The sequence below is a fragment of the Gobio gobio genome (assembly GCF_949357685.1).
Source record: "Gobio gobio genome assembly, chromosome: 12".
Classification (NCBI taxonomy): Eukaryota; Metazoa; Chordata; class Actinopteri; order Cypriniformes; family Gobionidae; genus Gobio; species Gobio gobio.
Window position 1 is genome coordinate 13,657,165 of NC_137105.1, and position 130,419 is coordinate 13,787,583.

The following is a 130,419-nucleotide window of genomic DNA, read 5'->3' on the forward strand; positions in this document are numbered from 1 at the left end:
TTATACGTCATACATCCAACTCGTTTTTTTTTTCTTCAATTTTTGCAATGTTTAGCATGGAAATCCACCTATTTAACAGTGTAAATAAGTCAGAATGCATGAAATAGCCCCCCCCCCCCAAGGATGCATTAAATTGATCAAAAGTGACAGTAAAGGCATGTATAATGTAACAAAAGACCTCTTCACTATAATAAATGCTGTTCTTCTGAACTTTCTATTCATCAAAGAATCCTGAAAAAACATTATTACCTTTTCCACAGAAATATTAAGCAGCTGAAACGGTTTTCAACATTAATAGTACTAAGAAGAAGAAATGTTTCTTGAGCACCAAATCAACATTTTAGAATGATTTCTGAAGGATCATGTGACACTGAAGAAGCTTTGCCATCACAGGAAAAAACTACATTTTAAAATATATTCAAATACAAAATAAAAAGTACAAATATTTATGATCAAATAAATGCAGTCTTAGGCCCCGATCACACAGGACGCGTTTTTCAGGTTCGAAAACGCGAGGCGCACTGCACTGCCTTTATTGGTTGACGTTTTTTCATTGAGAAAAGAGCAGTGCGCTTTTTTTTTTTTTACGTTGCTAGGAAACCCCCGAATCAGCTGTGCTGTCAGTCTAATCAAGGTAACGGTCGCCACAACGGAAAGCCCGCCTATCCATTCATTCGATTGGACAATAGAAAAAAAACGCGATGACGTCGGGTGCTTTTCTGCTCAGAGTTGACTTTTTTTCAACTTCATGAGCTCAGAGCGCTCCTTCTAAAACGCGAGGCGCCCGGGCGCATAAGCAGCGTGCATAACACTCTCTGCCAACAGAAATCTATTTAAAAGAGGCACCTCTCGCTGCAAAAACGCGTTCTGTGTGATCGGGGCCTTAGTGAGCATAAGAAACATAAACAAACCTTACAGACCCCAAACCTTTGAACAATAGTGTAAAAAGAAATCAAGCGCATAGCGTCAGTTCTGGCAGGTCATGTTAGTCAAACTCGCATCAACTGACTGTCAGCTGATTACGTCTACCAATAGAAATACGACGTCTATCACGGCATACATAAGCTTCTTCAGTACTATCAGCAGCTATCACGCGATAGTCTCCAGAGCTCATTTACCCTCCTCCATCCCCAGCTCCTCCTCTCATCCAGTCAGGATTTGGTATTCTGATTCCCCTTGAATCAGACTAAATTCCCAAATTATTTTGTTATTCGACATTAATGATATCTGCAAATACATTATGTTGGTTCTGTTCTGTTTGGGGGGGGGGGGGGGGGGGGGGGGGGGTATTGCTGCTTCCCCTGCTCTTATCCATGCTAGGCTGCATGGATGCGCAGGGAGTTCTTGCCCAGAACAGAACCATACCGCCAATCCAAACTGTATGCTAATAGTCAATCAATCATCTTTGACGATAGTGGTCCTGACAGAAAAAACATTTACCTAGTCTTGCATTGACTTGTGCCATCAAATCTGGCCCATTTAAAAGCTGATGAGAAGAAAATGATCTACATAACAAACCCTCAACAAGAAAATGCTAAAAGATATAGTATAAATGTAAGGTGCTGCTATATTGAGAATGTAAATACCCTGCAAAACAACCTCCCCATGCATGAGCTCACTCAGCATGTTTCTCACCGGGAAGCGGCACAGAGCTGACAGGACCTGCAAGGTACATCTGAGGCGATCAGTGTTTCTCTAGTGAAACAAATGCCGGGACAGCTGTTCCAGCTGGCTGAGTAAAGCTGACCTCAGACAGAGCACTCCGGAGGTGGATCTGTGGAAAGGTATCAGAAATTCAAGGTGTTTGAAGCCACAGCCAGCAGCAGTGCATTTGTGATCCAGCCTTATCTCTTGTCTGTAGACAAATGTGTGATGTAGTAAAGTGGTTCTGACTCAGAGAATAAGCCGACAGCGAATAAACAAAACAAGGTGAGTTAGTCAATTCAGATATAACATTCAGATATAAATCCACACAACAACGTAGTTGCACTTTAAAAGAGACACAAAATGAGGCAACAGAGTACAGTTGTCCTTGAAAAACCTTTTCTAACTCTATTCTATTCGGTTTTTAAAGGGATAGTTCACCCATTAATGAAAATCCTTTCATCATTTACCCTCATGCAGTTCCAAACCTGTATGACTGACTTTCTTATATTTTGTATTTTGAAGGGGGGAAAAAAAGCATGTCTACAAGACAATTTCTAAGGGCCATGATGGAGCATTCAATCCTGACAACTCTAATTTCACATGCACAAGACAAAAAGAAGAAAAAAGTATTGGATCAGAACATTAGGTCTTGCAGTGTAAATGCAGCTAAGGAGCTATGCGGATAGGGAGAGCTTTATTCAGACATTCTAGACAGTGCAGAAGACTAAGCAACCATGTAGAGAAATCCAGGTAAACTTTTGTTAAAGAATTCCTCCTACACAAAGGGCTGTTCGGATTGTGCATGGAGAAATAGAAAGTAAGGATGTCAGAACTATAACTGCTTCTCCATGCAGTGGATGTGGGCTTTAAAGTCAGAGCGCTAAAAGCACTGATCCAATCTATAAAGATAACAAACTAATGTAATGCAATGCATGATAAGCAGAGCACTATATCACTAAATGGAGAGAACTGTTGGAACTTCTCGTGTGTGTGTGTGTGTGTGTGTGTGTGTGTGTGTGTGTGTGTGTGTGTGTGTGTGTGTGTGTGTGTGTGTGTGTGTGGCTGCGCCCTGTCAAAAGTTTGGAGAATGTAGAGGGGACATTATTTTTTTATTGTTTTTGGAAGAAGTCTCATACTTACCAAGGCTGCATTTATTTGATCAAAAATCCAGTACAAACAGTAATATTGCGAAAATTAAATTACAAATTAAGATAACAGTTTTCTATTTGAAAATATTGTCAAATGTAATTTATTACTGTGATGTCAAAGCTAAAATTTCCACATCATTACTCCAGTCTTCAGCATCACGATCCTTCAGAAATCATTCTGATATGCTGATTTACTGCTCAAGAAACATTTCTTATCATTATCAATGTTGAAAGCAGTTGTGCTGCTTACTATTTTTGTAGAAAATCGTGATACATTCTATTTTTCAGGATTCTTTGATGAATAGAAAGTTCAAAAGAACAGCATTCATTAAATATAAATCTTTTGTAACATTATAAATGTCTTCACTGTCACTTTTAATCAATTTAATGCATCCATGATGAATAAAAACTTCTCTTTTTATCTTACCACAAATGTTTGAATGGTATTATTGTTTTACACAATAATGTTAAGCATCAACATTGATAGCAAAACAAAATAATTCATATATAAAAGGTATTTGAAAAATAGAAATCTATATTTGCACTATCGTTCAAAAGATTGGGGTTGGTAAGATTTTTAAAAATGTTTTTGATCATTATTTATTATTATTATATATTTATTTGATTAAAAATACAAAAAAAAACTTCAATATTCTGAAATATTATTACAATTTAAAGTAACTGTTCTATTCTAATATTTTAAGATGTAATTAAATCCTGTGATGGAAAAGATTAATTAATTTAATTTATCTTACTAACCCCAAACTTCTAAACAGTACATATCTTAACTGTTGAGGAAAGCAGAAGAAACTGCCAAATAATTCCCAGTAAGCAGAATAGAGCAGTAATATTTTTGAGGTTAGCATGTGTCTGGTGCAATGAAACAACCTATCAAACTTCACTGTACTAGTCCAGGGACTGAGCATTAATTACGACTCCATCTAATATCAATGAAATAACAAGACAGCTCTATTGGAGTGTGTTTTAAAAGAAAACACTCTCAAAAATCTGTGATTTGGGTCAAGGGCTGGCAATATGCCTGGTTGTAATGCCATTGTGGCTCTCAGGAGCAGCTGTTCAATGGTGAGTAATTTGACAGCAGGTTGGATTTTGTTTTGTGGAGATAACAACAGGCTGTGAAGATGATTACGGAGCACCGACTGAAACCAATGCTACACGCTGACAGTCCTGTGGGTTTTTACTTGAGGTGCAAACTCTCAGAGCAAGAATGGAGTGCTCAGAAATGCTCCAAGACCACTGACGGGAAAATACAAGGGAGGTAGATTCCAGTTTTGCACTCAGCTGTGTACTAGGAGCTGCAACATCTTGTTTAATTAATGTAGAGCTTAGTAAAGCAGGCCTGAAATGTGGCTGTGGCAAACATCAGAATTAATATTGCTCATATTTACATGTAGGGATTTAAACAAAATAGCTAAGGTGGCATGTAACTTGTCCAACACAATTTATAATATAGACATAAATGATACAGTACCTTAAATCATGCAGCTTGTTAAGGAGAGGTGTGCTATTACGTTTCTAAGTGATCTAACACAGTGGATGATAAAAGAAGCAAAATAATGTTGTACACTTGAAGTAAAGCAGGAAACTGAGCTTGACACCAGAATAGAGCAACTGTTTTGACTTGAACTAAGCAATCCTACACTCAGAGCACCCTAGCAACGTCCTAGCAATGTGAAGAAAACCATAGGTTGTGTCCGAAATCAGCCCCTATACACTTAAATTGGACCCTATTTGAGGGGACAGCCATTTGTAGTGGTGTCCGAAACCATAGTGGATGTTATCAAGGGCACTCATTCAATCCCACAATGCACCGAAAAAACGGGTGTACAACTGATATGCTCAACGGCTAGATAATACCCATAATGCACTGTGAGTGTCGAGCTCTGACCAGAAGATGAATCATCCATTCATTTTACAATCCACTGGTCCAATGTGGGTACAGTGTGATATCATGTTATACGTTATTTTTTAATTAATTATTTAATTGTTTAATTAAGCTTTATTTACATGCTAGTTTCCATGCAGAGTTCAATATTTTTTATCTTTCTACTGGAGCATTTCAAAGGATTATTAAACAGCAAGCACTAACTATGCTAAAGCGGCAGCCCTTCCAACACACTCAAGTGTCCGAATTCACTCACTTGTTTTCATTCACTCCTTCAAGTGTACTTTATTAGTGGATTAATGTAGGGAATAGTGAATGAGGATATAGGGGGGCAATTTCAAAAACAGGAATAGTGACTGCATAGAGACACCGATGTATAGCCTACCCAAAACAACCAAGAATTATGGAGATGAGCTTTGAAGACTAAAAATGTAAAGAGCAGGAAAGGAAAGTGTAATAGTTCAATATTTCAAGTCACTTTAATTTACCAAAGATTCAAAACTGTAACCGAAATTGGCATCTAAAACGTGTCAGGGTGTTTTTAAGTTCACAATCAGTGATGCAGACCTTAGCCTGGTGAGGAAGGAAATCAATTTCTCGGAAAAGGTTTTCATAGTTTGTCTGGCTTTCACCAGACCAAGCTCAATCTTTTAAAGGGGTGATGAATTGAGAAATCAACTTTCCCTTGAGCTTTTGATATATAAAAGGTCATGGTAATATAAGAATATCCTGTAAGTTTCAGAGCTGAAAACTTCCTTGTTAGTCAAAGAAAAACTTTTATTGACACCAGGCCCAGCAAACGATCGATCTCAGAATGTGCCCGGCTATGACGTGAGAGTGTGGTGAAACACCGCCTCAACAGAAGAACAACAACGCCTGATTCTGTAGCCCCGCCCATCGACTCATGCCACTAACATAACACAGGCATGGAGCTAAACCGGATAGAATTTCTAAACATACCGCATAAGCTTAATTCGGAGTCCAATATTATAAATGCATGGATGAACTTTATTTTTAATGAATATCCAGCTCACGTGGGGAAGACATTGCACGTCTGTTCTTTCATTTCACCAGATTCGTTTGTAAACAAGAGACTGGATTTGCAGACAGGATGAGATTACATGAACACTAATGTGAGTAAAAACATTTTTTATATGTGATAGTATTGCATTGTTACAGATCGTATTGATATCTATTGATTATGTGTACGTATCTAACAGAACAAACCTTAGGACGCTGTCATAGGCTAGAGAATCCTTTATTTGTGGTGTTGTTGGTTCACTGCGAATCGGGATCAGACTTGGACATGTATGGGCTAGGGCTCGCAAAGCCCAACGTCCCGGGGCTACGTGTTTTCCAGACGGGTACCAAAACGTAAGCCCGGCCTGCTGACGGGTTATCTTAAATAGTGAAATAACATTCCTTTCTTGATGTGCGTTCACTCTCTTGACTTGATATTTGAAGGAAAAATACAATCGCAGAAGTTTTGATCATGCAGTCTGCAACATACTTGGAGTGTGTGTGAGTGATGCACAGTTCGCACTTATATCCACCGATCGGGCGGGCCAAGTCGGAAGCAAAAAAAAAATGTGGGTGGGTCCTCTCTCAGAATTTTTTTTTACTGGAGCCTAGATGCCATTTACATTGAGTACTGTTCAAATATACGGCTTTGTTTGCTAAACGTCTGGTTGGGAAAGACAAAATTATGGAAATCGCCTTATCACTGAGAGTGGCAATAGTGTAGGGGTGAGACGCATGGCATCAAGTTTTGACGCAAATCTACCCGCGGTTCGAATCCGCCTTTTGCCAAACTCACTCCATTTTCCAATCACATTTCAGATCGGAAGGGATTTTTTTTTTTTTTTTAAATGAAGAAAATATTAGAAACACATCTAACGTGTTTAATAATAAGTGTTTATCGGTTAGGGGTAAGTAATCAGACACGTGCTGAATTAGAGACTGTAAAAGTGAGTGGCTCCAATATCATTGATCGTAAAAAGTGGGTGGGTCTTGTCCCACCCTCTCTCTGTTCTTGAGAGAGGCTCAAAACCAGGGTAGAAAATAGCCTATTACTTATTCATTGTGATGTTTTTTAATGTAAAAACCACACGAATGTCATAAGTTGACCTAAAACAACAGTATAACATTTAAAAAGAAAAAAAAGCCAGTTCATGACCCCTTTAAGACTGAACATTGGTCTGGGGAGTCTTCTCTGTATTTTCTACTGCACAAGAGGTGTGATCAACAAGCATCATTCAAATTACTCTGTACGCAATTGGCTGGTCCTTCAACCAATCAGACCACAAGAGGCATGATCAACAGGCATTGTTCAAATGACTCTGTACGCAATTGGCTAGTCCTTCAACCAATCAGACCACAAGAGGCGTGATCAACGGGCATAGTTCAAATGACTCCGTACGCAATTGGCTAGTCCTTCAACCAGTCAGACCACAAGAGGCGTGATCAACGGGCATAGTTCAAATGACTCTGTACTTAATTGGATAGTCCTTCAACCAATCAGTCCTTCAACCAATCAATCCAACAATCAATCCAACAATCCATCGCTTCTCTATCCGTCATTGTGTTAAACCCGCCAATAGCACGCCAGGTGGATAAGCCGATTTGTGATTGGTCCCCGCAAATTTGTAACAGAAGCAGGATAAAAATATGTACAGGTTTCCAGCCTGAGTTGCAGGGCGAAATCAAATCGCCGGCAGATCAGGCTGGGTTTACTCAGTCTATTTCATAGTGTCTTTCCATGAAAATGGCAACAAATAACATCACGCTCAAATAGGGTAGGCCTATTTATTTGTTTTTAATTTGTAATATGCTTCACGAGTTCAGAACGACTATATTAGTCTTCATTTTAATGAATTAGTTGTTTTATACAGCTTAATATGTTTAATAAAGGTTGTTAAAAGATTATATGATTCGATAAAATGGACTAATACAACATTTACATTTCTATGGTTTCATATTTCACTTTTTAATTGAATTAACTCATAATAAGAAAAATATAGGACACTTATGTATAGGACACTTTATAGTGGATATTAAAGCTAAAGCTACACACAATATGTGCTCTTCTACATTATCAACTCTATTATCTGTGCATGAATGTGCTGAAGCCAGAGACACACAACGCTAATAAAAACCCACTGTCACACGTTTAACACTGATTTAAACATCTTAACGCTTCCTCACATCCTGGCCTCTAATACATGTCCCAATACACTGAACTCTCTTGAACAAGTGATCAATACCTGAAAGGAAAGAGAGATTGATTTCTTTCCTGCTCTCATCCATCAGTGTCTCTAAAATGAATACATCCATCTGTAAGCATATTGCTTATCGACCACGGGTAAACAGAGATACAAAGCAAATGCACAATTATCAAGATGCATTGCGATGTCGTCCGAGACGGTTTGTCGTTTGACAGTTGATCTGTCTGAAGAATTTGGGCTACTTGACTTGGTCAGAAAATCAAGGGCGTCCCTATGTCCAGCTGATTTATAAAGATCTTGGTCTAGCTGTAACTGTGTTTATGTGCAAATCAACTCAATACTATGGTTAAAAAATATGGGTCTGTAAGAATTGTATATATTAATATTTTTTTATACATTTTAATATATTCAGTCTTTAGTGGCACATTATTCTTAAGAAATTATTTTAATATCCTGATTTGGTGTTCAAATAAAGTTATTATCAGTTGTGCTGCTTATTTTTTTTTTCAGGATTCTATGATGAAAAAAAAAAGTTTTTTTTAAAACAAATAGAATCATTTTAACATAAATAAAATATATATATATTGAATGGTTGCGTATAGCATCTTAAAGCTGCAATACGTACAATTTTTGCAGTAAAATATCCAGAAAACCACTAGGCCAGTGTTATATATTTTGTTCAGTTGAGTACTTACGTATATCCCAAATGTTTCCAACTATTTGTAAATTGTGAGAAAATTGCTATTTTAACAAGGGAACTGGGACATGTGAGGGAGTCGCCTGTCAATTTGCTATATCTGCGTTACCCTCGGTTTCCGGTTTTATTTTGCAGAAACGCTTTACTCTTACTGAAGTGTGCAACAAGTGTCATAGCAGCCGCCGAACGAACGCACAGAGTAACGTCATAACATAATTTTCAACACACGCAAATGTATCTAATATGATAAACAGAGCTGCGTTACCTCATACTCATGACCGGAAATGGCACCGGTGACTGTGGCATAATAAAAGTCCCGCTGCTCACGAGCCATGTGTTGCGTTCATCTTATTAACAATTGCTCCAGCGGACTTACTCAGCTCCCACAAAACTCAGGCCTGCTCTGCTTCATACTACAGAAACGTTAATAATCACATCCATGAACATGATTTCTGCCCGAGTCCTATCCCGATTCTTTTCCACCGGCTGTGAGGTGAAGACCACATGTCCCAAGATTCTGTGCTTGACGTCATCAAACTACGCCTTTGTTTTGAATAGGTGACCTCTAGCGGACGGTAAAGTTACATATAGTGCAGCTTTAAATGTAATGTGTGTAGCATAAAAGCATTCACGTATATACCAATCGAACAAACAGCCGCTTAATTTATAATTATCAATGCAATTTTTGTCCATCCTCCATGAGCAACAAAGCTGCTTTTTTTTTCTTTGATGTGAACAAATCTATCAATCAAGTAATTATGGGTTTATTTAGAGCTATACATCTATTGATCAATACCATAACATGTATTCATTTAGCAGACAGTTTTATCCAAAGCTACATATAAATGAGAAATTCTAAAACAAAATTTTATTAAAAGTAATGGTTTCCAATGCAAGCCTCTTCTTAAGCAAATGCTATATTTCATTTATGCATAATACAGTCTCATTAGGATGTATGACAAATGTTATGCAGGAGCATGTCTTGCAGTTGCACTCGGCTCTATTTTAAGTTCCCAGAGCTGTAAATTATGCAGAGACTGGATTGTAGCGGATGTGTTGATATCCTCCTCTCACATCTCTGACACACGGTACAGTCAGGGCTAGCATAAAAGCGGGATGATAAATGTGAGAAGCTTAGTCACCAAATTAACTTCCTACTCTACTCAAGTTTGGGGGACGATCACAACTTTATTGTTTCATTTTTTTCAATTCACATCCCACATCTCACAAATTTTGACATTTCAGACTTTAGCGGCACAACATTCATTAATTTGGCACTGACTGTTGTGTAGTCACATAAAGGCTTTACACACTGCACTTAAACCCGGGCTCTGCATGGTTATCATTCTAAATATTATCATAAAATATTATAATATCTAAATATCATAATATTATCATTCTACATTCTATAGCTATTCCGCTTTTAAGCCCGGGTAAAGGAACGTGATTTCCTTTATTTAGAATTTAGATGCGGGGTCAGAACCTTTTTTTCTCTGGGGTTGCGAAACCCTGCCCCAAAGCAGGGATAGCACCGCTTTCACATTGTTAACCCCACATTGCAGTGCCAAAACTGTACAGTGCAAGTGTGCCACACACGTCTTGAAAAGTGAGCCCAAAACATTTCGATCGCCCCCTTGTGGCTGGCTGCAGCATAGGTCATAAACCCCACCCACTCCATGTAATCGAATGGGACATGAGCCAAACTAAAAAAATCTAATTACACCTCAAATAATTCTTCTGTCGTTTCTGTCATTTTAGGTAGTTCTGATCACACAGACGTATGTTCAAGGGATTTTTTTTTTTTCAATAAGTTTGATTTTGGCTAGTTATTTGAGGCTATAGAAATGGGGTGTAACGTCATGATTGACAACTATGCTTGCAATAGAGGATATATTTGAGAACCTGGGATATATACTTAATTATATACTTCATACCTCATCGGGACCTTAGTCGAAAACGCATTCAATTAGATTCCTTTCGAAGTGTAAACGCTCATGTGGTCGCAAGCGTTCAAACAGCCGCAAAAGACCTGTGCCAGCTCTTCATGGGCGACACCAGCACGCCCGAGTCTGTGCAGCTCAGATTCAGTGGGTCGGTGATGTCCTCTCCACCTACTGACCTAATGCAGAAACATTATGGGAAGCGCGCTAGCCAGACGGGATTTAAAATGTATTGTCTGAAGACTCGAGCTTGATTTGAAGACAAAAAAACGTACAAAGCACAATGTTCTCTCTAACACGCACGCAGCGTTTGGCTTCGTCTTGTCTACACGATGCTACCAAAATGCTGGGTTAAAAACAACCCTAGTTGGGTTGAAAATGGACTAACCCAGCAATTGGGTTGTTTTAACCCAGTGAATGGGTTGTTTTAACCCAGCAATTGGGTTGTTTTAACCCAGTGAATGGGTCGTTTTAACCTAAACGCTGGGTTAAAACAACCCACAAGCTGGGTTAAAACAATTTTGTTTTGTATGAGTGTATCATAGCAGAAACGAAAGCTGATGCTCTCAGTGTTACGTCGTCCCTGTGGACATTCATATGTAAATTGCACAAGCTTATTTCGTCCATTAGATCGAAAGTACTGAAAAAAACATACATTTACCCGCCCATAGACCCTCCCCACGAAGAAATTAGGACAGAAGTGGTTGAAAGTGGACAAAAACCAGGTGTAAACAGGTATGTGTCTGCCTCGACTATTTGTGATCCAATCGACCAAAACACATCTTAATACCAGGTGTAAACAGAGCACTTGATACCACGGCTCCATTTAAGGATCACTACTGCGCAGACTCTGGCTCCAAATGACGTAATCGGGACAAAATGTCAGCGAATGCCGTTTTTTTTCTACTACAGCGGCTTAATTTTTCTACAGTGGAAAGAAGTGGAGACAAGTCGTCCATCTTTTTTTACAGTCTGTGGAACAGTGAGAAATGATGCAGTGTTAGAACGTTAGGACTAGATGCTTAGCAACTGAAAACCAATAGCGTGCCTCATATTCACATACTTTGGACAGTCTCAGCACATTGTATAAACAGTAGTTTCAGCGTTTGAGGGGGAAAAAATTTAAATGGTGACAGAAAACACAACAATTGAAGAGAAGAAGAGACCGTTTCATACCTTTATAGTGTGAAAAGTCACAAATAGGATATGAGGATGCGCAACGCTAGAGTCTTTATTTATACATATTACGTGCAGTGTTGGTCCAATCAGTGACACTGCCACGTCAAATAAAAATGTTAACCCAGGTTGAATGTAAAGTGTGAAACGATAGTTTATGAATACCCAGGATTAATTGTAAATCTTGGGTAAATTATGAGCAATGTAAAACATGAAGCATGGTAACCCAGGATTCCATTTACCTGGGGTTTAGAATGACCCAGGGTTAACTATATCAAGTGTGACAAGCCCTATAGTCACATCGCATTCCTTCTGTTTTGCCTGGTCTTGCAGCTCAGGGAAATGACTACAAAAACACTTCCAAGCAGCACCAAGGCAGATTGCCTGTTAAGATTCATGACTGTTGGAATCGAGGATGTGATAATAAAAGGGGAAAAGGAAATTAAACCATCCTAAATGCACCCCACATTATTGCTTGTTTCATCTGAAATGCATCTGTCATGGAGTGCATTTTCTCAGGAGCCTATATTCATGGAGCAAAATGAAAATCTCAGAGAACAAGATGCCTGTTTGATACAGCACATGAAACCGGAGCAGAAATGCACTTACTGAGAATATGTGTTGTGTCTGATGTTTGGTTATGGATTGCTCAGGTCTTTCAAACGCCAGTAAAACACCTTCATAAAAGCCTCATACCACCATACAGCCATCAGATCATGCAGACCCATTTACACAGCCGCTTGATCCCGCAAGGAATACAAGCTTTTTTTTACACATTTGAATGCCTCAGTAGAAGTGCATGAAATTACACTTCAAATTGGCATGCGTTTCCCTTCCCTACAGGGAAGGATGCATTCCCACGTCCTGGTACATTAATCAACTGGAAATTGAGACAGCAGTTGAACACACTACGGCCGTCAGACAGCCGAATACAATGTACAACTTCCACCGCCTCAAACGAACCAGAGGGTCTCCGGTATCACTCAGTTCATTAACATTTCATACAGAGAATACAACACAACAGCCCTCTGGAGTGAGACTGTCTTTATTTACACAGACTCTGGCTGCAAGAAGAGGTAAGGAAGAATAAGCACTTTTCTGAAGCCATAACACAGAGGGTTCTGCTTCCTAGTGCGTTTACAGAGCCGAAGCAAAACCGCAACAAGTGACCTCAAATATAGGTTGTCTCCTGTAGTAGCAGGACTGCCAAGGTTATAAAAAAAAAACGCCATCATCATCATTATCATCATCAAGAAAGAGCAGTTACAAAACCGTTACCAACATTCTTTCAAACATCTTTTTTATTCCACACAATAAAAAGTCATACAGGTTTGGAACGACGTGCGGATTTCTGAGTGAACTATTCCTTTAACCTAACCTGTGCATATTCTTGAAAGGAGATGATGGTTATGTAATCGTACATTTAAATCAGAAGCGCCTCAACGTGACTGACATGCGCATGCACTTAATCTGATCCCCAGGGATTTTTTAGCATATTCTTGTTTGCTTAATCCCATAATATTCAGACATTTTTATAACACTGGAGAGAAATAACTCACAAAATTACTTTGAGGCTAAACAGGCCTGAAACATACACAGTTAGAAGGTAGAATTGCAAATTGAAGTGGCCTGTATGCCTGGGAATTAGTTCACACAAGCATCTAATTCCCATTTATATTCATGTTTCACAGCATTTTATAAATGAAGTGTTGAACTTTTGTATGGAATACATTTCACTGCATTAAAAATCAACAGTAATGAGTTTTGATATGTCTCGCATACTGTTATTTTAGGGTTGTCTCTTAATTGTGCTAAAATATGCCACAGGGGGCCACAAAAATAGATTGATTACAAGAACAGGGTCAATGAAGTTTGAATCCAAGTTTGCTGGTGCTGTCAATCAACATGATTAGAGCTTTCTTTAACTACTGAAACAACACTTACTTAACAGAAACAGGCACTAAGACATACACGTTTGACAACAGGCATACATACACCGATCAGGCAACAGCATTATGACCACTGACAAGTGAAGTGAATAAAACTAATTACCTTTTCATCACGGCACCTGTTATATATTAAAGGGTTAGTTCACCCAAAAATGCAAATTCTGTCATAAATTGCTTACGCTCATGTCGTTCGACACCCGTAAGACCTCCGTTCATCTTCGGAACACAAATGAAGATATTTTAGTTGAAATCCGATGGCTCAGAAAGGCCTCCATTGGCACAATGTACTTTACACTCTCAAGACCCATTAAAGGTACTAAAGACGTCGTTACAAAATCCATCTCGCTACAGTGGTTCTACAATAACTTTATGAAGCGACTAGAATAGTTTTTGTGCGCAAAAAAAAACTAAATAACGACTTATATAGTGATGACCGATTTCAAAACACTGCATCATGAAGCTTCGAAGCGTTATGAAATAGTGAGTGGATTCAGCGGTTTGGATCGCCAAAGTCACGTGATTTACACGCGATCCGTCATGATTCGACTCGCTGATTCATAACGCTTCGAAGCTTCATGATGCTGTGTTTTGAAGTCGGTGTAGAGGAGAGTGTAAAGTACATTGTGCCAATGGAAGCCTTTCTGAGCCATCGGATTTCAACTAAAATATCTTCATTTGTGTTCCGAAGATGAACGGAGGTCTTACGGGTGTCGAACGACATGAGCGTAAGCAATTAATGACAGAATTTTCATTTTTGGGTGAACTAACCCTTTAAGCAGCAAGTGCATATTTTGTCCTCAAAGTTGATGTGTTAGAAACAGGAAAAATGGGCAAGCGTAAGGATTTTAGCGAGTTTGACAAGGGCCAAATTGTGATGGCTAGACAACTGGGTCAGAGCATCTCCAAAACTGCAGCTCTTTTGAGGTGTTCCCGGTCTGCAGTGGTCAGTATTTATTTTTGATCTGCCCACTACTCCAGAGGAGACATATGGGATACGGGGCGCGAGACCAGCTTCTTACAGGCATAGAGAGGAAATTAATATTCAGAAGATCTACGGAATATTTGCTCTTAATCTATACCTCAACCTTTGCCATCCTTTAGACCTGTCTGTGTCACTCAGACGTCAGATTGGAACAATGGCTAGTACAAGGGTGTCTTCGGAAAACATCCTAAACAGAACTGTTACATCTTAAACTATCCACAGAGCAGCTACTAACCAATATATCAAAGATATGGTTTGACAATTTACACAATTGTACACTGGAAATACTTTTTTCTTTAAAGCTACACTGTGTGATATTTCCCCCCATCTAGCGGTTAAAAGGTATATGACCATCCAGTGAATATTAGTTTCTCTTCCTCTCAATTCCGATTTCGTTTTAACTCCTACGGTGGCCGATTTAGTCCAAGATTAATATGGCTTCCAGTTCGACCTCGTCCACATTCGACACGGTGCCATAGTGTGTTAAAACGCGAAAGGAGAAGCTTGAATTTACGGGTATGTCCCTCTTTGGCTAATGTACTTTCAAGATGGAGGGGCAACATGGCGACCCGCATTCGAACCCCTCACCCCGTATGTATTTTAAATGGCATATTATAAACTTACGAGAATACTTTATTACTTGAAAGAAGTAAATATACATTAATGAGCACATATATTTTTGAAAGAACTAAGTGCTTTTAGCTAAGAATAAACTAAAAAAGTTACACAATGTAGCTTTAAGTATTATTCATGGATTTAATGGTTACTTACTGTATCAATTATGTTTCTCTCAATTCTGTCAAAGTATCACATGCTCACCTAGAATGAATTTATTTGATCAAAAATACAGTAAAAAAAACAGTAGTATTGTAAAATATTGCAATTTAAAATAAAAAGCCCCTCCTTATAGTCTTCAGTCACATGATTCTTCAGAAATCATTCTAATATACTGATTTGCTGCTTCAGTAACATTTATTATTATTATTATCAATGTTGAAGACAGATGTGCCGCTTAATATCTGAGCAAAAACCCTGTTTTTTGAAATTCTTTGATAAACAGAAACTTCAAAAGAACAGCATTTATTTGAAATAGAAATATTTTGTGACATTATAAATCTTGTTGTTACTGTCACTTTTGATCAAATTAACGAATCCTGGCTGAACAAAATGATTAATTTCTTTTTTTTATTTTTATCTTACTGACCCCAAACTTTTGAACGCTAGTGTGTATTTATATTAGGTGCATTTTTCCAAATGAAACATGTCTTATATAGAACCCTGTGGTATAACATGAGCCAAAAATCTATTTTCTATCCCTATAATAATATTTACATGTGCAAAAATGTGAACATGATTGAAGATTGGTCCTTTTGGAGAGACGGTATAATACAACAGATTAAACAGCGGCTCGATTTCCAACCAGATGAACATGGAGTCACGCTCGATTACTATTAAATCAATACATCTGAGCCGCTGGTGGCCTGTCTTTCGTGTAAGGTAATTATATTTTAATTCAAGTCACATTTTACACTCCAGCTTGATCCTATTAAAGAGTGAGATGGCAATGGCCTTTGCTCGCTAAACTACTAATCTGCCTCTACGCCTGCCACCTGATGTTTCGTGTAAAGACTGAATTGTAATAAACCTCCGGGCCTTCAAAACCACACAACGACAGAAAGGTAGGTTAAAACTGTGTTCTCTTACTTTACACACATGACAAGCTGAAATTAATTTCATCACAACTCTGTAATGAGAGCACTGTACATTGAAGAGGAAAATGAGTAATCGCTATTAAATACAGTGGCTGTGTTAATCATGTAATATGTCTTTATGTGTTCATTGGTGGGAAAAATTAGCTGATTGGTTTAATGAGTTTTTAAAATATTGCAAATGCAAAATATTGGACGTTTCATTGCTGTGATATCCTATACAGTTTTGCAGTGCACTGTTGGCGCTCTATAAAGAGAGTATCTTTATTGAGAATCATTGCTTTTCATAGTGTCTCATTTCTCAGTGACCTTTTCCTCATACTGTCCTTGGGGAAGGAGTGACTTGAAAATGCATTTCACACATCACACTAAATTTATGCAAGATCTCCGTCTACTTTGACCCATTTACCGTGACACTTCTTTAGCCTTCTGCCTCACGGTTATCTGGAAATGTTAATATTTGATGTCTGTGTGGTCAAAAGAACCAAGGTGAACCTCAAAACTGATGAGGTGTTATAAAAGCTATTAATTTTTCATCCCTGGGTTTTTGCATGGTTATAAATGGAGGGGTTTTAAAGCAGAACTAAAAAATTATGAATCCTTTCTGAGACCGTAAAAACAAACAAAAAAAACCCCATAATTTTAACAAAATGTTGCATTTCACAGTCTCCTAATTATAGTCTTTCTCCCAGTATTACTTCCAATTACAGCACAACACCTCCTCTTCTAACGTCCCTTGCTGTGTCAACCTGATCAACACGTTTTTACGCCACATTACACCTACCACCCAACCAATTTATATTTAGTAAATGAAGACATTTCGGTGTTCTTATTTATCGGTTTGACAGCCTCCCCAAATAATGATTTTAAAGAAATGTTCTCAAAAACAGGCATTTATGCAGCAAATTCACAGAGCAATATGAGCTAATGGACTGTGTCGGTGAATAAGGTCATGCTGCCAGGCAGATGGCTGGAGAGTGTTGATCAGCAGCCTCATCAAATATAAGGTCTGGATTTGAGGGACCGCAACTGTAGGGATGCAATATATATCGTCTACGATAATATCGTAATTGCTCTTTTAACCATATGCAATCTGACATTATCGAGTATAATACCCCTTCCTCCACAAAAACACACCCAAAAAGTGCACACATACTCTATGTGATGTATTCTAGTAGGTTAATACACACAAAAAATATTGAAGCCTTTTTTTAAGATTTACGCATTTCAATTAAAGGTGTACTATGTAACATTTTTTTCAGTAAAATATCCAGGCCAGTGGATATAAATTTTGTTCAGTTGAGTACTTACAATATCCCAAATGTTTCCAACTATTTGTAAATCGTGAAAAAATTGCTATTTTAACCACGGAACCACGGTAACGTCATAACAATTTTCAACACGATAAACGATCAATATGATAAACAGATCTGCGTTACCTCATACTCATGACCGGAAAAGCGGAAGTGGCACCGGCGACTGTGGCATAATAAAAGTCCCGCTGCTCGCGAGGCGTGTGTTGCGTTCATCTTATTAACAATCGCTCCAGCGGCCTTGCTCAGCTCCCACAACACTCGGGCCTGCTCTGCTTCATACTAAAGTAATGTTAATAATAGCATCTATGAACATGATTTCTGCCCGAGTCCTATCCCGATTCTTTTCCTCCGGCTGTAAGGTGAAGACCACATGTCCCAAGATTCTGCACTTGACGTCATCAAACTACGCCTTTGTTTTGAATAGGTGACCTCTAGTGGATGGAAAAGTTACATAGTGCACCTTTAATTGTAAAATTCCATCAAATTGAATCGAATATTCCTTACATATTTTAATTGATTAAGGATTGTTCAATTATTCAAATAAAATATTTAAGGATTATTCTATTCAATTTTATGCAATTTTACAATTTATTGAAATGCATAAATCTTAAAAAAGGCTTAATTTTTTTTGAGTGTAGAGTGCATTTATAATGCCCCCAAAATTCAAGATAAGGAGCAAAAATTTATATTTATTTAATTTAATATAGTGCTGTTTTTTCTCCAAATATAAGCACGATTACAATTGTGATATTGATTTTATACAGTTCAATAAAGTTGATATTAAGTGATTTAAATTTTAGACACAATATTGCCTGTTTTTGATCCATTTCGCCAACGTAAATAGTTTGAAACAAGCCACAGCACTGTTTTGCGTCTCTGAGCAACACACAGTAGTGTTTCGTTACTGAATAAATCCCTTATTATATAACATATTTGGTTGAATGAATTATTCAATGGCTCACTCATTAAGGTTCAGCCTGCATCTCAATGTACATACAATCCACCCTAAATAATATGTGACATTAGTAATATTCAATACTATTTAGGGCAGATAGTATGCAAACTGGGATGCAGGGCTATTCAAATCAGCTGGTTGAATGAATAGTTGAATCTCAATGACTCAATGCCACCTACTGGCGGTTTTAATTCCACATTTAAAGGGGTGGTAAACCACGATTTCACTATTCTAACTTAAGGTAGCGTGTAATGTTGCTGCTTTAGCATAAACAACATCTGCAAAGTTACAACGTTCAAAGTTTAAAGCAAAGGGAGATATTTGCTTTTAAAGAAATCCATTTCTAAGAACTACAGCAAACGGCCAGTAGGCGACTACACACATTCCTCCAGGGTTGGTGACATCACCAGGCTCAATATTTACATAAACCCCTCCTCCGAGAATATTAAATAGGGGGGGTGAGGCCATTTTGTATCGCGGCGCTGTTGTGGTTAGTTAGGCTGGAGTGTTGTTGCCGCGATGCCGAGGAAACGCTGTTATATTCATCCGGATTGCAGGTCTGGGGTACTTGCTTTGTTCAGCCTTCATAGGGACAGGGGTGCGTTGAGAGCGTTTAACATACAACATGTTATATGCACGTGTGTATGAGACAGAAGGGAACAGGCACGTGCGGGGCTCCCGCAGCACATGTCACGGAGGGAAACTTTCACAATGTTCGCAATGTTCACAATGTTCAACACCGGATTTGCACAACGTCAGCTGCATAAGGCAAACACTGCCAGTGTGTGAATGCACGACGCGCGCGGGGCTCCCTCCCGCAGCAGTTTTTCACGGAGGAAAACTTTCACAATGTTCGCGAGTTCAATGCAGGATATGCACAACGGCTTGACCTGAAAGCTGGATTTACAAACAGAAGCTGTTTACGGGCCACAACCTGTAAGTCTGATTTAGTTTTCATCGATGTGTTTTCCTGTAATAGGTTGTAGCAAGGAAGTAAACAGATGACAACACTGTTCTGCAAACCAGTCTGTTAAATGCTTATTCATACTTAACGTTATCCGACGAACACCTATCGTTACAAACACTAACGTTAAAATCTCACCAGCGAACTTGGCATTAGTGTAAATGATTCTTTGATTAGAGCTTTTATGTATTATTTATCTACAGGCATGCTAAACATGGTTCTGTGTGTGATTTGGCTACTATAGTAAAGCCAGTGTTTAGTGTTTTGGGTTAATAGTTCTTGCGACAGATATTTGGCTATAATCGTTCTAAAAATACAAAAGTAACAGTGCCATTCAGTAGCGATCACTATAGATCCGCAGTCTTAACTCATTAGGACTGAACAGGTTCTGCTCGATCATCTTCACTAAAATGTTCTGGGTCTGATTCGGGCTCAGATTGGTGTGGTTTTATTGACGCCATCGTTTCTAATACTGACCAAAGCACAGTCTACCGGTAAGGTAAGGGGCGTGACATTTCCGACAAACGTACACTGCGGTTAGCGAATCACAACACACTGGGCCAGCTAACCAATCTGAGCCCATTGCGTATTTTTGAGGGACTGGCTTCATACAACCCGGAAAGCATCAGACCGTTTTACAAGGAGGGACAGAGCAGTGTAGAATAAATGTCAAATATATGAAAAATAATGTTTTTTTTTTTAAAAACGAAGCATTAACACATGTTACAGTGCACCCCACAAACACAATCAAGCCTTCAAAACAATGTGTTTTACCACCCCTTTAAAGTATTCAAGCATTTATTCATTTTTAACTGCAGGTTAGATGCATTTATGATGCCTCTGAGCTGCATTAAACAGGCTAAATAAATATATCTAAATGTTACTTCAGATGCAGCTTTTCTCTTTCCTCTTCATTGCAAAAATGAATTTTGTTAATACTGATTTCATTTGATTGGTAAAAGCCCTATTGTGTCTTATTCTAATTGGATTGAATTTTGACACAAAAGATGATGCATAAATTGAATTAGTTAGGAAAAATGTCTTATAGAATAGAATGCCCCTAAAAGGTAAAAATGTATTTAAACTTATTGGAAAAGTTCATTTCTCTCACTGCTGCGGACTAACCACCGCACCGAATATGAAGAATATAAAAAGCTTTGAGAGGCAGCTGTCCTGTCCCCGGCAGTCCTAAACCTGCCAAGGTAGCAGCACAATAACACACTCAGCAAAATATTGTCTAAATTATCATTATCGATAAAATCCCTGAAAATATCGAGATATAATTGTTTGGGTCAATATCGCACACCCTGATGCTCACATCAGCCAACATTATCGTAAATATGGAACACAAGTTAATCTGTAGGCATACGAGTTTGATTCATCTTTATGGTCAGCACTGTTTTAGTCATCCAGGATGGAGAGAAGTCTGCAAACAGACAAAAGTTTGAACAACTGGCTGTCAGGTACAGTCATAACATGCTAATAATAGTGGACTTTAGGAGGAACACCCCACTCCCCAACTCACCATCACGAACAGCACTGTGGCAGCAGTGGGGTCAATCAGGTTTCTGGGCTCCACCATCTCCCAGGACCTGAAGAGACGGGGGACAATCACATTATAGAAAAAGGCCCAGCAAAGTTCAACCTGCCACAGGAGCTGCTGACACAGTTCTACTCAGCCGTCGTTGAGTCTGTCCTGTGTTCATCTATAACTGTCTGCTTTGGTTCAGCCAGTAAATCAGACATCATGAAACTACAACGGACAGCCCGGAGTGCGGAAAGGATTATTGGTGCCCCCCTGTGCCCACCCTCCAGGACCTGTACTCTTCCAGAGTGAGGAAAAGGCCAGGTCCAATCATCACAAACTCCATCTCACCCCGGCCACAACCTATATGAACTGTTGCCACACCTCATATCACTAGGCACTAGAACATCTAGGCACAGGAACAGTTTCTTCCCACAGGCTATTTCCCTCTTGCCTTCCATGTGCAATAACCCCACTTGTTTGTGCAATATCCTTTTTATTCATATTATTATGCACCATTGCATAACACTGTACACATTTGTATTACCTGTAAATGTTTATTCTGACTAAACCTATTTGACTCTATACTTCTTCATATATAATTTTTATTTTTAAATGTTATTAAGTGTTTTATTTTTATATGTGTGTACTGGAATTTTCAATACCAATGTAAAATCCACTTAGCAATAAAGCTCTTTCTGATTGTGATAACCCTGGGTTTTAAATACCTGCTCCAGAGACCTTCTATGCTTCTAAAATGCTACAGTGAGTCGTTTAGAATCAGAAAACCAATTATAAACTGCCTCAGTTGTTTACCTTATTAAATATTCATATGTACTGTACAGTTGCTAAAACTCTCACGCCTAGTCGTCAGCATGAAATTAAAAGTTGCCATGGTATTTTCTTCCTTATTGTGACATATCCGAGTGAAAAAGTTTCACAAACAACAAAAAATGTAGGGCGGGATTTCATGATGACTTTCATTTATAATTGGAGTAATAAAGACATACTATTATTTTTGCTGAGTGTTTCAGGAAACTTAAAAGGTTAGTTCACCTAAAAATGAAAATTACCCCATGATTTACTAACCCTCATGCCATCCGACGTGTATATGAATTTCTTCTTTCAGATGAATACAATCAGAGATATATTAAATAATGTCCTGGCTTTTCCAAGCTTTATAATGGCAGTGAATAGAGGATTAGATTTTGAAGCCCAAAAAGATGCATCCATCCATCATAAAGGATATCCACAGGGCTCCAGGGGGTTAATAAAGGCCTTCTGAACTGAAGCAATGCGTTTGTGTGAGAAAAATATCCATACTTAAAACGTAATAAACTAAAATAACTAGCACAGACGGCCGTATGCATCGATTTATGCGAAAGAGTAACCCCTGACCTGGCCAACACGGAACGCAGAGAATAAAGCAAAACAAAACACTGGTCACATTTCAAAGTCTAAAACAATCATTTTTTGAGAGAAATGTAAGAGGAGCTTGAATTTGTTAAAGCTTACGCTACTCCTACATTGCGTCATGGGTTACTCTTTTGGTGGAAGTCGACTTGCGATTAGGCCGTCTGCCGGAAGCTAGTCATTTTAGTTTTTAAAAGGTTTTATATATGGATATTTTTCTCACAAAAATGCATCACTTCGCTTTTATAAGGCTTTTATGATGGATTGATGGACTTTTGGGGCTTCAAAATCTAATCCTCTATTCACTGCCATTATAAAGCTTGGAAGAGCCATGATAATATTTAATAAATCTCTGATTGTATTCGTCCGAAAGAAGAAAGTCATATATTCCTAGGATGGCTTGAGGGCGAGTAAATCATGGAGTAATTTAAATTTTGGGGTGAACTATTCCTTTAACACAATAAAGCAGATCTAAATGGCGACAGCCAACACAGTTGAGTTGAGTTAAGTTATTAAACAGGATTTGTGTCTTTGGCCACTCAACAATCCCAGAGTTTACAAATGTGCTCTGTGAAATTTCAAAACCACTACATGGTTAATTGCGAGCCCAGGAAATGTATGAACAGTGTGGATATGAAACAAGATAGCCGAGTTTTCCACTTATCCATGCAGGCTTAATAATGACCAAAGTTCATTTCAATTCTGAAAAGGCAATTTGTTTGAGTAGTAGAGTAAATGGAGTTTGACCTGGGATCTACAATACAAGAGTGACCTCTTGTGGTTACAACGTTTGTTCAAACAATACATAAATCTATTCAACACATTTTAATTATTTTGTACCCCCTAATAGGTATAAATATTTTGTTTTGATAGGATAAAAAAATATTTTAATTTGACTGTATGAGTCGCAAATTATTATCATAAATAAATAAAATTGGGAAAAGGCCAAACGTTCAAGATGCGAGTGATCCATTGCAACTGAAAAGATTCGCACAAATGTTTTGTTTCAACAGCACGAAACCATCTACGGTCAGAGAAGATAGACAGGGCAGACAAGAGCCGACAATCTGCCCATTCCACCCGCGCATCAACAACAATCATTTAATATCTGGATCGAGAGTTCCGCGCTGTATTTATCGCGGATTTTCTGGTAAGACATAATCACACTGCCGCAGTTTTATCGATATAATGCACCGGTAAGTGAAACGCTATTTCAACTGCTACAGTGGACGTTTACTTATATGCGATACAAATCCTAATTAATACTCTACAGAAGACTTTATATAACGACAATTCCTTGCACATGGATATAATTAGTCTGCTCAAAAACAATCAGAGGTCTACATGTACTGTAACTAATTTTCTTGTGGAGGACAGAGTGTTCTAGTATTTTGTCACATAATGCTTTCCGTCATGACTAGTTCGAGTCTGACTCCTTTCCGCGAATCGATTCTTTCGATCAGTTCATTTGATTTAGTTCTGTTTATTGTAGCCATGATTTAGTTCTTAAATTCCCTAATACTCGTACTCAAACATAATTCGCATTTACATTAAAATCTATATGAGCTACACAAAATTACTATATTAAATATTTAATTGATGTGATCCGGTATCCAGACAGAATTGGTAAAGTTCTCAAGGGCGCAAGGATTCAATTAGTAGTGAACACATAGGCATAACGTACTGATACATTTAAAAAAAAGTTTATCAAAACTTTAGATAAAATAGTAGATAAATGTAAGATAATATCACCTCTCTTTCGTATGTATATAAAGCTGTCATAACATAAACATTTTCCAGTGCGTTTTCGCGCCGTCACTCAAGCTATCGTTGCACTCCAAACAAGCGTGGGGTTACCGCACCTTTCGTTGACTCGGTTCTCATAGAAAAGATCCGACTCAAAAGAACGATTCATTCACGAATTGGATTCGGACATGGCTAGTGACGTCATATTCAAACGCCATCACATCTGTGTTTGTTGTGTTAGCATGTTACTACAGTAGACGAGTTTTCTCGTAGTTTTTGGGTTTTACTCAGCTCAGATGGAGCCAAAAAGAGTCGTTTTATGATAAGAGGACGTTACATGCCTCGACACACTAATCCTAACTATGTCAGACCAGGAGTATCTCCAAAGTAAGTTCATATTTGGATTGTGAGTATTGATTATGCTAATAATGACTGTCAAAAGCAAAACTGCATGATAATATTTTAATGTAAATTAACAATTAAATAAATATATATATAATGAAATTATACATAGAATGTTTCAATAAATAAAACGTACAGTGCCGTAAATCAGGTATTTTATTTATTTATTTGTACATACTTTCATAATGCTCATATTTATTGATTGCAACATTTCATGGTATATACAATGCCAGGAGGATATATATTGTCTACATTTTATTGGTGTGTGTGTGTTTTTCAAATGCCTTTTCATTTAACGTTACAGGAAATAAATGTTTTTCATGCCTTGTTTATTAATTTATGCTTTCATTTCATTGTACCTTTTTGCTACATTCTATTATGTATTTTAATCATGTTATTATATAATTATTTCTTTAATTTAGTCTGTTAAATCCCTCCTTATATAAGAAACAAGGTGTTGTTTATATATATATATATATATATATATATATATATATATATATATATTAGTAATATGGCTGTCACTGTGTATAAATATTGTGTTGTATAAATAACTTTACTTTTAATAAATAACTTTACTTTTACTGAAAATTTACCATTTGTCTTGCATAGTTAAACTGATTCTGAAGCATGAGTGACTCCTGATTTCCATCCTTAGTTTCTATATGATATTAGAAAAAATAGTAGCATAAACACATTTACAATACAAACCATAACAATTCTTAATAAAAAGTCTTATTTATAATGATTCTACAATATTTCAGGCAAGGTAACTTCAGTTAGTGTGTCCATTGTAAAACCATTGTAAATATTTCGAAGAGTTTGCTCTTTGGTATAATGAAGGAGGTTTTCTTTCCTCTTGCAGTCATCCCATGTTTGGCCGTTACCTGAGCACAGTGGGCTTTCCGCCTGCTCATACGGTTTACAACCACTGGAGACACTGGTACCAGCCTGGTCATTTATGGTGGACACAACCACCTCACCTGCATCATCCCTCTTCCTATTTCAGCACGGTCAGACACCCCTCCAACTGGCCCCCGAGACCTCCGGATCCGTACAGCTGGAGCTCCTGGAGGCAAACTGGAATACTGTCACACACTCAACCCATACGAGGCCTTCACTTTTCCGCAGGTCTGATGGACCGCTCTGGTAGGGAGCCACCCGCGAAGAGGAGGAAGAGTGCAGACGGGCGGCCAGTAGGGGAAAGATCTCAACGCTCACCTGAACGTGCACATCCAAAAGGCAGCAGGAGTCTACAAGGAAGTCCTGAATTGCTACGCAACGTAACCAGCATTCCAGTGCCCCCTGGGAAATTTCCTTCAAGCCCAGAGAGGACTGCAGCCACACCAGGTGAATGATTTGGGTGCTCGTTTTAATTTATGTTGATGTATTGGTGTGTAGTTGTGCATAAAAAGCCAAATCCACAATCTTTTCCCTTCACAGAGTTGAAGAGACACTGGGAGGATCTTTGTAATGCTGCATCTGCGAAAGAAGGGAAACAAAAATGGCCATTTGATTTTTCTGTGATGTCCTATAATATCCTCTCGCAAGACCTGCTCTGTGATAACACGTACCTTTACAGACACTGTAATCCTCCCGTTCTGGACTGGCGCCATAGGTTTCCAAACATCATCAAAGAGCTGGAACAACACAGTGCTGATGTAAGTGAATGAATCATTTGTTGTATATTTTCATTATTTCTCATCCCCGCGTACAACTTATTTGCGTAAAATTGCTGGATTCAACTTTCTGGCCTTTTGTGCTTTATACCTTACATTGTTGCAAGTCACACATCACTTCAAAACTGTCTGACTGGGTTGAACTCTTTGCCAGCATATTTCTTACATAAGAGTGTATGAACAGTTATGGGTCAATGACATGACATGTATTTTTTGTGTCCGAATTCATTATTTTTATTAAATAATTTTAATAAATACATGTCATATATTAAATCGATCTACAATATTTCCTTTATAAGAAACCCTTTAAATTTTTTTGAAATTCAATTGACTTTTTGAGTTGTGGTGTTTGAAAGACCAAAAAGGTCTGGTGGTGCGACCGTCCGAACGTACAAGCAGAAAACAAAACTGCAATAAAAAGGTTCATTAAATTGTTAATCAAATAGTTTGGCATGATTTTACGTTAAATTCCTTATAAATGAGGGGAAATAGTGTATCAGTCCTATTTCAAAACTATTCTATTACTTGAAAAACTTTTGTCCGAAAAATTTACTTCTCCACATGTCAGGGAGGGCGACCGACATAAAAATGCCATTTTATGCAATGTTACTTTAAGAAAACCATGTGACCGCATATGACATCACACAGAAGACCCCAGAGGACCCCTTTGGTGCAGTAACAATGTTAGTCACCCTCGCCATAAATATTAGATAATTTGACATGTTTGAGTAATGATGAGGTTGATTCAAGTTTTCAAAGTTTTGACCCCTGGAAAACTTTGGAAATGTGTTATTATAAAAATTTGTATTTGATTTAAAAAATGTATGTATAACCTTGAGCATATGGTCAAACATTTGTATAGGTGTCCAAGTTAATGCCTGTTAGATTTGAATTGAGTTTGAAATGTCAGGTGGTGCGACCAGAAAATTTTGCATTAAAAGTAAAAATTCCCACTGCAATTGCAAAATGAAGTAAGAAATATAACTGTAAACTGTTATATAATGTATACAAATACTTTTTACAGTTAAAAACAAAACATAAAAACTCCTTATGGAAAATTGGGTGTTTGAACACAGAAAAGTGTCCGTTTATATGAATAGGACTAAAAGGGAATTTACCATTTGATATGCATTTTAGACACTACAATGATTCATATCTACAAATTTTCAGTAGTGCTAAGTACATTAAGTGTATATTATTTTAAATGAATATATGGTCGCACCACCTGATATTTTCTGGGTGGTAAAATCAGAAATCTTGTTTAATAATGAATTAATGCTGTCTTAAAAGCTGTAAAACCAAAATGAATCAACACCCTACATTTTTTGGACTTAAAAATGCATTTTAAAACTTTTTTTTTTTTGCTTAAAATTATATATATTTTTTATCTTAACCTTATTTGTCATTGACCCTTATGCTCGAGCCTGGAGCCATTTATGTTATTTTTATGTAATGGTAGGGATACACAGATATTAAAATTCCGGCTAATATCAATAAGCCGATAGTCATTTTCATGTTATGACTGATAACAGTAAATATCAGGTTTTAAAATTCTATTCTATTTTCTCTAAATAAATTAAGATGAAAACACTAAAAACTAAAGTCAATCATTTTAAATGCAGTAGAATTTAGGTGTTGTATGACAAATGGTTGCATTGATTATAAGATTTGCTAAAGATTACATTTAGCAGAGTTATAAAAAAGACTATCTTTGAGTTTCAGATGCCTAACAATGCTTTGTTTTTATATTCAGTGGACAAAAATGGATGATTTTCTTGAAATATCTGCAAAATATCTTTTTCTATAGATAATGTGCCTGCAGGAGGTGCAAGAGGACCACTATCAGCAACAAATCAAACCCTTGCTAGAATCTTTAGGTACTTGCTTTACTTCCTTGATGTCTCTATGTATCTTTAGTTTTGTTTATGTATTATGTCTATTTAAATATATTTTAAAATGTAATTTATTCCTGTCTGGCTAAGCTGATTATAAAAATCAGATAATATGCTGAATTGTTGCTTGAGAAACATTTTTTATTATCAACACTGTAAATGGTTGTGGTGCTTAATATTTTTTTGTGGATTTTGAGATGAATTTTTTTTCAGGATTCTTTGATTAATAGAAGATTAAAGCATTTATTTGAGAGAGTTATTGTAACAATGCAATTTTTTTACCATCACTTAATCAATTTAATGCATCCTTGTTGAATAAAAGCATTAATTTATTTAAAAAAAATTCTTACTGACCCCAAACCTTTGATTGGTAGCATATAAGAAATGGGTTTCACATTGGTAATCTGGGATTCCAAATCTTTGTAAACATGGCAAGATTTAGGGATTTTAAAAAATGGGGGAGGGGGGTGTTAGATTTCAAAATAAAATGTTCACAACTGGACTTTTTGACCTTACTGTATTAAATAAATTGTTCATTTTTAACGCAAGAATTCTCTGCCCTTAAAACAGGCTACCATTGTGAATTCAAACGGAGAACGGGACTTAAGCCTGACGGATGTGCTGTGGTCTTCAAACGCGAGCGCTTCTCTTTGGTCTCCTGTCATCCTGTGGAGTATTTCCGCCGTGGCATCCCTCTCCTGGACCGTGATAACGTGGGCCTGATTGTGCTGCTGCGTCCCATTGACCCCCATAGCTCGCTGACCAACGTCTGTGTGGCCAACACACATTTGCTGTACAATCCTAGACGCGGGGACATTAAATTGGCCCAGCTGGCTATGCTGCTGGCAGAGATAAGCCAGGTGGCCCAGTTACCTGACAGCAGCGTTTGTCCTGTGCTGCTCTGTGGGGATTTTAACTCCGTACCCTGGTCTCCCCTGTATCGCTTTATTAAGGACAGCAGACTGGACTATGATGGCATACCTATTGGGAAGGTAGATAATCTTGGGATGTTTCCTTGCTCTTTTTTTTTTTTTTAGACACAGTTTTGGCATATCTTAAATTTTCTGACTTGATTTTGCAGGTGTCAGGACAGGAGGACAACCCAAGAGGGCAGCGTATTCTCACTGTGCCAATTTGGCCCAGAAATCTGGGCATCTCTCAGCAGTGCCAGTATGAAAGCCAAACAAAAGGTCACCTTTCAGCCTTTATTACATATAATATAACAGACACTAACTGGATAATAATTAGCAAGAACTAGTGCTGTCAAACGATTAAAATATTTAATCGCGATTAATCGCATTAATGTCATAGTTAACTCACAATTAATCACAATTAATCGCACATTTTTATTTATTCTAAATGTCCCTTGATTTCTTTTTGTCCCATTATTTTTTCTTATTTTAATGCTCTTATCAACATAGAAAAGTGGATCGGCTTGCTTTGTTCAAATGTTTGTTTTATTGAAAACAACATTGGCATACTTTAGTGTTCGATTTCACACCAACATTCTCACTTGAAGCAAATAATCTCACACAATGTAACACTGCCCATCAATAAAAGGGTGAAACAAATACTTTGTTGCACAAACAGCCCCTTCAACAGCACTTTCTAAGGGATCAAAACAGGGTGATACAAAATAAAATTACAAAGTGCACATGCAAGGTAAACTAGGACTCCGCCTATAGTGCAGTTAAACCAGGGGTCCATCCGGACCGCGAAGCCTTTTGACATAATGAAACAGTTAACGTTGCAATGCTCAGTTACTACGTTCAGACCCAGACGCGCGGTCAAGCATGCAGTGAAGAAGAGACTGGTGGTGCGCTCACACCGGACGCGAATGACGCGACATGCACACCGCTTAATCCGCGCCGCAGAATGTCTATTTGCGTCTTTGCATTGACTTAAATCACTCGCGCAAAACGCTTCATTCGCGTCTGGTGTGTAGGCTACGCACCATCAGAGCAGAAAGCAGCGCTCAAGACAAGAACTTTTAGTTGAAGACCCCTGAGTTAAACCATGGCTTAATACGTTTCTCATTTCGGCGTCTCACGCTTGCCATCCACGTCTACTCTTTTAATGGCCCAAACGGGCAGCCGCAGCGTGCCTGATGTTTTGTTTCCGGTCTAGCTACATCCGGAGTGGTGTTGTAGTTTTTCTAACGTTACTAGTTGTTGCAACAGCATGTGAAAAAACTACAAAGTTTGTTAGACCAAAAAGAACGTTAATCTCGCGATAAAAAAATTGACGCCGTTAAAATAGGTTTGCGTTAACGCCGTTAATAACGCGTTTAACTGACAGCACTAGCAAGAACATTTGAAAACTCTAACAAATTTAACATTCTGTTCCACAGTGTATTTGAATGTTATTTCTGATGATCACTGTATGTACCATTCGGAAGTTTGGGATCTCTTATGATCGCCAAGGCTGCATTTATTTGATCCAAAATACAGTAAAAACAGTAATATTTTGAAATATTATAAAGAAACTTGATGTTTTGGAAAAAAACAGAATAGAACGTTTTATATTGCAATATATATAAAAATTATTATTGTGATGGCAAAGCTGAATATTCAGGAGCCACTCAGTGTCACATGATCCTTCAGAAACATGTATTATTATTATAATTATTATGTGGACGATTGTGCTACATAATACTTTTGTGGAAACATTGAATTATTTTTTTTTTTTTTCAGTTTAAAAGAACAGCATTTATTTGGAATATAAATCTTTTGTAACAATGTAAATGTCTTTACTGTCACTTTTGGTCAATTTAATGCATCCTTGCTGGATCAGAGTAACAATTTATTTAAATTTATTTTAAAGATTCAAACATTCACTTATGCTCCAGAAGAAAACTTTTTGAATTTGAAGATCAAAATAAACTACTTAATTTGTCTTCTGGAAAGCATGCAAGTATCTTATTTTATGTTACTAAAAAAAAAGGAAAAAAAATAAATAAATAGTTCAAAAGTTTTCACCCCCTTAATGCATTTTATATATGAATTACATATTTAATGCAATGTTATTTGTGTGGCTTAAAGGTGCACTGTGTAAATTTGAGCAGCATCTAGCTCACCCCTACCTAGCACATAGAGAAGCTACGGTGGCTGACACAGGACAAAGATGTCGTCGTCTGAGACAACAGAGAGTAGCTAGCGCTCTGTAGAGTTTGTCCGTTTAGGGCTACTGTAGAAACATTGCGGCGCAAAATGGCGACTTCACAGTAACTTCGCGACTTTGCGGTGTATGTAGATAGAAATGGCTCATTCTAAGGTGGTAATAACATAACAGTTGTAAGGTCTTTGTACACCACTGAAAACATAGTTATGTATATTATATTGTATTTCTGTCAATAGATCCTAATACATATTACACACTGCACCTTTAAGTGTCCAGATACGTTTTGGGGCCACTGTATGCACTTTGAAAGCAACTTTGACATTCATTCTTACTATACATTACAGTGTAGTAAACAGTAATATTGATTTAAACAGAGCATTAAAGAGCTTTAAAGATGCAACTGCTAACATTTAGTTTGAATTATTTTCACAGATTCTGATTTGACGGATTTGGAGCAGACAGAACTGGATGGGTAGATATAAATCCCAATATATCTCTACAGTGCCTTGCTTGATTCACTCATGCCAGTCACATCGATACAATTTTCATAAACTCTTGACCCTAGTTTCTGTAGCTCTTTTTTTGTTCCTTAACCGTCGACACTTTAAAACCAAGCTGACTTGACAGTCAGTGCTGTTCAGCAAATTTAAGTTGAAGAGATTTGACAGCTCAAAGTGAAGTGTCTTGTTTAACTCCTGTGATGTGTCTTTTCTCAGCGTTGTCAAGGTTAATTTTTTTGAACAGTAATCATTTTTCTCTCGTGTGATCTGTTTTGCAGTTTAACCAAGCCCAGCATAGAGCACTGTTTAAAGCTGACCTCTGCATACTCCCACTATCTTAAAGAGAGCGGTCAACCTGAGATCACCACATGCCACTCGCGTACAGCCATCACCGTCGATTACATCTTCTACTCCGCAGCTCTGGGGGATGTGATGTCTCAAGCAGGTTTGACCATTACATTACTATTCTCTTTCCTAGGAAATACTCAATAGTTGTTGTGTAATGTAACACTTCATTTAAAATATAATCACTACAGCTATTGTGTTTGCGGTCGCCACATGAACTTGTGTTTGCGTTAAATATCCTCTAAGTAGAAGCTGATGCCACTAGACTATCAATGTAAATGTTACATCACCACTCCTGTAATCATGTGACCTGTGATGCTGCAGTTTGCTGCAGTGCAGTACATTCAACAGCAATTTTTTTGCTGCTGCTGGTTACCATGGTACTGTTTTTCCCCCCCCTCACTTACCCAGAATGCAGTGTGCCACCAGAGAAGGGTCTGCAGCTGCTGGGAAGGTTAGCCCTGGTGGGGAAAGATGAACTCCATGAGGTTAACGGCCTTCCCAACCAGCATAACTCCTCTGACCACCTGCCGCTTTTGACACGCTTCCGTCTACACCCTTGAGCTGATGGCCGACGGAACGAAAAGTGAAGAGAAATTGTCTAATAAACTGTTTACTTTGTACTGTGAGTTTTTTCACACCAGCAAAGAAATGATTTATAGATTCTCTTAAGGCTGTCTATGACAAACTTGAAGCAGAAGTGGAACTTGTCTGAAGTTATGAGCATAGATACCTAATTTACCCAGTTAATTAAAGGCACATTCATGCTGTGTCCAATAAATTAGGGATGTTTTATTGTGAAATATGGCAGCTTTGACACTAAGCGAGTCATTTCATGAAGATTTTAATATTTTTTTATTTTGAAGGTTTTACAAGGTATCTCTCTTTCAGAACTCTGATCATTTTAAAGATACCAATAAAAAGAGGGGAAAAAATAAAGGATTTTATCTTTAAGCTGTTGAAGTATTTATGTAGTATTATTTGTATTGCTGTTCATTTAGCAAAAAACTGTACAGTGGTGCAAAAAGGCAGAGTACAGAGAAATTCATGCAATTTCATGTTATGCTGATAATATAATTTATTTATTAAGTTTGTAAATAATTAATGTTATGCAATTGGCAGATGCATTTATCCAAAGCGACTTACATTGGCATTCAAGATCCACATTTTATAAGTTCTTGCTTTCCCTGGGAATCAAACCCATGATCTTGTGTTGCTAACGCTTTGCTCTACTATTTGTGTTGAAGCATTGTGCTGATAGTTCTTTTTAAATATTTTGAATTGGGTTTTATTTGTGTTTTCATTTAAATTTTCGTTAAATTCTTAGTTATTTTATTGTGTTTTTGTCATATTTTAGTCATCTTTTAAAAAATGTCTAGATAGTTTTTCTACAAATTTAAGTTTTAGTTATTTTAGTATACATCAAATTAAACGAAATGGAAATGAGAAATGTTGCTTTGGCAACTAGCTGAAATAAAACAAGGTTATTTTATTTCAGTTAATGTTTATTTAGTTTAGTTAACTATAATAACCCTGCTAATTAGACTTGTTTGTAAAAACTCTTGCATTTAGACTGGCCTGTTTCTCTGATTTCTCTTTTCTCAGGCCCTTTACATTTTGTCCTCAAAGTTGATGTGTTAGAAGCAGGAAAAATGGTTAAGCGTAAGGATTTGAGCGAGTTCAGTGGTGAACCGGCGACGGTCATGGGCAGCCAAAGCTCATTGATGCACGTGGGGAGTGAAGGCTGTAGCTCAAATTGCTTAAGAATCAAGAAGTTAATGCTGGTTCTGATAGAACGGTGTCAGAATACACAGTGCATCGCAGTTTCTTGCGTATTGGGCGGCATAGCTGCAGACCAGTCAAGGGTGCACATGCTGACCCCTGTCCACCGCCAAAAGCGCCAACAGTGGGCATGTGAGCATCAGAACTGGACCACGGAGCAATGGAAGAAGGTGGCCTGGTTTGATGAATCACGTTTTCTTTTACATCACGTGGATGGCCGGGTGCATGTGTGTCGCTTACCTGGGGAACACATGGCACCAGGATGCACTATTGGAAGAAGGCAAGCCGGTGGAGGCAGTGTGATACTTTGGGAAATGTTCTGCTTGGAAACCTTGTGTCCATCCATCCATCCATGTGGGTGTTACTTTGACACGGACCACCTACAGTACCAAAACATTGTTGCAGACCATGTACACCCTTTCATGGAAATGGTATTCCCTGGTGGCTGTGGCCTCCAAATTCCCCAGATCTCAATCCAATCGAGCATCTGCGAGATGTGCTGAACAAACAATTCCGATCCATGGAGGCCCCACCTTGCAACTTACAGGACTTAAAGGATCTGCTGTAAACATACCACAGCACATCTTCAGGGGTCTAGTGGAGTCCATGGCTGCGTCGAAAACCTAGGCAGCTGACTCGTTGCCTCGCTGCCTTATCAGATAATTACTTGTAAGGCAGCGTTTGTGCATGAAGGCACCTCACAAAACTAATTTCGGACAGACTTCTTAGGCAGTGTAACCGTTTAATGATCTGCAGCAAAATAGAGAGAGCTTTGGTGAGAATTAAAGAAATATTTAATTACTACATTAGTCATTTCTCGCTGGAAATGACATCGGTAAAAAACATACATTTACACACAAACTGACCAGCAAACGCAACTTTCGGATGCCATCTTTTTTCCGCTGCTCAACTGTAACAGAATGGAAAGCACAGGATTGTGGGATATCAAAGGCAGCGAAGGATACATAAATGCTGCCTTCGAAAAATCGATCAGATGAAGGTATCTCAGGAGACAGGAAGTGAAGCTAACATTAGATTCGGACGTGCCTTGATGCCTTCCTGCCTTGAAATGTGTCCTCCGAAGGCAGCATTTTGCAGGTTTCGGACGCAGCCCATGCCTTGACGGGTCGGGCTGCAAAGGGGGGACCAACACAATATTAGGTCATAATGTTATGCCTATATATATATATATATATATATATATATATATATATAGCAGCAATACATGCATATTGTGCAATATTTATGTACAGATATACAATGTTATACATTTTAAATTTATTAAGACTACCAAGATCGTAAACTAGATGCAGTTTCAGATTATTCCTAAACTGGACATTTCTGTAATTATAGTGAACTTCAATAGCCTACTGTTACATTTTGCATTTAGATCATTCCTTCCCTCAAAATACAAGCTAATATTTGTGTGAGGCAGCTAGCGTCATCTCCTTTTTCCAAAATGATAGCTACTCTTGGCTCTCCTATCAGTTAAATGGGCAGAAACCGTGTCTGTTCTCATAACTAATCCTTGCATGACTGTGCAAATCAAATGTGCATTACAGCTCGAATATATTCTGAAAGTGAAGGGAAAACTCGATTTCTGGATTATTAAAATCCAGATGATAAAACGTTGAGATTCAGCGGTTTGTTCTTTGGTATATTTTCTCTAGGAGTGAGACAATGGTGGGTGTTCTAGGAGTCCTTTTATCCTGGGAGAAGAATTTTTGGTAAATCCGCTGCGGCTCTATTCCTGTGAGTGACGCTGTCTTTGTAAGAAGATTAATGCAGACATATTCTCTCTGTGCAGAAAGACTTCACTCAGACTGGGTTCGGAAACTATGTGAGATTTAGGGCAACTGAAGTTGCATCACCTGGTTTAATCTCAAACCTTCTCTTTTGCAAGAGCAGCTCATTGGCCTACAGAGAGAGACAGCTGCGAACACCGCTGAATATTCAGACGGGAGTGCAGAGAGGTTTGTTTAACCCTCTGGAATTGTTTGGGGGTCACACTTGTGTTGTTCGCGGTCAAAAGAGACCGAACACCTGAAATGTAACTTTTTTTTTTCAGTAAACTCAATTTTTTTTCAATATTTTCTTATATTTTGTATTTTGAGAGAATTTCATGGTACTAATTCATGTTTATGCAATAAATATAATAAATTTTTCCCATTGAAAATAATATCAAAAACATTTCTTATAGATTTTTCATACTTTTCTATTAAAGGGGTGGTAAAACACATTCTTTTGAAGGCTTGATTGCGTTTGTGGGGTGCACTGTAGCATGTTTTCATGCTTCGTTAAAAAAATTTTTTTGACCTTTATTCTACACTGCTCTGTCCCTCCTAGTAAAACGGTCTGATGCTTTCCGGGTTGTATGAAGCCAGTCCCTCAAAAATACTTGATGGGCTCAGATTGGTTAGCTGGCCCAGTGTGTTGTGATTCGCTAACCGCCTAGTGCACTTTTGTCGGAAATGTCACGCCCCTTACCCTTACCGGTAGACCGTGCTTTGGCAGTATTAGAAACAATGGCGTCAATAAAACCATACCAATCTGAGCCCGAATCAGACCCAGAACATTTTAGTGAAGATGATCGAGCAGAACCAGTTCATTCCTCAAGAGTAAAGACTGCGGATCTATAGTGATCGCTACTGAATGGCACTTTTACTTTTGTATTTTTAGAACGATTATAGCCAAATATCTGTCGCAAGAACTAACCCAAAACGAACACTAAACATTGGCTTTACTAGTAAGTTAGCCAAATCACACACAGAACCATGTTTAGCATGCCTGTAGATAAACAATACATAAAAGCTCTAATCAAAGAATCATTTACACTAATGCCAAGTTCGCTGTAACGTTAGGTGTTCGTCGGATAACGTTAAGTATGAATGAGCATTTAACAGACTGGTTTGCAGAACAGTGTTGTCATCTGTTTACTTCCTTGCTACAACCTATTACAGGAAAACACATCGATGAAAAATAAATCAGACTTACAGGTTGTGGCCCGTAAACAGCTTCTGTTTGTAAATCCAGCTTTCAGGACAAGCTGTTGTGCATATCCTGCATTGAACTCGCGAAGATGGTGGAAGTTTTCCTCCGTGAAATGTGCAGCGCGCGCGTCGTGCATCCACGCACTAGCAGTGTTTCTCTCACGCAGCTGACGTTGTTCAAATCCGGCATTGAACTCGCGAAGATGGTGGAAGTTTTCCTCCGTGAGATGTGCAGCGGGAGCCCCGCGAGCGCCTGTTTCCCTCCGTCTCATACACACGTGCATATAACATGCTGTATGTTAAACGCTCTGCAATGCACCCCCGTCCCACAAGGAAGGCTGAACAAAGCAAGTACCCCAGACCTGCAATCCGGATGAAAATAACAGCGTTTCCTTGGCATCGCAGCAACAACACTCCAGCCTAACTATACCACAACAGCGCCGCGATACAAAATGGCCCCACCCCCCCTTATTTAATATTCTCGGAGGAGGGGTTTATGTAAATATTGAGCCTGTTGATGTCACCAACCCTGGAGGAATGTCTGTAGTCGCCTGCTGGCCGTTTGCTGTAGTCCTTAGAAACTGATTTCTTTAAAAGCAAATATCTCCCTTTGCTTTAAACTTTGAACGTTGTAACTTTGCAGATGTTGTTTATGCTCAAGCAGCAACATTACACTCTAGCTAAAGTTAGAATAGTGAAATCGTGGTTTACCACCCCTTTAAAAGCCACAATATGTAATTTTTTCACCAATAGAGGTCGCTTATTCAAAACAAAGGTGTAGCTTGATGACGCCTTGATTTCGTAGAGCTTTTATTATGCCACAGACGACCACTTCCGCTTTTTCAAGTCATGCATGCACAGCGCTGTTTTTATCATATTAGATACATTATTTGAGTGTGTTGAAAGTTATGTTATAATGCTACTCTGTGCGTTCGCTTGGCGGCTACTATGAGACACTTGTGGCACACTGCAGTAAGTTAGATCGATATTAGGCATGGTAAAACATGAAAACGAGATTTAAACAATAGGACTAACTGTGTTGAGCTATATAATGTATTAGACAGTTTCTCCCCTGTCTAATAAAATAAAACACACAGTATATTAAAGCGTCTTTGGTGTTTCCATGCTTTCTACAAAATAAAACAGAAATCGAGGGTAACACGGGTATGATGTCATTGATTGACTGTTGGTGTCCTGCTTAAAATTGCTTATTCCTCTGGATTTAAACATTCTTGGAAACATTTGGGATAATGTAAGTACACAAGTCAACAAAATAATTATATAACATTGTTCTAGTGATTTTTGGATATTTTAGTCCAAAAATCGTACATATTGAGCCTTTAAAGCAGTGTTCCGTGTTAAAATGGAGACAATGCCTTTAAAATAAACATTTTGAGGGCAGATTAGTGCCATTTGGTGGGAATAAAAAAATAAAAACTTCTGTAATGCCTTATGGAACCACTAGATTCCTCTATAGCTAAAAAGGCTAATAGTTGTTTTTAGACATAAACACTTATTTTTATTAAGTTGTGGATTTGGATATAAATTCTCGAAGACTACTTTTTGCCAAGGGTTAGAATTTTTTTTATTTTAATGTTGATTTGAAGTGTCAGTTTTTGCATTAATTTAACTACAGTCAAGCCTGATTACAGAGAAAGATGTTTTGTTACATCAAAATTCATTAAAAATGTAACAAAAATGAACAGGAATGCTTTATCAGAGCTTAATCAACCTGATTTCAACATCTTATTTAAGTCTTCCGACTCAATTTTGCCATATTGTTACAGCCACACCAGTTCATTTTTGCGTGTGTATAATAGTGTGTTGTGAGAGTGTGTATTTGAGTGGGTGTGTCTGTTTTGTACTCTTGATGTTTTAGAGTGTAACCTCTTCCTTACTATCCAATTTTTTACTGCACTGTTGCTGAATTATTGATTTTATTTCACGCATTTGCAAAAACTTGCTTTGTGTTAGTCACACCAGGGCATTCTTTGACTGTGAACAACACAAGTGCGACTATTGTATGACCATTTAGCTTTTTCGAATCAAGTTCACAATTATTTTTATGCTCACATATAGTGACTGCCACAAAAGTCACAGAGCTTCATACCGTTCCAAAGGAAGAAGCGATTTTTAATATTTTGGCCTTAAATTACAGAAAAGCACCAGATTTCTATGCTAAGTAAGGGATAATGCACATTCAGACGATCAGTATCGCAAAATAAACCAGTTTATTATACGGCTACTCAAATACTTTGACATGAAATATTAGATTCAAACCTTACCTGTATATTATCTTCCACTGAGAAAAAAAACACTGTTATGGCCAAGTAACAAAACAAACACTGCAAAATTATATTACAGTATCAATACGGTTTGATATTATTTTCACTACAATCAAAAACTGACATTTTATTTGGAAATACGGCAAGTCTATCCCTCACAGCCTCGCTTTCATACCGGTCATGGTGCTGCTCTGAATAAGGTCTATTCCAGAGAGCCGCATAAATAAGCACAGTGAACAGTGAATCCGGCTTACAGAAAAACATAGTTTTATTAAAACATGCTACAGAGGATTAACAAATTACATGTTTTTTCCTCGTAGGGAAATGGAGGTGACTCAGAAAACAAATTTATTACAGAAAAAAGGATTGATAGTGCAAGCTGTGGTGGTAAGGCTTAGGAAAAATCTGTAAAACCGTTGAGGGTCAATTGAATTTTATAAAGTCCTTATTTAAGCGGTACATTTAGGCTATATTACAAAAAAAAATATGAACAGAAAAATTAGGACATGGTGAGGTCTTCAAAATAGAGAAAGTCACATCATTAACATTCTTTGAGAAAAAATTCCCTTAAAATTGATTAAACTATTTGTCAGTCATCAAAATTGATTGTATTTTCAGACAAGACTGCATTTAAGACATTGAAACAAAAATTCCACAAAAGCATTGTAATCTCATGAATATAGTTGTTTTTTTGGCAATGCTTACCATTAAACATGTATCTTGTAATAATTTAGATAAATTCAGTTCCTAATCATTGTGCTACAGAAAAGTCACTTTAATTAATGTGCTCTTTAATCGTAAAAAAAAGTCATAAAAGAATTGAATTTTATAATATGGGTAAAATGTCTTAGCAGTTAGCACCTTTAAGTGGAGATCATTGCATTTCCTTAAAACCAGAAAGCCATTTTCAAACAACTAATACTTTTTTCGTCTGCTATAAAAAAAATTCACTCAATTTCACACGCATCTGATCAGTGACCAAACAAGTTATGATATAAATCTGAAATGTAATGTTCTTCACGTTCTTCCAATAAGCAGCTCTCCCGTAAAGGGTACGAGCAGTTCAACATGATACATTTGATATGTCATTGAAACTCATGACCTTTCATCTTCATGTGACTGAGAAGAAACCCTCAGCCTTAGAGGGATATTTCACTCAAAAATGAAAATTCTGTCATCATTTACTCACCATCATGTTGTCCCAAATCTGTACGAGTTTCTTTCTTCTGCTGAACACACTACTATGGAAGTCGACGGCTGCCGTCAACTGTCTGGTTTCCAACGTTCTTCAAAATATCTTTTGTGTTCAACAGAAGAAAGAAACTTGAAAGAGATTTGGAACAACTTGAGGGCGAGTAAATGGCAAACATTTTCATTTTTGGGTGAACTATCCCTTTAAGGGTGACATACTCAGTGGTCTGGCACTTGTGTGGTTCGATAGCTTTTGATAGAAAGCTGGTACCAATTACAAGGCAGAATGAGCTATAATGTGGTAGTTTGGTCAACAGCACCCAATAAACAACGCTCAGAGAGGAACGGCTCATACAACCCACGAAAAATCAGTAACAATGTCACTGCTACAGTTTTAAAGATAGGTCTGCTGTCAAGAAGGACGGATCCACAGACCTTTTCCACGTGCATAGCTTATTCTCATGAGGTGGGAAAGTTGGACGTGATATGCTGTTGATAAAGAGATGATATTTTGTGTATAATTGAATAAACATAGTAAGAGGTGATTCCTGTACAGTTAGAACTTAGAGAGACCCTAAAGGCACAGTGTTGGGAAAAATATGAGATGGGAGGAACAATTAAATTCAATGTTAAGTTCAATATAATAACTTTGCACTATGCTAACTACGCTAGTAAAACTTCACTAACAAAAGCATCAAAATGTAGGCTTTCTTCCCACTTCATATTATAAAAAATCTGTTTCAATGCTTTTGTATTTGTCCGAGAAACTTTGCATTCCCTCGCAAAATGTTTGCATTCTCTTGCAAGTTTTGCATTCCCCCAAAAATGTTTGCGTTTAAACCAAGCGGCAACCTCCCGCAGTTTCTCTTGAAGCCAATACGGAAGTGACATATACTGCAATTCATCGACTGGCCACTAGAGACAGGCTCCAGAAGGGAGCAGAATCTCATTGAGCCCCATGTTAAAATGCCCAACTTTACAGCAGAAAAAAAACATGTTTACAGCCTGGTACAAATTGTGGTTTTGGTCTATTCGGCTAATTTTCATGACAAATGTGAGGGGGGTGAATTCTTTTATAACTCATTCGTTTACATTATATAAGGCATTAAAGTTCTGCATAATTAAGGGTGTGTCACTTTGAGTGACAGGTGGATAGCCATTTATCTGCTGTCTGTTAGTCATCGCGTCACTTCAGCTCCGCCCACGTCCCGCCTTTTTGGCCATTTTCTGTTATCCGGGAGTGACGCGCGATGACTCGCTGCCAAGATGGCAACGGCCAGCTCGTCCCTACTTTACGCTTCAAAACTGCTCTTCAGAATCCTATGGGTGACGTCACAGACACTACGCCCATATTTTTTTTACAGTCTATGGTTTAAACACAAAACTTTTACATTCTCTTGCAAGTTTTTTGTGTTCCCTAATAAACTCTGTACTCTGCTAACATCGCTTGCAAAACTATGCTAATTTCGCTAGCAAAAGCATCAGAATATAGTTTTTCTTCTCACTTCATATTACACTGTAAAGCCGAAAAAGATGGCAAAACTTTTTACAAGTGTAAACTTGGCTAGCTTTAACTAGCGGATTCAGTAAATGCTAATTTGCTAGTTGGCAACATAATGCTTTGACAGCATTAAGCATAGCAATTGCTGAATGAATACAGAAATATAGAATATTCAACATACCTGTGCTGAAATCACGCTAATGCTCCACTCGTCACCATGATGGTAACCCACCAAAAACCCAACAGAAATTCTTCTAAATTAGCATAGCTAAACATGAAACACTAAAAAATCTCTGACTTATATAACACAATTTTAGCATTTACTCTCACTTTTGAGTGCCATGGCAAAGCATGCTGGGAAATAGAAATCCCAGCCTGGTTCGTGAAACTCAAAACCATGAAACAATTCAGATTTCTTCTGTCAGTTTTCATGTGTCAGTTTTGTGAACTCGAAAGAAAGTTCTGTGTACTAATACATTTTGCATCCGCCTGAGAAATGTTGCATTCCCTCGCAAAACTCTTCGGCTTTGTGGCAAAAGTATTGTGTTCCCCCAAGAATCGCTGTGTTCCCTAGCAAAAGCATTGAAATTTAGTTTTTTCCTCCCACTTTATATTATTTCCATCACAGCCCACAGCAAAGCTTCTCAGGGGGTGGCACATTTTTTTTTTTCACAATAACGGAAAACTACATTTTTTTCCCATCACCATGTTCCTTTAGGGTCTCCATAAGAACCTTCTTATCTCACATTCATTAGCCGAGCTGATAAGGCTTATCACTATGCCCGCTGAAAAAAAGAAATATATTTATTTTCCAAAACAAATGTGTGGTCGTTTTAAGATTATTTGTAACGAACGGGTCAATTGATAGCACATCAACCTTCACACCTCAGAGAGATTTTGTTTTTAAAAAAAAATTTAAACAAAAAATACATATAAAAAAACACTGTACTGGTTAAACAACCGGTAAAAACAAGAAAGAAAAAGTTTAAAAGTTTAAATAATACAAAAAACTTAAAAAACTATTTCTCTACAACTGCAACCGTGATATTTTTAAGAGGAAAAAAAACAGTACAACGCCTTCATTGTAAGTTTGCCTCAAACCGTCAGTCAATAAATCATGTCCATTCCATCCATATTACAGGAGTGTTTGGGACTGTGTGTGCAGGTAACATCAACAAAAAAGAAATAAATTGGATTGAATACAGTTCTTGTGGGCAGAATGGGCAGCTCTCTGATGCTCTGGTCCCTCACGTCCTTGCGCCTCTGGCAAAAAAAGCTTCCGTCTTCTCCTACAAAAGGGACAGTCAGCCTCCAAAACTACCACCGCTACAGCACGAGGCACCAAGGTTTTTATCTCTCTGCCGAGCACAATCCATTCACACTCCAGCTCTCACTGCAAGTGAAGATTCTGTCTGAAAATACAGCTCCCCCTCACATTTTGCTTAAATATTTTACTAAAATGCTTGACAATTATTTGGGTAAAACATTCTTTAGCAACGCTGATTTTGGTTCCTACTTAAAATTTCCACTAATAAAAATATGTTATGGCTGGAAAAAGAACATGTTCTTTTTAAAAACATCTTTTAAATTTGGAAGGGCACCCAGTTTACCTCTAACACTGCAGTACAACTATAAATATGCTTAATATACTGTACAGTTCACAATGTGCATTAAATAGTGTTTAAAAACATAATCGGTGGATCTGACTGAGGGAGGACGTGTGGAGGATAAAGCTGTTACGTCAGTGCTGTAGTGTCTCAGATGCGGATCTGGTAGCCATCACTGAGGGTGCTGAGCTCTGCCGGCTTTCGGTCCAGTGCTGCTGGCCTGCAAATAAACATGTTTATGTTAGTTTCATTTGAGAGATTAGTGTTGCATAATGACAAATATGGCAAACCTTTTGATTCATGGATTAGTTATTTTAGAGCAGAACCATAGCCTGACAAGCCAGACCCACATCAAAATGTTGGGTCTGGGAACACACCATTGGCAGGGCTCAATCCGAGGGGCGGGATAAACGGTTGTCTTTCAAATTCCCTCTGCACGCAATAGGATAGCGCTACAACCAACCAGAGAAACGAAGAAGGTGAAGCGGAGCTAGTTGATAGATTAAACTTTCGCCGTATCCGGTCAGCAAAACTCCGAACACATCTTCCTTTTTTAAGAATGACTTCAGTGCCGTTCTTTGTTCTTTTCTCAAAGAAAAGCTTAACTCCAAGTCTTCCAGAGACACAGCCAAAGCCGATTCGAAAGACCGCTGTTCGCCAGCTTCTTTGTTTACAAGTAGCACGCGGAACCGCCGCAACTCATTATGTTAAGCCCGCCCACTGACTCTATACACAATGTGACTGGCCTGACTAGAGTTTGGTTTTTCCAGCTCGCAAGCCAACGGAGAGTTGCTAGACGCCTAGGGTGCGTCTAGATTTCAAGGCTAGCAGAATAAATCACATCAGTAAAAAGAGAGAGAAAAAAAAATGAAATTAATACTTCTGTTTACCATAACTGATGTGTGAGTTGATGAATGTCTATATCTGAATAAAAGCCTACATTCAATCTGTTCATCATATAACGCAATTGAGTCTCTTAAGAACATTTGGCCTAACCCAATCAAATTCAAATGGATTGGTTTTATGATCTCTTTGTGAACTTTTTAAGTGTTAGTTGTGTAAAATGTCAACGAAGGGACAGAAAGCTCTTTTAGATTTCATCAAAAAGATCTCCATTTGTGTTCCGAAGATGAATGAAATTCTTATGGGTTTGGAACGACATGAGGGTGAGTGAGTATTTGTGGGTGAACTAATCATTTAATATATTTTCATATGTAATTTATTACTTCAGGCATTACTCTAGTCTTCAATGTCACATGTTCCTTCAGAAATCCTTCTAATATGCCGATTTGGTGCATTTATTTGAAATAGAAATCTTTTTACTTTCATTATAAATGTCTTTACTGTCACTTTTGATCAATTTAAAACATCCTAAATAAATGCATACATTAAAAAAAACACTTAAGTGATAAACATATGAAGGCCTCTATCTTACATTAAAATGTTTTTGTCAAGCAAATTCATCCTTCCATTTGAAGATATAGTCCCTGACATATAAACATGGGCGTTGGAAGCAAAAAAAAAAGTGGGTGGGTCCCCTCGAAATTTTTACTGGAGTAGATGCAATTTACATTAAGTGCAAATAGTCTGCATTGTTTACTAAATGTCTGGTTGGGCCAGACAAAATTACAATATTCATCTAATCATTTACAGTGACAATAGTGTAGGGGTAAGGCGCATGGCAGAAAGTTTTGACACAAATCGACCCGAGGTTCGTATCCACCTTTTGCCGAACTCGCTCTATCCCCTTTTCCCCATCACACATCAGATCGGAAAGGCATTTATGTTCAATAAAAATGAAGAAAACGTTCGAAAAGTGGAAATAAATAATCTAACGTGTTTAATAATAGTGTTTATTGGTTAGGGGTAGGTGAACAGAATTATAGACGGTAAAAGTGAGTGGGTCCAATATCATTGGTCTTAAAAAGTGGGTGGGTTTTGTCCCACCCACATACAATGGTTCCGACGCCCATGCATTTAACCCTACATAGTTTACTTTTAATATGGCCATCTAATTTCTTTTCTTTTCTCACTGATCACTGTCTTTCTAACACCAAAAAATGAATTGATACAAATATTCCCAGCTGTGGAGTGTGGACCAGCACTAACCATTGTAGGTCTATCAGACTATCACTAGTTTGAATCTAACATGATCTTTCCCACAGGTTTGTTTCCTAAGATAAATCACAATATTGTTCAACCTCCACCTTCAGTCCTGCTGAGAACACACAGTGCTGCTGAAGAATCAAGCGCTTCATCACAGACCTCCAGCACAGCCGTAACTGTTGTTGCCTTCAAAGGTCTATCACATTCTCTCTTCCACCATTCACTTTTATGTTACTGCTCTTGTGAAACTATCAATAGGTCTCCATGTTCTTTTGACTGATGTTGGCTATTTGAGGTGCTTCAGCGTCAGCCGATCAATCGCACAGCAGTGAAAAGGCAGGTCCTCTACGCTCTAGCTTTTACCATCTCTTCCTTCATAAAAGACTAAGAATTAATGTTTCTTAGAAAAAGAAACTTAGTTTAAAAAAAAAAAAAACATCAGTGTGACCATACGAATGTAAATTGTTTAGTCATTGTAGGAAACCACAACAACAATAGCAGCTAGGCAAAACAAACAAACAAACTTCTATAACTCAAACCTAAGGTTTTGAAATAACTATTTTCTATTTTAAAGCCCCCCTGTGGTGAAAATCAAGTTTTTAATGTTGTTTGTATGTCTAATTGTCTATGTGGCGTTTTTAAGACAAACCGTGTGCAAATTCATCAGTAAACACCATTGCTGAATATTTGCTCCTTAAAACTGCAGTGAACCAAAGACAGTTTCAAAAATGCAGTTTGAAATCGCTGGTGTTTCTGACGTCACAAACAACCCTGTAACGAATCATGTCAACGTGTAATCGTCAATGAGTGGATCTCTGAGCTGGTGCGAGTGAGTGGAGACGGGGCTAATTTGCTTATTCATAGAGCCGCGTAAATAAGGCAAGGGTTTAGAGTTACATTCAAGCTATTTTAAAGCATGATTTTTTTTTTCAAGAAAAAAACCTTAAAACTCATCTTTGATCACCAAAATTACATGTTTAAAGGGATACAATTATTGACTACACAAATTTGAGGCAATCAGTTGCCTCAAATTGTTTAAGTTAAGAAATTTAAGTAAGCAGAACTTGCAGATTTTTATTTTGTAATCATACATTTTAATTTAACTTTAAATATTTGAGTAAGCTAATTCATCCATTTAACTTAAAAATATCATGTAATCTCAAATTTTTAGTAGTGTAAACGTGACTAGCTTTAACTAGCTAATTCAATAAATGCCACCTTGCTAATTGGTTACACAGTGCTTTGGTAGCATTAGCATAGCACTTGCTGAATGAGGACAGCAATATAATACATTTAACATATATCTGTTCTCAAACTAAGTTCATGCTCCAATGCTCACCATGATGGTAACCCTACAAAAAAACACAACACGTATAACACACACATATACACATACACTCACCTAAAGGATTATTAGGAACACCTGTTCAATTTCTCATTAATGCAATTATCTAATCAACCAATCACATGGCAGTTGCTTCAATGCATTTAGGGGTGTGGTCCTGGTCAAGACAATCTCCTGAACTCCAAACTGAATGTCAGAATGGGAAAGAAAGGTGATTTAAGCAATTTTGAGCGTGGCATGGTTGTTGGTGCCAGACGGGCCGGTCTGAATATTTCACAATCTGCTCAGTTACTGGGATTTTCACGCACAACCATTTCTAGGGTTTACAAAGAATGGTGTGAAAAGGGAAAAACATCCAGTATGCGGCAGTCCTGTGGGCGAAAATGCCTTGTTGATGCTAGAGGTCAGAGGAGAATGGGCCGACTGATTCAAGCTGATAGAAGAGCAACTTTGACTGAAATAACCACTCGTTACAACCGAGGTATGCAGCAAAGCATTTGTGAAGCGACAACACGCACAACCTTGAGGCGGATAGGCTACAACAGCAGAAGACCCCACCGGGTACCACTCATCTCCACTACAAATAGGAAAAAGAGGCTACAATTTGCACAAGCTCACCAAAATTGGACAGTTGAAGACTGGAAAAATGTTGCCTGGTCTGATGAGTCTCGATTTCTGTTGAGACATTCAGATGGTAGAGTCAGAATTTGGCGTAAACAGAATGAGAACATGGATCCATCATGCCTTGTTACCACTGTGCAGGCTGGTGGTGGTGGTGTAATGGTGTGGGGGATGTTTTCTTGACACACTTTAGGCCCCTTAGTGCCAATTGGGCATCGTTTAAATGCCACGGCCTACCTGAGCATTGTTTCTGACCATGTCCATCCCTTTATGACCACCATGTACCCATCCTCTGAAGGCTACTTCCAGCAGGATAATGCACCATGTCACAAAGCTCGAATCATTTCAAATTGGTTTCTTGAACATGACACAGTCACCAGATCTCAACCCAAATAGAGCATCTTTGGGATGTGGTGGAACGGGAGCTCCGTGCCCTGGATGTGCATCCCACAAATCTCCATCAACTGCAAGATGCTATCAATATGGGCCAACATTTCTAAAGAATGCTTTCAATACCTTGTTGAATCAATGCCACGTAGAATTAAGGCAGTTTTGAAGGCGAAAGGGGGTCAAACACAGTATTAGTATGGTGTTCCTAATAATCCTTTAGGTGAGTGTATAACACTTAAATTTGGCTTTTACTGTCCCTTTTGAGTATCATGGCAAAGCAAGCTGGGAAATAGAAATCCCAGCCCAGTTTCGGTTAAATTTAAGTTAGTCTAAATAAAAAATAAAAAAGTTCTTAAAGCTCAAAACAATGAAACAATTCAGATGATTTAAAATGTTTTGAGAGCTCAAAAGAAAAAGAAAGTTCAAAATACTCATAAAAGTTTAGTTTTAACTAATTTGTTTAATTTGAGTTGGCTCTACTTAAACCAATTAATTATTTTGAGTGTTAGGGTTTACAATGTATAGGGGGACTTTAATATATTTTAAAATGTAATTTATTCTGGTTATGCAAAGCTGAATTTCCAGCATCATTACTCCAGTCTTTAGTCACATGATCCTTCAGAAATCATACTAATATGCTGATTTGATACTCAGTAATTATCAATGTTGGAAACAGTCTAATATTTTTTTGGCACCTGTGATACATTTCACAAAAGGAGACATTTTAAGATTTTTTATATTTTAAAGATATAAAATAAAATAAAAAGACGCAAAAGTATCAGAGAAGTTTCCCATGCAATACGTTTAATATATCCCACGTTTTCTGGGGGTATATGATAGGGTTTGGTAAACACAAACAAACAAACAAAATATGGGCAAATGGCATTAGAACAACACCAGGGTAAGTAAATGATGACTTAATTTGCATTTTAGCGGGAACTAACCCTTTCAATTTTAAAAGTACAGCATTTATTTGAAATAGAAAGCATTTGTAATAATGTAAAAGTTTTAACTGTTGCTTTTATTCAATTAAACGCATCCTTGCTGAATTATATTATTAGTACTTTCTTTTAAATTATAAACTATTTTCTTTATTTAGTTATTTTATAATAATTTTTTGACAGATGAAAACCGAAGAACAACCTTCAGGAAGATTGTCAAATTCTAAACACTCCAAACTCTGTGGGTACAAGATGTACAAAGTGGGCATTGAAAGTGTTTGTCCGCATTTTATGTGGATATCTGAGGACGACTGAAAAGAGGAGACAGAGGAGGTGGGGGTGAGCCTGTAGACAAGCAAACATCCTGTGTGTTAGAAATAGCCCTGAGTGGAGATAATGCACTTTGACAGGGAGGAGACTCAGGATAAGGATAGAAGCAGATCTGTTGTACCAGAGCTAAATTTCATTTCCCCGGTGGAATTTCCCCTGTTCACTCAACAGATTTGATGTGGAAAGTCTGGAGAGAAACATAGGCATATATTTTCATTTTCTCTTCTGGGAATATCATGTTTTTATTGATTAGAGATAGACAGAAATAAGAGAATGGGGCTGCAGATCATGGCAGTAGTTCTAAAGTCTGCATGCAATTAAGGTCCACTGTATCTATTTTGTTAATGCAAGTTACAGATCTTTTTTTTTTTTATTATTTATAGATTTTATTTGACCTCATAATTTTTAAATCACAATGTCAGAACCAGTGAAAATTATGGACTTCTCTCTGGTGGCATATTTTGCCCCCTTTCTGATAATTGACTACAAGCTCACATTCAGTTCTGCCTCCCTCCAATTAACTACTGTTGCAGAGAACCAAGACCTCACCCCCATTTTTCTTCCTTTTTTGATCATCTTTTTTGATAATAAGTCTCACTCAGATGTAGGCTATGTCGCAAAATTGAAGAAATCCTTAGCAATGCATATTACTACTAATAATACATTTTTTATATATTTACGGTAGGAAATTTACAAAATATCCTCATGGATCATGATCTTTACTTAATATCCTAATGTTTTTTGGCATAAAAGAAAAATCAATAATTTTAACCCATACAATGTATTGTTGGCTATTGCCACAAATATACCCATTTGACTTATGACTGGTTTTGTGGTCCAGGGTCACAATTAAGAACCTTTAGGAAATTTTGGTTTGTTCCACAAACAAACTTATATGGTTTCAGTAGACTTCATATACAGACTACAAGTCATTTGAACTTAAGATATATATTTTCTTTGTCCCTTTTGGAGTTCTGACAGCTGTGGTCACTATAGTTATTTAAAGAGTTACATGACCACACTGTTTGTGGAAAAGTTTAGAGAAAAACAGTCAAAAAATAAAAATAATATTACATTTGATTAAAATAAACAAATTAGTAAATAAGTAAATAATACATCTAACAGTATAGTACTACGAGTAGAAAAAACATAACGTGACTTGTTTTCCAAATAATATTTTAGACACTTAATTTTTTCTCTCACTATAAATTGGGTCTTTGTACAAGAAACTGCCTTCTAAATTTTAGGATGGGGGTTCCTTGCATGAGGATGAACACATTTGGGGGTTTGTGGCATCTAAAAACTGGAAACAAAATACACAGAATACAAGTTTGGAACAACATGAGGGTGAGTAAATAATGAATGACAGAATATAAATTTTTGGGTGAACTGTCCCCTTTAAGAGGTGTATTTGTAAAAGAGGTGTTGTATTTGTATAAGAGGTGTTGTATTTGTATAAGATGTTTCCTTTTGAGTGTCACGAGCTGCAGGTTTTATCACTATAAACACTAACGCTCAAAATAAATAATTGGTTTAAGGAGAGCAAACTGAAATTAAACAAATTAGTTTTATGAGTTTTTAGAGCTTTCTTTTTCTTTTAAGTTCTCAAAACTGACACATTTTAAGTGATCTGAATTGTTTAATTGTTTTGAGTTTTATGAACTTGTTTCTTTTGATTTAGTCTAACTTAAATTAAACCGAAACTGGGATTTCTATTTCCCAGCATGTTTTGCCATGACACTCAAAAGGGACATAATGGCAAAATTAAGTTTTATATTATGATTTTCGAGCAAGATTAACGTTAAATGGGAGATTTAGTAGTGTTTCATGTTTTGTTATGCTAGTTTAGAAGAGTTTCTGTTATGTTGATTTTTTTTTTTGTAGGGTTACCAACATGGTGAGCATTGGCGCATGAGCTTAGTTTGAGAACAGCTATATGTTAAATGTTTTATATTGCTGTCCTCATTCAGCAAGTGCTATGCTAATGCTACCAAAGCATTGTGTAACCAATTAGCAATGTGGCATTTATTGAACTAGCTAGTTAAAGCTAGTCAAGTTTTCACTACTAAAAATGTGAGATTACATGATATTTTTAAGTTAAATGTATGAATTAGCTTACTCAAATATTTCAAGTTCAGAGCAATTCAAATGTATGATTACACAATAAAAATCTGCAAGTTCTGCTAACTTAAGCTTTGAGGCAACTGATTACTTTTTTTTTTTGCCATCTTATGCAGGTTTACAGTGTGGCAAAACTTCATAATCATCAACTGCAGAACTGAGGGGGGTTAGAGAGCAGATTAATTTAGTAACTTAATAATTCTTTCCACTGTAAGTGAATTAACCAACTCATCTGCCAAGAGATGCATGTGCTGTGCAATTCTTCTGTGTAATTGAGGGTGATACTGACGTTAAATGGGTGGTGTGTTTCAGCAGCTGCCTGGCACGCTAGTGTATATGTGGTGCTCAGTAATTAACATCTCAGAGCATGTGACAGGAAGGTGCTATAGAACACAGCAAAAATAGCTTCGATCGGGAAGCAGGAGGTCCACAGATCTGCAGTCTAAACTTTGGTATCATTTCATGCCATGTGCGTTCAGCCTCTCATCTGGGAGGTGCGTTCGATTGACTAAATAATTACAGCATTGTAAGACACAACAATCAAGAGTTCTTTTTAGACAAGTCAACAGCAGCGCTACAATACATGCCATTAAACAAAACTCAACGGCTCAAGCTACAACGTTGCTGTGGCATTTTTAAATTGCTTATCAACACAAACATACGCTAGATGAGCGTCTTTGACAATCATTATCTTGCTTCATTTTAAGACATAACATCACTTACTTGAGCACTTAAGTAAAATTTTTTGATTTAATTCATTTCAATTAGGGTGTCAAACCTGAAAAGGTACGTTTATACCAAATAAAACAAAAACACCCAAATCTACATAACTGAAAATACCGCAGAGAAATCATTTTTCTGATTCTGTTCATTTGCATGAACCCTCCTAAAGGGATAGTTCACCCAAAAATGAAAATTCTGTCATCTTTTACACACCCTCAAGTTGTTTCAAACCTGTATGAGTTTCTTTGTTCTGCTGAACACAAATTAAGATATTTTGAAGAGTGTTTGTAACAAAGCAGAGAGAGCAACCATCGACTACCATAGTAGGGAAAAAATACTATGGTAGTCAATGGTTGCTCTCTCTGCTTTGTTACAAACACTCTTCAAAATATCTTAATTTGTGTTCAGCAGAACAAAGAAACTCATACAGGTTTGGAACAACTTGATGGTGAGTAAATGATGACAGGGTGAACTATCCCTTTAATGAACCAATTCACTTTGAGTCAACTGGACTTTCCATCACTACATATGATCATTAGACCATTTAGGACGAACCGATTCACTGGAAAGTCTGATTCCTTTTAGTGAATTGGTTCATCATGGTCTTCTGTCTCATAACTATTATAGAACTATAATATTTTGAATTAGCTTTTATTTTTTATATATTTTCAGTTTTCAGTTTGTTTTAGTACATTTATGTGCTTTTGTCATTTTTATTAATTATTTGGAACCTATTAGTTGTTTTGTTTTAGTAATTTAACTTCAATTTATTTATTTCATTTTTTCTTCTAATATTTTTATTTCAATTACAGAAAATTATTTTTAATGGTTTTCATATTAGTTAACAATGACAACACTGCTCATAAGTATAGCACTTAAAAGTTGAAATCAATGGTTCATTTGACAGAAAGGACAGTTTAGAATGAACATATTCATTAGAATAAATACATTTTTTCCAATGTTACATATGAGAGAGAGGATGAACTGATTTACTAGAATGAATTAGACCTCCCATCATTATATTTTACAGAGAAAACAGTTTAGTTTGAACCAATTCACTTGAGAAAACCGGACGTTCTAATGCTACATATGAGAGCGATGATTGACTTAGACTGCTACTTGTAAAAAGTAGCTTGTAACTGGAAATCCTACATTCATTTGAGAACTACTGTCACACTACTAAAAAAAATGAGTTAATTATGAGCAATGCAACAAAAGGTGAGGTCGCATTAGCGAAATTTCAAAAACGGTGATGAATGAAGCACCACTCACACAGAAGTCACTTTCAAACCAATCAGCTTTCCATCAACGTGCCGAATCTGCATGACCAACTTAAGCCCTGCTCGGAGGAATCGTGAAATCCCTGATTGCATGGATTCCTATTGAAATGACTGGAATTCACATGCAAAAATTCGCTGAGAAACGGTAAATGTGACCGCACCTTTAGTTACTCCCCAACACACACATACACACTAAAGCACATCGGCTTTAACATAATCCGTTGCATCAGAGGATGAAGTTACATCATCAGACGCCTAGCTCTGAAATGCTAAAACACAACAGGACCAACCTGCTGATTATCACTGTATGCTCATGTGGTAGGATTATTCATTGGTTCATTTGAGCGTGACATGTCAGTGAGGCCCGCATCCACCACAGCTGTTGCATTGGATTCACATCCTATTAGAGCGAACGCCAACACAGTGTAATGGCTGAGGGGAGAGGGTGTTTAAAACGCCACTTCGCCTAAATAACTAGTACTAACTCCCTGTTTTTCCACAGCTTAGGGATTGAAGTCTTGCTAAAACAGCCACTTCTATCAGAAAGGAAGCTTATCTATCACTATGTAACTTTTTATGACTCTGTTCCAAGTAGATACAGAGCACTGCCTATATTTCCCAGGGGCAGAACTAAGAGGAAAGGAGTCTTATTTCCTCAACACCACAAACAAAAGCAGCCCGAGGTCTCCCTTGTAAAGTGATCAGCAGTGCTAAAAGGGGCTTTCTGGTCCACTCAGCATGATAAAAGAGCCTCTCCGCTAGTACTTGTGCCGTGCTGCTATAGAAACATTGAAGTCAACATGCCTGGACGAGAGGTACATGGTCGTACTCTGGTAACATGAGAAGCCGCCAACCGTGTGCTGCTAGAGGAGATTAGTCAACGAATTACCACCACCTGCTTCGCAGTGTCACCATCACAGCTCTAATGAGAATGCACCGGGTTAAGGCAACTGCAGCAACATGAAACATGAGCAGACAATGTGTCGTCTTCAGTGTTCAGTAACTTTAGTGACTGCTACAAAAGCTTTCGAAGTGTCTACAAATGTCAAGGAGTGTTCACACTGACTGCGATTTGAAGTGGAAAAGTGTCAAAATTACTCATTTTCAAAAAAAAGAGCTGGAATTTTGTCGTAATATATATTTCCATTATGACAACTCTTGGAGTGTTAGGCATGGGTAATGGATATGGCAATGTTGATATGTTTGGTCTTGGCGGAATAGATCTGCTACGCTGCTGCATAGGGCTGGGACAATAAATCGATGCATTGCGAATCGAGAAATGTCTCTGGATCGATTCCGAGATCTTCTGAATGCATCGCCATTCTCTCTCAAATTGATTCTGAGCTTAGTTTTGCTTTAGCACTGCATGCTTTAGAAACTGCCATATTGGCTCTGCTTGCTTCCAATTCCTTACACACACCACTTGAACCTACTATAAAATAATAATTCATAAAGTTCAAAAAGGTTGAAGTGGGCCGTTTACATTAATCTCGCGTCATAAAAGCATTCTGAGGTGCAAGTAGATTCTCAGACTCAGCCGAACGCATGAGTGCTCTTCTTCGTCAGCATTTGAGTGTGCGGTTAAAAACTAGCCTAGAGTGCCATCTGCTGTTAAAAACTAAGCTCAGAATCGATTTGAGAGAGAATCGCGATGCATTCTGAAAATCTCAGAATCGAGTGATGCATCGATTTATTGTCCCAGCCCTACTGCTGCTGTTGGTTATTGCTGCTGCTGCAGAGCAAGTACGGGATTTTGCCCGATTTTGACTCGCCGACAGGTTTTGCGAAATCGCAGACAAATGCCCTAAATCATAGGTAAATCGGTGCTCGTGCACATGAGTGACAATCACGCAGTGTGAATTATAGGGCTGAAACGATTCATCGAGTTACTCGATTAACTCGATAACAAAAATTCCTAGAGGCAAAAACTTTGCCTCGAAGCCTCGTTAAATTCCTATGACGCGCACTATACGCACAGGGATCTGATTTACGCGGACCGTTGTTCAATGTTCAGGAAGCACACCATAGCGCGTGATACATTTTGAATTTAGTTGGATAAAGATGTCCATAAACGGCAGAAAAGTTTGGGATCATTACATTCTTAAAAAAGAAGAGAACAAGGTGCAATGTGTCTACTGCAAAGTAGAACTGGCATTCCACAGCAGTACGACTTCAATGGTAACGTAGCCTAAGCCTATACATTGATATTCGCTGATTTTAATCCCATACTGTATTTGTAGCGATGTCGTGATGCGGTTTGACTAGATATGATGTTTAGCTTTGATGTTTTTAAGTAGTAAACGTATTCACGTTCAATTGCAAGAGAGTATAGATTAAAAAAAAGAACCCCTTCACACACACACACACACACACGCATGCACCCTCGTCTCTCTCACGCGCCAGTCAGACCAATCGCGGCAATGCATCACATATGCTTAAAACTGCCCGTGATTAGACTCCCCCTGCAACTGCCTCATCGACACGGCATCTCAATAAACCCGTCTCCGGCATGTTGACTCAGATTGTTCGAAAATTACAATTAAATAATACTTAAATCGATATGTCATCCTCAATAAACCCGTCTCCAGCGTGTTGCCTCCGATCATTCGAATATTGCACTTTAATAATTATTTAATCAACATCATCCTCAATAAACCCGTCTCCAGCATGTTGCCCCCGGTCCCTCGAATATTCTGATCTATTATGACCTCTGAGCTGTAAAGCTGCCAGAATAATAATAATAATACGCTGTTTGTTAATTGGCCAGAGGAGAACTGGCACCCCAACTGAGCCTGGTTTCTCCCAAGGTTTATTTTTCTCCATTAGGTCACCTAATGGGGTTTTGGTTTCCTTGCCACTGTTGCCTCTGGCTTGGCGTGCTCAGTTGGGGACACTAAGGGCCCTATTTTAACGATCTGAAACGCAAGTGTCAAAACGCGAAGCGCAAGTAACTTTGTGGGCGGGTCTCGGCGCTGTTGCTATTTTCCCGGCGGGATAAATGGCTCTTGCGCCCGGCGCAAATCTAAAATGGGTTGGTCTGAAGTAGCTTCATTATTCATAGGTGTGGTTTGGGCGTAACGTGAATAAACCAATCCGAGCGTCATCCAACATTCCCTTTAAAAGCAGGTGCGCAAGTTCCATTATGGATTGCTATTATTATGGCGTATTTACCAGGCGCACGCCAGGAGCGGTTCACAGCCGAGGAGACTGATGTTCTTTTAAGAGCAGTGAAAGACAGAGAAGTGAAGTTGTAATGTTGTACATTATGGTAAAGGTGATTTCACAGTCTTTTTTTTTTCCAGTCTTTCAGTTTTTTCAGTTTTTCAGTCGATTTTTGTTCCTGGTTCTTGACGGACAAACCAATTTGTCAGATGTCCTTATATACATATATGTCTTGCCACTATTGGGCAAACAGGTCTTATCCTTAATTATTACAATTAGCCTGAATCATATGTAAGCTAGATTTATGCCTATTTTTTCACATCTTCGTGGCACACCACAATGATTTCCGTCATATGACGGATGAAGATGAAGATATCTCATGTGTTAATATTTTTTTTAGTGTAACAATTTATGATTTGCAAAAATAACTGTTGCATCTGTGTAGATTACATGAGCAAAGTGTATGCGCGTTGTGCACGCTATACATTATGGTCAAGCATGCGCCCTTAAAATAGCATAATGAACAACGCGCAACGCGCCACTGACTTTAGACTAGGTTTTTTCTGGTCAGTGGCGCAATTGTTTAATGAAACAGCAAAATAGCACCAGGGATTGTTTGCGCCGGAACACGCCTCCTTTTTTGCGCTGAACCGCCCAGGGAGCGCAAGTGCATTCACTAGTTTAGCGACGTGCTTCTGTGGAGGGAAAAGCGCGCTTTGCGCGGGTGCAAAATAGGAATGACACATGCGTCGGTGTACAAAGTCAATTGCGCTGGGTGCAAGATAGGGCCCTAAATTTTTCAACTAAATATCGAAATAAATCTAATTAATAAACTAAATTAACCATTTAAACTAAATTACTGATCGAATTATTGATCTAAAGCCCACACTGTCACTGTATGATAATTGAAATGAACTGATGACATCAGCGTTTTTTCCAGAATGGCTATACAGCTGAATAAAATTAAGCTGCATTATTTTCCTGTTTAACACTGTAAAGCTGCTTTGAAACAATCTACATTGTTAAAAGCGCTATATAAATAAAGTTGACTTGACTTGACTTAAACTTTCATGTAGCCACGCAACAATAATTTCAGCATGCATTCACAGTATACACCGGGACGTGATGTTGTGACGCTATTTTTCAAAACGGATGCTTCATCTAAAATGCACCGCAATGCAAGTGATGCAAGCCAAATGCAGCGTTCTATTGAAAATTAATGTATGTATTTCTGCCGTACCAAACTGCAATGAAGCAACTGGTTTATTTTGGGGGAAAAGTTGCATAGCCCCTTTAAAAGCACACCAAAAAATATCTGATTAATCGATCGATTAAGTGCTAGATTAATCGATTACAAAAATAATCGATAGCTGCAGCCCTAGTGAATTATCAAAGACGCAATCTGAGAGAATCGCCGATGAGTCACAGACGCCTGTGAGATATTTGGCATGCTAAATATCTGGACTTGTTGATTCAAACTCCTGCTGTGTGAAATGTGTTCTGACTGAAAAAAACATTGGCGATGACCTACAGCCAATGAGAAAGCAAGATACAGGGCAGCGGGAGGTTCAGGGAGGAGTTATAAACCAGAATATCAGTATTTTACTAGATATATTTCCAATTCTATCAAACAGAAACAAAGCACAAACATTTGCTTTGCCCAGCTGCAACAGCAGCACATTGCACAATTATTTATTTACCTCAAACTCTCTTTGCAGAACACAATCCTTGCTCCCTGTGTCTCCCCAACCATTTCCTCCGCCATAATCTTTTTCATTTTTCTCCTTTTCGCTGCAAATCAGCACACAGACAATTTGGATTGCAAGCTTTCTGCAGTTATCGTTTTTAATAACTCCGGTCTGATGCGCGCGTGATCTCGCGTTGTTTACTTGTCACATCTCACGCGTTTGGTTGTGAAACGTAGTTTGCGCACCTGAGAGAGTAGTCTGTGATTCTTCCTATTGTAAAGTCATGCAGTGTGAAACCTCCTGTCCCCGATACATCGTACAGTGTGTGAACACAGCAGTGACTGAATGCTACCCCAGATAGTCATGCAGTGTGAAAAGAGCAGTGATCCGACGAGTTTGAAAATCGTGCAGTCTGAACTCGGCATTAGACATGCTGCTGATGTACAATATAGCATACATGAACAGACAGAACCCCAACAGAGCAGGTGACAATGAAGTTTGAACAATACAAGCCAATTATACATCATAGAAAATCCCCCATGATACAGGAGACATGGGAGATGACAATTCAGGCCCCCGCAGCAGATCTACCGCAAAACTTATGTACTGCTACTGCTTCGAAGAGCCATAGGGACCACATGTATACAAGCTATGTGTGCATGGCACTTTAGTTTTGTTTGAGTATAAGAAATGGGGCATATGCTTGGTCTTGGCAGGCTAGATCTGCCTACGCAAGTATTCCCCTAAGCAGATCTAGCCGTTAGACACATTAGACCTGACGTTTTGAGCAGTGAGTGGATTCTGACTAATATTACACACCTCTGATAGTAAAAAAAACGCTGCAAAAACATGCTGCAAATAGAAACATTTGACGTTCTCCAGAGCACAAACACAAATACGCACTGGAGCGTTAGCCAAACCTGGAAAGTTTCGCAAATATTACAGTATCAACAGAGAGTGCTCTTGCTTTTGTTTGAGGATGCCTGGAAAACTGCCTTGACACGTGGAAAGTGAATAATTATCGTTCTTTAAAAGGTGGGGTAAGTGCTATTTGAAAAACATTGCATTAAAGTTGGTCAGATCGACACAACCAGACACAACAACAAATGTGTAGCCAATCAGCATTAGGGGGCGTATGACGGCGGAGGAGAGAGAACGAGCAAGAGGGAGATTTTAAGAAACATGATGGATGAGAGACATTACAAAAGAGAAAACTCATAAGAATATCACTGTAAAATGAGGGTTATGATCCGGAAAGAGCTTTAGGACCCGTGTTAATATTAGAAAGCTTTCCAGCGCTGGAGAGAGCTTAGCGGGAAGGCCTGAAAACTTTGCTTTGATTCCGCTCCATACGTGAGTAACACTGGTTTTGAGTGTCATTGTTTGTCTGGAGCTGCTGTGCAGTTGGCAATTGACAATGAACTCTTGCTTGTATTTATTCTTGTGTACTCTATGTAAATTTAATGTACTTCCTTGACGTTCGTTCATCATCTTCAAGCATTATTTTGTTGCACTTCTGTAACAATAAATAGACATCCACTCTTGTAACGGAGGCCAGCTAGTGAGAGCTGTGCAGGCTGATGATGACTGCTAATGTTTACTGTTTAGCGTCCTTGTTAGTGCGGATTGCATGCCAGCTATTGGGGTTCGAGACAGACTCGGAGCAGGGCGGTTAGGATTGGAGGGTGAGCTTTGGAGGCGGAGCAATGAAGAAAGGGGTGTGTTTGTTTGGGTTGATTTCAAATATCAACAATGTTCAGCAACGAATTAGAAATATCGCTTACCACACCTTTCACATATTACTGTGCGTTCACACCGCCGCCGGCGAGAGCGTCAAAGTGGCCGGAAGTCATTCATTCTCAATGGGAGCCCGGCGGCGAGCTCCGGCGAGAGCGGCGCGGCGCGTCTTGAACGATTTGGGCGTCGAGGAGAGTTGGAATCAAGTCAACTTTATGGTAATGAGCTATGACGCGGTTCGGCAGCAACCGGCGGCAACCAATCGGAATGTAGAAGTGCTCCGCTTGAGAGGATTCCAGAGAACGCAGTGCTGTAAACTTTGGTTCCGACCACATTAGTTCCCAAGCAAAATAGAGGAGAGGTTGATCCCTGCTGGTGCGGCGGGTTTGATAAGAAGATGCGCAACATTATTTATACACCACAGAAATGGCTTTTAATTGGTTTATTTCGTTAGCAAACATGTAACTATAATTGTTAAGTTCTTTCCATCGATCTGCTTTTTTTAACTTTCACATTTAAATGATTTCATGAGGTTATATTATATGGTTATACCCTACCTGTGGTCAGTCAGCACAAATGCCGATCAACATGAGTGTTTGCTTTGCAGCCCCTTTAAATGCAGTTTAAAAAAAGACCAAGCATTCGATCTACGTCAGAGCGGCAGCACGTCCACGAATCTTTCTACAGCGTCGATGGCAGGGCGGCCAGAGCGAAGTTTGACGCTCTCGCCGGCGGCGGTGTGAACGCACAGTTAGCCTACAAATACTATGTTGACGATGAAAGCATCTGAAATTAGCATAAATCGCTGTTTGTCCTGTAATTGTGAGATGGTATTTATGCCTAAAATCTAATTCTGCCAGAAATACAGCTGCTCGCTTACTTCCGTATGCTCACATTGCATGATTGACTCATCAACCAACACATAACTCATCTCACTCAACTCAATTAAGCAAGACACAACATTTTTATACTTTAGCATGCTTTGCTGTTGATAATATTCGCTAACATTGCAATCTAAATTCGTTATAGGCTACATGCTGCTGCTGAACAAAAGTACTAAGAATTGCTGTAAGCTCTGTTGAAATATGCGAATACAAAACCGAATGCCTATTTCAATTTAACGAGTTCACATGCCAGCAATGCTTTGTCGTTCAATCCTCATAGCAACTAGATTGTCTGCTTGCTGCTGCTGCATCAATGCAGGACTGTTAACATGACACACGATTTTAAACCTTGTGTATGGTTGCTTCATAAGGAAATAAAGAAGGCAGACCACGCAATAATGCATAGCAAACGAAAGACTTATCTTATCTTCACTTATCTTAAATGTTGAATTTCAGAGGAATTTTGAAAGTGTGCTGAAACTGCTACAGCAAATGCTGACCAAGTATTTGAAGGTTGAGCAGCGAGCTCATTGGCTACTGATACAGCAGGAACCAATCAGCTGTGCCCTATAGAATGACGTGATTGCAAGCAGATTGCGTTAAAAGGTTAGTTCACCCAAAAATGAAAATTCTGTCATTAATTAGTCACCCTCATGTCGTTCGACACCCGTAAGACCTCCGTTCATATTCGGAACACAAATGAAGATATTTTTGTTGAAAGCTGATGGCTGAGAAAGGCTTCAGATAGGCCTCCATTGGCATTCAGGACATTTACACTCCCAAGACCCATAAAAGGCACTTAAAACGTTGTTACAAAGTCCATCTCACCACAGTGGCTCTACAATAATTGTACAATGCGACGACAATAGTTTTTGTGCGCAAAAGAAAATCAAAATAACACCTTTATCCAACTTGTTCTTGTCTTCCGTGTGTGCCTCTACGACGCATGCGCGAGAATATGACGTAGCGCCGGGGTTCAGGAATCCATGAAATGCACACTCTAACCCCATTTTGAGAACTACGCCGAGACCTAAAGCGCGATCAATGTAGAATTCAACAGCTTAGATACGCGCGTCTTTCTCTGCTTGTAAACAAATCGCTTCTGGATCATGTGTCCGAACGCCGGATCTGCGTCATATTCTCGTGCATGCGTCGTGGAGGCATATATATATTATATATATATATATAATATAAACTAACATTCAAAAGTTAGTTTAGAAAGACATTAATTATTTTATAAAAGTATTTTATTCTACAAGCATGCATTAAATGGATTAAAATTAAACAGTTAAGACATTTAACATTTATTTATTCAAATAAATAGTTCTTTTGAGCTTTCTATTCACAAAAAAAACATGAAAAAAGCATCATGGTTTCCACAAGTAAGCAGCATACATGTATGGATGTTTGTGTGTGGGTAATGGCGTAGTCGATTTTTATAAATACAAAGTTTTTCGCATCAGTCAAGCAAATGTAGGCACAGTGTCTCTGTGACCTCCACAGATTTAATCTCTGTCAATGTGAACACTCCTTGAATGGCTTATTTTCAGAGGATTTTTAATAAAGGCTGTCAAATTACATTCAAAGCGCATGAGCACCCAAAAAATGAAGATGACTAAAAATGTGTCAACATTTAATAAATGGGCCGCAAAGTAATTACTTTTTTAAGCTTCCATGGCCTGATGCAAGTCACTGCCGATAAATCACTAACAGCTTAAGACTGCATTTATACTCATTTTCTTGACAGAGACTTTTCTACCAAGCGACTGGATGTATTTCACAACATCAAAGTGTCCGTTACTTACGATTTGTCTCTTCTGTGGAGGTGTTGGCGTCTTTGGGGACTGCTGGCTGATCGGCGGCGCGGAGATAAAGACTTGCCCCGAGTTCGTTCTTTGATTGGAGACTGAGCGCTGGACGACTTGAGGATCTGTAATAAAACCCAGAAGTTTTAAAACTTTCATAAATTTCATATATATTTTATATTCATTATTTATATATTTGTGAATATAAATAAGCTAATATGCAAATTAAATTATAAAGTACAATTATATATAGTCAATGAGGTAATACAGATGATTTTTATCTTCAGTTTGTTCATGAAATTAGGATTTCAAGGCAGTTAAAATGAAAAAGGGCTCAAAATCTTCAAGGTGGTAAAAAGCAAGCTGAGAAATGAACAGATGAGGAATACTGCCTATCATCAGCCCGGCAGGGGACCGGTGCAAGAAAACAACAAATCTACAGTCAGTTTATGAAACGGTTATGGCATGAACTTTTTCACACCACAGGGAGCAAAGCGGAATCGCTCTCACTGAGTTTTCTCATTAGTGACTGCAGCAAAAATAAAGCTAGCGTTATAAAAGACTCCACATTACGTTCATTAACTTGATGACGTTCATTAACTTCATCATGCTAGAGCACAACAGATTTCCCAAACTCTTAGTCGCTCGATATATTGTGCTTTCCCCAAACGAGAAGCACAAGTGATGAGAGGCAACTTGACATTGCAATGTTCTCAATCGTTATAGTTCATTTTTAGAGTGAGATTTATAATAAATGACACATTGGCTCCATGCTGGTGATGCCAGATGCTGGGTTTTCAGTACATCAAGGAAATCTTTCAAGATGGATTGCCAAGTCAATTTTGATTTCATGTTGTCTTGAATGCACAAGCAATTTCTGCAAACCCACAAATGTTTGTTATATCTTTGAATCAAGGATGACTAGTTTAATAATTAGTTTAAAGACTTTAAAAAAGAAACAAAATGCACATTCTATCTTGAAGGGAAAAGTATATATATACACACACCGATCAGGCATAACATTATGACAGGTGAAGTGAATTACATTGATTATCTCTTCATCACAGCACCTGTTAGTGGGTGGGATATATTAGGCAGCAAGTTAACATTTTGTCCTCCAAATTTGATGTGTCAGAAGCAGGAAAAATGGGCAAGCGTAAGGATTTTAGCGAGTTTGATAAGGGCCAAATTGTGATGGCTAGACGACTGGGTCAGAGCATCTCCAAAACTGCAGCTCTTGTGGCGTGTTCCTGGTCTGCAGTGGTCAGTATCCGTCAAAAGTGGTCCAAGGAAGGAACAGTGGTGATCCGGCAATAGGGTCATGGGCGGCCTGTGGGGGGGTGAAGGCAGACCTGTGTGCTACTGTAGCTCAAATTGCTCAAGAAGTTAATGCTGGTTCTTTTAGAAAGGTGTCAGAATACACATTGCATCATAGTTTGTTGTGTATGGGGCTGCATAGCCACAGACCAGTCAGGATGCCCATGCTGACCCCTGTCCACCGCCGAAAGCGCCAACAGTGGGCACGTTAGCAGCAGAACTAGACCACGGAGCAATGGAAGAAGGTGGCCTGGTCTGATGAATCATGGTTTCTTTTACATCATATGGATGGCAGGGTGCATGTGCGTCGCTTACCTGGGGAATACATGGCACCAGGATGCAGGGTGCACTATAACAAACAAGTCTGATCCATGGAGGCCCAACCTCGTAACTTACAGGACTTAAAGGATCTGCTGCTAACACCTTGGTGCCAGATACCCCAACACACCTTCAGGGGTCTAGTGAAGTCCATGGCTCGACGAGTCAGGGCTGTTTTGGCAGCAAAAGTGAGACCAACACAATATTAGGAAGGTGGTCATAATGTTATGCCTGATAGGTGTGTTTATATAAATACAGGAATGTATATACATTCCTCTCACATGCTCTGAGATGTGCAAGGCAAACTGCAAAAACATTTAGGTTTGAACAGTCCCAAATTGTTCAACATCCATAAAAAGATGCATTCCTTTCAAACATCCAGAGCGCAATTTCCACTCTCTGCTCACGCTCTTCATGGAAACTATGTCACAGCTGACTGCGGTCAAGTCAAGGCCGCATCTGAGAAACTGGGAGCACATGACCTACTTTTTACTGTCTGCATGATAAACATGTCCCAAATTACAGTCATGCAGATGATCTCAAGCTAGTCTGCTGGTGTAACTCTTCAGAGACATCCAAGGACAAATACGAACTCTGCTGATCCAGGTTCAATCTTAACTGAACCAGAGTTAAACATAAATGTTTACTTTAAAATAACAACAGTACAGGCAAGCGTGATCTTTGTAATGTGGCTCCACCTCCCACAGGAAGACTGACCTTATTTGGTTCCCACTGAATTAGCTTAGTTTTTGAGAGGGACATTAGCGTTGCGTCCGGAAATCGTGTACTGTCTGAGTAGGTACTACATTTGAATTTGAATTTACTTTGCGACCGTTAAAACGTATGCTCTATATTGTATGAATATGGGGAGCATGAATGAAATTCAAACGTACTACAGCCGCCATGTTGTTACTATTATGTGACCTACCAGCGTCAGTTGCATCGCTTCACTTCCATTCATAAATCCCCTCCCGTGGCCTGACGGGATAGTAAAGTGTTCATCGAATGTGCACTTCTGAATCTTGGTGGATTTAGTAGGTCATCCAAAGACTTTTCACTATGTATTCAGACATACTACTGTTTTGACGTACTGTTTTTCGCATACTATATAGTAGGGAAGTTTTCGATTTCAGATGCAGTGTAGGTCTCTGTTCCAAAACCTAAGATATGTCATTTTGGCAAAATGTAAGGCAGCATAAATATGAATATCAATAATATATTTATAAAATATCTCAACAATATACTTGTAGAAAATGTCAATAATATATTATAATTATATTTTGATTAAAAAAAATGAATTTTTGCATTTTTTAAATGCAAAGTTATAAACTAGTATGTACCGGTAGTTGTAGTAACTAAAACTGCTGTCAAGCTAAAACTATTTAAAAAACAACCACTATTAAACTATTAAAAAATATAAGTACAAATATTAAATTTCAATGAAATATCAATAAACTTAAACTTATTTTATTTCAGCTAGTTGCCAAGGCAACATTTCTCATTTTCATGTAGTCCTAAAATAACTAAAACTAAATAAACCATGACAAAGAAATTAGTAAAAAAAATAAGTATTTAACTATATATACAAAAACTATATATTATAGATATTAAAAAAAGACAAAAACACACAACAAAATTACTAAAACTTTTAACTAAAAATAAAATAAAAACACAATAATAATAATAATAATAATTAATAATAATAATAATAATAATAATAATAATAAAAAAAAAAAAAATATATATATATATATATATATATATATATATATATATATATATATATATATATATATATATATATATATATATATATATATATATATATATATATATATATATATATATATATATATAATAAAAATGTTTTTAAAAAAAATTAAAAACATTAAAGCTGTAGTCTGTAACTTTTTTTGGTTAAAAATGATCCAAAATCCATTTTTGAGCAAGTACATAACCAGTAGGGTTGGGTATCGTTTGGGTTTTTTTCGATTCCGGTGCCAAACCGATACTTTTAAAACGGTTCCGGTGCCTAAACGGTGCCTGAGCCGATACTTTTTTTTTTTTTTAAAGGCCACCAAACGAGGTGGATGACATTAAATGGCTTTTTATTTATTTATTTATTTATTATTTAAATTGAACCATTTATTAAAAGTTTAATGTATACTTAAATGTATGAATATAAATAAATACAAAACACAATTTACTTATTTACAAATTATAATTGACATATTTACAAATTCACAGTAAAACCTAAGCCACCCAACTACAACAAGCCTAATATAACTCTAAACAGTTACAGTAATAACAGCAGTCGTCTGTATTCTTGCTCTGCTACAAACCAGCTTCGAGCTTCAGCTTTATTTTGAAATATGATCATATTCTCTGGCTAAATATTTTAGAACACATCGCCTTAATGTTTCCATGGTGACGCGTCATGTTTCTCACATGACACACAGCAGCCGCAATAGCGCTGACAGCTCAGCTGTATCGGGTTTATTTCGTTTTTTCTTTTTATTCAAAATATTCACAAACTTCTTAACTGTGTCACGAACTATCTGATGTTCAAATGTGTGAGTGAATGTGTGTTAGTTGATCTATAAAGCGCAATGGGCGGCGCCATGTTAGTTTGCGCCTCAGAATCGGATCTGTCGGATTTACAACACTTGAGTTCATTCTCGTCTCACGAAATACATGAAAGTAAGTGACCAGTGAACTGGAAGAAGAATAGAGTAAACTATATAGTTACTATATAATGTGCATTTATCTGATGTGAATAAAACACGTAACGTTAGTCAAATTATAACCGTCTGAAAGGATTGTCATTGCCGCTTTCATAGACATCAGTGTGTGTTTTTTGCTAGTACTTATGAACATTTAAATGTCTGAAACCTGAAATAAACATGATGTCGTTGAAAACACTGAATAGTTGTCATGAGTTGTGATGTGACCAGCACTGAGCGTCTGTCTCTGGCTCAGCCAAAGCGCGAAAGCACGTTTGAATTTTGGCACCGAAATGAGGAACCGAAATCTGCGTTCTGATTCGGTCCGGTACATACCGGTTATATAAGTACCGGTGCCATATTGGAACCGGATTTCGGTACCCAACCCTAATAACCAGCCAGTGTTCAAAACTATCTCCTTACCTTAGCCCGATTCACAACAGTAAGCTTGTAATAATGTGTTATAATTTGAGTGGTACTGGTAGATTTCCGCAGGAAATACGAGCTTCCGCCACTTGGCTTTGAGTCATTACATTGCGTCTGTGTACATAAAGAAGTCTGGGCTAGTAGTAGTATCGCGTGTGTGGATGCTGCAGGTGGCGGATCGTTTGTGGCCTATTCTTACAGCAGCTGGAATTTAATTAAACTTGTCATTTTGATCGCTGCTTGTAATCCAGAAAGTTAAAACCAAACTGGTGCGTTGATAGACAACCCACACATAAACCTCAAAATATTAGATTCTTCCGTGCTGAGGAGCCGTGCCGATGCACAACTCATGTACAGCAAATAACTGCAATTTCAGGGTTCAAACAGAGATGGCGTCAAAGAGATAAAACTTACACACTGCAGCTTTAACAAAAACTATATCAATGATCCTATAATACTGTGCCATAGAAGGCTATGGACTCACCTTCATCCTCATGTCACGGCCGTGCTTCTCCAGCTCTTTGCGCATGTCCTCATGGCCCTGCTTAGAGGCGTTGATCACCAGATAGTTCCACTCAATAGGCTGGAAAACATGCGGATTGTGGGGCACGTACAGGCCGATTTTGATCTTCTTCATGGTGTGCTGGTAGCGGCGGTATGAGTCCTCAAAGTCGAACACCAATTCGCTGAGTGTACGAAAACTCAGAGATCTGTCCATAAGGTCAGCACGCCGACTCATACCCAGGGTGCCGTAGCGGCCGTTACAGTAAACGCCCAGCACCACGTGATGGAAGTGGTGGCCGGAGAACTGGGTCTTAAAGCTGATGGGGAACCGCTCCACAGAGGTCAGGCCGTTGGTTAGGTAGCTAATGGCAATTGGGTCAAGGATTTTATTAACAGTACAGTTTCGCGTAACGTTCATTTGTGTTTTACACAAGACAGGTTGAAATCAGAATAATTGTCAAGCCCAGAAGCAGCTGCTTGAGATTGAGGTGATCATTTTATCTGTGTTAAAATTCAGGAGGATACCAAAGTGTTTCATGAAAAATACTAAATCCTCTCAACTTAATTTGAACTAATGATTTTTCAAACCTGATTTGTCTATGTACATAATAAGTTTGGTTTCAGTCACACTTCCTGAAAATCAATCGGCTACTCTAGGTCAATAAAAAGATGGCGTGCCGTGCTGCGAATCAGGCAATGAATTAACAACTAGCTTTTCATTTAAAACTCACTTAAGAAATATAACCTCTAAAATGTGTGTATATTCTCAGAACTGACACTCTGACTGAAAGCTTAATTGAGTTTATTATTTTAAAATAATGCTTCCTAACTCAATTTTGGAAATTCAGAGTGTAATCATTTGTGCAACAGACATAAAAAAAATGACATCCAATTATGCGGTTTGTTGAGGAGTGTCAGGTGAACAATCTGGTGAAATATGAGAAAAAATCCCATATATTTACAATGAACTACTCAAGTCATATCTAACCATACAGAACTCTCTAGTAACCACATAACTCGCTACCACACTGAACACCTTAGAAACTGCATAGCAATTCCCTAGCAACCACTCTAGAATTGTCGTGACCAGCTTTGCAACAAGAACATCCTAGCACTGGCCTAGCAACCACATAATACAAAAAAAAAAAAAAACCACTCTGAATGCCTTAAAAGCTGCATAATAACATTTTAGCAACCACCTACTACTGTATAACAGCAACGACATTTACAAGGGCAAGCACCAACAAGAACGCCCTAAAAAATGACCTATAGCAACCACCCAGAACTCCCTAGCAGCCACATAACACACAAAAAACACTCTACTTTAACAACACCCTACCAACCACCCATAACACTTGTGGCAATGACTTCTGAGTACAGTAACAGTATACTAGATCGATACATTCACTCTTAAAGTGACAGCAGCCTAATATTCCGGCTGCTGTTTTTAATGTTAATCAAACAACAAAGACTGATTCATTCATAAGGATGTTTAATGTATACAATGAAGACTACGCAGTATTATTTTACATTTGCTTTATTTCATTTCTGTACCTGACTAACTACTGTCAGACCTACCTGAAAAACCTGAAATGGACTGTTTATTTTATTTATATCTTTGTTATATTGTATTTATTTGTGCTTTTGCTTGTAATTTGAGTATTTGTTCTTATTTTATTACTGACTGTTTACTTGTCTTTAATGTTTTAAAGTTATATTAGGCTAGTTGATTTAGCTGTGGTAAATTGGAATAGAGAATTGTGAATTTTCACTGGCATCTAAAATGTTGGTGTGCCAGTAAAAAATATTTATGGCCGGTACCTTTTCTTAAAGGGTTAGTTCACCCAAAAATTAAAAGTAGCCCATGATTTACTCACCCTCAAGTCATCCTAGATGTATATGACTTTCTTCTTTCAGACGAACACAATAGAAGTTATAATAAAAAAATGTCCTGGCTCTTCCAAGCTTTATAATGGCAGTGAATGTTGCTCTGTTTTTGAAGTCCATAAAAATGCATCTATATCATCATAAAACTGCTCCACACGGCTCCAGGGGGTTAATAAACGCCTTCTGAAGGCAAATCGATGCGTTTGTGTAAGAAAAATATCCATATTTAAAACTTTATTAGTAAATTATCTAGCTTCCGGTCGATCGCTTTCCTTATTCAACTTACAGAAAAAGTGTAACGCCTCTCACAGTTCACAATGCTTACACTATGTCTGACGACATTGCACACCAGTTACGCTCTTTAGACGTAGCGTAAGCATTTTGAACTGTGAGAGGCGTTACACTTTTTCCGTAAGTTGAATGAGCAGTACCGTGTGGAGCAGTTATGGTAGATATAGATGCACACATAAAGGGTTAGTTCACCCGAAAATGAAAATTCTGTCATTAATTACTTACCCTCATGTCGTTCGACACCCGTAAGACCTCCGTTCATCTTCGGAACACAAATGAAGATATTTTAGTTGAAATCTGATGGCTCAGAAAGGCCTCCATTGGCACAATGCACTTTACACTCTCAAGACCCATTAAAGGTACTAAAGACGTCGTTACAAAGTCCATCTCACTACAGTGGTTCTACAATAACTTTATGAAGCGACGAGAATAGTTTTTGTGCACAAAAAAAACCTAAATAACGACTTATATAGTGATGACTGATTTCAAAACACAGCATCATGAAGCTTCGAAGCGTTATGAATCAGTGAGTCGAATCATGACGGATCGCGTGTCAAACTGCTGAAATCACGTGACTTTGGCGATCCAAACCGCTGAATCGACTCACTGATTCATAACGCTTCGAAGCTTCATGATGCTGTGTTTTGAAATCGGTCATCACTATATGTCGTTATTTAGGGTTTTTTTGCGCACAAAAACTATTCTCGTCGCTTACATTTACATTACATTTACATTTAGTCATTTAGCAGACGCTTTTATCCAAAGCGACTTACAAATGAGAGCAATAGAAGCAACTACAACAGTCAGAGGCTACAGTATGCAAGTGCTGTAACAAGTCTCAGTTAATCTAACACAGAACACACAGGATTTTTTTTTTATTTTTTTTTTTATAAATAATTTAGACAGACAGAAAAATGAATAGAATGTTAAGTGCTATTCTTGATTGGTCAGGTGCTGCTGGAAGAGATGCGTCTTTAGATGTTTTTTGAAAATGGCTACAGACTCGGCTGCTCGAATTGAGATAGGCAGGTCATTCCACCAGGTGGGGGCAGTCCAGGAAAAGGTCCGTGACAGTGATTTCATGCCTCTCTGGTATGGCACCACAAGGCGTCGTTCCTGGAGGGTGTGTATGTCTGAACAAGCGAGTTAAGGTATATTGGTGCAGAGCCAGTGGTTGCTTTGAAGGCGAGTACCAGTGCCTTGAATTTGATGCGAGTGGCTATTGGTAGCCAGTGGAGTCTGATGAAGAGAGGCGTGACGTGCGCTCTCTTCGGCTCGTTAAAGATCACCCTCGCCGCTGCATTCTGGATCAGTTGCAAGGGTTTGATTGTGCATGCCGGAAGGCCCGCTAGAAGAGCATTACAGTAGTCCAGTCTGGAGAGAACAAGAGCTTGGACCAAGAGTTGTGTGGTCAGCTCAGATAGGAAGGGTCTAATCTTCCTAATGTTGTATAATGCAAATCTGCAGGACCGGGTTGTTGCAGTAATGTGGTCAGTGAATTTTAGCTGATCATCGATCACAACTCCAAGATTCCTGGCTGTCCTGGACGGAGTTATGGTTGATGATCCTAGCTGAATGGAGAGATTGTGATGAAGTGCTGGGTTGGCTGAGACCACAAGCAGTTCAGTCTTTGCAAGGTTGAGTTGCAGGTGATGCTCCTTCATCCAGGCAGAAAATGTCTGTTAGGCAGGCAGCAATACGAACACCAACCGTGGGATCATCTGGTTGAAATGAGAAGTAGAGTTGAGTGTCGTCTGCATAGCAGTGATAGGAAAAGCCATGTTTCTGAATGACCGATCCCAGTGATGACATGTAGATGGAGAAGAGAAGTGGTCCAAGCACTGAGCCCTGTGGAACTCCAGTGGCTAGATGATGTGACTTAGATACTTCACCTCTCCATGACACCCTGAAGGACCTACCTGAGAGGTAAGACTTGAGCCACTGGAGAGCAGTTCCTGAGATGCCCATCTTCATGAGAGTTGACAGGAGGATCTGGTGGTTAACTGTGTCAAAAGCAGCAGACAAATCCAGTAAGATAAGTACTGTGGATAACATACGCTTCATAACATTATTGTAGAACCACTGTAGTGAGATGGACTTTGTAACGATATGTCTTTAGTACCTTTTATGGGTCTTGAGAGTGTAAAGTGCATTGTGCCAATGGAGGCCTTTCTGAGCCATCGGATTTCAACTAAAATATCTTCATTTGTGTTCCGAAGATGAACGGAGGTCTTACGGGTGTCGCAACGACATGAGGGTAAGTAATTAATGACAGAATTTTCATTTTCGGGTGAACTAACCCTTTAAGGACTTCAAAAACAGAGCAACATTCACTGCCATTATAAAGCTTGTAAGAGCCAGGATTTTTTTATTATTATTATATCTCCAATTGAGTTCGTCTGAAATAAGAATGTCATACACACCTAGGATGACTTGAGGGTGAGTAAATCATGGGATAATTTTTATTTTTGGGTGAACTAACCCTTTAAGTCACCGGGCATTGGCAGGTGTGGCAAAACGTTAATTTTAGGGCCTGTATGTATATAATATTAAAAGAATTTCAATAAATTAAATTAAATAAATATATACTGTATATATTACAAACAAATTCTAATGAAATAATAAAAAGCCAAACATCTCAAGTCAAACAAAAACCTTCTGATTCCATTAAGTTGCAGGGATGCGATTGAAGTTGGTCAGCAGACACTCGGCTAGACTGGCCTTCCCCTCGGGCTTTTCTTGTCTCTGCCTGATCTCTTCTGTAGTCTTATGTAAGTGATCAGTGCTCACTGCGGCATGGCCACACATGATGCGGCAGTTGCTGCCACGAGGAGTCACCAGGCTGTGAGTCTATCTGCAGGGTTCACACCAGGATTCATCTGCAACTAGGGACTAAAAAAAGACTACTTTTTGACCTTAATGCCATTAATCACATCAGTAAACTGAGTGGTGCTGGTTTTAGGGTCTCCATTATGTAATTTGAGAATTAGAGTACAAATAAACTGGAAAGAGATTAGCATGATTGCTGTTCTCTATTCTGATGCTAAATTTGAACTCATGTGGCCTTGAGGTTGCTAAAATGAGGAAATGATGCTTTACAACCACCCTTTAAATGAATCATCATCACACTTGTCAGTAAACAGTGGGCCTGTGTCGTTTTGCTGTTGGGTACGGCACAAGTGGCCAAGTCAGCCAAGAGCGCATACCACAGATCTGTTAAACCATGTGTGTCCAACAACACAACGCAACGTACTGGAACTGCTTCACTGCTTCGCCATCTGCCTTTCAAAGACAAATCACCAGCACAATATGCTTGTATTCTATAACACAAGCACATTCATCTATTAATCAAAGACTCCAGTCATCCACAAAAAGAAAAACAGATTCCTCAGATTCAGATTAGTTTTCACAACTCTACATTGCAAAATGTCCTCTTTTAATAAGATGTTATTTACTTGTTTTCCATTTAAAAAAAAATCAAAAAATGGTCACATTTTAATATACTTTTAATTTACTTCTGTTAAATGTTTCTTGTTTCAAGGTTTTAACCGCAAAATAAGACAATATATGTTAAGAATATTTTTTTTTGCCATGTAGGGCAACAAAACACACCCACAATGCATTTAACTTTAGTACATGACATTTCTGGGGGGAAAATGTAGAGCAGGGCTTGATTAAATCCATTAGGATTTGACTGGTTCATAAACAGTAGGCTGCAAAATGATTGGTTAATGTAAATTGTGGCCATGGTACAATAAACAGAAAAGTTGTTACAGATTGCAGATGGTTCCAGTTTGATTATTATTACACACACACACACATAAATAAATTGTGTATATATAATTTATCAGTCAGAGCGGTTGTATAAGTTAGAGTGCGTCACAACAGCTACGGATAAAGCCACATCTTGAAGGATGACGCAGAGGAACGTAAACAGGTGAACCCTGACGAGTAAGAGGACAGTTTTACTCCCATGTGACTTGCATAAACACATTTTGGTACACTTTGAAATGCTGCCCTATGAAAGCGAACCGAACCAAGAATAAAATGCAACATTGTAACAAATTATGACCCTGTTTCGGAAAACAAAGCAAACAATCTACAGGTCTGAAAACGCCCTTAAAGAAAATACAGGCCCATTCCATAGGTTTTGTTCCTCTGCAGCTCTTTTGAGTTTCGTTCTCTCTGTGTGTGTACACAGATACACACACCCACAAAACCCCCCACCAGTGTTACAATGAGAAGACACCAGAGGATCACATTACCCATCAGTAGGGTCATGTGATCCTCTCAGTAGCAGTGCTGTGAATTTCAACATTCTTATCTGCAAGGCACGCATTCTGAAACCTGCGGGGATTACTTCTGCTATAGGTTCCAAAAACACAGTGTGAGAACGCACTCTTTTTTTTTTCTTCATTTGAATATGCACACAGTCTTTTGAGGGTGCCCTTGTGATATAATAGAAGCACTGACCTTGCATATTTTTTAAAAAGTGGAAAAAATATGCCCTGTCCATATAATCGAAACAATAGATAAAAGCAAAAACTCTTTTTCAGGTAATCCATCATGGACAAACATTTTTTAATCAGAATATCGTCTTTTTGACTTTCAAACAACTTTTAAAGTTGTTGTAAGTTGTGTGCTACTAGCATCCCCAAATGGAATTAGACTAGGAAGCTCCGCCCCCAAACTCATACCACTGGTTGAGAGCCACCTCTCCGAAAGTTTTGATTGGGTAACATCCAAAGTCACTTTAAGGCAAGTTTTTTCAGTCATGCAAGTACAGCTCCTGTTTCTTTGAACGGGGAAGCATAAAATTCTTTAAATTGCGTTTAAATTGCGCATTTGAAATCACCAAAAAAAATCTGACAACTGCCTAAAACATTTTATTTCTAAATGCTCAAATCATGGCAATAAAAACTGCATTTTTCAGGCTGGATTAGCCAATGCGCATGTGCAGTCATAAGCGTGCATCTCGGCTTCTAACAGCAGCTGCAGTGATGCAATGAATTTACCAATTAGCGATTGGCTCTTTTATTTAGAAGGCGGGACTTATTCCACCATATTGCATGTTGCGCTTTCTCCCATTCGTAGTAATATGTAGAAGTCGACCGATTGATCGGTTTTGCCGATTAATCCCCCCCGATAACCGATTGCTGGAACAATCAGTTATTGGCAAAAATCCATAGTGATATTTTTTCAGGCTTGCGTCCATTTCTGCGTCCCAACTCAAATGTTTAATGTCACGATTCTTACCATCTATTTGCATGCGTTTTGTATCCAGCTGGACGCTTTTATGCATTATGCAGCGAAGTTGCATATTTAAAGGAGAAAGCATATTGATATGTTCATGCAGCTGACAGAAACATATAAACAAATCAGAAACGCATTCGATTTCAGTTCTTTTTTTATCATTACTGCAATACATATACATGTTATTTGTATTAGATAATCAAGTGCTCTAAAATGGAAGCAAAAAAGAGTAAGAGTATACATACAATATACATATGCGTCTAATTTAAATGATATAGCCTTTGTGTGTATCTTTAAGCATGATTTATATGAAATGGTAACACTTTACAATAAGATTCCATTTGTAACATTAACTAAGGTTAATAAAAGTATTGTTCATTGTTAATTTCAACATTTACTAATAATTTTTTACATGGTAAAGTTGTAGCTGTTAACATTAGTTAATGTACCATGAACTAACACGAATGATCAAGGTATATTCATTATTTTTATATTTAAAAAGTACAGTACGTTTTCATGATTCAGTACTGTTTTAAATGTTTTGTAATAAAGTTCAGCACTATATTATATTATGATTTGTTTTCATTCAGTATCCATTTTAAAAACTATCGGTTGATTAATCGGTTATTGGCCAGCGTGGTTATCGCTATTGTAAAATCCTCTATCACTCAACCTCTAGTAATAGAAGTGCATCGTCTTTGTATATCCAAAGTCTTTGGTAACACATATGGCCGCTGTCAGATTCTTATTTTGCAGCGCTTGGGGCCATCACAAAAACAAGTGTTATATTTCAAGACCCCTATATCAGTGATATTTTATGTGCTGTATTTAAAAAGAAACTGCTTACAGCAATTTTAAATTCACAACAACAATAGCCTCAGTGTTCTCTGATACTCTAACACTCTTTGTTCGTTATTATGTTTGAGTCATTTGCGACTTTACAAGAACTGCATTGAGAACGCTGTAGATTAAAACACAAAGATATAAATCTCAAAGTGACGTAAACTGGAACCCTTCATCTTCCCGCTCAAATCTACAAATCTGCACGGAGAGAAAGCATCTATTTGCAACTAATGAGCCATGAGGTTCTTAACTCAAAGTGAAGTCTACACTGCGGCTCCTGTGAAACACCACAATCTGCAAAGCAGCTCTTCGGAACGTTTCTTTGCAACACTTGGCATTTGCGCGGACGATGATGACATTCACCTTGTGTTAACCCCTGTCCTGAGTCTGCTGAGATAACTGGCACTAATAGTTCCTGAAAGAGCACACCCTCCCAGTGGCACTGAATGGCACAGCTGCATCCACTACATGGACAGGAAGCTGTGCCTGTCTTCAGAAGAATCTACTACGACTCCTAGTTTCCTAGCAACAGCTGAAAGTAAAAGCTTCGGGCTGAGTTGAAAGGGTGGGGGATCATGAGGAAAGCCAGTGATCTGAAGCACATTGCCTTTGATAGATAGCTGCTTAGTCTTCCATCCCAAGTTTAGCAATTGAGATATCAAAAACAACCATATAAGTAAGGGGGAAATGGGGCTTTCCCGAGACAAATTATCAGTGTTGCAAATGCTCAAAGGCATTAATTATCTTTAGGAGTACTGATTTATAGTCATGGACTAAAAGATGTTCAAGACTAAAACAAAAACACTCAATTTGTACATTTTCGGAGGAAAGTGTGAGTGCTAGCCACAATGCAAAAGTATTATGAGTGTTAAAGTCAGCATGAGATGAAAAATTCACCTACATCTAAATGCATGTTATTGATCTTAACATTTTTGTATTATTTATATATAATTAAAATGTTTCATATTTTGAAACATTTTAAAATGCATAAATGTAATACATTGTAAAATGTTTGTTTTATTTCAGCTTTGTTTCAATTAATAAAAATGTTTTTTATAGGTTTTGTTAAATTAACAAGATTGTTGTCAATAAAGCTAAAGGATACATTCCAAGGATAACTGCTTCAAGACATTTGATGGGAAGTGATTCTCGTATCATCTCTCTGGCAGTCTCCATCAACCTGGAAGGGAAATATATATATATGTAATACAGGGTCAATGACTTCTTATTTAAAATAAACCTAAAAATTGTGTTCAAGTCTGGATAAAAGCATAGTATTTTGTAAAAAAACATGCCAGCACTTTCTAAATTAATATCAAGAGAGTAAATCAAGTGTAAAATCAGAAGGAACCGGAAAAAGAAAAGACTAAAAACAGGAAGCACAGGATAGACAGACAGGATGAGGAAAATGCCTCAGCGATGGCATCACTTACCCACTCAGAGGTCTGGTTTTCTTGATCTCAAAAAACTGAGTTCCCGTGTGGTTGTATCTGTCACCAGTTAAGGAGCTACGTGAAGTTTGTATGGCTAATTTAGGACATTTTATTTTCCTGTTTTTTCACTGTGACTCATTCATCTCAAAACGCACAGCTGCGACCAATATCCTGTTGAACCCTACCTCCTCATTACCCTTCACAGGTCTCAATCTATTTGTGGGAGGAAAATAAGACAGAGATATTAATCACACACAATGATGAACATAAATATGCGCAGGAGTTGAAGAGATCTAGCAATGGCTGCCCAAACCATAGAATACTATAAACTAAGGCTTTATCAAAACCCTAAGGATCAGTCTGCGGACCCATGGCTAATATCCCTTCACATTAAAGTGACTGACATTCCAACCAAAAAGGCACTTTGAGTGACTCAAGCCAACTGAATAAATTACACGGAGCGAAAAAGCATAACTGACACTCCAAAGGAACGAGTGCCAATGAATTCATAATGCGTCCAGATATGTGTAGGTTAAAGGATACTGCAGGTTTCTCATGTAATTCTGGACGGCATGGAGCCAATCAGGCACAGACATTGATGGCTTAAAGTTTGGAACCGATGGCACGGGGTGCTGTGAAAACAGAGAGAGAATTAGTGATTTGCATCGGTCATAGACAAGGCAATCCCAGAATGCACTGTGACAAGCTCAGTGAATAATTTTTTCATGGATAATTCAGCACGGATGCATTCAATTGATCAAAAGCAACAGTATTTTAGCGACAGACATTTATAATGTTACAAAAGATTTCTGTTTTAAAAAATAGCTGTTCTTTTGAACTTTCAATTCATCAAAGAATCCTGAAAAAAATATATTATGGTTTCCACAAAAATATTAAGCACCACACATATTTCTCAAAGGAACACTCTCCATTTTCCAACTCCCTAAACAGTTAAAACTTAAACAGTTGAGTTTTACCGTTTTTGAATCCATTCAGCTGATCGCCGGATCTGGCTAAAGCACTTTTAGCATAGCTTGGCATAGATCATTGAATCTGATTAGACCGTTAGCATCTCGTTAAAAAAAATTACCAAAGAATTTCGATATTTATCCTATTTAAAACTTGACTCTCCTTTTAGTACAGTGGGGCAAAAAAGTATTTAGTCAGCCACCAATTGTGCAAGTTCTCCCACTTAAAAAGATGAGAGAGGCCTGTAATTTTCATCATAGGTACACTTCAACTATGAGAGACAGAATGAGGGGAAAAAATCCAGAAAATCACATTGTCTGCTTTTTAAAGATTTTATTTGCAAATTATTGTGGAAAATAAGTATTTGGTCACCTACAAAAAAGCAAGATTTCTGGCTCTCACAGACCTGTAACTTCTTCTTTAAGAGGCTCCTCTGTCATCCACCTGTTACCTGTATTAATGGCAAGTCTGTTTGAACTCGTTATCAGTATAAAAGACACCTGTCCACAACCTCAAACAGTCAGACTCCAAACTCCACTATGGCCAAGACCAAAGAGCTGTCAAAGGACCACCAGAAACAAAATTGTAGACCTGCACCAGGCTGGGAAGACTGAATCTGCAATAGGTAAGCAGCTTGGTGTGAGCAATTATTAGAAAATGGAAGACATACAAGACCACTGATTATCTCCCTCGCTCTGGGGCTCCACGCACGATCTCACCCCGTGGGGTCAAAATGATCACAAGAACGGTGAGCAAAAATCCCAGAACCACACGGGGGGACTTAGTGAATGAGCTGCAGAGAGTTGGGACCAAAGTAACAAAGGCTACCATCAGTAACACACTACGCCGCCAGGGACTCAAATCACATGACCTTCCATCAGCAAGGGCATAGAAGATGAAACGTGGCTGGGTCTTTCAGTATGACAATGATCCCAAACACACCGCCCGGGCAACGAAGGAGTGGCTTCGTAAGAAGCATTTCAAGGTCCTGGAGTGGCCTAGCCAGTCTCCAGATCTCAACCCCATAGAAAATCTTTGGAGGGAGTTGAAAATCCGTGTTGCCCAACGACAGCCCCAAAACATCACTGCTCTAGAGGAGATCTGCATGGAGGAATGGGCCAAACTACCAGCAACAGTGTGTAAAAACCTTGTGGAGATTTACAGAAAACTTTTGACCTCTGTCATTGCCAACAAAGGGTATATAACAAAGTATTGAGATTAACTTTTGGTAATTTTTTTGAGCGAAATGCTCTAATCAGAATCAATGATCTGTGCTATAAGTGCTACCGCCAGACCCGGAGATCGGCTGAATGGATTCAAAAACGGTAAAACTCAACTGTTTAACTCTAGGGGAGTTGGAAAATGAGTGTTCCTTTAAGTGTGGAAAACAAGTCTAAATTACTAGTTGTTGCACATGTTATACAGACTAAACTTTGCAAGAGGGGAAGGAGTGTAGAATAAAAATAAAAAAAGGAGGGAGTCACTTATTTTTATCCAGCTAAAGTTGGCAAACTAGTCTTCCGGATTGCCCTTTCTACTCTTGTAACCAAAAGAAGATTCATCAATCCGATTCTGGTGTCTCTCAATGGCATGAAAAGTCATCTGTAGAAACAGTGCCTCGTTGATCATTTGCAACCTTACAATGACACTTCTAGCTCCAAAAGGGCAGCGAAGAGAATTCGCAATGAACAAAGGTCGTCCTCTCACACACAAGCCTCCATTCAGAAGAAGAAAAGAAGCAATAAATGAAAACTAGAAAAAAAGGCTGTCCTCTATCTGAAACAGGCTCTTTACTACAACATATTAACAGCATCAATCTAAAACTTCTCACAAAAATGCAGGCAGAATTAAACGTGTTGCAGGACAGCTGAGGAGACGAGAGCTGGGTCACAGGAGGTAATGATAAAGGGGATCATCTCCTGTTTCCTCTTTATCTTTCTGCCCAGCACGAGAGAATAAAAGACTGTAGAAAGGCAGGGAAGTAAAGACTTGTCGGTGTGTGCTGACTTTTGAAGCTTTCAAATGCATGATAAAGAAACACATAATGCAATGCACTATGCAGGGCTGGCGCCATGGAAAAATGGATTTTGATGAAATAGAATAGACTTATTGTACAAAATCATAGGCCTTTTAGCATTAATATTAGGCTAATATAGCAACATTTTGGTTAAAGATATGGTAGGCAATTTGTTTTATAAACACTTTTTGCTATACTGGTTGAAACTCTCTTCACATCCTGATAGCAATCAATAATAGAAGTGGTCTAAATATTAAAACACGTATATCTTCTGTGGAAGTCACAGAACCAAAAAATGCTGAGGGGGAGGGGCGGGGTTGTGTTGGTACCTTATTCTTTTCAAAAGCCCCGTTTCCACCGGAACAATTTGTCCCAGGAACTCTTTTTCCGCATGTTCAGCACCCAAGTCCCACCCCCTAAAGTTCCTGGACTTTGAAAAAGTCCCTAGTTCCTGGGGAATGTTCCCGCAGTGGAAATGCAGCTAAAGCTAGCTTGCTATTGCTAGCCTGTCCGAAATTGCCTACCCTACCTTTAAAGACAGTCTGTTTCGCAAAGTCAGATTTTGATTGGCACCGTACTTTTGACACATTAACCTACAAACGTTCCGCGTCATGAAGAACGCAGCTCTACTGAGTAAGCTAGAGGCATGATGAATTATTTTATTCATGTTAGAGAGCTAGATAGTTGGTCATAGTTAGTTGAGTATTTCACTGTATTGTTATTGTTTGTCACCGGCTGCAGTTTAGGCTGTTCTAACTTACAAAAAAAAAAGTATGCATCTGTTAAATGTGCGTGTGTTTTATAGTAATGCAGACAAAATAAATTACTTTTGGTGATATCATGGTAACTTGTCTGTATTCATGGTAAAACCGCTGAAATTGTGTATCGTATTTATACAGTCAGAAATAAAATTACAAAAGCGGTCACTGGGGTGGTACCCTTTGAACCAAGAGATTGCATATTAGTACCTCAAAAGTACATATTGGTTCCAAAAGTGTACATATAAGTACCAAAATGGTACCATCCTAGTGAAAGCTTTTGTACCATTTTTTCTGAGAGTGTATCTGGTGGTTTAAAACGCGTTTATTTCATGGATATCAATCAAAGACTTTATATATAGGAAGATCGTGCACTACTTGAATGGATGGGAGAAAATGCAATGCCAAATATGGCGATTAAGCCCCGCCTTCTAAATGAAAGAGCCAATCGTTGATTAGTAAAGTCATCGCATCTCTGCAGCTGCCATTAGAAGCTCCGGTTGCTATAGAAACAGGCAGTGTTCTGATACGCTCCCTTAGGACTGTGCATCCGCATTAGCTTTATCCAGGCTGAAAATATTTTTTTTTTTGTCATGATTCAAGCATTTAGAAACAAAATTTATGACAGTTGTTGTCAGATTTCATTGGTGATTTCAAATATAAAAATTGAATCGTAAGCTTAGTACACAGTTTTAGAGAATTTGATGATTCCCCATTCAAAGAGATTTTCAAAGATGGCCGCCGAGTGAAATTACTTGTCTTAAAGGGACATTGATATCAATGAGTCAAATTTTTCGAATATGTTGGCCAAGGCAATTTTCCTTTTTGTTTTAGGTAGTAATATTCAATTATCTGCTATCTCTGCTCAGTAGCTTTTAGTTTCATAGTTGTAGTAACAAAATGTTTGTTCATGGTCTGACAAATACGTGAATGTACATATGTTTTTCTCTCTGCAGATACTTTCTCATCACCACTTTTCATTACTTTAGACGCACCCTCTTCGGTACTCTAGGTACTATGTTTTTTTGTCTAAGTCTGCGCCAGTGTTATGATAGCAGAATAATAATGCTGTATTTCTGAGTAACTTTTGAAAGACAGACGTGCTTTCTGCAAACACACACCTCCTTTCTCAGCTTAAATATAGAGGTGTTCAGAAACCCAAGGTGTGACAAACGTCATAAGAACTTACAGCCTCATTAAAATGGTGTTTTTGAACACACTGATTACTAGTCGAAGACATTTGTCTTTGTTGACTAACATTTTCTCAACTGGTTTTGTTACAAGACTCAAATGGAAACTCAACATAGTACAAACATTTTTACCCTATAAAAGTCAACAAAATTATCTTTAAAATAAATTGCTAAACTTCCTTTGGTTATGTTTAATTAATTATTCATGCCCTCTGCCAAATGTGAGCTGAATTTGACGAAAATAAGTTTATTTGGACACACTTTTATGTCAACAACAAATGTTAAAGGTAAGGGTTGGTAAGAATGATCTAAAACACTTTTGTCAAAATTTGTTTAAACTTTCTTTATATGTCAATACATAATTAAAATGTAAGTTCTCTGAAAAAGAGAGTATAAAAATCGAGTGACTCTAGACTTTTTAATCTGAAATAAACACCGCTCATTATTTTCGTTCGGGCCGAAACAAGTGATTGGCTTGGGCGATCTTGGCACTCTCTCTTGCTACCATGGCTACCGCCGCTTTTGCTCCAGGATCTGCCCACATGCGCGCACCCCAGTGTTGCCAAGTCGGGCTACTTCAACACTGTTGCCGCGGGCTGTTTTTCATGTCCGCGGGTTGAAGCGACCCCAATTATGTGATATTTTGCCCTGGGATTTGCGAATTTTAGCAGGCAGCCCTACCAAAAAGGCACATATTTTACCACCCAAATGCGATTTTTACCGGAGAAACACGATTGGTCTTGTTTTGGGCTAGTTTTGTTTAGCAATTGGGCAGATTTTGTTGTGAAAACCTGGCAACCCTGGCGCACCCGTTTGATTTGAGGAGTTCACGAGGCTGTATTTCTGCTGGACAGGTAATCTTTCATTTTGATTATACATTTTTTTGGTTTATGTTTTCATGAAGCATGTCTCACTAGCACACGTAGCTGCCTAATATAGCTAACATAACATTACTTAGCATAAAGTTACAATGTTATACACTTAGCGAACCATTAGTAGAGATGATAAATACTCAATATGCTTAGCTCAAGTTGATCACTGTCGTGTTGAATTTCGCAAAATGTAACTTTAGATAACAAAATGCATGTGTAAAAAAGCTAGTACACCGCATCCAGGAACTTTTTTTTAGAACTAAGTCAGCTTTAGCTACTACCCTCTGTCTAAACTCTTTTACCATGTTCACCGGGAACTTTACCTGCACGTTTATTTCCGCGGTTTGTTTTTATATTCTCTACCTATGTTTACTGATGCTTTTATCTTGTATCTGTGTGTGTCGTAGACGTGTTGTGTGTGTATTTTAAACTTTACCAGTATCGGTATTCTAGCTTGATAGTGAGTACTAAAAGACATCTTATTTGTTTATATTCATAATGATGAAGTTAGATTTTTTATTACATGTGATTCTGACATGATGTCACTACAGTCCTTCTTCTCCGCTCGTCTCAGGTAAATAATGCGCCTTTCAGCTGACGGTCAGCGTGGCGCGTTCATGTGTTTTGGGGGCGTGGCTTTGGAAAGAGCCCAGAAGGGAGAAGGTGGAGTGAATGGAAATAATGAGCTGTCTTTAAAACAGCCGTGAGAGGTCTACAGACACTCAATTTACATACTTTCTTTTTCAGAGTACTTACATTTTAATTATGTATTGATATATAAAGAAAGTTTAAACAAATTTGGAAAAAACGTTTTTTAACCAAATCCTACCTACCCTACCTTTAAGGGAAGCATCCTCACTTGATTTGACATATTCATTTTGCTTTCCTTATTATGCACGATCATATTGGTTGCAGTTTAATATTTACACTACCATTAAAAATTTGAGGTAATATGATATTTTTTAAATAAATAAATACTTTTATTTTTACTGTATTTTTGACTTGTCTCTCATTAGCAATTGATTCAGCTGCCTCGCTTCGTTCCAACAGCTTTCAGCCCCACCCTGCTTCACACTACAGTAACGTTAATAAATCTTTGATACATTCGCTCAGCCATGAATATGAGTCCTGTCGGATTCTTTTCCTTTTCTATAGAGGTGAAGACAACAACTCACATGATTCCGCGAAATCCAGACGTCATCAAGCTACGCCTTTGTTCTGAATAAGCGACCTCTAGTGGCAAAAATTACATATTGTGCCTTTAAAAAACAGTGACCTTGTCACAGAAAACACCAATAAGAAGTGGTGTAAAAAGGGAGTAAAAAGCAAACTGTACATTTAGCATTATTGTCCAGCAACCCAGCAGTTGAGAACCACTGTTCGTATGATCTTATCACAGTGATGGCATCATTTTATTTACATTCAGTCTTTAAATTTAGTATTGATTTCCAAAAAGTGTATCTAAATACAAATGACACTCTGAATATTGATTCTGACCGTCTGAATTCTCTGAGAGAGCTTCCACTGGCTCAACTGGGTCTCTTCTACCCTGAAAGGAGGTCAGCAGCAATAAATAGGCCACAATCCACACTCACAGAGCCGTTAGCTGACCTCTGCCCACCCGTGGGACTGTACAGAAACTTGAAACTCACTTGCTGTAGGTGACGATACAAGCCACCGAAAACATTTGTCCATCTAAGAGAACAGATGTGGACTCACAGAAACAGTCATTGCAGCGTACAAACACAATTTGATAAAAACTATTTTAAAACAAAACATTCGAGTAGTTTCTATGATGGTTTTGTTTCCCGTAAAGATCCAGCTAAACAACAGGAATTATCCAACTTATCCTTAGTAACACTCTAGCAAATGGATTATATCAATAACCAAATCCAAAATATTTTTTATTAAAAAGGTATTATGCATACATAAATGTAGGTAATGGTTTGAAATGTCTTTAATGTTTTTGAAAGAAGCCTCGTCAAGGTGAAATTTGTTTTCAATTTTGCAATTTATTTCTGTGATTTATTCCAGCAGCCATTACTCCAGTCTTCAGTGTCACATGATCCTTCAGAAATCATTCTGATAACAAATTATCATCATTATCAATGTTGAAAACAGTTGTGCTTAATATTTTTTGTGGAAACTGTGATACAAAATAACAGGAATTATCACTGATCTATATTAATCTATATAGATCAGTGGGAATTACGCAGATTATCCATAATAGCACACCAGCAAATGGATTACAATAATAAACAAAGCCAAACGATCATTTTAAAGATGCAAGATGTGCTATGAAAAATAATAGACTCTCTGAATACTCTATTTGGCTTTCAAACATTGTTTAACCGCATCAACATCGACACCGCTGTACCAGTATGTGGTTCGTTTACATAATAACTGCAGTGTCCTCGGATCCAAGGTTATCACGGATTTGATTCTTTGCTTCTTTATCAATACAGTCATTTATGGGTTCACAGCTAGGACTTTCCCATGGACTACCACTCCATTCAATGGATCTAACAGGAATGTCTGGCTCGTGTCGCTGTCGTGACTCCTAATCTGGCTGATCTGTCGGATTCACTCCACGCACCTGTTCAACACTTGCTGTTTGGGAATGCCCCTTAATAAATCACTTTAACATCTGGGGATCTGACTCAATGCTTTTGGCCAATCGGGCGCCCTTGTTATGCACGCATCAGCACATATGAGCGTGTAGGAATGCACAATAGTGTTAACAAAAACAAAAGAGCCACTATAAACACATCTTGACCCTGAGAATACTGTCCGCCTGAGCGCTGAGGATTACTTAGTCTGTGATTAAGACTCACTTTATCCCCTCCGAGGCCCTTTATTTGCATGCTCTATGAAGCCTGATCAGACCTGATTGGTTTATGTTTGGAGGTTAGAGCAACATTGTGATAAAGGGTCATGACTGCATCCTTAATCCCAATGAAAGTCCTAAGACATCACATGGCATCATTCCTCATATAATGTGCATTAACATAAGAATGTTTCTGCATAGTTGTGGATCAGATCTCTCCTTTGCCTGGTTTTTAATTAAATTACAGTATGACAAGGGACAATGTAGCAGTGTTAGAGAACACATGGATGAGTAAATCTGCTCACATGTCACATAGCCTACACTTCCTCTGCTTGAAAACTGGGTCACATGCATGGCAGTTTGTAAGAAGCTATTTATATATAAACACTATTCCTGTAAATAAGCCTTTTTGAAAGAAGCTCGCCAAGGCTGCATTTATTTGATACAGTAAAAACAGTAATATTGTAACATTTTATTACAATTTATTCCTGTGATGCACGAGCCATTACTCCTGTCTTCAGTGTCTGAACCTTCAGAAATCATTCTAATATGCTGATTTGGTGCTTAAGAAACATTTATTATCAATGTTGACGTCAGTTGTGCAGTGTAATATTTTTGTGGGAACTTTTCAGGACTTTTTAATGAATGGAAAATTCAAAAGAGAAGCATTTATTTGAAATCCTCTGTAACATTTGAAATGCCATTACTGTCACTTATGATCAATTGAGTGTTTCATTGCTGAATAAAAGTAGCCATACTGACACCAAACTTTTGAACGAAAATCACTTTAAAAGGTACTATGGTAATAAATTACCTATGAAAACTTTAACATATATACCAAGGTAAAAATGAGTGTTATATTCACGTGCTGTCTGTGTAAGCCCACTTCAAAGATGTCCAAAAACACGGTAATACCAAGGTATGACCATTGTCCATTTGAACACTTTTTAACAAACATACCGTGGCTGTTACTCAAAACCCAGTGTTGGGTGTAACTAGTTACTAAACAATTAGTTACAGTATATTTAATTACTTTTCCCTTGAAAAAGTAAAGTAAGGGATTATTCTTATTTTTTCTGTTATTTAATTACCGTTGCTTCTGATGTAATTGAACTCAATACTGTGTATAGACTGTAGAACAATTAGTATATATATATATATATATATATATATATATATATATATATATATATATATATATATATATATATATATATATATATATATATATATATATATATATATATATATATATATATATATAAATAATACAACAGTGGAATTAACATCAAAATGTAAAGTCTAACTTTAAAATGCATGTTTTATGTATCCTTCTCACGCTCACCTCAAACTTGTAATAATTTTGGTCAGTTAATAAGAATAATTAAAATAAACAAAGTTTTATATTATTTATTTGAATTAATTAAAAGAGCCATTTCATGTCTATCCTTGAATCACTTAACTAACGTTAGTCGAGGTTGATATAGGATTTAGAAAGTATTAAATACTTTTTGGAGAGAGTACTTTGTACAGTAATCTAATAGAAGCTGTAATTCATTACTTGTTTAGAGTAACTTACCTAACACTGCTCAAAACCTAGTAACTTGCCAACCAAGAAAGCATTTTTGGCCATTGTTGAATGAGTTGCCTCATATATATCATATAAGTTACACATCAGAATTCCTAAGTATTCTGGGGCTCATATAGAAACCAAGATCATATAGCTGACCTTCCTAACATGACAACATTTAAGGTATTAAATATTTGGGAATCTATATGCTACCAAACATGTTTAGGTTATTGAAACACACTTTCAACCTACTTTTGGGATGTGTGTTGCGTTTCGTATTCTATCCACCATCTCCTGTCCATCAGGATGAACTCTGGTGACGTGCGACCACATTCTCTCCCAGGTGACACCGTCTATGGGAAAGCCCGTCCTGTTCACGAAAAACGGGACCCCGCCGTCTTTCTCGTCCTCCTCGCCGGACGACCTACCGGTGTTGTTTGCGGCAGTGGACGAGGCGGATTCAGCAGCGGGACCCGTAGTGTGACAGTAGGTACTGGTGCTTTTGGACCGGCCGTGTCTGTTGATCTTGGCCGTTGAGCCACCACCGCTGCTGGTGGCGCTTGGTCCGGTCATTGTTCAGACGTCTTCCGAGGGGGAGTTTCCCCTTGTTGTTCCCCAGATCAGTTATGATTGCCCAGCATTCATGCACAAAGACATGTTGCGTCTCGAGCTTGCATATTAATGTGCCAAAACCACACAGTCCCGCTCAAGTATGAAAATTCAGGTGGTTTGAAAAAGATCCAGAGACCGAAAAAATGGTCAGTGATACCATTTCTGTATCAAACTATGGGTGAATGTCCTTGCAGAATAGATTGTCATATATTCCCAGTAAGCCGCATACTGTAGTTGGCGATCAGCCCCGGAGCCACAGAAACTACTTCATCCTTTCGCTAAAAAACACTGAGGAGGCGACCGAGTCCAGCGGAGGGATCACGGGCTGAATAATCCACGGTAGATTGATTTAATATCTGACTGCAAAGTATTAATGAATGATTTGTTTTTCTGTGTAGGCGTGTAACCGCTTTCACTCACGGTCTCAACAAATGGTCACTCACTCTAGCATTTTTTGATACTGTTATTGTATCACCATAAACAACAGCCAATCAAGTTCTGGGTGCTTTTTCATTGGGTAAAGCAACAAAGCGAGGCGGGTTCGATTCCATTTAAGGGAAATAGATCAGCCTGTGATTGGCCAAAATGGCGGAAATAGGCGTGAACTTTCACTGTGTATCCAGCAGGGTTTTTGTGAGCTTTTAAATTGTGCATTTAAAGTGATAGTGTAGGCCAAACCATATTATAAAATTTTCAAAAATGTATATTAAAGGCATTAACCGTAACTGTCGCTATATTTTTTGCGTAGAGTGAAATAATTCTTGCACTTTTCATTATGTGGCCTCAAAACACATGAAAATTAGAATCTGTGTTATTATTAGTATCATTGAGACACTATTATGTATGTATATATGTGTATATATATATGTATATATGTGTGTGTATATATATATGTATATATGTGTGTGTATATATATATATATATATATATATATATATATATATATATATATATATATATATATATATATATATATATATATATATATATATATATATATATATATATATAGTTTTGCATTCATTTTTATTTCAGTTTTGGCTTTAAATGAACGTGAGAAACCCTAGTAATATCCCTAGTAACTAGCTGAAATAAATTAATTTTTAACATTGTAATTTATTTCAAGTATCAAAAATAATGTTTTTAAAGTTTTAGTTAACTATAATAACCCTTATAGTGTGGCTATATCAATAAAGAAATGCCAGTCGTGTCCAAAACATTTTTAAGGGACGGAATTAACTTCTATTTAATTACTATTTCATGAGAACATACAATATTTTATTCCAGTTGCCTTCATATGAGCAGTGGTGAGCAGAAGTATCAAGACATTTTTACATGTGTGATAATATTTTATGTATTTAAATATAGATAATAATAATTATGAATTTTAATATAGATATTTTGTACATTTATAAATCCCGTTGTCATTTTTGTCTTCTTTTGTCTATACCAACTCAACAATTGCAGGATTTTTTGAGTGTTTTTTTTTTTTTTTAAAGGAGTGTTGCAGCAAAACATCTACACTGGATCTAAACTTTGCCAAATTATTTTGTCTTGCTGTCTCCATGCTGTCAATTTAGAAAAGCACATTTAATTTCAAATGAATGGCAAAAATGCAAAAATAACAATTTTTCACATATGAATACCTTTAGTGTTTTCAATGATGTGCAGCCTATACATATCTGTTTACATCTCAAAAAAAGTGTTTTGGGGTTTCATGACCCTTTAAGGCAGTGGTTCCCAACCACGTTCCTGGAGGACCCCCAACAGTGCACATTTTGCATGTCTCCTCAATCAAACGCACCTGATTCAGGTCATCAGCTCATTAGTAGCTACTCCAAGACCTGATGTGGGTGTGTCAGACAAAGGACACATCCAAAATGTGCACTGTTGGGGGTCCTCCAGGAACGTGGTTGGGAACCACTGCTTTAAGGGATAGTTCACCCCAAAAGATACAATTCTGTCATCATTTACTCACCCTCAAGTTGCTCCAAAGCAGTATAAATGTCCTTCTTCTGCTGAACACAGAAGATATTTTGAAGAATGTTGGTAACAAACAGTTGATGGTCACTTATTGATTTCCATAGTATGGTATGCTATGGAAGTCAAATGTCATACAGGGTTGAGGGTGAGTAAATTATGACAGAATATTCATTTTACGGTGAACTATCTCTTTAAGGTCAAAACGCCTTCATGAATGTCAAATGTCCTGTATGATCACTAGAGGGCGCTAGAGTTCTAAATTCAAACTTGCTCCAACAACCCCTTTAATTAAAGTTCTGCAGGTGGGAGGATCTCACAAGGGAGTGCCAACAAGATTAAGATAAATGAAAAAAAAAAAAGACTTAAATACATGAGTAAAGCAAATAATTACTCTAAAAGTAAATTACTATGAGTAGGAAACAAACTAAATATTTTCAGAATAACATTTTATACATTTATAAAAACAAATATTGAATATCCCTTGCAAGAGAATAATCATGAATGATTGGGGGTCCGTTGCATCTAAAAGACTGGAAACCCCTGTGTTATATAACATATTTGCAATAACAAACAAACTGCATATTTTAATTTTCGCTAAATCATTTTTATTTTACAACAGCAGTGATGGAAACATGAACCATTTCCAGTCCTCCAATGCACAGAGTTTAATGCAAATGAGTTTTTTTACTTTACAGTGAATTTTTCAGCATCATTTGTAACAATCATGTGAAACCTTGCACAGCTGCCTTCATTAACCGACAAGTACAGTTGTGGTCAGAATTATTGACACCTCTGGTAAATATGATCAAAGATGGCTGCAAAAATAAATATGCATTGTTTATCCTTTTGATCTATCATAAAACAAATAAAAAAAAATTAATTGAAGTAAAAGAATGGAAAGTCAGGGGAAAATCACATGAAATAAATGTTTTTCTCCAAAACAAGTTACAATAGATTACAACAAAGTAAAATATATCTGAAGTATATTCCCATTAATATTTAGATTTTTTAGCACACCAGGGTGACTAGGAGCATGAAATTGTCTAGTGCAAACTCCAAAAATTTCCAAGGGTTACTATCCCTTATATCGAAAGAGCACCGAAATAAGGAATTCACACCCCGTGCAGCATTCTTTTGCATTCTTTGTTTTGATGAAATTGTCTAGCTATGACTTCATGTTTCACAGCTACATGAGTATAAATATGAGGAAACACAAAGGCCAAATTCCCCTAATCATCCACCACAATGAGTAAAACCACAGAATGTAGTTCTGATGTGCAGAAAAAGATTGTTGAGCTTTACAAAATAGAAAGTGGCTGTAAGAAAATAGCTAAAGCATTTCAAATCCCCATTTCCTCCATCAGGGCAATAATTAAGAAGTTCCAATCAACTAAAGATGATAGGAATATGCCTGGAAGAGGACGTGTGTCTATATTGTCTTACTGCACGGCGAGGAAGAAAAGTTTGAGTGGCCAAAGACTCTCAAATGGATCAAAGATGGAGAAGTGCAGAGAGTAGTTGAGTCTTGGGGTCAGAAAGCCAAAAAAATGTATCAAACAACCCCTGCATCACCACATGTTGTTTGGGAGGGATTCAAGAAAAATCCTTCTCGCATATCCAGAAACAAACTCCAGCATATTCAGTTGTCAGACACGACTGGAACTTCAAAATGGACCTGGTTCTATGGTCAGATGAAACTAAAAAAAAAAACCACTTTTTGGCAGCAAACTCACCAGATGGGTTTGGTGCAAACAGGGATAAAAAGTACCCAATGTCCACGGTTAAAAATACTGCTGGATCTTTAACGTCGTGGGCCTATTTCTTTTGCTGGAGGTCCTTGTTCAGATACATGGTATCATGGATTCTAGCAAATAACAGATCCAAATCTAAACCTGACATCCTCTGCTAAAAATCTTATAATGAGCCATGGTTGGATCTTCCATCAGGACAACGATCGAAAACAAACATCAAAATCAACACACAAATGTGTCACAGAGCACAAAATGAAGCTTCTGCCATAACCTTCCCAGTTCCCTGATATGAACCCTATAGAAAATGAGTGGGCTGAACTGAAGAGAAGAAGCACGAACATGGAGTTGTGAATCTGAAGGATCTGGAGAGATTCTGTATGGAGGAATGGTCTCTGATCTCTTGTCAGGTGTTCTCCAAACTCATTAGGCATTATAGAGGAAGACTCAGAGCTGTTATCTTGGCAAAAGGAGGTTGCAAAAAGTATTTAATAAAAGGCTGCCAATAATTATGGCCAATGTGTTTTGGAGAAAAGCATTTATTTCATCACTTTCAATTGTTTTACTTCAATGAAAGGTTCGATTTTTGTGATTTAACAAAAATAAAAGATCAAAAGGATAAACAATGCAGATTTATTTCTACAGCCATAATTGATCATATTTACCAGGGGTGCCAATAATTCTGAAAACAACTGTAAGAAATTAATAAATACAAAAACAGCCCCCAAAAAAGTCATATTTCCAATAAATATGCATCAAAAGTACAAAAAAGTAGTTAAAAGCAGGTAAACCTAGGCTTATAAGCCATCAAAATAATAGTGCTCTTTCCACCTCACTTCTGAGGTATGACAGTTTCATAAAACCTCACTAGGCCCGTCAGCGACACACTCTTGTAAACAGATCATTCCTTTTTAAACGATCCACATTCATAACGTGGTAGGAATTCTGAACGGTTGATTTGTGCTCTCTGGAACAGGTCAAAAAAGCTGAACTTACACAACATTCAATTTTCTCTTGCAATGACTGCATAAGCACTTGAAATGATGCCACAGTCTCATAATTCGCTGAAGCACTGCATAGTGCATAGTACTATATCTTTTAGTTCAAAGAACACTCTTCATTGAAAGCATGGCAATTCTTCATCATCCTGAATAAATAAAATGGGAATTTATGGTCTTTGTGGAACTATTTCATGTAGATGTTCCGCAATGCAACAGCAGACGTTAGAAACGTCAGAGCACACAGTCCGAAAGATCCTTTGAGATGAAGCAAACAAACATGCTGTTCCAATCACACCAACAGGATTGTGAAGCCCTGTTAAATACTTAATATTTGGTCCACAGTTCTTGAAAAAAAATAATCATGCATGTATAATTAAGAGGCAGATTGTATATACAATCAGCCTAGACGGGGTGAAATGAATTCGCAGCTTATTTGTGAACAATTATCACGGTCCATTTTCACTGAAAATTGTGCTATAACATCACTACATTACAGAAAAATAAGGAGATTTCAAGTCATCTCAGGAGAGTCTGTAATCTCTTGTGATTTTTGATGTGCTGTTGGAAACGTTTAAGACTTAAATTGAAGTCTCATGAGGTAAACTACAGGACTCCGGCTTGATGTCACTGAACGCTTTTTCAGAAGGCAGCTCAGTGGGAACCTTCAGGGGAGAGAAACACGTGTTCAAATTAAGATCTCATTAAAGACATGGAAATCTTTTTCATGTCTCTTGAGAAGGCATTTAATTGATAGAATGGTTATCTTGAACATCAGGATATCGAAGGCCAAATGAACTACCAATCAAAGGTTTGGGATCTGTAAGATTTTTTTAAATGTTTTTGTAAGAAGTATCTTCAAAGGCTCACCAAGGCTGCAAAACATGAATATATTAAATATAATTATTTACCACAGTGATACAATTTTAAAAATGTAATTCATTCTGGAATTTTCAGCATCATTACTCCAGTCTTCAATGTCACACGATCCTTCAGAAATCATTCTAATAGGCTGATTTGGCGCTCAAGAAACATTTGTTGTTATTACCAAATGTTTTACTACTTGACATTTTTGTGGGAACCCCACTGATCTATAGAAATGACTGGATTGCTCATCGCGTTCAAAACTGCCATCAGGCCGTGAAGCCACCAGAAGTGTTCGAGCGGCCATTTTACCATTCCCTACCAACAGAGGGCATCATTGATGTATAGCCAAAACATTGAGCTAAAAATCACACAATTTGCAGCATCTCAGTCTCACAGGATTAGTTTTATGATATATGTATGTAAATTAATAGTTACTTCAGATGTTATCTGTAATATTTATGGTCTTTTCGGAGAGGATGAGTCATATATTGAAATCGTTAATGTGGGTGTGACTACGGCACACTGCCGACACAGGTAACGTAACTGAACTAACACAAAAATATATTTCTGTATATATGTAATGGAGTATTAGGGTTAGTAACTAACCCTAACCCTCCATAACTCTATGTATTAATATTTATTGGAATACATATACAATAAATATGAATACATATTTTTATGGATAAGCTATTCGAATCAATTGCTGCAGCTAAACACAGACATACGTTAATTAGGGGTTAGTAATATTAAACATTAACGTATATCGGTGTTAAGCTGATCAGTCAGCGTTATCTGCCCGAATAAGTTATGTGTATTTTATTTCCTGGTTGAGCAACATCTATTTCAGACTCTTAAAGAATTTATGCCGTTTGTTTTCATATGGGTGTAAGTGTTATATGAGTATTCCATAAATGTTATGTATGCTGTGTTATTTATTTAATCATCGTTTAAATCATTAACTGCTTCTAAATGCATGCTGTTAACGAAATCATGGTTGAAACATTTCCAGTTAGCCTAGGCGTGACGGCTTCATTTTTTATGATGTCATTTATGACAAGTCATTTATATAGATCAGTGGGTAACCCTGATTTTTTTTCCAGGATTCTTTTGATGAATAGAAAGTTCAAAAGAACAGCCTTTATTTGAAACAGAAATCTTTTGTAACATTATAAAATGTTGCAAAAATCTATTTAATGCACCTTTGCTGAATAAAACTATTAATTTCTTTACAAATCAAAATGTAGCACTTTATTTTACAGTCCTGTTCCACGTGTACATACGATGTACTTTATTATAGTAATTGCAATAGCTGGGTAATAACTACGTACTAACCCTGAACCTACTCCTAAACCTAACTTTAACCCATGTAGTTACCTTATATTACCCAGTACTTTCTTAGGTAAGTACACGTAAGTGCATGTACTGTAAAATAAAGTGCAACCAAAAAACCTTAGTGAGCCCAAACTTTTGAACAGTAGTGTACATTGAAAAATAAAGAACAGAAATATGCTGTCTGGTTTTATATTAAAATTTTTCCAAAAAAATAATACAATTTATGGAAGCTTGTTTTCGCCCCAGAATAAAAAATAAAAAAAGAATGGTAATTGCGACTTTTTATCTCATAATTCTGACTTTTTTTCCCCTCGCAGAATTGCGCGATATAAAGTAGCAATTGCGTGAATTCTCAGAATTGCGAGTTATAGTCAGCAATTCTGACTTTATAACATGCAATTTTGACTGTATATCATGCAATTCTGACTTTATAACTCGCAATTGCCAGTTTATATCAGTTTATGTAAAAGAAAGAGATAAAAAGTTGCTATTATCTTTAAAACTGTTTTATGTGGCGGAAACAAGCTTCCATAACAAATAAATAAATACGTACAAAAAAAGAAAAATAACACTTTGACATTATATTTTACTTTCAAATATGTCAGGGTTCTGTCACTTCGGTCTGTTTATTCTTGGTTTTGGTGGCAGAACTCTGACACTACTAACGTCTTGTCTTGTCATGGCCGTGCGGTTGTTTTGTGCAGAGCACGGTGTTCACATCCCAACACTTCGGTCTAGTTTGGTTTCGGTTCGGTGTCGGGGTTCGGACATTCATGCTCTCTGTGTTTGTCTCCTGTTGTTAGCGCACTGGATGAGCATTCGCTCTGTCTTGTTGTGCGAGCGTGCAGTTTCGAGTTCGCTCGGGCCGTAAGCTCTTCTGTGTAGAACTCGGTTCGTGTTTACATCAGCCGCGTGCTTTCATGTTGTCATTTTTTGTGTGAACACGCATCTTATGATTGTTCTCATTAGCTGCGTGTTGGTGTCTTTTTTTGTTTGAGCACATGGCTTATGTTTGTGTTCGCTGGCCATGTGCTCTTGTTTTTGTTTAGTATGAACACATGGCTTGTCATGTCTGGTTCTCTGTGCCATGTGCTTGCATGTCTATTGTCTAACCCCGCCCTTGTTATCTGATTATATTGGTTCATTTGCCCCATCTGTCCTGGCACCTCTATTACCTGCCTTGTTTGTTCCCTATTTATTCTCCTAGTGTTTGCAATTGCAGTCCAGTGCCAGATCATCTTCAAATTAGGGCTGCAACAACGAATCGATAAAATCGATAAAAATCGATTATTAAAAGCGTTGGCAACGAATTTCATTATCGATTCGTTGTGTCGCGTGACTATTATGCCCGTCAATAAGACGCGGAGATGTTTGAGTATAAAGAAAGCGCGGTTGAGCGCAAAGCTGAGTGGAAGCGGGCGAGCCGTGCTGTAACCGTCGTACCACGCAGCGGAAAAGCAAACTGAGCCGAGCGTACCAGTCGAAAAGCGCCATTAATAAATCGAGAAAGTGTGTTAATTGCAGCAAAAGCGACGCGGCATGGCACGGGAGCACCACGGCGGTGATTCAACACCTAAAACCAAAACATCTCTGAGTCCTTGATGAGGAGGAAGTTCAACAGCAGGGGAACGTTCAGTCACTACAAAATCCCAGTTTTGTTCTGTTTGGAAGTGAGGAGCGTGACGTCCCTCCAGTAGCTCTTCTGGTGTTTACTCGTTATCCAGCTTGACAAGCATGATAGGTTAGTGTTAGCTTGTTAATAACAAAAGCAGGGGTGGTACAGTTTTCAAGACTAAAGACACGTTTTTATTCACTTGCCTTTTTTGGCCCATTCATTTTTCAATCTGTTGCTATGTTAATTTCGTTGACAAATTGTCAGTATTTTAATCAACAACATTTTTCACAGACAAAAACGAGACAAAAATCAAAACCAGCTTTGAATGACACAAACTATGACTAATATCTATTGTCATTTTCAGTTAGCATTCGGTCTTAAAGTGACAGCAGTCCATTAACCTGCTAACATTTGTGCTCTTAATATTAATCAAACAACAAAAGACAGAGAAAATCACCTCTTTAGTTTTAATAAGGATTCATTATATTTATTATACATTAATTATTTAATCCATATTTAATCTATAAGTAATGTTGTATGCAAGTTGTTAAAAAGAATGCATATCATTCATTGAAAATAAGACATTGTGTTCTTCTTTAGGAGGAGTAGTTTTAATTAATTTTTACATAATCTTTTTTAATATGTCACAGCAGTTAAATCTGTGTCTGGATTTAATATCACTCATATTAATAGGTTAATACAGTAGATGTTTTCTCCAGGAGTATATAATGGGGTTGGACATTTTAGAGAACTTCTTAATGCATTACAATTTAACTAAACCCATTAATTTTGTTTGTGAGTGTGTGCATCTGAGTGTAGTGTAGAGAACAAGTTCTAACATCCTGTTGAGTTTTCTGATTAGTATTTTTCTTTATATATATATATATATATATAAAAGATTTATAGATTTATTGTAGCAACCTGTGGACTTTCTGAAGATTTTTTGCACTGTGAATTTGCACTGTCAGTTCTGTTTTTGAATAAAGGATTGGAAATTAATGTTTTTTTAATCCGATTCATCGATTAATCTAAGAAATAATCGACAGATTAATCGATTATTAAAATATTTGTTAGTTGCAGCCCTACTTCAAATGTTCCCATGCCTTGTTGTTTGTCAAGTCAAGTCAAGTCCTGCTGCCGGTCCTGTTTCCCCCCTCTGGGTCATTTTTTTAAATCGTTTAATATTAAATAAAAGCCCATCAATTCTGCATTATTGAGTCCTCGCCTCATCTCTTACCTCAACCTTACCAATGAATATTCACTTTGATTAGCATAGTTTGGTTCGTTTTCTCAGACAAGCAGCTTTTTGATCCTAAAGGGAAACTTTGATCTTGCACTAAACTGATTATAAGCGCACTGAGATATCTACCACTTCACATGATCAAGATTTGCATGGTTGAGTCATGAATAGCACAAAATTGAGACTTACTGCTTGTCCTTTGTTTGTATTGCCCACATTGACGTCGTTTCTTTTGAGGTCTGATTTAATCAGAGCTGTAAGAGCAACAGAAAAGTTTGTTAATGCTGTTCACCAACAATACTGATCAATAAGAGAAAGGCCTGTAAATAAGAAAAGTAACCTGTTAGAACAATGCCAAGGAGGATCCAACCACACAAGAAAATGTTTCCGCTGAGTGGGCCGTAGTCTGTGGTCAGCTGTCCTTGTATGAGAGTAAAAATTATGCCGAACACCTACAAATTAAAGATAGAATATGAGACAGAAACACTTACCAATGACTTCAAGAAGAATCTAAACTTGTTCGTCAACATATTGGAGATAAACAGAGTAAATGCTGAAGGATTAAGTTGATCAAAATAAATGTGGGTGTGTATTCCACCAGGCTGAAAGTGGTTACCATGGCGTGTATGGAAATGACCAACTGAAAGCTTATTACAAAAATGAAACAAGTTTAGAATGAGCAGGCCACACATACCTGTGCAAAAGCATTCAAAAGTCCAGATGACGTACCCTCTGACTCAGGGTATGTGATTTCAACACCAAATTCAAAGCCGATGGGAAGGTAGCCAGTCATAAAAAACCTTTTGAAAAGAATAGTAGTAACATGAGTCATATGTAACTGGCTGTCAGAGAGCTATTTAAATAAGAGAAGCTAACGTACAGCATGTATAAACATTTATCAAACAGCAACAGGAAAGCAAAACCTGACCAGTTCTGCTCTCTTTAAACACGGAACATGTGCTGCTGACTTGTTTACAAGAATCATAATGTCCTAAATATGTCCTGAGAAATGTAGTACCGGTGCATCTCTAATATATATATATTAGAGATGCACCGGTACTACATTTCTCTATATATATAATTTAAAAAAAGTTTTCTGTCTGGACTCAAGATACTAATTTCAGAAATTATAGTAACGGGCACAATAAGTTGAACTGGCAGGCTTACCCTAGGACCCCAGCAGTAAAGAAGATAATAAGCAGATTATCCAAGTTCAGCGTGAATGTGAACACCACCATTCCAATAAAAGACAGCACGTAGACGATCAGTGTTGTCAATCTAAAGGGTAAGAGGAAAAATTAAAAACCTTTGACAAGCTGCTTGTCTCAAATCTGATTAAAAAAAAAAATCTATTTTTAAAGTAAAATGATTTTAAAAAATGAGTTTTCATGGTCAAAATTCAGTAATTTCAATAGGAATCCACGCAATATGGAATTTTTTGTGGGGACAAAAGATTTCCCCACTCAGATTTCTCAATGGGTTCAATTTGGTCAGGCAAATTCGCTATGTTGACCAACAGAAAAGTGCTTGGCTTGTAAGTGACTTGTGAGCTGTAATTCATCCATTGCTACACTTTGACAACATAAAATGAACCTTTTTGACCTCTATATTTTGTTGAAATGGCGCTAATGTGGCGTCACCGTAAATTAAAAATTAGAAAGAAAATAAATACTCAACATAGTCAAAACGATTTACTGATTAGCAGCTGCTAACAGTGCTGAGGAAAGTTCCTTTGCTAAGTAATGCATTACAATACTCAGTTACTCGGTTATAAAGTAACTATTTGCGTTACTTAGTTGCTTTTTAAGAAAAGTGAATTGTTACGTTATTTTTTCTCACCTGGGCTGGGCTTGTTTGCTTTTTATAAAAAATTGTTTTATATTTTTGGGCAAATGTAAAGGCTCTTTCACACCACAATTGAAATAAAAGCCTCAGGCTGAAGGAAATGCAAATTCACGCCTACTGTTCTGGAAGAATACGGAAGAATATGATGCAGGAGAAAACAGTTTAACACAAAAAAAATCTAACTGAATCATCGAAGGTCAGACTCAGCAACAAGTACATTGGTCAATAAAGTGAGATTAAATGCATAAAAATGTTTGTTTTATTTAACATATTTAATTATTGGAGGTTTGCATAAGTATTCTGATTTTGCATTTGAGTGTTTGTTTTAATTTTGAGGAATACTGAATCTTTTTTGTGCAAGTGAGATGATTAAATGCATGCTCACATTTAGAACTACAACAACCATCGTGTTCGCACACAAAGCCTCTGCACTTCCGATTTCTCTCAACATTGGGACAAGTCAGTCAATAAATGGGAGAACAAAGTAACTTGCGTTACTTATTTGAAAAACTAACTCAGATATTTTGTTGTACATTTTAAAAGTAATGCGTTACTTTACTAGTTACTTCAAAAAGTAATCTGATTACTTAACTGGAGTTACTTGTAACGCGTTACCCCCAACACTGGCTAATAATGAAAATCTGGTGCTAATATGAGTGTGTGAGCTAAATCGTTCAAAGCCAATACTTCAAAACATTAGAGAAAAACATTCCACTGGTTTACCAAATATACATACTTATAGGTTTTAGTACGATCCAACCAGATTCCACACAGTATTGAGCCGAACATCCCAGCCACCACCAAAGTTAAGCCGATTCTGCCAGTGTTTAGTTCTTCACCCTAAAAAAAAAGTTCTAGAAGGTTTGAATGTGATTTTAAGAGTTCAAAGGAACATTTCTATCACTTTTAAACATGCTAGAGATACTGTCCTCCAGCGAGGTTTGATCTCAGGATTTTGGTATAAAGAGCTCTCAAAAGCAAGTTCAGTAGGCCTCCAGTTTAACCCGCAGCTGATTGCAACAAAGCCCTTAAGTCAAGAAAACCCTTAGTGATCATTTGTTTTAGTATTGTCAAAAATATTGATATTTCGATACGTACCGATACAGAATTATCTGAAACTATTCCAATACTAATTTTCCACAGTATCGATACATCAATACCAGATGCGCATTCTTGCTCTCTCTTCTCTCCGACGGCAAATTGACACACACCTGCCTCCTCTCACTCACTATTACTACTTGCGGGTATTGCGCATAATTTAACTCATTCGCAGTTTTAAAGGAACTTTTTGGGACTTTAGCTTATTCACTGTATCCCCCAGAGTTAGATAAGTCCATACAAACCATTCTCATCTCTGTGCGTGCCATAACTCATTCTGACGCACCAAATTAAGTTATTTTCATGGCTTATTGCACTTAAACGGTCAAATATATACAAAATTATGACAAAATGCTATTTTGGCGAGTGTTCAGTAAAACACAGTCAGTTTTGGAACTTAAATAGTTGAGAAAGAAAACACAGCAGCCTAATATACCTGCTGCTGTCACTCTTTGCTCTTGACTAAACAACTTTTGTAACTTTGATTGTAAGCATTAATCTACATTAAATTTTTTACAATGAAGACTATCCAGTGTTACTTTATATTTGATTGGCCTACTTTATTGAAGTTCTTTAGTATTTCTTACCCGAATATTACTGTTAGACCTACCTGAAAAGCCATGTTTAATTTGTCTTTTTATTTTATTGTATTTATGTGTGCTATCGTTTGCAATTTGTTCTTATTATTACTGGCTGTTTGCTTGTCTTTTTTGCTCATTTAATTCAAAGTTTCAAATAAAGGCAGTGTGAATGCTAGTGCAACAAAATTGCCTAAATTAATTTAAAAAATATATGAGATAATAAAAATATCTATATGGCAGATTCCCTTATTCCGTATTGAGAATGGTATCAAATATCAATGTTTTTCAAGTTATCGTATCAAAGTTAGAAATTCCAGTATTGTGACAACACTAATTTGTTTATAATTATAACTAATAGTATTAAAAGTTAAGAGGTTTGTTGCATTATAACTAATAATATTAAGATGCTTAAGAGGTTTGTTGCAACTGGGCCCAAAATGTATTTTGGGCCTCGTCTACTACAACATTTTTGACTAATGCCGGGTGCGCAGTACGATTTTGGCCTGGCTGTCTGAGACAAATTTTGCAAATCCTAAAAGATTCCTCTGATCCTAGGCCAAAATTGCAGACAGCCGATTAATAACCATTGCGCTCAAATTTTAACGCAAGTCTCAGAAGTTGAGGCACAGTCCTGCAGTGTGGCTTCTCCTACAACAACAGTCAAATCGAAAACCAATAGGAGGCACAGAACCTGATGACAAAATTAGTGTGACAACAAACCACCACTTGCTCCATACACATCATCTTTGTTTTCCCTTTGTGCAACAAATCTTGACTGTCACACAGTGTGACATGACTTAACAGCAGGGCTCATGTTTGTACAGTGTGACAAGCAACAATCGTTAAGGATAAATAAATCATACTGTGTGCACCTGGCTTAACTTGCATTAGTTTGTCAGTGACACCTCTTTTTAAAAGATCTCATGATCAGATTTGGATGTGCTATGCACAGTAAGAAATATCACATGGTGTGTGCGGTCACTAAACTTAAGCCTTGTGGGAAAGCCTGCAGAACATTCAGACAGATCAAACTTGGGAATATACACAGAAGAGCTTGTCTTTTCATTTGGACTCTGTCAGGAGTAGCAGGCATGCATGAAAAGAGGCTAATGAACTGGACAATAAATCTGTGACCAGCTGCCCATTCCCGGCAAGACCCAGAAAGACCCCTACACATATGCACATGTTATAAATGTACAGAGTTTATCAAAGGTCACTTACCGGATAGTAAGTAAGTATCATTTGATTAAGAAGTGTAGATACAGAGTAGAATGATCCAGTCATGATGCCTGAAAACATTAAATTATTAACAAAATTATTAAAGGGCATATTGCAGGTTAAAAAAAAAAGTCTAAATTAATATATAACCTTGTATGAAAATACCAAATGAAAAGATAATGCAGGATTTAAAATGTTTTAAAAAGACATGAGCACAAATTTAGTAGATAAAGAGGCCGTTTCGTTGGCCGCTTGTAAAAAAGTTTTTTTTTTTCAACATCACGTCATATTACGTCACGAGAGGGAGTCGCTTGCCGAGCTCTGCGTTGGCTCAGTGCTGAATAGGTTGGTATTCAGTTGGAGTCTGTGTATTCTCGGTAGATTTTCTATTCCAATGAATCATTTTCATGGTAAATTATTGTGTTCAGCCTGTCAGGACATCGAGTCCACAGGTTTCCTATAATTTTTTTTTTAAAAAGCATGGTGGCATTTTGTGCAGGTGAAGAGACGGGACTTCACTTCTGCATCTGCTTCGAAACACGCAGTGGTGTGTGTAGGTGTAGCGTTCACTTTAGACTGGAGGATAGGGATGTGACGGTGAGGAAATTTTCCCACCGGTTAATTGATGTGTGACAACACCGGTAATACCGGTATCACCGGCGGAGGCTTTTAAATCACTAATTCTATCTAACCGAAAGTAACATGCACACGACCGCTCTGAACTGAAAACGCGCCAGTGCGCACACACCGTGAATGACAGCTCGTCTGTAAATGCGCGCTCTGTGAGGCCATGGCCGCATCTCAATCAGTTCCCTAGTTCAGTAGTCGGGGCACTGATCAAGCATTGATCAGTCTATGATTGAGATGCACGCCATGAATGCACACTGTTAGTTCGTCCGTAAAGCCTCGTTTATACTCGACGCGCCCGCACGAGCGCGAGGGTGCGCGCGGCAAAAATAAATCCGCGCAGCAGCGTAGCGCGGAGGCTCGCACTGCGGAGCCAGGCGAAAGTAAACAATGCGCGCTCTGTGCGGCCGTGCACATTTTACTTTCGGTTTTTAATTAGCGCCAATTCGGCTGCGGGTTGCTTGGATTGTGGGTTCATTAGCCTATTATTTTTAATGAAAAACACAACAACAAAACAAATGACAAACTCCCTTAAATACGCGCTTTTACGTTTCGCTTTGAAACCAAATCTTCCGCGATCATCTCAGTCAGCTCCACACTCTTAAATCTGATGAATGACTCCTGCCGCTGCCTAGACTCACGGTCGGATCCTGCTTTATTAAGCAGACACGTTCAGTTTTTATTTGTATTGTCTGTTCTCTAACTGAACTAAATTATTTTATTACTATAAAAAAAAATCAAAAAGACGGTGGGCGGTGCCACGGTGGGCAAGTGATGTAACCGGTGTGGAGTCTGGACACCGGTAACACCGGCAACACCGACTATCGTAGCAAGCCTACTGGAGGATTATCATCGCAGCGATAAAAACATTGACAGCCAATCAAAATCTATCCTGCCACCTTGAGCGTTTAAAGTGGCAGACCCCATAACTGCAGCGTGTGCTTAGAATAAACAGAACGATATGGCGTGGACGCCAATATAGTTATCGTTATAGTTACTGTTCTTGGTGCAAAACAGCCTTAAATAATGACAGAATTTTCTATTTTTGTATTGAATAATTGCCTCTCACCATAGCTGATAAGGAGCAGAATGAAGGGTTTGCTCCTAAAGAGGTTGATGATTGATTGTTTGTATGAATAGTCTTCGCCTGGACCAGTGGACAGAACAGCTTGGGCTTTGCTGGGTGGGAGTGGAGGTCTGTCCTTAACGACTGAGAAAACGAGTGAGAATTAGAGACACACATGAACATCTAATTCTGATAATCGGATTACTAAACATGTTTAAAGCTGTCATGGGGGATTAACATACTTGTATTGATTTCGATACTCTTTAAAATATTAATCATTGCTGCATACAACTCTCCTGCTTATGTTTATAAAAACAGCCCTTTTGCATATTATGATGACAGATGACACGCCATTATATGCAAAGATAATGTGCAAGTTGTTCCAAATCAACTAGTTGCAACTTGATTGTGTATTGTGAACCATAATGACATAAAAGACTATATTTTCCATGATTTGTTTAGACTAAGCATTAATACATGCATCAGTTGCATTTGTTTCTTTATCTCCTTTATCTTGTGTCACTTCACTTCTGGAAAAAGTTCTAACAATGTGAAAAGTATACTGATTGTTACCAAATATTGTAAGAAGGAAGAGCAGAGTTGAAATTGCAGCTGTTCCATAGAACATTATGCTGATGTTGTGGCCCATGAGATCTTTGTCGTCTGCAGTGTTAGGAACCAGTACAGGTGGGAGCAGGAAACCTATGGCTACACCAAGCTGAAGGGAAATAAGCAGACCATTAAGTCACAAAAATTAAGCATATAAAACAATAATAAAATACTACACCCTATAATAATAAATACACCGTCAAATATTTCTGGCCTCACTTTAAATGTGTTTATATCACTGACTGTGTATTTAAATACTACAAAGCACCATATCCATAACAAACATGCACCATGGTTACCATAGTTCACGTTTTGCTAGTTAGATACAACAGAAGTCAATTGGAACCAGCAACTTTTGATCATTTTAGAGTAGACCATCTACAGAGAGAAAAAAGTTTCAAAACAGCCTGACACTGGGGCAGTAACCTTATTTGTCTATTAAGGACATATTTGTCCCTTTTGTACTGCTAAAAGGAGCATATTAGTACCTTAGAGTACAAATATGTACCTTAAGGTACTACTTTGGACCTTATTGTGGTAAAAAAAGTACAAATATGTCCTTTTAAGGGTACTGCCCCAGTGACAAGCTGTTGTACCCCTAAAGATACAATTTTGACACCCTTTTTCTCTGTGTTGAGTCCAGCTACCATGTTCCAAAACACAGTTGTCCAGCAGGTATTTTGGTGATAACTATTGTAACCATTGCTTTTCTTTTTCTTTTTTGGTAAATGCTACATAATAACGTGAAAGCTGTCCTGACTGCAACAATTCGTAATTTTAAATACCAAGTCAAGTGACATTCACACTATGTCAAATGTTGAGTAATATTTAACCAACTGCATAGCTAATGTCATGTCATTTACAGGTCACACCTGGTTGCCCAACACCGCTGTGGCACAGGCCGTGGAAACTTCTTTCGGGCCGAACCAAACAGATGCGATTCTGGAGGGGAGACCGAGGATGAACACCTGTGCCACAGAGCATACGATCTGTGCGGTCATGGTGACCCAGAACAGGTTGGGCCCCACGCTGGCGCACTTCACCCACGCACCCAGTGCATTCAACCCGGCCCCTAACAACGCAGTCATCCTCAACCCCTTCCTATCCAACAGCCACGTCGCGGGGAAGATTAAAGGCACATACGCAACCATATAGACCACGGAGAGCCCATCAATCATGATGTTTGATACTCCATAATACTCCGTGAAGATGTTCGCAATGATGCTGTACTGGATCCACTGAAACGCGTTGACTAGCGAATAGAGGCTGAACACGGTGAGAACGACGAACCGCCTCCAGTAGAGTCTCGTCTCGAGCGCATCGTTATCCTGCTCGGCGGGAAGCATCGCCTCTTTTTCGTCCGGTGGTGGAAGCTCCTGCTCCAGCACCTTTGGATCCAATGTTATATGGACCGATCCATTTGAAAGCTCCTTGTAGACGCTGTCGTCGCCTGTATTACTATTTGCTTCCGTGACACTGCCGTCAGGTGTGCTGTTAGGCAGAACATGCTGCTCTGGAAGAAACTCACCTGCCACCATCTCGGCAAAATTAACCACTTTGCTTAGATTCTACTTCATATCAAATCGGACTGGATTTGTAACTCTATGACTAAACGTTTCCTGAGGCGGTAAGCCGCGTGAAACAAAGAGGATGACGTTTTCGAACGGTCCACTGGATAATAAAACGAATAACGGCCTGAATATGGGGCCACGTTTCCGATCACTACCGGCTTCAGCAGCATGCGAGAGATGATGATGGCGTGATCTGCGCGCATCCACTTTAGATTTGCTCCGCTTTAGCTCACTGGTAGTCTGGTACAGTAAGTGGATTTATAGGCTTGACAGGGACCAATGAGACTGCAGACGGGGCGGGGCAAGTTGGCGAGCCCATCTACAGTAGACTACTAACAATGAGAGCTGCGTCAGGCTACTAACATAAGCTCTTAATTTGCAAACCAAATTTCTTCACATTTTATAAATTACTTTAAATTTTAGTTAAATAATTTAAAGCAAACCAAAAACAAAACAAAACAGCTTAAAACGTGTTTAAAAGGTACTGACATTTATCTAGCTTTGTTTGGCTAATGTTGTATGTGATGTAGGCTATGTATGTATAACAGGCTATACCACTTGTTATTGTGTTGTGGTGAATAAAATTGTCTTTTTCTAAAATGCTTAATTTATTTAATAAGCACACTGTACAAAAATGAAAATATGTAACTAATTTCATATAGGCTAGTAGTAAAATACGAGCTTGAGAGACTTTGACAAAGTTACTTGTGATGATGTGAGTATGAGAGTATGAGTATGTTTGACGCAATTTTTAAACACATTTAAACCTACTGAATTTGACGTTTGTCTTGATTTTGCTGTATAATTATGCTTTCTTAAGTTTAATTTATATTTTATTTTACATTAAGTGCTGAGGTATATGGCATGCGAGGACATTTTTGAAACTATTTTGATATCTCATAAACCATCAGTTAAATGTTAAAATTGACAGACAGACAGACAGACAGACAGACAGACAGACAGATAGATAGACAGATAGATAGATAGATAGATAGATAGATAGATAGATAGATAGATAGATAGATAGATAGATAGATAGATAGATAGATAGATAGATAGATAGATAGATAGATAGATAGATAGATAGATAGATAGATAAGCCAACAAAACACGACCTAAATTAAAGTTAATTTGAAGAATATAACTTCTGGTCAGACATTACGTAGCGGCTCCATGCGTGGTTACTATGGTTACACCTTTCTAAACATTAACGACAAAACTGACCACAAGCTATTTCGACTTAACAAGTCACTTAGCCTGCTACATATCATTAATAACATGTCAAAACCAAAGCAAAACCAACTGTACGAGTTTAATATGCAGAGAGAGACGTGGTGTTTCGTAGAGAAATCCAGCAGGTTTTGGAATTTACCTGAGAGAAAACACTTCCGTTGTCACCTCAGGAACAGCTGCGACTTCAGCGCGCCGCAGACTGCGCATACCGAGCAGCGATCATCCTGGATGAGCAACAGCAACACCACCGCACATCCCGAGCGAAGACATTTTCAAGACAGCTGTAAGATGAGCCTCAACTTCGTTTTAAACTTTTTTTGGGGAAAGTCAGCTGTACTTCAAATAGCATTATGGTAACATTTCGCTTGCTTTGTGTGATATTTTACTTTAAATCCTTACTTTTATCCTTCCAGATAACGCTCACCTGGTGTGAGGAACTGCAATCAACCTCTGTGCAGAGTAAATGTTTTTCTCCAGACAGCAATAAACATGTATAATGGACCAATCTGGCAATAAAACATAGTGGATTATGTTTTTATTATTTTACATATATATATATAAAACAATTATGTTATAAAGTCATTGGCATACAATTAAAGGAATAGTTCACCCAAAAATGAAAATTTGTCATTTGCCCGTCATATGCTCATGTCAAAACCTGTAAGAATGCCTTTATTTTGAAAGAAACTTTGTTCACAAAACAAAACTGAAAAATTATTCACAAACTGATCCTTTTATGATACTTTTAATTAAGTTTAAAAGCTCAACTATTTTAAATGCACGGATAAAACCAATTGGTTTTTGAGTGAGCTCTTTATTTTAAGAATGAAATACGATAATATTAATTCTAGGTTTTTAACTTTGAAAACAATCGAAGGGCATTTTGTGTTGTGACTTCCATAACTACACCTGAAGATATTCCCTTAACCTTTGCAATGTATTCACAGCTGATCGTTATGTTTCCAGGTTCATTTCTAACCTAGAGCAGTGAAAGGAAATACACAGGCAGTGAGGTTCAAAACATCACAGGCATACAGAAAATCGGATTATTATAACAGGTTAGTAGGACTTACATGCTTGTCAAGCCCCAAGGCTGGAGAGTCTGTCTCAAGGCAAATGTGTTCCAGTGGTATCTGTCTGATTAATTTTGCTCTCTGCATTTAAAGGACAGTAATAATACATTAAAGAAAACAAAACTATGTCTGTCACATTAAGTCCATATACACTCTCAGAAAAAAGGTACAAAAGCTGTCACTGGGGCGGTACCCTTTAAAAAAGTACACCTTTGTACCTAAAGAGAGATATTACAACCTTTTTCAAGGGTACCGTTCCAGTGACAGCTTTTGTACCATTTTTTCTAAGATTTATGAATTATTGTTTAAACATATTCTGTGTACGGGATGTACTAATATTTCAAATGGCATGTGACGTGGAACACGGTCATCTGAGATTCTTTAATATACGTTTCATGTCTTTATTGCATACTTGTCATACTTATTTATGACTTTATAGCAGCACAGTAATTCAAAGATAATCCTTATCCAACCTGCTCGTTTTTGCTGACGGCAGGAGGAAAGGAGAAGAAGAATCCAGCCTGAACCCCTTCCATGGCAACCGATGGCTTCCCGGCAAAATTATGCAACAATGCTTGTCTAATCCCTAAAGACATAAAAGCAGAATTACGCAAGAATTTCAGAAAGGTCACAGAGACACAAGGATTTGCTGGCTAGTATCTTTTACCTAGTTCTTTCATTGTGGCTATGGTAACCTTGGCTGCTGAGCGGGAATGTACATTCCTTCAAGACAAGTTGAGAACATTAAAGAGATATATACTGTATATAAAGTATGTTGCTATGCCAGGGCTCCAGACTAACATTTGAGAGCAGTAGCACCGGTGCCACTAAGTTCTACAGATGGTGGCAAAAGCACCTGATCTGGTAGCGTGGTATTTTTAGGCAATTTAATCATGAAATTACTATTATTTTGCATAAAAAAGTGCAGTAACTAATAATAGTATTACATGTTTATTTCTTGGAAATGCACATTTGACAGTAAAGCACTGAGTTTGAGTTGAGATGCTGATAAAATTAACTTTTATTAAAGGGATAGTTCAACCAAAAATGAAAATTAGCCCATGATTTACTCACCCTCAAGTCATCCGAGGTGTATATGACATTCTTCTTTCAGACGAATAAAATCTGAGTTATATTAAAAATGTTTTGGCTAATCCAAGCATTATAATAGCAGTATTAGTTGCTCTGTTTTTAAAGTCCATAAAAAAAATGCATCTGTCAAATAACGTGCTCCACGCGGCTCCAGGGTGTTAATAAAGGCCTTCTGAAGCGAATCGATGCGTTTGTGTAAGAAAAATAATCCATATTTCAAAAATTTCATTTTTTTCTATGGCTCTGCATCAGCCGTCCCCGCGCCATCACTTCCGGCGAATAAGTTCAAAATACATGCAAAATACCGGCGCGATCATAGATATATACGTAGATTCCTCATTAGTGCCTGCGCGGATCGGTCGAATGAGGCATCTACGTATATATATCTTTGATCGCACCAGTATTTTGACCTTATTCGCCGGAAGTTATGGCGCTGGGAATATTAGATGACATTCGTCTGATAAGAGGTAAAAAAATAACATAAATACTGTTCGGTTTCTTGCAGAAACCGATCATTTCGTGTCTTAAGACATCAATGTGTCGCCACGAGCCGCATGGTTTAATAAGGATTCGTACGTCTATGTGTTTTTACTCTCATTGCTCTGATACTCTAAAATTTCCCCATTGACATGCATTATACGACTATCACACTGCAACGGTGGGAGTTAAAAATCTTAATTTGTGTTCAACTGAAGAAACAAAGACACCTACATCTTGGATGCCCTGAGGGTAAGCAGATAAACATTAAAAAAATTGTTTTTGGGTGAACGCGAATTTGAACGCTTCTTTCTTCTCTTGCAGCGGTGTTATTAAAACTGCGGCGAGAAGCGCGGTTTCATTCCGCTTTCGTTTTGTTTGCCAGTTTTTCATATGCAACAGAAATGGCAGCTCTTATCAGTAGGGCAACAGTGTGACTTCTAACAAAATTAGATTGCACGGCAAGAAAAAAGGTCACAAAATGCACCCATTTTGTCGCAGTCTGGAGCCCTGTATGCAAAGTAATGTTAAAAAGTGGCAAATCATGCCACCATTTCTGGGCGGCTTGTATGATTTCCTGTTACTCTCTAGTAAAACGTCATGTTGCCACTCACACAGGCAAATCCAGTTCTTTAGATATTTCAAGTTGTTTTATAAAGACTTTTATCTGTTCATCACGCTCTTGAATAGTATTTGCAAACCAGGGGGTAAAGTCAAGACCAATCTGTTGAGAAAAAAAAAAACACTAGTAAGCATAGATTACGCAAGTAGCTGAACTAGTGAGACTCAAGATTCAAAATCGACTTCAGGAACGTGATGCTTAGCTCCCTTAGTCTCGTACAGTTTTATTATCCCTAGACCAGTGGTTCGCAATGTGTTTTACTCCAAGGCCTACCATTGTATACAATGCCCCATGACTTTCAGTTTTTCATGATTTACTGGGTAAGGATTTTGGTAACACTTTACAATAGGTTTCATTTGTTAACAGTAGTTAATGTATTAACTAACATAAACTAACCATAAAAATACATTTGTTACTGTATTTGTTTACATTTACATTTACATTTTATGCATTTGGCAGACGCTTTTATCCAAAGCGACTTACAGTGCACTTATTACAGGGACAATCCCCCTGGAGCAACGTGGAGTAAAGTGCCTTGCTCAAGGACACACTGGTGGTGACCGCTGGGATAGAACCAGCAACCTTCTGCATATCAGTTAAGTGGTTTAACCCACTGGACCACCACCTCTCCTGACTGATTTGTTAATCAGTGCATTAACTAATGTTAACAAATACACATTTTGATTTTAATAATGTATCAGTAAATGTTGAAATTAACATTAAAAAAGATTAATAAATGTAACTAAAAAAAAAAAAATGAGTTCATGTTAATTAAAGTAGTAAACTAATGTTAACTAAGAAACCTTATTGATTTGTGTTACCAGGATTTTTTTTACTCCCAATTTCTACCTGATAAAATATGTTGAGCTTTTCACAACTAGAAACTGGTTGGTTGGTTTGGTAAGTGCTGGATCAAAGTATTCAAAATAATATTGAAAATAATATTTTTTTTAAATCCTAATAGTGTCTGTTTCAAATAATTTTCCAAGACATCATACTTTACCTCTCCAACCGCAACAATATTATCTCTGTGCTTCTGGAACAAAGGAAGGAATGGCTCCAAGTCCTGTCAAAACAAAACTAATATTTTTGCCCCAAAATATCAAAATATAAAGCACAGGAAAACTATCTTTCTTTGTTATTTTGTTATATTCACCTGAACCTTGACACTGTGCAAGTCTTTCCCTGACCCTTGAAGGGGATGAATGCCAAAACAAGGGAACACAAAACCAGGATAGCTAAATGAAAAACATTAAATATTAGTAAAGCTGCATGTGTCCGGTGCTGTGTAAGCATATGTGGTTTGCGTGTGCAACTGGAACTGTGTCATTCTAAAGGCAACATGGTGCTTTTCAGATTCAAGAAACTCCTCAGAGAGAATGTTCTCATCCAAAGCTTTTGTTGATACATGAGAGGTTATGTTCAACTCAACTTACGTTTTAGACAACTGAATAACTTTCTCAAACTCACTGGCTCCCTCTGTAACTGCCACAAGAGCTTTCACTCCAGCCTAAAATTACATTAAACAGAAGAGGTCATTGTTGCAACATTTGAGTCTTGATTATTAGCTTTTTATGGTTTATTTTCTAAGGCTAGACAAAGGCTTACTTTTTTAGCCCTCAGAAGTACATCATCTATGTCCTAGGGAAAACATGAAAATAACTAACTTCTGTAACTGTATCACGTTGCACTTGATTTTTGCTTGGTGTGGCAACAAACCCTTTGTCTGCATTTGGTTGATATAAACACAATTATACTGATGACATGCATAGCCTATTCAACCGTTTACATAAAACACTATATTAAAACATTTGTCTTTATTATCACTTAATTTGGTACAAAACGTTACCCAATTTACTATAAGTATAATGTACAATGGCAAAATAATTAGATTAGTTCTGAACTACCAGCTGAAACAAACCCAAATCAGCTGAGACCAGCAAACCTGCTTAGACTGTCTGGTTTAAGTGTTTTTTTTTTCTCAGTAGGGCTGTAACACACATTTATAAAGAGATGACAGATAAGATCATAAAAACCTGGTGGTTATTACTTTAAGATAAGTCTTTCGCAATTGAATTTGATGACTGCATGCATGAGTTGTCTTACCTGAGTAAACTCATCTGCTGATAGGTGACAGTGACAGTCAATGAACTCTCTAGCCATGATTTTAGTGTAGCCAATATGAAATATTTTGAGCACGTTTCTTTTTCTTTTCAAACAATAACCTGGTTTTTAAACCACACGTTTGTTTTTCATGTTCTCTAATAAAGCATTTTCCCATCTGTCCGTCTTCGTGATTGCGTTGAGGGTGCGGAACGTTTCTTCCACTAAAGTGTTTCTCAGGGTTTGTTTCGTAGTAACACAGCCTGCTTCCGTTTCCAGTGTTTATTTTGAAAAATAAGCGCCAGTCATGGAGGACGAACGTGCGAGTGGGGCGGATTTCAGAGTAAATGTCAAGTCGAAAAAAATTGTTCGTGATCAGCTTGAAAAGTATAAACAATTATTTAAAAAGTTGCTCGATGGCCAATGCCATATTTCACAGGAAGATAAGGCCAAACTGTTGCAAGAAATGGTTGTGGTAAGTCTAGTGTGTCATAAAAGATATGAAATCTTTGAATAATTATTGGCCTTATCAAGTTTACCATGGTTTTAGTAGCACCATATGTTTTTCCTGTGGTATTTTTGTCATCAATTAGGGGATTGACGATAGTTTTTCTACGCTAAGCATAGTTTAACCATGGTATGTGTAGTAACACTGTAACGTTAGTTATACAAATGGTAATCAATCCGCCAAAAAAAAAAAAAAACGTTGTTACTAACGTTACACTTTTACTATAATAAAACCATAGTTAATTTTCCTAAGGGTAAATGTTTAGACTCAACTAATTTATTCAAATGTGTTTTTCATAATCTTGTTGTCAGGGTCTTCTTTTTTGTTTCTTCTTCCATCCACCTTCTTTGTCTCTTTTAGAATTTTGAGTTCACAGTACAAGAAAATATAGTTATTGGTGGCTTGTCATGGGACGAGGCATCAGAGGAACATTGTGAAGGTAAGTTACTGACACAGTTTCAGAGAAATTATTACAAAGAACTTATTTTGCAAACCAAAGGCAACAACATTATGAACCATTGCTTTTTTTTTTCTTTTAAACATATAGATTATGAGAGCACAGTAAATGACATTCTGGATGAGAAGATAGTAGAGACCGCCTGCAAACGCAACTCTTACCCTAAACAAATACGCAACCAGGTTGTACGATCATTAAGAGCGGAGAGGAAACTTCTGGTGAGACATGCTGTTTTTTCATTTGAAACTCCATTACATGAATAATTATGAATTACGAATGATTATTATAAGTCTGTGTGTGCTGCATATATTATATATATATATATATATATATATATATATATATATATATATATATATATATATATATATATATATATATATATATATATATATATACAAACTTTTATGTTAAATGTGATTAATTGATTTTGACAGCGCTGATATATACACACACACACACACACACACACACACTGTCGCTGTTTGGATTTAAATTAGCAAATGCTTAAGAGTCAATGATTAGATCATTATTTCAGTGATTATAATGTTAATTGATGCAGTGTGTAGCTTTTCATTTCTTAAACAACCATGTAGGAAGATGCATCATGGCCATATTCCAGGATGACAATGTAAAGATTCATCAGGCTCAAACTGTGAAAGAATGGTTGTAAGGGAGCATGAAGAATCATTTTCATGCATGAATTGGCACTTCTGAGTCCAGACCTTAAATTCATTGAAAGCCTTTGGGATGTGCTGGAGTAGACTTTAAAGAGTGCTTGACTCTTGCATTGTCAATACAAGATCTGGACCAAAATGTATGCACCTCTTGATGAAAATGTTGTGGTCTTATTTAATGATGTTAATATGGCCATGATGTGCCTTCCTACATGGTTGGTTAAGAAATGAAAAGCTATGTGTGTGTGTGTGTGTGTGTGTGTGTGTGTGTGTGTGTGTGTGTGTGTGTGTGTGTGTGTGTGTGTGTGTGTGTGTGTGTGTGTGTGTGTGTGTGTGTGTGTGTGTGTGTGTGTGTGTGTGTGTGTGTGTGTGTGTGTGTGTGTGTGTGTGTGTGTGTGTGTGTGTGTGTGTGTGCGTGCGTGTGCACATATATAATTTTTTTTATTATTGAAATAATAACAATTAATATTAGTCTTAAGAGGATAATGTTTTCCTTTTTTTATTTATTAATTTGGAACTATTTGGGAACACCCATCATGCTCTGTAAATAAATTCTGTTAAAAATGTAGATGTTCTTCCTCTTGCCACTAGATGTCCTAATATATTAAAAAATGAACTACTGTGTTTGCTGTAACTCATATAAGACACTGGGATAAAAAGTGCAATACATTTTGATGTTTTTGATGAGAACAGCTCAGCTTGATTTTCTAGAAGACTGTGAATGTATCTTATATGTTTTTATTGTCCCTCTATTATTTTAGGGTTTGTATGAACAGGCAGTAAAGCCACAAGACATAAAGCCAGATCCAGCTCAAGGTGTGTGCCCCATCAATTTTTTTTATTTTTATTTGTTTGTTTGTTTTTAGCAAAATTACATTTTGCTTCAAAGGTTGCTTTAAGCAATATGAATAAATACCTGTTAAATATTGTTTTCACAGACACTATCATCAGAGATGTATCAGCTGCTGCACCTACAATGTTCAAACAAGCCAGTACGGTTATGAAGGTACAAATCAATGTTATCTAACTCTATACAGTGCTTCTGAATTGCATGTTACTTTGTGCTTGTCCATTTGAGCTCAACAATCTTTAAGTATACTAATGAGCTGAAAGTCTTGTTAATGACTATAGCCAAAAATACATTTGTATTAACATGCACCATTTTCCTTCATTCTGTTCAGTCTCTGAAAAGTCTGAAACGGGCAGCTGAGGGCTTGCGTCAAGTTCTTGACATGCAGTCTTCAGCGGAGACAGTGGAAGTCTACAGAGAAGTGTTCGGCAGCTCAGTAGGAGATATCTGTCCAGACCTTCAGCACAGGCTTCCTTCCAGCATCAAAAGAGCTGCTTCTGATTCAGAATACAGTGCAGACTATGTCCCTGCTCCAAAAATCATCCAAAAGACTGATGCAAATGCAGTTTAATGTGTATGGGTTTGTACTTTTGTGTGGAAATGGAGAAGGGCAGTATAGGAGTGTATTGACACCTGCTACTAAAATATGTATTTTGTATGCTTATTCTTACCCATTTAATGTAAATAAATATATTGTGGTCAGAAATACTTTGTGCATATAGAAAATAAGTGTTTCACCACTTTCTTTTTCCATTAAATCTAATATATTACATTTTTAGAGAACTAATGTGCTGGTGTGGTCCAGGTTCATACCACAAGGTGTTCTTGGTTTACCAGTGTTGGTTTCCAAATTAACTGGCACTTTTTTTATGAAACAAATGGACCAAGTAAAAATTGAATGAATGCATCCCTTTTGTACTATTTCATGAACAAAGATGAAAATTTTCTCCAAAAGGGTGGAGGAATGCATGTACAGTCGAACCCAGACACCTTCAACATTACACAGTTTATTCGCTATAGTTTAGAAAATTGTCATATTAAACTGTATCCGAGCAAATTCATCTTGATAATGTCAGATAACTGATAGAAATGTATGCAATGGATTATAATCAATCAGCTGTAAATTTTACGTAGGCCTACATAATTAGATAATACCAATTTAAGTGTTTCATTTGGTTCAGTCTGTGGTGTAAAAGGTTGCATTAGCAAATAAAGAAAAAACAAGCAAAACATGGTCAGGTCAAAGTGTCTGAATAATCTTGGGGTATAATATGTTAGTTTACTTTATTTTGCTATCCTCACTTACATAAACAAAATAATAGTGTCCTGCACCCACTAATACAAAATTACAACTGGTGTCTGGATATTTTTTGGTTTTACTTTATATATTTATTGTATTTTTGACAAACTGACAAAATTGTAAAGTAAATGGATTGGAAAGGATATCGGGATTAAGTTATATTTATTCTAATAAACCCATTATAGTGTTGTAACTTTGAGCACAAGGCCAGTAATGGCTAAATCAACTGTAAACTGTCAATCATATTACCTTTTAAAGGGCATATATGCCACCGTAGGTAACGTAAATGGAATTGATTGCGACATAGAATGTTTCAATTCAAATTAAAAAAAGTTTTAAAAAGCACCTTTCAAAATGGTCATCTCGTGGAATGACCCAAACGCGAAAACATTCACACCGAGAGAAGTTACTGGCGTCCTCGAGAGCACCACGTGACTTCAAAGAACATCCGCCGATGGCATTTGCAAGAAATCCATAATGTCACTGTAGCACGTTGACTGACAGTTGAAAAATGTCTAACTTTGCGCTAATTAATTTGCTTTAATTTGATATCCAGTTTAGTGGACGTAAGTCTTCATTGCGCTCGTGCTCTCCTGCACCTGTCATGTCACTTTTCAATGCGTCAAGTAACTTTACTCGAAATGATGCTCCATCTTTACGGTTGTTTCGAAAGAGTGAGGTAAGTTACTTCTTTATGCTTGTTTCTTTTCTTTAAATAATTAGAAACGCATAAACAATGTTATGAAATATACCATCCGTAAAAATGTATTCTACATAATTTAAAAACTACTAATAGTCATCTTTTGGATCTGTGCTACTGCTACCCAAAATTATTGTTGTATGGTTTACTAATACGATAATCCTGCATAGTAATGTAAAATCTTCAAGAAACGACACAGCATGACTCCTACAACATATGCTTATGATTCAGAGCTCTGATGATGATGAGAAAAGGTTGAAAAGAAGAGAAAAGAACCGAGTTGCTGCACAGAGAAGCCGCAAAAGACAAACCCAGAGAGCTGACGAGTTGCACGAGGTTTGCAAACTGCATATTATATATACTGTGTGTAGAATGTTGATGTTGATTTCAGCATTTGTTCTTTTCCGTAAACTGCACCCATCAAGTTTATTTGCCCCATACAGACATATGTTGACAATTGTGGGCAGACATTGGAAAATCCACCAAATGCACAGTGATGCGCATGTGGTTTATGTGGTTTTTTTGACATATTGAAATTTTGTGTAACCAGGTGTATGAGTGTCTGGAACAGGAGAACAGCCTGCTGAGGAAGGAAGTCCAGCTTTTGCTAGAGGAACAGCAACGCTTAACAGATGCCCTCAAAGCCCATGAGCCTTTGTGCCTTGTCTTGAACTGTGGTATGACCTCCACAACAAGGTCCACAGGCACAGTGCCTCCTGAGTTCATGTCTAGATAAGGACATTCACATCGGATACTCATGATGTCTGAATTGAGCATCTTTAATGCAAGTGATTCATGCGTACGTTCTATGCTTTTTATTCTAAAGTATTAACCCGTGAGTTCAGTATGCAGTGTTTTCCGTTAAATTATGTTTTATTAACAAGGTTCGGGAGGAGGAGAGCATTCAGCTAATCAACAATAAGAGGTATATATATACGCTGCAGTCTTACCTCCGCTCATTGACAGTTCATCCGCAACCTTCCACTACCCCTTCTCCACACTTTTAGTTCTAACCTCTTACATACACGGCCCACGGGGGTACTCTGGGTTCGGGACAAATTCCGAACTCGAAGCCCTCCCCCCTGGACAGCACGCCAAATACGCATTTAAATGTACTCTCCATGAATTATATGCAAGTGTGAACTCGTGAACATGCGGTTGAATGATTAATTCATGCTTGAACTTTCTCTTTTGCATTTTGACAGGTTTGGTTCAGAATACAGAATCTCTGTAGTCATATGTTACTTTTCCCAGGGTTATGCCTCACGTGAATACATCCACTTTTGGTATTTATTGTGATAGAGTCAAAAGCCACAAACTAAACCATCTATGCCACAGTTATTGTGCTGTGAATGAACGACATGCGAGAATGGACTTCTGCATTTTGAGAGCCTGTCTGACCAAAATACCAAAGGTTAGTTTCAAAACTCTGTTACAGCAGGTTTGTTATGGCGGCACTATTAAAAATAGCCACAACTGCTTAATTCAAATGTCGGTGTTAGTATTCTGTCTTGCGTGGTCATGTTTTGCTGTGGGTGTGCATTTTAAGTATTAGAAGAATAATTTTATTTGAATAAAAAGGAATCACTCTGTTTATATACTCTGTGTGACGCAGATGCAGATTGAAATCCAGTATTTCTTAAATTGTAATAGTGATACAATTTCTATTAAAATGAGGTCACCGTATCAGAAAAGGACCAATTTCTTCTCATTTGTGTTGAAACCATATCTGGGGGTGGTTGCGGTAAGATGGTGGTCAGATTTTTTTCACGAACGTATCACTTCCTCAATCCCCGATGGACTTACCTTCCTAACCAGTGCAGGGTACACACTTCTATATTTCTCTTCCAGTTTTCTCTTCTCTTCTGAAAAGTCCTAGAGTTCCACGTGGATCCGTTGACTTTCGTTTTAAAACGTTAAATTCAAAACGCATTGCTAGAGAATGTAAAAAACGTAGAGTTTTAGTTGAATTAGTATATTTTTATGACTATGCGCACATGGAATTGTTTAGAATGGCTACAGAAAAAGTATTGCTTTCATTTTGGGCATTTGGACACAAGTTTTAAATGCAGCAATTACAACGATGCATAGCCTCATGATACTGTTTGCAACGATATAAAAAGTTAATATTTTATACATGAGGCATCACAAATGGGTGTTCTGGATGTAGAACCTGTATAAATCCAAAATGGCTATGAAACTAACACTTCTATTAACTTTCCGGGCACAAAGGTCTGTATACCTGGATTTGAATTTTTTACCTCTTCCCCAAATATCAGGTAGTTTCACTAACAATAGAGCAGAGCAACACCGAGCATGTTCCGTAAAAATGTCTTCTATGGATGATTTTTAAATGTATTTTATTTTAGAGAAGTGGTTCTCAACCAGGGGGTTGGGGACCCCTGGGGGCCTTAGCAAACATCCAGAAGGGTCTAAGTCTTCAAATTATATACATTTAGTTATATTTACATGATCATAATTAAAAAGATAACAACACAGTCTAAAAAATGTACACCATTAAAGGGTTAGTTCACCCAAAAATGAAAATTCTGTCATTAATTACTTACCCTCATGTCGTTCGACACCCGTAAGACCTCCGTTCATCTTCGGAACAGAAATTAAGATATTTTAGTTGAAATCTGATGGCTCTGAAAGTCCTCCATTGGCACAATGGCACGGTTCACTCTCAAGACCCTTAAAAGGTACTAAAGACGTCGTTACAAAGTCCATCTCACTACAGTGGTTCTAAAATAACTTTATAAATAGGCGAGAATAGTTTTTGTGCGCAAAAAAACCCTAAATAACGACTTACATAGTGATGACGATTTCAAAACAAGGCATCATGAAGCTTCGAAGCGTTACGAATCAGCGGTTTGAATCGCCAAATTTCAGCAGTTTGGCGGTTTGACACGCGATCCGAATCATGATTCGGCTCATTGATTCATAACGCTTCGAAGCTTCATGATTGTGCCATTGTGCCAATGGAGGCCTTTCAGAGCCATCAGATTTCAACTAAAATATCTTAATTTCTGTTCCGAAGATGAACGGAGGTCTTACGGGTGTCGAACGACATGAGGGTAAGTAATTAATGACATAATTTTCATTTTTGGGTGAACTAACCCTTTAACCCAACCCCAGTTTATATTAGAGATGCCCAAACTAGGGCTTGTGGCGATGTAGGCTACTTTGATTTGGCCCTCCGTGTCATGAGGGGAAAAACATTTTTTTTTAAACTTCCATTGAAGTAGACGTGTGCCAGTTAATATGCCCAAGGTAACAATTACCGTGGGCACTTCAAAATAATTCTAGATAACATATTAGCATAACTGTTTTCCTTTCTCTGAACTTACAGTAGCTTAATTTCCATCCACGAGTCAAGAGTTCAGACACAACCATTGTGGGCTGTTTAACACGCCCATTGTGTGCCCTATCTGACTGAGTATGAGAGTGAAAACAACAAGTATATTTGAATGAATACCGCTTTTGGTTGAAAAAATTATCTATCTGAAAATGAAAGTGTAATTTAATAATAATTTGTGTGTATTATTATTGTTACAGAGGCTTACAATCATTCATATTATCACAGAAGTACTGGGATAAAAGTTTATAGTTCAAATATAAACACTGATGTCTGCATAGCAATCAAAATAGAGCAAATGGCCTTTTAAAAGTAACCTGAAGCTTCAAATAAAGATTGTATCAGTTGCATTGTTACACCACTAGGAGGCGACAAATGTAAAATGTTAAAAATATGTTTGTTATTGAATCATTCACTCGAGATTCGTTCAAAAACTCTGCATCATCCTGAAAAAAGTGAGTCATTGATTCACTCATTCAAACGGATTAAATACTCTGCAGCAATTAACATTTTGTCAGAAACTCTAGTAAATTACATGTTTTGTTTAGTTATCTTTTCAGAATTGTGGAAGTGTGATTTGTGTTTGGAACAAAAAAAAAAGGTGATACTCAAATTACGCTGAACCGTGCAGCTCAATACTGTAACTTGTCTTTTGTTAACAAAATAATCCCTGACAGGGTGCAACAATATCACAGTAATATTAATACTGATATCTTTTCCCATATATAATCAATAAATTAAACAAAATATTCTTTTTTTCTTTTTTGTCTTCTTAAATGCTAGTTGGCATTTAAAAATTAACTAAACATTAAAAACAGCAATAAAGTTTCATTTTATTATAAAACTGGATTAGTTAAAGCTGCACTATGTAACTTTTCCGTCCACTAGAGGTCGCCTATTCAAAACAAAGGCGTAGTTTGATGACGCCAAGTTTGAGCGCAGAATCTTGGGACGTGGTCTTTATCTCACAGCTGGTGGAAAAGACTCGGGTTAGGAGTCGGACTCATATTCATAGATGTGATTATTAACGTTACTGTAATATGAAGCAGACTGTTGTGGGAGCTGAGCAAGGCCACAGGAGTGATTGTTAAAAAGAAGAGCGCAACACGCCTCGTGAGCAGCGGGACTTTTATCATGGTATAGTCGCCGGCGGGACTTTTATTATGCCACAGTCGCCGGCGCCATTTCCGCTTTTCGGGTCATGAGTATGAGGTAACGCAGCTCTGTTTATCATATTAGATACATCTGAGTGTGTTGAAAATTATGTTATGACGTTACTCTGTTACTCTCTGCTATGACACTTGTTCACACTGTAGTGAGAGTAAAGCGTTTCTGCAGAATAAAACCGTAAACCAAGGGTAACGCATGATGACGCCATTGACAGGGACTCCCTCACACGTCCCGGTTCCTTGGTTAAAATAGCAATTTTCTCACGATTTACAAATAGTTGAAAACATTTGGGATATTGTAAGTACTCAACTGAACAAAATATATATCACTGGCCTTGTGGTTTTTGGATATTTTACTGCAAAAATGTTACATAGTGCACCTTTAAGCAGATTGTCTAATGTTTTAAAATGATGAAATCATAAATCAGGGGAACCAAGGCTAACAATTTGAAAAATAATATACAAGTTTGATCTAATGCAACTTTTACTTTCGGGTTTCGGCCCATTTCAGTCGAGTTCGATTTTTGGCCCATTATTGTAAAAAGTCTGGGCACCTCTGGTTTATATAATCTTATATATAATGGAGTTTATTTAACCCTAGATAGCAGAGCCTTTTAACATTGTATTGGACATATATAGATAGACGGTCGGACAGACAGATAGATAGAAACATATGAAATCTATGTATTCGACCAACAAATGTGCAATACGAATTGGCAACAAACATACAGAGTGCGGCAGGGCTGTAGCTTGAGTCCAACGCAGTTCAACATTTACATTAATGAATTAGCGGTGCAGTTGGAGCACTCTACAGGCCCTGGACTCCAGAAGTCCAAAACGTCAAGCTCTTGCAGAATGCAGACGACCTGGTGCTGCTGTCACCCACTGCACAGGGACTACAGCAGCACCTGGACCTGCTGGAGAACTACTTCCAGAACTGAGCCCTGGCCGTAAACCTCAAAAAGACCAACATGATCTTTCAGAAAAAGCCCAGATGTCTGGAACACCGATACCAGTTCAGTCTAGGCAACACCGCCCTAGTACACTTACCATCACTGCATCTGGGAGTTTCAGTTTCAGCTCTATATGCCATTAAGAAAAAAATCCAAAACATTGAATTACCGATTACAAATTGGTGTAAAAATCTTTGATAGTGTGATTCAGCCCATGGTGCTGTATGGATGTGAGGTTTGGGGTCCGCTCAGTGATCAGAGCTACACTAGATGGGACAGACATTCAACTGTCCTACCACAATTCTGCAAAATGATTCTAAAACTACAAAGAAAAACACCTAATAATGCATGTAAGGCGAGTTAGGTAGATTCCCATTGATTATTAATATGCAAAAAAACATCCCTCAAATTCCGGATGCACCTAAAATCAAGTCCCACAGAATCGCTACATTTAAATCATTACAAACCCAAGAACTAAACCCTGAAAAAAGTGCCCTCAGTCAGCTGGTTCTGAGACTTACTAACCCGATTAACTCTACTAACACTAACCAGTCTCAAACCAGTACTGCTTCTCACACAAACATCAAAACAAACCAAATTATCAAGCAATCTAAAAATACATTTGGAACATTGGGATCCGGAAACTAAAACACAAGTAATTGGAAAAATCTATCTCCAGAGTGTCAGAGACACAAAGCAGAGACAGATCCTGACCAAGTACAGGCTCAGTGAGCACAGTCTAGCCATCGAGACCGGCAGACACAGAAAGAGCTGGTTACCCAGAGAGCAAAGGGTGTGTGTTCACTGTAGGACAGGAGAGCTCGAGACAGAGATGCACTTCCTCCTTCACTGTCACAAATACGTTTCCATAAGAGACCTCTATACTTAAACATATTCAATAAATTAATAAAGAACTTTACAGCCATGATTAAAATAGAACAAATAAAGGTAATATTAGGAGAGGGACAGACAGCAGCACTGGCTGCGAGATATGTGTGGATGTGCCACAGCCTTAGAAACAGCAGTTGAATGTGTGTATTGTGTCTGACCTCCGTTTGTTTTCCTACTGTCCACCACAGTGACCCTCAGTATGTGAGTGTATATAGGTAAACACACTGTGGTATCAAATGTTCTAATTGTTAAGTTTAAGTTGTTATATTTTCTTCTATTATTTTGATGTTTTTGTTTGTTTTTATTATTTTTTGTTCATATATTCTTAGCTTTGGCAATATTGTACTATGTACATTCGCCATTTTGCATTGAAATTTGAATAGATGTGCTTTATAATTTCTTGATTGTTATGCCCTCTTGTGGACACTTTGTAAATGAACATGCATCAAAATTTAATTGTATCTAGATATTTTATAAAATCTATATATTTAATCAAAGTATACTGGGGAAAAAATAGATATAGGCTAGTTTGTATATAATCAGTTTAATCAATATTTGCAAACAAACGTTTTTTCTTCTATCGTAAAAGTTCAGGTTGCGTCAGAGCTGTAAATGTCACTTCTTGTCACCACACGAAAATTGAAGGAAGTAGAAAAGATTATCAGAAACATGTTTATAATTACCTTTAATGTGGACATGTTTTCAAATCTGAATAGAGGCGAATGCAAATTCGCATTGTGAAATGGGAAATTAGGGGTGTGTCTGTAGTCGCCTCGCGGCTGAAAATTTTGTTATGGTAACTTTTCCTTCCTTATCTGTAAGTTCCTGGTAGAGACTATAGGTGGTTGCCCTTGGGCCTCACATCTAAAAACTCCTGGAAACCTTACAGGAACTTAAAGAAGAATGTGGACATTGAAGTTCCCATTCAACCCACACTTCCTTGAGCTCCCACATAGTGCAAAGAAGGGGCATTTCCATAGGAAGCAGGAAGTGGTCTAGACTGTTCGCTAAATGTATTCATTAATCTACGAAAACAAAAGTATGGTTCTAAACAGTACCAAATTAGGCCTTTTCGGCTTGTAACAATAGCAGAACCCTTTTTTTGTGCTAAATAGAACCCTTTTTATAAGGTTCCATGAACCATGCTTTAAAAGTGCTACACCAAGGCCTATGCAGCACTTGGTGTTATAAATATCAATGTTTATTTTCATTAATATTGCTATATACTCATATTATTTATGTATGTATTTTGTATTAATGTATTATTCTTCATATTATTAATAATGCTGGGTAATTGATTTATCGCATCCAAAATAAAAATGAGTTATATACTTGCAAATATTTTGTGTGTATTTATATATAGCCTACATAATAATTATACACGGTACATACACATATATTATGTAAACACAAACTTTTTATTTTGGATGCGATTAACCGCAATTAATAGAATGCCCAGCACTAATTATTAATATTATTTTTTATTAATATTGTTTTTTTAGTCCTCTATCGGCCTGGTCTTATAATACTCTAATAAGTAGGCTATTATTAATAATATTAAAAAAAAGAATAATAATAAACCCCAGCATGTTGTCAATTAGGTACTTTTATTTTTTTATTGACATGGCAAATTGTAGCAAAATGACAGTGCTCTTTAACAGTTATTAGCTGAATACATTAATAAATAACAATTAACATTGCACATGATAAAGATGTAATGAAGACCAAGTTCCAGGGAAATATCTTCACAATCTTCTGATTTCTTTATGTGTGAATTCTGAGTGGCAGTTTTTCTCTGCAGATGATGAGCTGATACGTGACAGCATCTGAAATACACAGTTGAGTTTAGAGTTACAGTTTGTCTCTTCCGTTTGATAATGTAAAAACAATTATGTTTATGAAGGCCAAAATGAGCAAAAATGGACAGGATATGAGCCCTTTACAGTGTTGAAATGAAAAAGTGATATAAAGTCATGGGATAGCTGTAGTGTGTGTGTGTGTGTGTGTGTGTGTGTGTGTGTGTGTGTGTGTGTGTGTGTGTGTGTGTGTGTGTGTGTGTGTGTGTGTGTGTGTGTGTGTGTGTGTGTGTGTGTGTGTGTGTGTGTGTGTGTGTGTGTGTGTGTGTGTGTGTGTGTGTGTGTGTGTGTGTGTGTGTGTGTGTGTGTGTGTGTGTGTGTGTGTGTGTGTGTGTGTGTGTGTGTGTGTGTGTGTGTGTGTGTGTCAAACAAAAAAAAACAAAATCAAACAATATGGATCATAAATTCAATATCTCGGTTACTTACTTTGTGGAAAAGAGAAGATGATAATCCCTAAGTGAACAGAGCTACTCACACTTACACGTTCTGTTAAACTAAAAAGAGAAAAAGGCATGATTGGTAGGAAACCAGTTACAATATATTAAAGTTGAAATTTATAGACATTTTAAGAAAGAAATTATTCACCTGTTTCAAGTGTGTTGACAGTCTGCGTAGTATAGCTGAGATCCAGAAAATCAGTAATGAGACAGTTACAGATTTGAAAAACAAAAAGGCGAGAATAAAGAACCCTAAACTCCAACACAAAGAACCATTCCAGCATATAAAGGGTTCTTCAAGATGATACGGTTATACGTAGAATTGTTACTATGTGTATAGAACCTTTAAAGAACCATCTTTTTTAGAGTGTATACTACAGGGTGGTCAGTAGTGTTGTAGTACTCGAAACCGGTCTTAAGACTATTTTTTGAAGGTCTTGGTCTTGTCTTGGTCTCGGACTTTATTCTCGGACTTGGATTTTATCTCAAGACCAGTCAAGACCACAACTGCAAGGATATCACTAAATATCCGCACTAAAAATGCCCCAAATTAAAAAAATGCCAAATTAAAAAAGATTTTTTTTATAACATAGAATATAATTAAGCAATATCACAAGAGCAAGAGAGCTGTTTTCATGAATATAACCGTGATTGCAAATGATATTGATTTATACAAACATTCAATAAACAAGAAGTTAATATTAAAAAGTTACATTTTAAACTGTGTCTTTCTAATTCGTTATTAAATGAATCAGCTGCTTTGTACAAATCTGTTGAATAAAGGATTCCGTGACTGTTAAATAATGTTAATGTTTTAATGTTAAATTAATCTGAACATTATTTATGCAGGTGTAATTGTATTCAGATGCAACTTCTGGGCCATGAATTTTATTGTTAGTGATTTGATTGGTAACAACGCTATAGTGTCTTACTATTCTAATTGTATTTATTCGTTAAATATAAGTAATTTTTTCAGACAGTAGATATGGATCTTTTAGATGAATTTAAGGACTACTGGTCTGGTCTTGGTCTTGACTCGGTCTCGCCCTGTCTTGGTCTTGTCTTGGTCTCGACCCCACAAAGTCTTGGTCTTGTCTTGGTCTCGACACACGCTGGTCTTGGTCTTGACCCGGTCTCGCCCTGTCTTGGTCTTGTCTTGGTCTCAACCCCACAAAGTCTTGGTCTTGTCTTGGTCTCGGCACACGCTGGTCTTGGTCTTGACTCGGTCTCGCCCTGTCTTGGTCTTGGTCTTGGTCTTGTCTTGGTCTCAACCCCACAAAGTCTTGGTCTTGTCTTGGTCTCGGCTCACACTGGTCTTGGTCTTGGTCTTGACTTGGTCTCAACCCCACAAAGTCTTGGTCTTGTCTTGGTCTCAGCACACGGTGGTCTTGGTCTTGACTTGGTCTCGGCACACGCTGGTCTTGGTCTTGAGTCGGTCTCGCCCTGTCTTGGTTTTGGTCTTGTCTTGGTCTCAACCCCACAAAGTCTTGGTCTTGTCTTGGTCTCGGCACACGCTGGTCTTGGTCTTGACTCGGTCTCGCCCTGTCTTGGTCTTGGTCTTGTCTTGGTCTCAACCCCACAAAGTCTTGGTCTTGTCTTGGTCTCGGCACACACTGGTCTTGGTCTTGTCTTGGTCTCAACCCCACAAAGTCTTGGTCTTGGTCTCGGCACACGCTGGTCTTGGTCTTGGTCTTGACTTGGTCTCGGTTTAGGTGGTTAGTGCAACACTAGTGGTCACGATACTTTTTTTAAAACCCTGAAGTAAAGCCTTTCTGTGATCTGTCAGTCATGGATGCATTACATCAAAACCTTAAAATCATTACAATCATGTTCAAAGGTTATAACCCTGGTGTTTAAAATAGTATTACAACACCCTTTTTGACATTTGACGAGTCCATTGCAACAGTTTAAAGTGGTTGCATCAGAATGTGAAGTTTCCGCTGATTGCATTTATTGCCAAGGGCCGTGACCATGTTTGTTCACATTCTGGCAGGGCAAAGTGCACTTGCATTACTGTGAAAGTCAGGTCATGGTGTTAGGAACCGGGGTCACTTCCAGCTCACTGCAAGTTGCCAAAGAAATGCTTTAAGATATCATATTAGAAATCACAAAATGTATTTATGTCCCATATTATGCATTCTGTAAGGTGATCATTTAGTTCCAAAAGTGTATTCATATCCGTTTGAATTATTGTAATTACAAATAGTGATTCAGTTTCATTTCAGTGCACTGATTGGGAAACGTTCGTTCGATTCCTGGTGATGATAATACAGTGTTTCTTCTTCATGGGCGCTATACGTTTTCAGAAAAGAGGTGGAAGTTATCTAGTAATTTCTGAGAGTTTCAAATGACATCAATCTGAATCAGCAATGATGAAGCAATGAGCAGCAACTCGGATTTGATTGCCCCATAAATTTGTTTTTCCCACTTTAAAGGATGTGGAGAAAAGAATGCCTCGAGTTCAACCTGAACTGGACCATAGCAAATAAAAAGGCCAACAGGGACGGTTTTTATTGTGGATTATGGAAAGGGTGGAGTACAACGCAATGATGGCACATGTAAAGGTTTTTCATTTCGATGGATTCAACTGAATAATCTATGGCCAGAGAAAATCAACCTTATTTGTATTTATTTACTGAGTGCCATATTAAAGGCTATTTTAATTTTGTCAGTAGACAAAAAAAAGCCTCTTAGAACATTAGCACTCAAAAAATTGAGTTCACCCAAAAATGAAACTTCTGTCATCATTTAGTCACGCTTAAGTTGTTCCAAAACTGTATAAATGTCTTTGTTCTGCTGAACACATAAAGATAAGGAAGATATTTGGAAGAATATGTAATCAAGCAGATCTTGGCTGCCATTGACTACCATCACTCTGAAAAATGCTGGGTTAAAAACAACCCAAGTTGGGTTGAAAATGGACAAACCCAGCAATTGGGTTGTTTTAACCCAGCGATCGGGTTGTTTTGGGTTGTTTTAACCCAGCAATCCAGGTTGTTTTAAGCAAACATTTAACCCAACCGCTGGGTTAAAACAAGCCAATTGCTGGGTTTATCCATTTTCAACCCAACTTGTTTTTATGTTTTTTAACCCAGCATTTTTTAGAGTGATGGTAGTCAATGGCTGCCAAGATCTGTTTGGTTACATACATTCTTCCAAATATCTTAATTTGTGTTCAGAAATCCATACAGGTTTGGAACAACTTGAGATGTGTAAATGATGATAGAATTTTCATTTCTGGGTGAACTATCCCTTTAATACACTGAAGGAGATTGATTTAATCAACAGAAACTCAAAAAAAAAAAATGTTATCTAAGCCACATCAATTATCTAAGTTGATTCGACAAAAGAAAAAATGTTGTGGGATCAAATCGTGAAAATAATTTGTTACAGTGTAGAAATTCCACAACATTGCCTGCATTAAAAAGCCACTGTTGTTGTATTTGCTATTGATAACCAATGACAGTTAGGCAGTGTCTCTGTTTGTGCGTGTGTTTTATTACTACTAAAACCAGTCATGTTAAATTACTCCCTCTCAAAGAGAAATGTCCAAAAGATACCTTTGGTTCTTGTACAACCACGTTTGTTTTTTCTAGAAGCAAGGCATTTGCTTGCAGTTATTCAGAATTTTGAATAATTCCCGCATTTTTCCCCAAAAAGGGAGTTACCAAAACAGTCAAGAGTTCCCTGAGCAGTTTTGAGCTTTCCAAGGAATTTCAGAAGATTTTTA

General features: G+C 37.7%; 7 protein-coding genes across 11 annotated transcripts; 4 read left to right on the forward strand and 3 right to left on the reverse strand.

Moving 5' to 3' along the window:
* The first annotated feature begins 24,500 nt into the window (after positions 1–24,500).
* angel2 (angel homolog 2) lies at positions 24,501–33,726 on the forward strand. Of its 4 annotated transcripts, none has more exons than XM_079831123.1 (9): positions 24,501–24,684; positions 25,565–26,049; positions 26,143–26,360; positions 28,186–28,255; positions 28,841–29,262; positions 29,352–29,460; positions 31,823–31,862; positions 32,169–32,335; positions 32,647–33,726. In XM_079831123.1, exons 1-9 carry the CDS (start codon positions 24,617–24,619, stop codon positions 32,796–32,798), a joined length of 1,731 nt encoding a protein of 576 aa, XP_079687249.1. In that variant the 5' UTR covers positions 24,501–24,616; the 3' UTR covers positions 32,799–33,726. The 4 variants fall into 4 exon arrangements, with proteins under 4 accessions (XP_079687249.1, XP_079687251.1, XP_079687250.1 ...); XM_079831125.1 differs by having other exon boundaries at positions 25,709–26,049; XM_079831124.1 differs by having other exon boundaries at positions 24,517–24,703.
* Positions 33,727–39,536: 5,810 nt separating this feature from the next.
* On the reverse strand, positions 39,537–88,996 carry vash2 (vasohibin 2). Its single transcript, XM_079830711.1, has 7 exons — positions 88,175–88,996; positions 78,263–78,351; positions 77,720–77,776; positions 77,392–77,466; positions 67,993–68,374; positions 62,725–62,849; positions 39,537–43,811 (listed from the first exon to the last, which is right to left on the reverse strand). Exons 1-7 carry the CDS (start codon positions 88,493–88,495, stop codon positions 43,742–43,744), a joined length of 1,119 nt encoding a protein of 372 aa, XP_079686837.1. The 5' UTR covers positions 88,496–88,996; the 3' UTR covers positions 39,537–43,741.
* Positions 88,997–91,110: 2,114 nt separating this feature from the next.
* flvcr1 (FLVCR choline and heme transporter 1) lies at positions 91,111–107,164 on the reverse strand. Its single transcript, XM_079830713.1, has 10 exons — positions 106,235–107,164; positions 105,327–105,471; positions 104,757–104,897; positions 103,064–103,131; positions 100,900–101,003; positions 99,486–99,596; positions 99,013–99,118; positions 98,659–98,770; positions 98,508–98,572; positions 91,111–93,929 (listed from the first exon to the last, which is right to left on the reverse strand). The coding sequence occupies exons 1-10, from the start codon at positions 106,898–106,900 to the stop codon at positions 93,846–93,848; spliced, it is 1,602 nt and encodes a 533-aa protein (XP_079686839.1). The 5' UTR covers positions 106,901–107,164; the 3' UTR covers positions 91,111–93,845.
* A 1,047-nt stretch (positions 107,165–108,211) lies between these two features.
* On the forward strand, positions 108,212–108,599 carry spata45 (spermatogenesis associated 45; the record flags this gene model as incomplete). The annotated part of the gene is made up of 2 exons (XM_079832229.1): positions 108,212–108,449; positions 108,580–108,599. The coding sequence occupies 2 exons, from the start codon at positions 108,212–108,214 to the stop codon at positions 108,597–108,599; spliced, it is 258 nt and encodes an 85-aa protein (XP_079688355.1).
* Positions 108,600–108,684: 85 nt separating this feature from the next.
* On the reverse strand, positions 108,685–113,759 carry tatdn3 (TatD DNase domain containing 3). 2 transcript variants are annotated; one of them, XM_079830529.1, is made up of 10 exons: positions 113,537–113,756; positions 113,039–113,071; positions 112,867–112,940; positions 112,587–112,668; positions 112,434–112,496; positions 111,423–111,532; positions 109,907–109,962; positions 109,713–109,825; positions 109,240–109,320; positions 108,685–109,145 (listed from the first exon to the last, which is right to left on the reverse strand). In XM_079830529.1, exons 1-10 carry the CDS (start codon positions 113,591–113,593, stop codon positions 109,014–109,016), a joined length of 801 nt encoding a protein of 266 aa, XP_079686655.1. In that variant the 5' UTR covers positions 113,594–113,756; the 3' UTR covers positions 108,685–109,013. The 2 variants fall into 2 exon arrangements, with proteins under 2 accessions (XP_079686655.1, XP_079686656.1); XM_079830530.1 differs by lacking the exon at positions 113,039–113,071 and having other exon boundaries at positions 113,537–113,759.
* A 48-nt stretch (positions 113,760–113,807) lies between these two features.
* Positions 113,808–117,232, forward strand: nsl1 (NSL1 component of MIS12 kinetochore complex). The gene is made up of 6 exons (XM_079830441.1): positions 113,808–114,008; positions 114,402–114,480; positions 114,589–114,716; positions 115,937–115,991; positions 116,114–116,181; positions 116,357–117,232. The coding sequence occupies exons 1-6, from the start codon at positions 113,841–113,843 to the stop codon at positions 116,594–116,596; spliced, it is 738 nt and encodes a 245-aa protein (XP_079686567.1). The 5' UTR covers positions 113,808–113,840; the 3' UTR covers positions 116,597–117,232.
* Positions 117,233–117,736: 504 nt separating this feature from the next.
* Positions 117,737–119,715, forward strand: batf3 (basic leucine zipper transcription factor, ATF-like 3). Its single transcript, XM_079831278.1, has 3 exons — positions 117,737–118,004; positions 118,257–118,361; positions 118,576–119,715. Exons 1-3 carry the CDS (start codon positions 117,930–117,932, stop codon positions 118,759–118,761), a joined length of 366 nt encoding a protein of 121 aa, XP_079687404.1. The 5' UTR covers positions 117,737–117,929; the 3' UTR covers positions 118,762–119,715.
* Positions 119,716–130,419: the final 10,704 nt, after the last annotated feature.

Bases quoted from the DNA above. Each gene is read 5' to 3' on its own strand.
- angel2 (XM_079831123.1), top strand. From the start codon at position 24,617: ATGATAAGAGGACGTTACATGCCTCGACACACTAATCCTAACTATGTC. The intron at 29,263-29,351 runs GTAGATAATCTT...TTGATTTTGCAG, and splicing joins ATGGCATACCTATTGGGAAG to GTGTCAGGACAGGAGGACAA. The intron at 31,863-32,168 runs GTAGATATAAAT...TCTGTTTTGCAG, and splicing joins GAGCAGACAGAACTGGATGG to TTTAACCAAGCCCAGCATAG.
- vash2 (XM_079830711.1), bottom strand. From the start codon at position 88,495: ATGACCGGACCAAGCGCCACCAGCAGCGGTGGTGGCTCAACGGCCAAG. The intron at 78,352-88,174 runs GTAGGTTGAAAG...CTGTTTTCACAG, and splicing joins ACGCAACACACATCCCAAAA to CACCCCGTGCCATCGGTTCC. The intron at 77,777-78,262 runs GTATCCTTTAAC...AACTGGTGACAG, and splicing joins AATTACATGAGAAACCTGCA to ATACAACCACACGGGAACTC.
- flvcr1 (XM_079830713.1), bottom strand. From the start codon at position 106,900: ATGGTGGCAGGTGAGTTTCTTCCAGAGCAGCATGTTCTGCCTAACAGC. The intron at 104,898-105,326 runs GTAACAATCAGT...TCGTTTTCTCAG, and splicing joins CTTCCTTCTTACAATATTTG to TCGTTAAGGACAGACCTCCA. The intron at 103,132-104,756 runs GTGAGAGGCAAT...TAATGTTTTCAG, and splicing joins TCTGCTCCTTATCAGCTATG to GCATCATGACTGGATCATTC.
- tatdn3 (XM_079830529.1), bottom strand. From the start codon at position 113,593: ATGGCTAGAGAGTTCATTGACTGTCACTGTCACCTATCAGCAGATGAG. The intron at 112,941-113,038 runs GTAAGCCTTTGT...ATGTAATTTTAG, and splicing joins TACTTCTGAGGGCTAAAAAA to GCTGGAGTGAAAGCTCTTGT. The intron at 112,497-112,586 runs GTGAATATAACA...TTGTTTTGACAG, and splicing joins TGCACAGTGTCAAGGTTCAG to GACTTGGAGCCATTCCTTCC.
- nsl1 (XM_079830441.1), top strand. From the start codon at position 113,841: ATGGAGGACGAACGTGCGAGTGGGGCGGATTTCAGAGTAAATGTCAAG. The intron at 114,481-114,588 runs GTAAGTTACTGA...TTAAACATATAG, and splicing joins ATCAGAGGAACATTGTGAAG to ATTATGAGAGCACAGTAAAT. The intron at 114,717-115,936 runs GTGAGACATGCT...CTATTATTTTAG, and splicing joins GAGCGGAGAGGAAACTTCTG to GGTTTGTATGAACAGGCAGT.
- batf3 (XM_079831278.1), top strand. From the start codon at position 117,930: ATGTCACTTTTCAATGCGTCAAGTAACTTTACTCGAAATGATGCTCCA. The intron at 118,005-118,256 runs GTAAGTTACTTC...CTTATGATTCAG, and splicing joins GGTTGTTTCGAAAGAGTGAG to AGCTCTGATGATGATGAGAA. The intron at 118,362-118,575 runs GTTTGCAAACTG...TTGTGTAACCAG, and splicing joins GAGCTGACGAGTTGCACGAG to GTGTATGAGTGTCTGGAACA.